Here is a 121965-nt window from a genome sequence, read left to right on the forward strand (position 1 = left end):
AATGGCTCCATTTATTTTGAAACAAGCTACAGCATAAGGCAATTTTGCTACTGGATAGCTTTTGGGTGCAATCCATTTTGATGTAGTAAATAGGTGAAGCTCTCAAACAGCCTGAATTCTTTAACTGACCTAAAAAAAAAAGTCTAGAGACAAACCTTTCAGGCAGCAGGCTTCTTCATGCTTCATGGTATTTTCCAAAAAGAAAATTGAAAATCACAAAATATATGGATGATGTGCCAAGTTTTCAAAGAAAGAAAAAACTGGAACATCCTAATGAAATTACATCATTGAACAGAACCCATTGTAGTTACATTATCTTGCCACTGAAGTATTTGTGCTGTGATAGAGTGCAAGTACATTTTGCTGAACAAGCTGAAAATGCTGCCACAGGAGAACAGGCTGACTTCAGCTTTATTCAATTGCTTTGCTCTCAAGTGGTTTCTGATATTTCAAAGTAACTGACAGATTCAAGCCAAATTCACAAACTCAGTCATTCAAAAGAGTATAAATTATGACCTTCAGGATCAGAATGGATGTTTCTATCCATACTGTATAGTTATGGTGGACAAAAATGATTGATTTCTACAGACAGCAGGTGGTTTAATGCTGCTGTGTGTGAAAGGTGACGTGAATGTTCATAAGAGTTCACCTGCAGGTTGTACCAAGTCACCAATGATGGATTTGTTATTGCATCCAGATGTCAGGATAAAATGCTGCCAGAAAGGGTGTGATGATATTGTTCGATTAATATCAGACATTGCACCTAGCTTGCACAGAATCACATATATCATTATTGCAGTGGATATGACTAGAATTAAGCTTGTCTAAAGATCACTAAAAGTAATACTGCATCAAAAATTACCTATGAAACTGTTTATGAAATCGCACATCATGGGAAAAGTATCCTTCAGGAGATGCTATGCTAAAGAGAAAAAAATTCCTGTATGTCTTATCAAAAAATATGATGTGGTAGAAAGTGCTTCCTCTAGAGATAAATTGTGTGATGATGTGTGTGCCAGCAGGTATCCACGTCACACAGTAAGTAAAACAGACTTCCAGTGAAGAAGTACAGAGTTACTTGACCACATGGACAAAGTTGGCATTAAAAAATATTATAAAGAAATATCAGGAAATTAGGACTTGAAGATAGGATATAATAGTTCAACTGGGAAATGCTTACTTGCTTGGTACAAAATGAGCCCTAAACATGATAAATACTGAAAGACACACAGACATAGAGAAAGATAAGTCAGGGAAAGCAATAAACCACCGAAAAATTCTCAAAGGCTGGATTTTCAGCAACAAATGTTTTTATGAAACAAAGCAATACAGTCCTACCAGTCAGATGAAAGCTGCAACATATTCCTAAAGCAAATCCACTGAGAGATTTTAAAGCTGGAGATACTGAGGTTTCCCGTAACCACATTTTAAAAAGATGAAAACATGTCCTCAGATTTTGTAAAGGAATTTTCTAATAGCTTCATAGCACTGAATCCATCCTACAGCATCTTTCCCATCATGATTTGAAGAAAATAGCTGATACTAGCTTGGAAGGTACTCAGCTTCCTGACCTGTAAACTGAATGAGGCTTATGGAAATCACAAGCACCCTTATTTTGTGCAGCTAAACCAAACATTACCTGGTTTCCAATGCCATGAAATTTGCAGTTATCCTGGCATAGGTAATGCCAGTACCATGAAAGAGATGAGATTTGTCACTCTACATTGCATCCAAATGTGGGGTTCATCCATCTGATGTATGTGCTCGTATGTGTTCAAGGACAAAACTGATCACCTTCTACTTTGGTATGCAAGTTTGGATATTGACTTCAAGAAATCTAAGGCACAACTCATCACTGAGAGCTTTTCAGGCTTATATGTCATTCTCACACCTGCATTAAAAATGATTTAATGAATAATTTTGTTCCATTACTGCATTCATTCATTTTTAATAAAATGAACATTTATTCCAAGCTTAGTGTTCTTCAGCATTCTGTATTAATCATGTAACGAAACTATGGAATGTTTAGTGTCCTAACTCATAGTTTGACTAAGCTTACTGAGACTATTGGCTCAGTTATGAATTCATTATCTCTTTTCTCTACATATCTCTGATATGCAAATTTCTACAGCAGTGAAATATGTCTTATTGCTTTGCTCCGAGTTAATGCAATATTAATATAACAATGAAGTTCATTATATTTCCAGGTACCTTTATTACCAACACTAAATTAATGTTTGAACTTGCTTGATACAGTCCTGCAGTTGCCTAAGTTTGGGTTTACTTTTTTCCCAACAGATACAGCTCTTAATATATTTGCGTTGGCAATAATGTCAGGTGAAACTTTTACTTTTGTATATAATTTGTTTGTGAGATGTTAGATTTTTTTAAATCACGGATTAATTATTTCTACTGATAATTTCACCTCTGGAAGGCTATCTGTTCCAACAGTAAAAATTGCATGTAAAGACCTCATGTAGACAGAAAAGGAAAGCCAATCAAAATGCTGTTCCAATGATGCTAATGCCTTGCAGACACCCATCCCTTCACACTGTACATCTGAAGTGTTTAAAATGCCAGAAGAGAGGCTGTACAGCTAAAAAAAGGAGAACAGGGATTTCACCTTAGATTTTATACCAGTCTCCAAATAAAGAAATAAATTATTCTGTCAGTCTCCAGTAGAAAAGATTAAAAAAATGGGGAGGGCTAATTGCAGCAAGTGATAGATAGGGCTGATATTGGGAAAAATATACTCAATGGAAAGTGAAACTCTGAGACAGACTGTCTAGAGAAGCTGTGGAGTAGCTGCTGGTGGTGGTTTTAAATACCATTCAGACTAACATCCATCAGGATGGGGGATAGATAAACTAGGCAATCTCTTAAAATACCTTCCAGTTTTATTTTTTTTTCTGTGAGTGGGTTTGTCATAGTGAAATATCTCTCTGATTAGGGTCTGATGCTATGCCTTGTCTGCTGTAAAGCTATTTATTTAGAGACCTATGATGATGAATAAAAGACAGATGCTTAGTTTGTTATCAGAAGTCGATTTTTTAGCTAGTTGGCATCTGAAGTTGAAGACAGATTTCCAACAGAGCTCATTTCTAGCAGTTCATTTGTTTCAGATATAATGGGACTTTCTAGGTCAAGCATCCTGACATTTTTTACAAATATGCTTAAGTAAAGATCCCCATCATGCTCAGACCAGGACTGCATTCCTGTAACTCACCTGGTTACAGAAAAAGACCTGAGGCTAATCCTCAATCTCATGTGGTGTCCACTGAGATTTAAACCAAGAAGTTTTATTAGTTGCTTTCAGTGAGACAAGATCATGCATGAGATCATTAAGGCTCTGGGGAGACCTTATAGCAGCCTTCCAGCACCTAAAGACGGCCTCCAAGAGAGCTGAAGAGGGACTTTATACAACAATTAAGGATCACATTTTACAAGTGATAGAATAAGGGAGAATGGCTTTACTCTGAAAGAGGGTAGGTTTAGATTAGATATTAGGAAGAAATTCTCTCTTGCAAGGATGGTGAGATACTGGAACAGGTTGCCCAGAAAAGTTGTGGGTGTCCCATTCCTAGAAGTGTTCAAGAGTAACAGTAATGGGGCCCTGAGCAACCTGATCTAGTGGGTGGTAGGGGAGTTAGAACTAGATGACCTTTATTATCCCTTCTGACCCAAACCACTCCATGATTCTATGATCAATTGTTAAGTCTCGGTTGTCATACACGAACTTGTTAAGTCACAGCACTGTGGATTACTTGAAAGATTAACTTATATTGAAGAAAATATTTCAGGAGTCACTAAGCCTAGCACTAGCTGAATACTGTTCCTTAGGCTTCCACATTAAGCCACTCCAGAGGTCCAGTAAGAACCAACAAAGATGCTTGTTCTGATCAACTATAGTTGTTCTTATGCTCTTAGAATTTTTGAATGGAGTTTCTAAATTGATTCTAAAAATGGGAGCTAGACTTTGAATTTAGCTGGATTTGATTTAGTTGTCATTTAGGTGTGTAATGCCCTGGATTTGAAGCCACACACTGCCCAGGTTACTTCCATTTAAGACTTTTAAGTTTGTTCACCAAACTTTTGAAAAGCCTTTTGTTCGTTATTATCTTGAATTCATGACTGGACCATTAATCTTTAATTTAATGAGAAAATAAGACATTTTGGCAAAAGATTTTACAGGGATAACATGCAACCAAGGCAGAAGTATTTCACTAAAACACCCACCACAAATCAATCAATACTCCAGCTTAGTAAAACACAAGTCATTGGTTTTAAGTTACCCACAAGAGCAAGAAAAGAGCAAAGAAATAAAAGAGATTAAGAATAAAGAAAGAAGGAAGAAAGAGAGAGGAGAGAAAATAGTTACAGCCAAGAGTCACATGTTGGCAAGTTCCAGGAGAGAAGGCCAAACCAAAAATGGAGGGTCTGTGCACTTCTTTTATATGGTTTGGCTACTGTGGCCACTCCCTCCAGACAGGTTATGCGGGCCAATGACCACTCAGTGTCCCCCTGGCTACAGTGAGGGATGCCATAGTCAATCAGAGGCTCCAGCAGTGTGGTGTGGGCAGGTTATTGACAGTGCAGCCACGTGGCTCCCCTGCCATGTACACTCTGTGGGCTCAGCCATGTTGGCTGCAGGTCTTACCATGTACTTTCCACCTCTGTCATGTGCCTGCAGGCCCCATTATGTGCCCTTCACCCTCCCACCCAGAGAAGATGGTTGATCCAACACAATTATACAGCAATCCAGTGTGATATGAATCCATCTCTCATGAGGTGATTTTGACAAAGTGTTATTTAGCACTTTTCTAAAGCTTCAAGGACATACTTAAGTATATGTACCCACGAAAACAATGCCGAAGAAGAAAGGATGGAAGCATATATATTCCTAGTTACACGTACTTTCAAACATATTTCTCAGCTCTTTAGCTATATCACAGCTACAAAAGACAAAGTGTCTTGGAAATTTGATCCTATATGTAGAACTGTCCTGAAGGAATACGCAGAGCAGGATGCTGAGGACAACACTAAGTCAAAGAAAACAGCAAAAGCTGTCTACGGTCTTAAACCACTTCAGAGAAAGTCAGGTATCAACATAGTTACTTTCTTATCCACCAACAGTATTTTTTAAATTTTATTTTGTATTTCTTTTGTATTTCTGTATCCTGGTTTCATTCCTTAATACACTGGTGTATTGCTGATTTTAAACAATTTAATTCAGAAGGTGAATTAAGATCTCTGATACCAACACTTACAAAAACACCTTTGTGGCTTATTTGTGCTTTATTTTGATTTCAAATCAGCTGTCTAATTGTAGTGCTTACAGAATTGCAGGGCACTTCGATTTTAATTGTATCAAGTTCAGGTAAAAAGTGACTATAAAAGCATCAAAGGAAAATAATAGTTTCCAAGTGCAAGTGAAAAGATGCTAAGATTTACATAAAGGATTTAGTCAGACACCCCTGCTGTTTTATAGAAGGAAAGGTGCATGTGCACAATAAATAAATTACACTGTGCCATCAGTATATTGCATCTAACTGCATTAGCGGCTCCATATATCCCCTTGTGACTTACGTGAGGTAACATTGGAAAGCACACATTTCTTCATTATACTCTTTAAATGGTTTGACAAATCTGCTTATAGACATCAGAAAGAGTTTTTTATTGCTCCTACCAAGAAATTTATATTTAAACCAAATTTTTCATGTGTTTACATGCAAGATCTCAAAATATTGAAAAAAATATTATTGCCATAATAAGACCCATCCATGACTTAGGCAGAACAAGATCAATATCTTAATTCTTTCACCTACTCTGCCTTCAGGCTGCCTTGCCACGAGCACTTTTCATAGTGTCTACCTTCTAAATCTCAGTTCAGGAAAGAGCTGTGTAAACCACACCCTTCCACCTCCATACTACCTTCCATGAGGGCATTTTGATCTACATTTCAACAATTAATTGTTGAAATAATTTTCCTGAAATGCTATTCACATTTGGTGAATCTCATTTTAATGTGGCAAAGTAGTGGTCAGAAATTGTTAATTAGATCAATTTTTATGAGACCAAACTTTACTTTAAAAAAGACGTATATAGAAATTGAATGTTTTTGATGAAGTTAGTTAATATATTTGGCTTCCAGATTTTTTATTCTCTCCTACATTCTTTTCCCTGTGTCTTTTTGTGCCTTTAAAAAAAATTATTATTGTTTTAAAAAGGGTAAGGAGAATGGCTTAAATATGATCAAAAATGGGGAAAACCAAAAATAGAACAATAATGAAAGTTTTCAAGTAATATCAATCTATTTTATTGGGGGCTTTTTTGTTTGTTTAATTAAGAATCTTTAGAAATAGCCTTTTCTGCCAAAATTGTTAGCATTTTTATTTTGGCCAGCTCACCTCTTTTCTCTGTTCAGTACATCTATGCTGGAATAAATGCAAAAATCTAATATATGTGTTATATTTCCAGTTGCAAAAGAAAAATAAACCAAATTATGGATTGTGTTCCTAGGGGTCGTAGACAAGATATATTACGAACTTGATTTTGCAAGACACTGAATGCCTGCAGCTCGCCTTGCACGGGGTGAATTTAAGGCAGTTGTCACATGACCTTCTCTTTTATTAGCTTAGTTGCAATGGAAAAGGCAAAGCAGTAGCATCAGAAGTGGCAAATGATGTCAGGAAAAGTCTGGCAGTTGGCTCCATAGGAGTCTCTGCTGAGGAATATAGAAATAATGTAGAGGAAGATAGAAAGAGCAAAAGGTAATAAAGATTGCAGAAAAATAGAATAATAATATTAGTAATAGTAATAATACCACAAACTATTTCTGGAGCAATAACTGCTCCAAGATAAAGGTATACACATAGATGAATCATATCTACATAAGGGAGCTAATTTAAATGTGTTTTATCAGACAAACAGAAATATGCCTTTCTAGATAGTGATTCAGTATTTAAGTAGACAGTATATCCTTCTCTCGTGTGAGACATCTCAAACTACATTGGGAAATTCAGATGAAATAGAGCTGGGATATGACAACTGGGCTCTATTAGACTGGTCCTTCCAACAGTTTCTGCCTTAAACTAGGCCACTGGAAATCTGGTCCCAGCTCGAGAAGGACCGCAGTTTCTCTCTGCTTTTCCAGCCCCCCACACTGCAGACATTTTGAGATCAGACAGCTATGAAGAAATAGGTAAAAACTTGTCCCTTAGCTGGCACATCTGATGAAGAGCTGCAAAACTCTACAAAACCCAGTAAAAATATAAACCCCCCCTCTCTTTAGCACTCAGAAGAACAGCGATTTTGCCACCACTGCTGCTTACTGCATAGACTTGTGCTCAGAACTTGCTTATTGCAGAGGGCTTCCTCCTGCTGCCAAGGTCACCTGTTTCCTCTGGTGATGGTCTGCAGAAAATGTAGGGTGTCATTTAATTGTTTCTAGGAGTACCATTATTTGTTGAGAAGCCATACTACGCTTCATGCTGGTGTATTCCCAATATATACTCCCTGTATGCATCAATGATCTCAGTGCCTTTTCAATAATTCAGCCTGTGTGCTTTGGCTATGTCATCTTGGGAAAGGAGCCCAATGCAGCACCACAGAGTTGCACTTCCCATAGGAAGGAGGTGGAGGTAGGTGTTACAGGCTTTCCCATGTTTGCCTTATCTTTTGTGCAAGCATCATTTTCACAGGTGTATTTGCATTGGGAAGGTCCAGTTCCACAGACAAAGGTCAAATGCTCTTCAGTGGAAACTTCCTGAAAGCAGATTGCAGCATCAAACTTTCCTGCATGAAAAAGACCTCTTTCCTCGCTGGCATATTCAATACACAGAAGTAAGATATTTTTGCCCTTTGCAATGCAATGCAACTTAAGATATGATGCCTCCCAGATGAGGCCACAAAAGACAGTTGCTTTATTTTATTCCCAGATATTTCAGCTCACAATGTTTCATGTTAGGAAATCCAGTCACAAGATTTCTCAGAACGCCATCGCTTGACAAACACCACCTCGCTACTGTCACGACACCGAGAGCTACACGGGCGCTTGGCCCGACTCTCACGGGATGCTCCGCGGGGGCTCACGCGTGGCCCCACTGACCCCGTAGCCCCGCGGCCACCGCCCCGCTCGGGGAAACCACCACATTCCTGCGCGCCCACCGGCCTGGTGGCACAGCGACCCCTCCTCCGTCGCGGGGAGCCCCCGCCCGGGGCGCTGCGCTGTGCGGGGCCGAGCGGAGCGCGGCCGCCTCCGGTGCCTCCGCATCGCAGGGTTGGGGGCGGTCTCGCTGCGCGCCGCGGCGGGTGCGCGCCGCGGCGGGAGAGGGTGCGCGCCTTTGTGTGCGCGCACAAGGCGGGGCCGCGCAGCAGGCAACCCCGCGCCGGCTGGTGCCGTCTGGGAGCCGGGGCGTGGAGCAGAGGAGGGCGCGGAAGCCGGGTGGGACGAGCATCCTCCAGGCCGAAGCTGCGGTTGTCTCTCCGGGCTCTGCGCCGGCGAGCGGGAGGCGCTTCGGTACCGGTACCGGCGAAGTACCTGCGGATCGGCTTTCCTCCTCCTCGCTGGCTTTATTTAGTTTAGCAGTGGTGGTGTGATTTGTTTTTTTTTTTTCTTCTTAACCCTCCCTCAAATCCAGGGAGATGCTTCTGAACGGGGGTGAGCGCTGATCTTACGTAAATGGTACTGCTCCGAGGAGGGCATCCCCACTGCGAGCCCCGGGCCAGGGGAGCGTCCCCGGGTGCCTCTCGCCCTGCCTAGTGACCGGGCTCCTCTCCGCCGCTGCAGCCCCGCCTGAGATCTGCACCGGCACCGGCGGAGGCGGGCGTTGAGCAGCAGCCGGCAGCTCGCAGCTCCGTCCCCGGCGAGTTTCGGCGCCTCCGCGGACCGGCTGCGGGGATGATGCGGCGCGTCGGACCCCGCGGCGGGGAGGGCGCTATGTCGGAGAGGTAACGCGCCTCCGCCAACAGCCCGGGGGCAGTGTCGGTGCCAGCCCCTGCCGGGACCCGGCTGCCTGGGAGCCGCTCGCATCTCAGCGGCCGGACTGGCAGCGGCGGCGGGGCCGGGAAGCGGAGGGGCGAGGCCCGGCGGGGCGGGGGAGCGGCGACCGGCCGTGCCGGGGCACCCCACCTCTGGGGGCCAAGCGCCCGGGAGGCTGAGGAGCGCAGGCAGCAGAGCCGGGGAGGAGGAGGAGGGCAGCGCCATGACTCATTTGCAGGCAGGTCTCTCCCCGGAGACTCTGGAGAAAGCCCGACTGGAGCTGAACGAGAACCCCGACACCCTGCACCAGGACATCCAAGAGGTGCGGGACATGGTCATCACTCGGCCGGACATCGGCTTCCTCCGCACCGACGATGCCTTCATCCTGCGGTTCCTGCGGGCCAGGAAGTTTCAGCACTTCGAGGCTTTTCGCCTCCTGGCCCAGTACTTTGAATATCGCCAGCAGAACCTGGACATGTTCAAGAGCTTCAAGGCCACAGACCCGGGCATCAAGCAGGCGCTGAAGGATGGTTTCCCCGGTGGGCTGGCCAACCTGGACCACTACGGGAGGAAGATCCTCGTCCTTTTTGCAGCCAACTGGGACCAGAGCAGGTAAAAGCAAGAGCCACCCGCCTGGCTTAACCCCATCTCCCGCCGGGTAGTGCGTGGGAAAGCCGTGTCGGAACACAGCGAGAGAGAGTGGGGAGCAAGGACACACCCGGCACTGCCCACAGGGGGCTGGGCAGCAGCCTGCAAGGCAGAGAGGGAGAAGAAAGAAGAAATGTATCTTGTGGCTTAGGGCCTTTTTAACCAGCTCATCCTTTGGGGTATGAATTTTGGAAAGGAAGTATAAATTGCTCGGGTACTCTTCTAAGCTGTCTGACAGGAGGTTTACACCCTTCTGCCTCCCCTCAGTTGAAGAGAGCTGGCATGGTATATGATTTGCTTATTCCCCAGACAAAGGCTGGTTGCACTCTCTGGGCTGTTCTTTCTGCTTCAGCACTCACAGAGTTGCTCAGGTGCCACAGGAGAAAGTGGGAGATGCTGTATGTAAAACAGAAGTATCCATCATGAGCTGAAAAGTTTGCCTGTGCAGGAGGCTGAGGCTCTAAATCCTTTCCCTCAGCTAAAGAAAGCTCTTCCTGAGCCTCCTGGAAATGCCAGGATGGAAGTTGCTTGTAACTGCTTCATTTTCCACTCATGCTGCTTCAAGTGTCAATTCTCTGCATAATAAGATCCAAGCACACAAACCTTTGGTAGCAAATTAAAGGATACTAGTGCAATCCCTAGAACAGTTTCTGATCCTTTTTAGGAATATCCTATCCTGAAGATGACTTAGTAGGCTGACCCAAGAGCTGTTTCCCATCAAGGCCCTTTTTAGCAGTCCTCTTGATACTATGTAACGCTGTTTGTTTATTCTAAATACCTTCTTGCATGTCATGGTCAGTTTCTTCTGCGGTCTAAAATTCTGTGTGCAAAAATTGCTTGATGTTAGAGTGAGGTCTCTAAAACCTGCTCCCGTGAGTACTGAATTGTTTCCCTCAGATCCCATCCTGAGGGCAGGTTTGGGATTTGAAGCACTTAGTGAAAAAAATTAAAATCTTGCTAGTTACCATCTTCTGTGCAGTCAACATAGTGCTGAGTGCTCAGTGCGGGTTACCTAAGCTCAGCTATTTTGAAACATGGAGAGGACACAAGCAGCGGGCAGTGTGGATAGAAAGAACCAAATTTGGGGGATAGGTGTGCTTAAGCTTGCTCTTTAGGTGTTTAGTTGTCATCTTGCAGGCTATGTGAATAGCCATTGCAGGGGGCATTCCCACAGCTCCCTGCACCTGTTGGTGATACAGCTAGGGACAGGTCTCTGCCCAGAGGGCTGCTGGTCCACCTTGTCTTTCCTCCTCTCCAAACATGGCAGCCGTATCCACACTGCCTATGGGGGGAATTCCTGGCCCTTGGTAACCCACAAATCAAGTCCAGTGACTAGGAGAAAGCTCTTTGGCACAAATCAAAACTGCCCACAGCCAGGCCAACAACTAGAAAATGTGGATGAACATACACAGAGCAGAGGCCAGCATCTATTTTCTGCTTCGCTTTTCTAGCAGATGGAGCAAAAACACCGAGTGAAGAACAGTGGTGATAAGGCTAAGGACTTGCTGAGTGGGCTTTGTTTCCCACATAAGAACTTTTCTTGTTTCCCATATAAGGATCAGGTCAACATTTAATTTTAAAAACAACTCCACAAACTCTTAAAAATCCCTGAGGAAAGATTTGGTAAAGAAACAGATGCTTAGGGCTTTTATCAAGTCATACAACTGTGATGACAAGTTCCTTTGTTAAAGGTAGTGTGGCCTACTGTATACCATTGTTTCTTATTAACAAAAAAAATCCTAAACCTTTATGTGACATTTGTCTTGTCATCACTTGCCTTGATCATAGTCAAAAGAACACCAAGAATTCAAGTGCAGAGATAAAGTAGAATTTAAAATAATAATTGGCCTGCAAAAAGAATAGGTTTATTTTCTTGATGTTGGATGTGCTGATATTTAAAGTACATGACATCAGCTGACACAGCAATAAATGTATTGTGAATTTTTCATGAAGTATCATTGGCACAATTAATGTTATACTATGGCAACGAAGTGGCTGGAATACATCAGACTACTTAATGGCCATGTTTCCAGTTGGGTGCCAATTGCTTTTCAGCACTGCATGCCCGCGGCATGTCTCTCTTCCAGAGCAAGGAATTTGTTTTCAGATAGACCACCCAGACAAAGCAGAGAGAACTGAAGCCCAGCTGTGGGGAGTGGCTTGCTCCGAGGCACATGACAAGTCAGTGACACATCTGGGAATGGAGCTAGGTCATTTTCTTTTCTAATTAATTTAGTGTCTTCCATTATCTGATGTTCAGTGGCTGAACCTGAGGAGCACTGTGTGTGGAACTTAAAGTAGGGCTGCTGTGCAACATGTCTCAAGCTTATGCCTTAATTCACTTGAGGTCTTGCAGAACATAACACAGTGTTTCTCTTACAGCAACAATGGGAGGATTACTTATTGAAACCTGTCTTGTTAGGCCCTCTTTGTATGCTTCATAAACTAAGTTAATAGGGCATGGCACATTTATCATATGTGTGTGGCTTATTATTGTCAGGATGTGACAATTAGAAATAAAAAGTTCCAATTAGTTATTTAAATGAATAGCAGACATCCTACAGATGATTTATATAGCACTGGCAGCCTATGATTTACATAGTTTCAATTAGAAAGAAAAGTGTGAGAGGCAAAAAATTCCTATGGTAAAACAAGCCTGTGTACTAGATGTTAAATCATTACATTAAAGCAGGGCCTGAAAACTACCAGATGTCCTACCATCTGAACAACCAAATCAGACATGTATTTAAAACAAACAAACAAAAAAAAGGCAAGGTGAACGATAATCTGCTGAGTAGCCTAGCAGCTTTGCAATGGGACCCAGCCTAACTCTCCACTCTGTCTGTACTATAGGGAAAATGAAGATGGGTGGCATTCCTGCAAGGAAGCTGGATAGCACACTGGGAGGGATCAGCCTTCACTGTTAGCTTCCAGATTATTGATTCATAACTACATTTGGCTTGTAGGGGTCTATGCCCATTTGAAGACTCCCCTTTTGTTCTTAATGTCTCCAGCTGGTGAAGTTTTTTTTGAGTTAATGGTCCGATTAACTTCAACTCTCAGGTAGAAGGAGTCTGTTGTCATGCATGGTCTTCTGTATGTTTTGTGGCACCTGTACACACATTCCCCAGGAAAATTAGTCCATTTTGATGCTACCTATTTGAAATCTTTCCAGTATCAATTATCTCAGTATTTTTCCTAGAAAGTGCATTCGAAGAGTGCAACAATACCTAGTTCTTGGCAGTGTCACAGTGACCCAGTCAGCTCACACCATCCTCAGTGAATATGGAAATCCTCTGCACTCGTTACTATTGGTTCTGCTGTTGCATCAGATAATTTACAGCAGGGCAAAGATGGAGTCCACTGGATTGCTTTTAAAACCAGGTTTTCATGTGCAGAAGTCCTAGAAAAGTTTCCTCCTGTTAAATGAAAGTTTAAGTTCTGTAGCTATTAGGAGGCCAGTCTGCTCCTCAATTCACAGTAAAACACAGGCTAGTTGGCAAGGTATTTTTCAAGCTCTGATGGAGGCAGTGCAACAAAATAAATGGGAATGCTAACAATAGTAACATATAAACAGTAACAAAATACCTGTTTAGAGGAGTCAGTTTTGTTTGGAAGTTACACCTTTCAAATTATAATTATTAATTAGTTCAAACTGTAATTTTTTCTACAGTTGCTCCTGTTGACTGATGCAGTCTTACTGTTTCCTAGTTTTCCACTAGGTATCTGTATAATATGCCTATTATCACTTATATTTAGACTGTAGGTGTTTTGGCTATGGACCTTTTCATCAATGCAAATGTAAAATTTAGATCAGCCAAATCTGTGGCTGTGGCTGTTAGGCACTGGGCTAACATAAAGTTTAATGAATGGTATTAAATCTGAATCTAAAAGCTAATCCGGTAAAATATTTGAAGCAATTTCTAATTTTCTATGCATTTTTATAGCACTGGTGATCCTTTTTGTTTTTAAAAATAGGGTTCCCAGGGCATGCTGTCACTATTTAAGCAGAATAGCTGTAAGAGAACTTTTGATCACCCATATTTTCAGCATTCAAATCTGTACCCAGACTGACAAATCAAGATGTGAGGCATAATTTCTAGGTACTCATTTGTGTGTTTTGAGGGCTCTTGATTTGCTGAAATTTTAAAAATATTAAGCCAGAGCAGTAGGTTAGAAATGGGATGGTGGCTCAGAGATTTGACCAGCTTTTTATTTTAAACTGCAGTGGCACAAGAACTATTTGACAGAAACCTTTTTTTGTCCAAATTGTGATAAGCTTAAAATATAGACTATGTTTTCGGACCTTCAAGAGACACATGACTCAAATTCAAGCAAAGACTCTCTGTTTAGCTGTTCTAGTTAACAGTTCACATCCTGAGAGGCAGATTCATGCCATTCAGTTTTAATTCTCAAAATAATTTAAAATTTCTTTCTATCATGAAGAAGATGACAAATAGCAAAAAAGATAGTAGGGCAACTCTGCTGAATCAGATTATCTGTTACTCAGTGCAAAAGTGAATTGACTGGAACCAGAATCTGGTTAAACAGATGATATGGTTGATGCCAGTCATCATAAAGAACATAAAGTATTGAAAACAGCTGACACAGCTGAATTTGACATGAGACGTTTGTACCCTGCATTCTCCCTGTCTCTCCTCTTTATGTTGGGCTGGTGGAGACCACAGTGGGTGCACAGAAGATGCATAGACCACACAGATGAAAGATTAAGGTGAAAGACCATAGTGAAGTACTTTGATAGCAGTGTCTGGCACTGTTTTCCCCAGAAATCCCTGGAAATACTTTGAATCTGTTTGTGTCTCCCAAAAAATTCTGAAATAACTTTTATTTTCTGTAAAGGGGAAATCACTGCCACTGTTAAATTACAAATTAATTGTTTGAGCTCTTCTGTACTTGACAAATAAAGACCCCAGTGAGGCATTTCCTTAGAAAGTTCTGTCACTGTTGTGGTAGAAATGGTAGCCATCCTGAAACATTTGAAAGAATCACTGTCAGTATGGCTATTAACTTGTCAAGCCTTCCCAGGCTTCATTGTTTTAAAGTCAACCTGAGTGAAAAACTTCAAGGGGTAGCAGAGTGTGTCTTGCACACCAGTCCCTACTTCACTTGAACTTGAGCTGGAACTCACATAAAGAAGGAACAGCAAGAGTGTGTTATATATGTGATATCATATTTCCAGTATTTGTTATTCACATGAATAACTGGGATAAAAACATGTCTAAGTTGTCCATCAAATTAAGCATGGTTCTATAAATAGAGGGCATGAAATATATTTAAATTAACTATGAGTTCCTGATTATCCTAGCAATTAGTAATACCCTACTAACTGCAGTGTGTCCCATAAGAGTCTGTTTAAACAAGTGAATGCAACTGGATTTAGCCATAAATAAATAAGGATTTATTTCTTCACTGTCTAACTTTGGGCCACTACAGAACATGCGCTGCAGCCAATCAGGCCCAGCACACCCTATACATCTGGGAGCACTGGAGCAGTCGTTGTAAAACTTGGGACAGGGTAAAATGAGTGACTTGCTGTTCACTAAATACACATTGTTATTTAATGCAGATTGGTAAGAATAAAACAATACCATCTTTCTCTCAGACTGTGCACCATAGTTTCTTCAAATTAAAGACTAATATGTAGATTTTTTTTCTTTCAAGGTAGAAAAGCAGTTAAAACTGTCTGGGACGAAATTTATTTCACACTCACTAGCTTACCGTGTTTTTCTCACTTTTGACTGGTCACATTTCTGTATTTATATTGAAAGTCATTTCAGTGTGGAAAAAAGTTTCAGCAACATGATTCAAAATAGTTTTTCTCAACTACTCTTTCCATAGGATTTTAATTTCCCTAAAGTCTAGCCAAGGGTGGAGTGTATTTTAGGGGAGAGCCTATGCATCGTATTGGTGACACGAACAGTAGCAGCAGTGAGGTGAAATGTTGAACAACGTGGGGATGGAGTGGATTAAAGATGTGTTTTTATGCAAGTACCTGTGTGCTGTGTGAATGCTTCCATGCAGTTTCTGCAATCAGGTTTTCTTTGCTTGGGCTGTTCAGCTGATATTTTCAATTCTCAGCTTGCCATTTGAACCACTTAAGATTCCATCTATTGCCTCAGTTCTACATTTCTGGCTTACCTCAGCATGTGTCCAGAGTAAAACCTGCTTTAAAAATGCCCTAATGGATTTGCCCGTCTTTCTGGTATTCCGTACTGTACTTAAGTAAGGTATTGAAACCAGTCAAGAGTTGCAGTATAGAATGAAGAATAGCTCCTATCTTCAACTAATTGCCCTGAAGGGTATTTGAGGTGGGAAGCTAGATTGTTAGTGACATGTCCCTGTATACTCCTGATGTGGCTTTTTAAACTTTTAAGAGTGCTTCAGATATCTCCCTCTGGCAGGCAGTGTTCTTGCTTTTAGCTAGACCTGTTTTCTTCAGAACTAATGTCTTTTTTTCAGTGAGTAAACAGAAATATTGTCATTGCTGTTGGGGACTGTATTTCTTACACTAAACAAAGCTGCAATAGGAGTTACAGTGATGGTGAATATGCCATAGATATGTGGAGACCCAGCCCCGAGACTATTATTTGCTTTCTGTGATATCTGAAATCCTAGTCCCATTGATGCCTGACAGTTTTCTCATTGACTTGAATAAATTCAAGACATAATTAGTGTTTGTGTTTACATGTATACATCTATGTATTTGTAACTTAGGTATACTTAAAAAAAAAACCAAACATTTTATGACCAGTCTTAGAGACATGATTGGCCTCATAAACAAAGAATCTTTATGTCTGATGCACCAGATTTCTAGCTGTCCTGTGCCACTATGAAGCTGCTAATCCAAGGTATGCGATGTCTTCTTGAACTCCTTAGGGGGAACATTTGAGATGTACATCAGGACCTTGGAACCTTTCTTCCTGGACTGGTTCTTGTAGCAGCATTCTGTTTTGTGGAGCTTTTCTCCTGGAGAATGATATCTTTTGAATGAGGCAGCATAAATGCCAAGTAGAGTTGAGACTAATTTTAGGATTTAAAGATTTCTAATGTCTGTTTCTTTTATGAGTTCTGATTGAAGACCTTCCGTGGATCGAGTCGTTAGCTGCTCTTTCAGTGTCTCACCCAATGTAATTTTCTTCTCAGTTCAGCATTTCCTCTGGGGAGGCCTCTTACAGGATGCAACTCCATCTAATTTCATGAAGCGTTAAAAAAAGAGGATTTCTGAGACTTCCATCACCTTGTCGAAGTAGCCAGGGGTTTAAAGGCAGTTGGCTACACTCTAAACCCAGCCCCAAACCCAAACATGATGCTTTAAACCTCCTTCCCTCAGGCTGTGTGTTTTAATCCTGATGCTGACAGTTATACAAAGTGCATGTCATACAGGGGATTTTTAGTACTCATGTTGATTAGGTGCCCTCCATTCTCCATTCACCAGTGTTATGTTGGATAGGTGGACTGGTCTGCAGATGCTCTAGGCAAGCTAAGGCCTTTTATTGCCACTACAACCATCTGTAGTTTTCATGCTGCCAAACACTCCCTACATGTCCCATTACACATGTGCAAACTAGTTGGGGAAAGAGTCGATAAGAATTATTTCAGATTGCTCTTTGCACTGTGTCGCTGTGGGTGTTTGTTGGCTTATTCAGAGGTTTTTGCAGTGATAGTGGCATTTTCCCCAGCAGCTGGGCTTGAGGAAGCAGCTATGCCTGGGGAGAAGTGGAACGTCAGCCATGCTGTGCCTGAGTTCTTGACCCTCCTATGCCAGCCCCTGTGCCCATGTGTAGATTTGCTCAGGGCAGGCAGAGTGCTCCAGGTGTGTGCACTGTGCCTACTGCAAAAACTGACCCAACAGTTCTTTGATGATCAAATTTTACTAACAGTTTTAAAGATTTTTTTTGAAACTGGTTTTAAGGTAAGTCCTTTTTTATCCATGGAGGAAATTCCATTTACAGACGTGGTCCTTATTTTTTCTTTTTTCTTTTTTTTTTTCTTCCAAAAGGAAGTAGAGAATTTTAATGTTTTTAATGATTTCTATAGGGAAATTGCGGACAATTTTTCTTGTGCTGTTTCTTCCCTTACTTGAAAAATCCCATGAACTAAAGAGAGGGAGAATTCTAAACTTCGAATAAACCGTAGATCTCAGAAAAGTAAAGTCTTAAAAAAAAGTTAATTATCAGAAAAGTGCAAAGGAGAGGAATGAATATGAAAAAGTTTATCCCAGTCAATTAAATGAAATTCAAAACAAAATGAGGGTCTCCAAAATGAAGACAAGAATTTTGTAAAACAGTGTTTCCCCTAATGTTTTCATGAGAAAAACACTTTCTTTTGTCCCAACATTGAGTCCTTTTTCAGTCCCTTTCCTATGAATCCATAGTTGGGAAGTTCACTGAGTTTTAGTTGGCTTAAAAAAACAGAGGTGGAAAGATGCGAGGAATCAGCTACAACAGATTAATTTAATTTGTTTTATTTCCTTTTGTAGATACTTTCAAAATACAGTTATGCCCACAATGGAACAGTGTACTCATTGCATTAAAGCAAGTAGAATTCAGTATAATTTAATGTAATTTCTGAGTAGGCACACATGCTCTTTGCTACATATTCAGTATGCAGTTTGAGAAAGAATTCTCTGGGGACTCAAAATTTTGAAAATGTCTGTTTGATGCCATCATGAGAGACATTTAAAGGGCCTTATTAAAAATATCTGCACAAACACTGAAGATTTAATTCTCATTTCTGGAATATTTGTTTATCTAATATTTTTCTGGTTTAACTTTCTTATGCCTCATTTGATACTGTGGTGAGACTGGCAAATTTACATCTGTTTTGGTAACTATTTATAAAATCCTAGAATTATAGAATGGTTTGGGTTGAAAGGACCTTAAAGGTCATCAAGTTCCAACCCCCACGCCATGGGCAGGCCTACCTTCCATTAGACCAGATTGCTCAAAGCACCCTCCAGCCTGGCCTTGAACACTTCCAGGGGTGGGGCATCCACAGCATCTCTGGGCAACCTGTTCCAGTGTCTTACCACATTCACAGTAAAGAATCTAATCTAGACCTACTCTCTTTCTGCTTAAATCCATTTCCCCTTATTCTATCACTACATGCTCTTTACTTACAAAACAGTTGCTCAGAGGGAATAAGGAATCAAAAGTTAACTTACTACTTTGATATATTTTAAAAAAGCCCAGATAATTCTGGTGTTTCACCTTATTTTAAAAAATCCAATAAGGTAAACTGCCAGTTGATTAATTAGTCTATTATATGGCACTCTAAAGATGACATTGCTTGTATATATTTAAGCTATTCAGCAACTCTATTAGTTGCTTTATCTTCCAAAAAGAAAGATTACACTCAGCAGTGCTTGGCAATATAGAGTTATGTCTTCTTTTATAAAGCCATTGATCTAAGAAAAGTTAATGTTCATATAAGTAAAACATATTGTAGATGGCATCTTTGTAAACTCAAGTTTAACATAGACAGTTCTAGGACTGATGAATACCGCATTCCAAACTTACTCATGAGACCTCAGAATCTGAATAAACAAAGTACTCAGCACCCTAGAGAGACAGTTAAGTGACTCTTAAAATGTTGCTGATACCCTTAGCCAGAAACACCTCAAAACCCTTGTGTATGTTACTTTCTGCTTCCAAGATCCTTGGGAAATCAGTCAATTGTGGATTTAAGATAAAACATTTCAGAGAGAGAGGGAAAATGTGGAAATCCCATTTTTTTTTAGCTTATAATTTTGTAAGAGATGTTACTTCATTGCATTGGAAAAATATAGGAAGAATCTAGGGTCTAGGCTTCTGGTATTAGACTGAGGTTTTGGTGTAATTATGATTTTAGAAAAATAAAATTTGCATAGAAATGCTTGTACAGACATAATAAAATGTAAAGATACTAAAGCAGCTTGGGAGACTACAGAGAAGTTCAAAATTTGCTTTTGATGTTTTACATTCCTGTAGTTTGTTCTGGCTGACTGATGGTCTAGATGTACATAACCCTGCTCCAGAAGATGAGCTCTGCTAACTGAGCTCTTGGGGCTTTCCTAGCTTTATATACCAATGACTTCAGAGAATACGTTTGTCCTCCTTTGATTTAAACTTTGGCAAAGGGAGAATGCTCAGAATGTCTCCACCTCTGGGGTTGTTGCTCCTTTCCTAACTGAATCTCCGCTTCACATTCTCAGGTACACACTGGTGGATATTTTGCGCGCTATACTTCTTTCTTTAGAAGCCATGATAGAAGACCCCGAGCTTCAAGTGAATGGATTTGTTTTGATTATAGACTGGAGCAACTTCACCTTCAAGCAGGCCTCCAAGCTCACACCAAGCATGCTTAGATTAGCCATAGAGGGCCTTCAGGTAACATTCTTCTTTTCTTTCATTCCTGATTCTTCTCTTTCATTTTGCAATTCATTACAAATCTAGGTGGCTAAAAATACCTTAAAAAACCCACAAAATCCAAGAACTTCTGAATAGCAAGGCTATTAACACCTTAAAATACGGCTGAACAGGCAAGCTACTGTGGCACAAGGTAAAGCATGAACTCAGTCAGCTAGGTGCAGTAACTGCTGATGTGTAGGCTTCCTCTTTGCTATAAAAAAGAGGTAACTTTTTGGTCTTTCTTCCAAAGTGGCTGGCTTCCCATAAATTCAGACAGTAGCTTCTGCAGCAGCAAGTTAGAAGTAATCAGTCTATCTTGTAATTATGCACAGGGCTAACGAAATGAGGGTTGCTGCTGCTACGCCAGCTTGTTCTTTTTCTTTGATTTCTTTGGAGACAGGCTCTACATAATTTGTCAAGAAAAATGTGAGGCCCTGTGATTAGACAGTTATCTGGGACTATTTATTTACTCAAAGTTCAACATGTGCTTGGCTCTTTTTCTGGGTCAAGATTAATCTGAGCAGCAGCTTCTGGGACTGAGTATACAGTGATTTAAATTTCTTTCAGCTCATTGCAAATGCACTTTACATGGCACAGGCACATTGGTGGAAAGGATACTACATAACTCTTGTCTGTCTCCTACGATATTCTATGCTATAAAAGTGAAAAAACTAAAATTCTTAAGATAGTTGTTCTCTGTGCAAGCTTGAGTTGCTATGTTAAAAATACCTGTAATTCACTCATGTGGCAGTGTGCCTTGCTTTTACAAGGACATATATTCCTTTCTGTGGTGTTTCTATCATTTATGTTTTTATTACTGAAAAAGCAAAATAACAGCATTATCTTGGAACTTTCTTCACTTTGACAGTGCTATTTTTGAAGGAACTTTCACAGCAGTAGTATGAAGTTTTGATCTCCCTGATGCAATTCAGGTGGCTGTTAGAGAAGTGTAGTGACAGTCATGAGACAAAGATCTCAGTTTTCATTTTGTTGTGTTTTCTTATGCAACAGTGTGATTCCTTTATCTTAATAATTACATTAGAAAGCAACAGTGATATCTGTGCTCTAGTACTGCTGCATTTACTTTTATTGCTTTCAAAGTTGTTTTCTTTTTTGTGCTCTTTTTTTTTTTCAAAGTTAGGTATTGTTTTCTGTTTTAGGACATGAATAAACGCTTTAGTAGTCTTCATTTTCAAATGGTGGTGTTTCTTCTTGGTCATTATTTGAACATGGTTACTTTGAGGAGAACTGCATAATTGCATGTGAAAATATGACAGATAACCTACCAAACTTCAGGTGGGCTCTAAAACTCTGTGTTTGCCTGACATTGTTTCATTCATGACTGAACTGGGGAGAAGTCCATTGGCTTACTTAGCTTACTCTTGCCCCCACCTTTGTGTGTTCGAATATCCCATCTGATGGTGGCCAGCACCCACAGCATCATTTTGTGCCCAGTCAGTTAGTTGGTCTCTCACAATACAGTGATCAATTTTCTGCAGAGAACTACAGAAGGGATGAGGGCTAACATTCTTCTGGTATCAAAAATGATTGACTCTCTAGCGATATTTTCCCAGTAGTTAGACTACTTGAGGGTTTGTTTATATTTAGATTATTTTCCTTTTTTTTTTTTTCAATTTTTTCTTTTACTTAGACATTTATCTATGTCAAGATATATTAGAATCAATGAGAAGGACTAAAGACAATTGTACTGAGCATCTTCGAGGGAGAACCTCACTCCAAAAAAATTGTGATCAGGTGCAGAGAGACCCTGGGGAAGGTACAGGTCTATTTGCACGTTATTGCAAATTTCCTTGCCTCAGATGCTATATTCCTTTACCCTCAACAGGGACTGCCTTTTATTTTGGAGAAAAATGCACAGTGGAATACATAACTCTGAATGATGTCAAACTAAAAAGTGCTTAATCAGGTAGTATTAAAAAGAATAAGAACAACTCTCACACACTATTTATTTATGTTCTTTGTAAACACTCTCTGTTTAATCAGAGAAATGAAATTTACTTTGGCTTGTAAGATTTGACAGGGCTCAGAATGCTGAACTTTACCATTTGGAGGATTTAAATATTTGTGTTACTTGGGTGGAAAGGGACAGTGAAAGTGGGATTAGTGACCACCGAATTTGATGTTAACCAAATCCCTTTGCCTCCTGAATGAAATCTACTAAATTTGCATTATGTTTACCTAGCTTCTATGGTGAGCAGAATACTTAATATACTATGTACCAAAGACATTATAAGCAATAGCATTTTTGGGCTTTTTGCAATGTCTTATTGTTTAGGAAATTGCTTGTGAAAGTAAGATAAGTAAATATATATAGTTTTCTACTAAAGATGAGTTTTGCTATATACTTTATCTGCATATGTATGTTAAATGGGAATATGAAAACAATCATATCCCAAACTTAGTTGTATAAATTAAAAAAAATATTCTTAAGTAATTCTTTTCAGGAATAGAGGCTTTTGGCCATGGAATTTTTCATGTTAAAAGAACAGTGATTATCTGAAATCTGATGTGAATCTCCAGCATATCCATTACAACAGTGCTGTACCAAATAACTGGTACAGTGTAGGCCAGTGCTGATTTTTAGACCAAATGGTATTGCTAGCCAAGCAGAAAAAACTTGAGGTGGAGGTTGAGACTCCTGATGCTTCAGTCCTAGTTCCCAGACTGGCTGTGTACTTCTGGAAAAAAAGGAGTGATACTCTTCCTTGAAGGTGCTTGTGGCTACAGGATTTATGTTGCTTCTCATCAGTGAGGAGGATGTGAACTTAGAGCTCCTACACCCTCTGTAGTGAAGAGTAAGAAGCAAATGCAATGTGTAATACTTTTTATATTCTGAGAAGGATCTGTCTGCATTAGGTGCCTAGGAGTATCCAAAAGCTTATAGCTGTAAAACCTGAGCAGAAGGAAAACATTGTTGAGAGCTGAGACTGAAACCCATGCCTTGACTTTTCCACTTAGTGTTGGCTCTCCCCAGCATGCTCAGTGTGTGGTTGTTTGTGAATTGTGGTCTTTACGTGCCCACTTCTCTCCATTTGTTGGTTTCTGTAGCCAATCACTAATTTTGGGCTGGTGAAGAAGCTCATGTTACTCAGCAGCTGGGCTCCTGGAAGTAGGGAGAGGTACAGCATTGTGTGCTTCAGTCCCCAAGTATCCTGAATCAGTCCCTTTCAAAAACTTTACCAAATTTTGCCTCTTTCACCAGCAAGAGGTTTCAATCTGTGTGCTTCAGCTACTTTTCCCACAGAAAGTGAACACTTGAGAGCTCAGAAGAAAACCAGTCCTAACTTTCCAGAGGCATTGATGTTGTAGTCTGATAAACAGCTGCATAAAAATGTCATCTCAATACATGATGCTGTTCAAAAAAGCAGCTCAAATGCAAAGCATTGTAAGGAAACGAACAGAGAGCAGGGAACACGGTGAAGTCACTACAAAAATCTGTGCCATCACTTTCATTTTGAGTGTTGGGGAGGCTTCTATATTTATGTCTCAGAAAGACTACTCTAGGACTAGAGAAGGGCAAAAAACCCAAAATGTATGGGCTAGTTTCTGTATTAGGAACAAATAATTTGGCAGGGATTCATCTGGATGGAAGTAGAAAACTGGAGGGAAAGTACAGGAATGTATAAAACCATGGAATCACAAGAAAACTGAGGTTGGAAAAGGCTTCAGGAGACTGGCAGATCCAACCTCCTGCTTAAAGCAGGGATCCTGATGATGTCAGATTAGGATACAAACAAGATCATGGGTAGCTGGAGAGAGTGGACTGCACATGTTATTTGTTATTTTCATTTTAAGAAATGGGCATCATCAGGTGATACTAGGAAGAGACCTGGCTCTTTGTAAGAAATGGTAATTCTTTGTACAATATTTGTGTAATTTGTGGAACTCTGTGCCATGGGAAATTCTGGGTCCTTAAAGTTAAGTTGTGTTTAGGGAAAATGGCTAAGTTTGTGAAATAAAAATGAAGTGAGGATTGCTAAATGTGTAAAAACCACATTATAAAGTTCAGAATGCCTTGGGCGTCACTTAGCTGGAGATGTGGTGAGTGCTGAGTGGAAATAATCACATATACTGTCCAGTTTGTAGCTGCATGAGGCTCACATTTTTTGCCTCTGCTAAGGACACGATATGAAACCAGGCAGACTTTTAGTGTGACATAATGAAGTCAAGAGTATATTTCACCCCTTACTCCTTTCTAAAAGTCAGCCTTTCCTTTTAATGGTCCTGGCACACCCATGACCCCTTCTGCCAAAACACTGAGCTAAAAACACTTGGGCAGAAGGTTGTGGGTATGACTTTTTTCTTTCTGATAGTCCTTTTTTTATATAAGCCCTATCTTTTGGGTTTTGGTTTTTTTTTGTTTGTTTGTTTGTTTGTTTGTTTGTTTTCAAGTCTCAAGAGTGCGTTATTTTCACAAAGCAGGTAAAAGCAATTTCACAGACTGAAACTTCAATTTAAAAATTATATTGAAAGTTTGGGTTATTATTAACTGTGACTCTTTGGGGGTAATTATAAGTGAGTTTTGCAAAATGGAACATGGTGGGTATGCATGAGACCTCTTGATTAATTAATATTTAGTATTCTAAAACCTGGACCACTAGCTCGTTCTTAAATACTCACTTTCTATTTAACACATAATAGTAGTTGCATGCGTGACATTTTTTTTTTATGTTGTCACTCAAGCAGGTTGTTCCTCCAAATGCTTAGTTATTGGTGGCTGAATGTGTATGCTTTTCCTCTAGTTAGAAAGCTGGTGAAAAAGAGACAGTACACATTTGAACTGTGAGCTGAACATATGTGGACAGTAGTCAGCATTGTTGCAGAAGACAGAAGACTTTGTCTTCTGAGTTGAGGGTTTATATGGGAAGAAACAGTGACAGTGTTGTGGGGGACAAGGCAGGTCTTTTAAATGACTGTGTCTTTTTGTTTTTTAACAGAGGAAGTCTTCATAAGCTAAAACAAACTCACCACTGCAAGCATGAAAACAAACCAAAAAGTACATTAAGCCAGTATGCGTGCAGCTACTATCACTATAAAAAAGATCTTTCACACAGCTTTTAGTGTAAAAATGATATCTGCAACCAGATTTGCTGCAGCAGTGCAAAATGGAAGTACCAGACATCAGACCATATTACAGTCTGGGGATGAAAGTGACAGGACTTCCTACTCCCATTTTCTCTAAGCTTGAATTCTATCAGTATCTTACAGGCAATCTTGCCTGAACATCAACATTGGTTCAACAAGCACAGAGAGAGCTTAATTTCGCCTCCTAATTCTGAACTACATCTATGCAACCAGCAGGTTGCAGTGTTAAGAATTCCTAAGAAAGGAATGTCCAGAACTAAGGATGCAGTGCATAAGATTGTTAATAATGAGCTTGAGGAACTGTTGGTACTAGCAATGAGCATCCGTGAGCAGCAAAACACAAAACAGAGCTTTAAATATTTTTGCATCCAAACTTGAAACCATAAAGCCCACTTATTCAGTTCTTGAGTTTTCCACTACTTTTTGAGAACAAGGTCCTGAAAATTCCTATAGTGCTTAGGGGGTATTAAAAAGCTTTTGATGGGAATATCTTCTTTCAGGAGGTCTAGTAAATCATGTAGCTGCTTTTATTCAGGTTTCTTTTTGTTAAAGAAGCTGTTTGTAAATGCTAGAGTCCCCTGGGCCCAGAATCTCCCAGAGAATGGGGGGATGTGCTTGTAAACAGCACAATTTCTTACCAGTTCAACTCATGCTCTGTAGCAACAGCAGCAGAATGGCACATTTTTCCTAAGAGCTTGTTATTTTGCAAGAGTTTGCATACATTTGTTCTTCTCTACTTGTAAAAAGGCTGTCAGAAAGGCTTACCAGCAATTTACAGTAGAAGCAGGGTGAACTGTATGGGATTGTTATTTCTTAGCTCCTCCCCTGCTGTCTGGATGGGCTTAACCTGCTGGGTGAGAAAGGACTTGTTGACCGTAACTCGAATTCAGATACAAACAGGCATGTTTGTATAGATATAACCATTATTCAGTGTGGTCCCAGCTGTTAACCTGTTACCTGAAGACAAAATAATCAAATTCTTTGCTAAATGCTTTTATGATGCTGCATAAAAACCCCCAAATATTTGAATGTTTATGGAATGTTAACATATTTATTCTCCCAAACACACTTCTAAGATGAGAATATACCATCCTTTTTATTTCTTTCTTTTTCTCCAGCTGAGAGCTATTCCACTGAAAGATTACTGTTAAAAATGTCTTCTAACATGGGATGCCCACTGTGACAGGCCAGGGTTTGATTTTCCTTCCCTTTTTATTTATTTAGAGTTCAGGAGAAATCAAGACTTTAGAACTCTTAATCTTGAACCACCAACTAGGAGTCTAAATTCTAACATGGCTAAATTAAGAGCTTCTCTTTAGATGCTCTTTGAATGCACATAATGCTATGTGGGCTGCCGACTCTGAAACAAATGATAAAAAGCAGTAAACTGGACCCTGACTCTCAAAAACTCTGCTCTGTGGCATCTTACTGAAAAATACAAGGAAGCTTAATGGAATTGAATATCCACCCTCTGAACACTGCCACTGGAGCTAGCAGAGCATCTGCCTGCAGTAGGTTGTCATCCTCCATGTGAACCCACAGAAGAAAGACAGAGGGCATTTTGCCAGTGTTTTGCAGGCATTGGCTCTAAGCAAGGCATGATTAGTTGTGGGGAGCTTGGCTTTTTTTCAGACATTTTGATCTAACTGGCACAGACTCTTCTGCTCATTCCTTCTGCCTTTTTTTACTCTGAACAGCCTTTGCCACAGTCCTACTGCTTCTTCAGTTCCACATCCCACTCCTGCTGACTTTGCCTTACATTGTACTAGTCTTCACTGATATGGGTTTTTTTTGTCTCCATGTTCTGATGGCATCCTCCAAAACCTCAGTGACTGCATGGCACGTTAATTTCATCTTAGAGTCCTAAGGAGATCTCAGTCTTTTGTGGTCTCACTGGCCAAGAGTTCTCCACATCTGGCATCTAATCAGCTTCAAACCTCCTTTTAACCAGTGTTCCCATTATTTTTTTGTACCATTCAGGAAAGCAACATTGGAGAGTGAGTCCTGATCTGTTCACATACCAAGTGAGTCTTCTAGCCACGAGGCTGTTAAGGAAACTGTCCTTTCTGTTCCTCAGACTGGAGCTGGTCTGCTTGGTATACATGACTCAGTGCTCATGGGGGCAGGCAGGATACATTGGGAGCTTCAGAGGATGTAGTGGAATAACCTGGCATGATCTGGAAAAAGTTGAATTTTTTTGAATCTGAAGTTTTCTTCTACTCAAGAAAGCAGACATGATTAGTGTAGAAACCAATGAAAATGCTCTTAGTGGACATTTTCCCATCAGTTCTGTCAACAGAGGAAAACATCCTAATGAAATGATTGCATCTTGAGAGAAAGAAAATAGAAGAAATTCTTCTTGTATGTGCAGGCTGCTTCTTCCTTAAGCTTTTGCTAACCACTTTTCTGCTTTATTTCTTTTTATCAGGAAACTGAATCTATCTGGAATAAATAAAGATAGTGACTAAATTGCTCTGATTAAGCTGAAAAAGTGATCTGATGCTAAGGTGACACCAACATGAGAAAAGAAGGGCTTGTAGCACAAACTCAGTATAGACAACTCTTGTCACTGTGATTGACTTCCTGTTTTCTCTGGTAGGCCACAGTTCAATAATTACATAGTTATGACCATTACTAAGCTTCAAAATATCTATTTTTTTTGGCAGTGATTTTTCTCAGCCAAGATCTAAATATTTCTTTTTGCTTCAGAATCTTAAGGTCATGAAGGGAATAAATAGTAGTCTTCCTTGTAAGGTCACTGAGAAATAAAGCTAATTTGTTGTAAATTGTAATGCTAGAGATAGAAGACATGTTTTAAGATCATAGTCCACCTTCCTGCTTAGGCAGGATTGTCCCGTGTGTTATATTTTCTAGTGCTTCACACAGTTTAATTTAAAAGCTTGAAGGCAGATCTGGCACGTTCTTTGGCAACCTTTCTACGATTTCTTTCTCTTCAGATTTACTCTTACCATTAATCCTAATTTTTCTATTTCAAAATGTCAACTCCTATAAAACCCTTTGCAATTTCACCGTGTGGTGTGGGTCCAAAGCAGGAATTGGTGTGTGACTCTCGGTAACCCCTAGAAAGGAATTTTTTGATGGAGTATCTATCTGCAATAGCAGTGATTTGGATTTAGGACCCAGAGATGTTCTTCCTGTCTTGTTTGGCACTGAAGATGGTGAGATCTGAAAATCAGTGAGATCCTCTTTATTTGGAGCCTAAATTTATTCTTTTTTTATAGTGTCCAAATTACCTGTGTTATCAATTCATTTTACAAATACATCTTTCGGGTTTACCTCATAGAATATGCCGGATCATTTTTGGAATTATTTTCTGAAACCAGTCTAACCTTTGTTTTCCGTTATGCTAATAAATCCTCTGTGATCTTATTAGACTGTGCACAGTTGGCTTTATGTTGGTGTCTTCAGCACACACTGCTCATGCACACAGTACCCGTGATATCAGATAAGCCTTCCATGCTGGTTTCCCCAAACAATACAGTTTAATCTTTTTTGAGATTTTGGTTTATATTCCTCAGCAAGTGGTCACTTCCTATGACACCTGTTTATATGAATGCATTTTGCCTTTGGTTATAAGCAAAATTTTGACTTTGGTTATAAGTGGTTGCTGTGCAGGAAGAACACTGCTGTGATATTTCACTAATGTTTAAAAACAAATATGGGGAACTTCTCTAGGGGAAAGCACCATAAAAATGTGAAATTATGTGTCTGGTGATGGTTTGTCTCATCTCATGTTCCATAATCATAAAAAAATTAAGACAATTCAATTTTCATATGTTTTAATAGGCATAACTGTTTAAATAAGTGCTACATGGTTGGTGATTTAAAGTAGTTCAGGAACTGAAAGATTAGATTTCTAACAAATAAAGAAAATTATATTCCTTAAGGAAAAAATAGATATGAGCTCTCTCTAAAACATCACACTCCAATGTGAATAACATTAAAAAAAAACCCCAGACACAAACCCTCAAAAAACATTTTTACAGTCATTTACTTCCTATTGTGCAACAATCAGAATAAGTTCTTAAAGAAACATCTCTTATTTCTTATTATGTGGTAGAATATGAAAATAGTGCTTGTCATCTTTTCCAGTGTCTTCTGTTATAAAAGGATTGAGCACAAATGTTTTGTTTCACATAATGGGTGTCCAAACATGGATACGGATTGAAATCTGACATGGCTGAGTATATTGTTGCATTAATGGAAAATTGGGTTTACATTCAATCCCAAGAAATGAATATCACTCCAGCAGCTGACACTGAGAAAGTCTCATGTCAGCGTCTACCCCAGAACAGTTCTAGCTATGCCAAGGTGCTTGCTTTTTTTTTGTGGATTACCTTTTATGTTGTCCCTCACAGTTTAGCCTTTTGCTATAAAATATACATTCAGCTCCCTTATTTTACAGGACTGACTCCAGTGACACACATTGGTATTGGAAAATGCAATCTTTAATCAGTGATTAAAGATTGTGTTTTCAAATGTGGTTGTTACTTTCCAGCTCTTCTTAGTTGCTTCTTAAGATTCTGCTATAGATGTTAGAATTTTTTGAGGAAGGGCTTTCTTTCCGAGAAGAAATGGATTTCAACCTTTTGTCACTTCCACCACTGAAAACATTTTCTGGAAGGAGAAAGTGGCTCTGCTGTGATTGAGGAGAGGTCATCTCCAAAAATATATATTTAAGCTGCAGTTTTCATTAATTCTTTCCTGGTATTGCACTGAATGTACCTTATTACCTATAGAAGCCTCTGAGCTTGTTGAGACATGCCCACATATCATGCTAATTTATTTGACTGAAAGTATAATTTAGAGCAAAAGCAGTTAAATGCCTCCCTGAAATCCAATCCCATTAGGTCTGGGAAGCTAAGCAGGGTCGGGCCTGGTTAGTACTTGGATGGGAGACCTCCTGGGAATACCAGGGCCTGTGGGTTCTAGTACTGAGGACTTCACTGTCATCATCCAAGCTCCCTCGGCCGTGGCAGACGAGCCTTATGAGTAAAGGGTGGGGCCAGTTCTGCGCACGCTGTGTCTCACCTAAAAAATCCACTGTGCAGGCTCGAAGGACACACCCACATGGGTAGAGCCCTTCCTAAATCTTCAATCGCAAAGCTGAGTCATACATCCATTTACTATTTAGAGCACTGCATCTTCTGGCTGAAAGCCACCATGAAAAGTACAAAGAAGCCAGGGCAAATCATCAAGTACTGGTAGTCCTCCAGAACTCTTCTCAGAAAGTGTTTGCAAGGTACAACCAGTCCTATGAAGTCTGCAATGAATCTTTTAGATCTTCATACAAAAACCCCATAGATTATTCTCCAGACACTCCAGTGCAGTAGTTATCCCCAGCCTTTGCAGCAGGGATTTTCAACCTGCAGAAGACTCTGTGGTGAAAATATAGCTTCATTTTGGAAGGAAGATAGAAAAGATTTTGAAGGATACTGCTTAACAAAGGAGAAAAAAGAACACAAGTGATGTTACAAGAAAACAGGATAGTTACAAAGGGATAGGGCAGGATGTACAACAGAAGAAGAACCTAAAAGCTGCCCTTCACATTAGAATTCAAAATGTTTCAAAGTAGACAATTCCATTTCTATTTTATGGCTCTTATCAATCTCATTTAGTAAAATGTAATTTTGAAACCAAAATTTTTAATAGTTATACTGACATACCATTAGAAAACAAAGATTAACATTTTAAAAATATCTGTCACACATCTACAATAATTAATTTGTATCATAGCATCAGACTTTAGTTTTAGTTAGTGAGCATACCACCATTACACGGTGACTTTGACAGCCTTGGAACTGTGTTCTTCCTTGAATCCTTACTTCATTTTCCTGAAGAATTGTATGGGTTAGCTGCATACCTCCTGCAACGTCTCCATTATGATGGGATGCAGTCAAACAGTCATGATTGATGAGGAATTATGTATCAGTGAGGAGCTGGCTGAACCTCTTAACCACTTATTTTCTCATCCTTTATTTTTTGGGGTTTTAGAGATGCAGAATTGCAAGCAAGGTTTGACATATGTTTTGGGCATTAGCTGAGGTCCACTGGGTCATGCTTTTCAAAGCATTTTGTTACGAATATTGAGTAATTGATCTTCTCTGGAAAACTTGAGGATATCTTCATATTATTGCTATCAATATGGTCCAGTTCTGTTCTCCACAGAAATTCAGCAGGAGTGCAATTTAATGAGACCAGTGAGAGGAATCTGACTGCTCTATTTATAGCACACTAATTGATCAGGGTAGCCATGACAGGAGAAACTTCAGAGAAAATCAATGCAGTATCAAATGAAAGAAGCACAGAAGCCTTTAAAGACAGCTGCATGAAAGCCAGTTAAGAATTAGTCCATTTGAAGATCCATGGGAACATCGTGGACCATATCTGTTCTTGCTTTAAGCTGTAGGAATGAAATCAAACTAAGCAGCATCATACATGCAAGGTGAACCTAACTATATATTTTCTTTTCCATCCTGTGGTTATTCTGTCCCATTAAATCTTTTTGATGAATTGTTTTACTTTCATGTGGTGACTGTAAACATCTTCTTTTAAGAGGTCCCCTTTGATGACCATATGCTTTTGTGTAATGCCCCTCCCTGAGGATGGCAGCCACACTGTGTAACAGAAATGCAAAGCTTCTTGGCTGTGTGTCCAGGACTCAGGACTCAGGCACAGTTCCAGGTCTCACAGCTTTCACTTCAATGCAGGGAGAAGATGATCTATCTACCTCCATTCTCATTTCTGGCATCCAAATATTTGTAATCTTAGTAGATACATAAAGCAAGTGTTTCTTAAAGCTGTGTAATGGACCTTTGCTTCCTCCTCCAGTTGCATTTTTTCTTTCATTAAATCTACTAAAGTCCTAAACAACCTCCAATTCTCCATCCCTGAGTATTATGGTTTTGTGGCAGATATTCTCCTTTACTGGGTGTATGTCCAAGCTGTGGGTCGACTGGCAGCCAGTACACTGCTTTTGAGTTGTTGTAGAAGGATGAAGCAAGCAACAAAGTGCCATAAAGGCATTTTAGCAGTAATTTGCCTCAGAAAAAGTCAAAAGTGGAACAGATGTACTCTTTCGTGACTTTGAATGTGTTTCTGTTCTTGTGTTTGTACATACACGGAAGTTTTACTTATATCTTCTCAAAAGGATGGCAAACACAGCAAGTGTTACAGGCAAAGCCTCCAAGGGGTAATGTATATCTCCTTTTGTTCAAAGCTTCAATGTGCCTACAGCTGAATAAAAATCTTGCCTCATTTTGTGGCATGTGGAATGCACCGCTTAATCCATTTTCTGAGGAAGAATGCATATCCTTTTTTTTCAGTTGGATAATTAAAGCCATGACATCATGAAGTAGATACATGAATAAATCTGTTTTTCTGCAGCTGAATGGGAAGGGAGTAAATAACCTACACCTTACATGAACAGTTAGTTTCTGCGGGCTAAATTTATGTAACGCCGATAACTAAGAATATTAATAGTGCTACATTTTTTATGCATTCAGTTTTGAGCATATGTAGTGGCATGGAGTTGCAACTTAATTAGCAAGATGAATAATGTCAGAAATATTGTCAATTATCAATATGGTCTTCATCTTTCTTTAAGCCCCAACTGGGAATCCAGTTCCCAATGACATCAGCAGTTGCCGTGGTGACCTTTCATAACCTAGTCTTTAATCTTTCATTAAATCACAGGCTAGGAAAGCAGACATGAGGACTGAGATGAAAAAAACATGCATCTGCTGCACTGATGTCTTCCCTGAAAAATAGAAAAAGCATGTCTCTGTGTTTTTGTAAAAAAAAACCCCAAACATAATTTGCTGCATTGGTGAACACACTCTCAGCCACTCATAATGTCTAAGCAACACCATGAAAGAAGAATTTGAAGAATGCAAACAGAGGTGAGATGTGTGGGGCTTGAAAGCAGCTGAAATCAAATACAACACTAGGGCCCAAATATGATGAATGACCCAGCTCTATTATGTGCAGGTTTTGAAAATGAAGGTAAGGTTGGCAAGTTTAGCATCTCTTCTTCTAGCTACGTTGGGCTTTAAGCTGGACATTTTTCAGAGCAACAGGCTGCGATTTTAGGCTATTGTACAAGAGGGCACTGAAGAAAACTCCAAGTGAGCTGCCAGCACAGAGATGATGTTTGAACTCACTCTCCGGCTGACACATGGGGAGAAAAGAATGGGCCAGAGGGTAGAGTACTTTGGGGCCTGTGTGAAGCAGGAAGAGTTTCTGAGAAACAACTGCGGGGTGGGAGGGCAAATAGAACCTGGGTTGTGACTGCCAAGCTCCCAAGTGTTCGGTGTACAGAGCTGAGGTTGGAAGAGTAGAAGTTTCCATGTCACTCCTAAGGGATATAAAGGTGTAATATGAATCTTTCATTGTGGAACAACTCCTCCAAATAGCAGTTTGGGTCAATATGCACCTGTATCATTCTCTATACTTTGTCTAATAGGAGAAAATGCTTTCCCATGAAGGTTAATGTGCTTGTGTCATTACAGCATTTTGTCTGTAAAAATGTCATCAGTAGCTGTTATTGGCACAAGTCTTCTCAGCAGTTCGTTTCTGCCCAGACCTTGGTCTACCACTCCAAAGCTCTGTCCTCTCTTTCTTTGTCCTAAGACAATCCCAGCCCCTTGTGTGAGGAGCTAGTGCTTCCCTGTGTTTGCTTACTCAGTGGCTGCTTTTAGGGAAAAGACATACAATTGCAATTTTTTTTCCTACAGTAGAAATGGGAAACCAGAATTTTACACTTTGAAAATGGAAAAAAAAAATGAGACAGTAGTGAAAAGACTTACAAGTGCTTTGTTCTATTTTGCAAATGCGTTAATTGAGAATAAAAACAGAAAAACAGAATCTAGAAGATCTGGTTTGTTGGGATTTTTTTACAGATTTTAAAGTTGGGATTGATTTCTTCTAAAGTTATGTAGTCTTGCTCAGAAATCTTTTATGCTTTCCCTGAGGCTTTTTATTCCTGGAAAGGTTTTTGACAATTTTAAGTTAGTCAGAAGAAGTACACTATGCTGTAATTTATGTTGCCAAGCATTATTTCCCAAGGCCCTGCCTTCTCACACAGAGGAGCACACTGGTGAAACTGCAGAATAGAATTATCTTTGCTCAGGTCACAAAAAGAGAAGTTGTCTGTGAGACCACTCTGTCCTGTTTTCCTACCAGCAATAAGTTCACAATTATGCCCTTGAAAAATACCGTTTGTGTGGATGACAGACTGTCACAAGGCTGGGACATAGGTTATTGCTGTGAGATGAGAGCCTTTTGGCATTCTTCTGAGTCACTGGCACCATCTGTCCCTCTTCCTGAGGTAAGGCCGGATGGAGTGAGTGGAGCCCTGGCATGCTGTTCAGCATTTTTATTTGGCATTCCTGGGCTTGAATCAGTCGTGGTCTGATGGGGAGGTTGGTTTAGGATAACTTGTTTTGTACCGTGTTCTGCAGTGAACCACAGTCATATTCTGCTTTGATTCACATATTGTATTGCAGGAGACATGTTTTGCTCTAAAGCAGATGGTTTCAAAATGAATGCTTTTGCTATTAGTGCATTATACTGGGCTTGCTTCTCACCCCTCCTTGTTCAGAACTTTGAGGTATTTTTCAACACACAATAAAAACTTAGAAGGAATTCAGTCAGGATTCACATTAACCCCAGTTCTGGTCACCTAAATAGTGTCAGCTTGGTTTCCTTCTCTCTGATTTTACTTGGTCGAGAATGTGCTCTTCCCTTTCTCGGGTTTGCTCCTTTCAGTTTGGACTCAACTTCACAGCCCTGGGCTTATAAACCCATACTGATTAAAAAAACCCCAGCTCTTAGATAGAATAACTTTTAGGCAATATAAAGCATGGTGGTAGGCTATTAAAGGGATCAGGTTCCCCAAAATATCGTATGTGGAAAGACATGGTAAGTGTTGATCTTCCAGTGGAAGCCGTGGTGTTAGAGGAGAACAGGACCTTACAGATAAACCCAAGGCTGTAGGTTACTAGCTAAGTGCTTTGTGAGGATTGCTGCAACACTATAAAAAATAAAAACTGAGTGAATTCAAGCTTAGTCCTGTTAGTGAGCTTTCAGACAAGTAGTAATGACAGGTGAGGCTTGGCAGTGGAAGACATGAGGTCATGTGCATTTTGGCACAGGAATGACACTGAAATGCACATATGAAAAGGGAGTTCTCTAGGGTTGATGTTCAGTGAAGTCTGTGGGATGGTGAAAGGGGACCCACAGCATTGAAACCTGGAGAGGACAGTTTGCATGAAACAGAGAGACTGGGGAGAAGACAGAGAAGATGGTTAATGCAGTGACTGAGGGCATCCTGTTTCTCCAGTATTTACTGTAAAATAGAGGTGGGATGAACAGCAAGTTATTTTAGAGTGAAATATAATGTAATGCATTTATGTGCTAAAGAAAAGGAGGAGGAAGGGTGAAAATAGGAGGTGTCACTGCAAGAAAATGTCATAAGGAATAGAATTAGAGGAGTTTGTGCTGGGAAGTCAAATTTTCATGTTGTTTCCTAGGTAACAGATGAGTCTGTTGAGGGTGGGAGAGGTCTAGGCTGTGGAGTTAGACTTGATGATAGAGGTTCTCATTTCAGTGTACCATTTGTTTTGCCCTCATTTTCAGAGTCCAAAAATAGATCTAATTTTGCTTAGTGTTACATAACAGTGAGTCAAACCCATCTTTTAAATATCTTTAATTAGTTTTAACAATCAGATTTCTAGTTAACACTTTTAAGGTAATGAACGCCGCTCTCCATCCTTGCAGAAAACAATTACAGGCTACTTGCAGTGAGTGTGCAAGAGACTTTCACCAAAACTGATCTAAACCCCTTTCCCTTTTGAGTTAGACAGGAAGTTCCAGTGCAGGAGGTCCAAAATTTCCCATCCATGATGCTGATGTCTTTCTGTGTCTTTATGTTTTTATTTCCCCTATGCCCATCTGCAGTCTAGTGCAAGCTCTGGTGCAGCCTCCTCCACTTCCAGAGCCTTGCAGCTTTGAAGAGCTGGCAGCAGTCGCCTGCCCATGGAGATCATCAGAGCTGGTGTCAATTTGATGTGGATTTAAACAAAGCTAGGCCTGCCAGGTTGGACAGAGAGTTACTTGCTTGAATTTCAATATTTTGACTTCTCGTTTGATTCTTGCTTCAGGCATTATTTCAGATCTCTCATTTGAAGAGAAGTATCATTTCTACCTGGCTGGGAGCCATGTCCAGGGCAATGCAGTATGATGCTTGCTGGGAATACTTTTCATCTGCAGCAGTGGTAGATGATGCACATACTTGTGCAGATGCTCTGATAGTAAATAGCATCTGTACTTGTTGCTGCTTTGTGTAGTACTGAAAAACACATGACAATATGATAGATATGGATCAGGGAAGAATCATATATTGTGTGGACTATATAAAGCTATATACATCCTGCTAATCATGCAACAAGCCTTCTATTTTATAAGCTTTGTTCTCTAATGGAATACTCATTGCAAGGTTTTTGCACTGATGCTGGGTTATATTAATCTCTCAACTTGTTTAGCAATAGTTTTGTAGAAAAGATAGTTTATGTTTTTGTGAACACGTCTACATCTGTATTTACTTCAGTGTCAAAAAAAAACCCAACACAATGAGGGAGAGCTTTGTTCCAAAGTATAATATACTTGTAAATTGGTTGGGTTTTTTCTGTGAAATGCAAAACCATGCAAAGGTCTTGATCACATTATTTATTTGCTATGAATTCAGCTTCTCTGTTAGCCTAGCTCCTATTCCATTGGGGCCGTGCTGTTTACTCTGCTGATGAGAGGGGATAAGTTATTTTTATTATATGGTTATGAAGCCTCTTACATACACACACCAAAAAAACCCCAAAATACACCACATTCAGTAGACACTCAGTAGTGGAGAACTGTTTCCAGACAGGTACAGTGTTTGGAAAAAGACATATCTCATAGCCCAGATGAATTACTCTTTAAGACCATCAGAAATAGCTATTACTGTCAACATTTACAGCCCTGCATGTGGATTATTATTTATTTTGGGTTTATTAGTTGTGTGTTCAGAGTGGGCTTGATTCTCATCTGAAGCAGAGTCCATCTTCTCAGAAGCAGTTAGTTAAGTTACTGTAGCTGAGGTTCTCCAAAATCCCTGTGTGCTTTCACCAGATCTGCTGGTAAGTGAGCATCGGTGTCCTTCACTTGTGACTGATATTCAGATCTGGGCTCTTACTTCTCCCTCACTTTCCCCATTTACCCAGGTCATTGTTGATCCCTTGAGTTACCTGCTGAGTAACAGGTATGGGAGTATGGAAATAAATGACCGTATATTGCTCAGTGCTGTTGAAAAATAACTGCAATGATGAAGACTTGATGGCTACGAAAGTAGTAATTACACATATTTTGCTTGGAGTATTGTTTGCATCTTGCAGCCATTTCTAGTCACTATTTCAGACTATACAAATACGAACAACAGAAGTTTCAACAGATATGATATAAACAGAAGCATTTGTGTGATACTAATTTTTGTAAAAAGGGCTACTCAGTAGAAGTCACTGCAATGGATGAAAACAGCTCTCAGGACTCTTTAATATGTATTTACACAACAAACCTCATAGTGCTTGAGTAGCCACTCTGTTTAATTAATGGTATTTAAAAGGTTTAGTCTGTGTAAAGAATAGGATTTTAAAAGCTTATATTTGAAAGTGATTATGTTTCTTTTGTATGAAGCATAATAATTACTTCATGTTTTCCTGACTTTCTTGCTGTTTTGTAATGGGCAACTGCCAGTGAACACTCTAAGAGAGTGTAACTATTTATTAATAAAATAGACATGCCCAGGGCTGCTCCCTTCTGCTGTAGTGACTATATACAGACCATTAATATTTTTCTTAACCTAAACAGATTGCTACATCAAAAGAATATCTTGGAAACAGTGCTTGATTTATGTTTAGCTTCCTAATTGTTTGGGAGAGTGATAGGTGACTATAACTTACTCTAACAGTTTCACAGTACAGAGTTTCTTCACCATAAATGTTTCTGGGTGCTGTTAATTTTGCAGTATAGATGTTACTTTGGATTTTTCAGAATGTTATTTTGTGTATCTTGGTATTTTTATGGTATATTTTATTGGGGAAAAGGACTGTCCCTGTAGGCAGGGAAGATGGAGTACACCTGATACAATCAAGGTAGTGCAAGTCCCCAGTGAGTTCAAGTGAGTGAGCTGTATGTGAAAAACACTGCTTTGGAGATCTTCACACTCGCCCCTGCAGGCTGGTGTTGCAGGACTGGAATGTCACGGAGTTAGCTGAGCTCATCAGACCCACTAGCTATTAACTGTTATGTATCTTCTCAGTGTTAAACATTCATAGTGATGACACAGTCACATCTTGCATCAGATAAGTGGTCGTGTCTGGTGTTTTTCAGTTCTTGGTAACACTTTGAGGCAGTTGAATGCTGCTGTAAAAATGCTTGAGTCAGCTGAAATATATATCGAAAATTTAGATAGGCAGAATGAGATTGTTGTTTGACCAAGACATTGAGGTTAATGCTTCTACTTCTGCAATGGCACTGTGGGACTTTATACAACTAGAAGTGGTCAAGACCCTTAGTTGCTTTTTTTCTGCTGAAAGCTGGCAGTTTCAGTGAGCACACCAACTATTCAGTTGTGCTGGAACTTTGGGGCAGAGTTGAGCCAGAGCAGAGGAACCAATTACTGAAATGCCAACAACTACTGGGCACCTCTGTGGCATCCACCTGGAGGTTAGCCTGCATGGCCTCACTTTGCAGGAAAGGTCTGTCAGAGTCACAGGACTGGGTGATGAAGTTTGCAGCAGTGTAGCAGCTCAAAATAACAAAGCATGCATTTGAATACTGAGGGTGTCTTGGGACACACAGTATAGTGCTTTTCTGATACCTCTTTCATCACATAATGCTCCACATCAGATCTGCATGAAATTCCATTCCTGATCCTGGTGTAAGCTTGCATTTTATATGATCACAGCAAATTACAGAATGGAGTCTGTTTGTTATAGCTCCAAAACACTGCATTCCTATGAACAAAAACAAGAGCACTATAGTTATTTTAGAAATTTGAACAGAAACATTGTAAACTTTGACCCTACAGCCTTTCTAAGAAGAATCACAAATTTTCCATAAAGACTAGATTAAATGTTTATGTAAAGTGTCTGCCTTTTCAAGATTTTTTGTTTGTTTGTTTTTATAGAAGTGTCAAATGGGTCAAAACTGAAGGGTTTCATTTTGGGAAAGCTGCCTGTACTGAGCGGAGCATTCAGACACCTCACATCCCCATTTACCTTTAGGCTATATCTGTTCTTGTCTCCAGGAGGGACTACTGTGCACTACAGGAAAAAATGTTTCAACCAAATAATGTTGTTTTTGAAAGGAAATGGAAGCCTGGAGCACTCAAGCTGCAGCTTCTAGGGCAGTAGCAATAGCTAGCAAGCATTTTGAGATAATTTCCACTCCTCCTGCCCTTTTTTACATCTACCTTCTTCCCCTCCATCCAGTGAACTTAAATTCTAAGGTAGCCTTTGCATTTTGTATAGTGTCAGCTTTTGCTGCTGCAATGTTGTCACAGAACATTTAAGTATTCATGCTGCTTTTAATTTTAGTGCTGAAAGACTGCAGTCGGTATGATGATGCAAGAATTTCAGTTCAGAAAATGGAAGACTTTTTAATGCTTCTGCTATGTGTGAAGATTTATCAGCCAGGCTCCAAAATGAGCAAAGCTGACTAGAGTACTGCTTTAAATGATCTATTTCAGTAAATACACAGTCCAGATCTTTAAATGGCTAAGCACTCAGCTGGTTTCTGGTATCTAGAATATGTCTTGAAGTGTTGTTTATTCAGGATGAGAACAGGTATTACAGATCTAGAGTACTGCATTTTACACACATATACACATCAGCAGATTTCTTTGTCTGAGTTGCCAAAAATAAGGGTAACAAAGCAACATGTTAAAATTATCTCATGATTATTCCAGGTGGAATTTAATACATTTAAGGAAATTTAAATGAGTAATCTGTGTGTTTCTTATTTCCCAGTGTGCTGGAAGTAGGCAGCCCCTCTCTCCATTGTCAGCATCTGACAGATGAATTGGTCCCTTGCTTGGTCTGTTTTCCTTTTTGTTTATGTATAGCTTATTCTAGTGCTTTCCCTTTTTAATATGGTAACATCAAATTTGCTCCAGGTCTGTGAACTAATGTGGATTAAAAGTCAAGCAGTAGCAGCTCTAATACATAATTGATCTACCAGTAGGGCATAAAGAACTGCTTCTGGTTCCTTTTTTTGTCCTGTGGTGATTGTCTGAGCTCTCAAATCTATTTTAATTTAAAGTGAAGAGGCTATTGGAAACTGACAAATTATCCACATTAATAAATTGTTTAAGAGACAAATTTCATATTGGAGGCCTAATGATTTTTAGGCACAGACACACATACACTCTATTTGACATGTTCCTCTTAGATTTCGGTGCAGTTCTGTTTGTTGACAATTGAAAATATGTCTAGCAAATGTTGCACATTTTGGGTCTGCGTTTGTCTCTTGCTGTGACCCCACATCTATTAGTACTTAACAGAAGATTTTGGTTGCTTGAAGTGTTTGTACAAGTGCAAGAGCTTTGGGACATGGTCTCCAGATGCTCCCAACAACAGCATCCCTTTGTGAATGGATAGGTTGTAAAAGGCTCTGTCTGCTTACATTAACACTGGCTCTGCTTTTGCTTCAGCATGTCATACATCACTTTTCTTACTTCCTGAAGAATGACTTTTGACTGTTCAGTAAGCAGAGGTAGAAGCTTGTTTAAGGTTTAATGTTTAATGATCTTCTCACTGAAGAGAGGAATTTTGTATTTTCAGGCTCCTTTTGAGGTACACATGGTGGTCACAGCAGGGGTGTTACAGCTGCAGTACGAATGATAGGTGGATGGTGGCTGCACGCTTGCGGGACTAATAGCATGTATGTGCCGGATGGCATGGCACAATGCATTGTATAGTGCTAATGGATGGGAAGTAAGTGGCAGCTGACAGGGTGTCTCTGCCTGCCATTAAGTCCATTCACGTATACCATATGTCATTGTTCCTGTACTGGGGATTTAATTCTCTGGTTAGCATCAACCACTAGCACTGCAGTGACTGTAATACAGGAAAGAAGAAAATTTGAGCCATGCTGTAGAAGAGCACTGAAATCATAATGTGACCAAACCAGCAAAATAGAATGGTCTCTTTGAACACATTCTTATGCTGCCTGTAAAAAACAGGCTGCACTGTTTTAGCATATTGCATTGAACATAAAATGCTACAACTTGAATAAGGTTTTAACAGTAGAGCAATAAACATTTTACAAACTTTAGTTATAAACTTCTGAAGGTGTTACATATGCAAAAGCAATATCTTTTATTAATAATGCTCTATTTAGAAAAAGACATACTTTCAGATGCAGCTGTCCTTTATTAGGTTGGTAGAGGTAAGAGTATAGCAGTAAATTGTCAGTTTCAAAATGGAAATTGAACTTCTTTCCTAGTGGTTTCCTTAATGGATGCAGTTAATATGAGTGTTGCTGAGTTCTCCTGGTCTGTGAACAGCCTGTGTTTGCCCTCTGACATTTCTGAAGAGCTGGGCTCACAGGTGAGTGTTGAGCCTGAACTGGAGCAGCAGCTCATACCCAGCCTTTGGAAGCTGGGTCTGTTCATTGCTGTGCAGACAGCTTGGCAATAACTACATTTTATAAATCCTGGTTCAGAGTGTGATGCATTAAGTGTCAGGGTCTTCAGGTAAGACAAGCTTTGTTTAGGTGGAATAAGGCATGAATATTTTCAGAAGCCACCTGCAATGAGAAGATGAGTGACTGGCAAGCCAAGAATCTTGAGTACATTACATAGGGTAAATATTAACATCTACCTGTAAATCAGTTTTTTATTTACTTTGAGCAGTCTGTCATCACACTGGTTACTTTGGTTGGCTTTGAGCTTCAAAAATAGCACAACTTTGGGAAGTGAAGGGATTTTGAAAATACCAACTAAAAAGACCCCATTTGACCTCAGTGGTTTTATATTTTTCATCAGTGTCTGACTTGTTCAAAAGATGTGCTGGTTTAAAGGTGAACCAGCAGGGGAAATGAACTCACCACGAGAGAGATTATAAGTCAGACCTAAAATTTAATAATAATATTACAATAACAACACTGACACACAAGGGAAATTGCTTTCAACTCACAAAACCCCAGCAGTATAACCCAGTGTCCTGGGGCACAAACCCAAGGGGGTTTGTTTGCCCTTGTGCTGAGACCCCTGTGGTTCCCCCAAGTCCAGAGCAAAAGGAAAAGAAAAACCTGTTGGTGCAGGCGAGGGCTGTGGTCTGGGCGAGAGCGGGGATCTCCTCCTGTCAGGGTCCTGCTGCTGCTCTGGATCCGACGAGAGGTTCCCGAGGTCTTCTTACCCACCACTTATGTACCCTCAGGGAGCACTCAGTCCCTCCCCCTTGGCGGGGACTCACACAATGGGTGATTAACTCTGGGAGCCAGGGGGTGTTGAGCTGTTGATGGCCCCCCTCAGGCTGGGTGTGAAGGTGATAATGGCTCCCTGGGCAGCTGCTGCTAATGGCCCATTGACCTTGGGGAATGAATAGAGGGGGTAGAATACACAGCTTTGATCACCCCCACACAGGGTTAGCTGGTCCCTCCTGCTGAACTAGGACAGAACTGTATGCTCTTACATGGTTTCCTTATGTCCAGAAGGACCCTTCTGTGTTTGAGTTTGTTCCCATGGCCTTTGGTCCTATCACTCTGCACCACTGAAAAGACCCTGGCTCCAGCTTCTTATATCCTCCCTTCAAGTGTATATATACATTGCTAAGAGTTTTCTCTCCCATTCTGGACATTCCCAGCTCTCTCAATCTCTGCCCATATGAGAGGTGCTCCAATTCCTTAGTCTTCTTAGTGGCCTTTTGCTGGACTGACTCCAGTATGTTGCTGTCTACTTTGTAATGGAGAGCCCACCACAGAACCTGGCATTCTGGGCAGTTTCAAAATTCAGTACTTTTCTCTGTGGGTATCCATGTAACGTGAATTGAGGCTATTGTTATTTTATCTTGCTGAGAAGAGATTCCCATGGGTTTCACTTTTATCTTAGCAATAAGAGATCTGCATTTCTGATTTTGAGCTTCCAACACCTTGGATATAAATTTTCAAGAGTTTTAAAAGTGAGATTTTAGGAGAGAGCCTACCATCACATTTTTTCATTACTGGCATATTCTGATTGCACAATAATCATGTTACCCTTATCTTAGGTGTGTATGACGAAACATGTTGTAACTATTTATTTGCCCCATTGTTGTAAATTTCTGATTTTACTAAGAGAATTTCTTCTTTAGCAGCTAACACAGAGACAGCCATGCTTATATGGCTTTACAAAGACACAGGGTTGATGGATGAAGTTGGAATTGAACAACAGTGATTTATGGTTCTCCAGAGTAATAACTTGAATGACAGTTCTCCCTCAAACAATACTGAAATTCCCGACACCCAGGGGCATTTTACGTGTATGTACTATCAGCAATCATTCAGGAGTGAAGAAGAGGGAAACTGAAGTGGAGTTAGCATGTAGGAAACTGTATCTCTTCAAGCACCTTTGTAAAGATAAAGTGTAGCTGAGCAGTTCAGACTGAGGCTTTCCTGAAGCTGAAAGGCTGAAATAAATCTTCATTCTGCACTATGACAAAGACATTTGAACAGTTTTTGGAACTGGAAATAGTTTTCTACTGCAGGGAACTGACCTCTTGGAACTATGTATGCTGCATAGTTCATGATACCTCTGCTTTTAATAAAATATAATACTTATTAATGGATCTCATGTCAGTTATTCAATTTTCCTAGTAATTTAAAGCTTAATTATGCTGCATTCTGGACCTCAGTGTCTGTCCTCAGCTGATTTTTCTTAAATCACTATTGTCCAATTTTACAGTTCAGTTCAATTCTCTGGACTCTCATTTGCATGGAGTGACAGATTAAAATTGAATGGCTAAAATGATTACTGCTCTTAGTGCCTACTGCAGTGATGGAGATTGATTTCTTGTAGTATGAGGAAACATATGGCTCTTGAAATAACTCCTGAAACACTACAGTTTTCATTTTATTGTATTTTTGTAAATTGAAACACAAAAGGGTAATCCAATTTTAATGCTTCCTGTCTGAAACTGATCGTTACATTTTTGGAGGAGCCTTGAATAATAAAATTGTAGGCACTAGTTTAGAAGTCTCCATTTCTGAGCAAAAAAAGTGAATATTTTGGTTGGAAAGTCAGTATCTTTTAACTTGGTAACTTGTTGACAATGCAGAGCTATGCAGTGTTACTTGAAAACATCCATTTTTGTCTCAGTGCGGTATCTCTGTTTACTCTGCCCATCTGCAGACCTGTGCACCCCATTGCCTGGACAGGTTCAGATACAGCTTCTTGCAAATTTTGACAGAAGACAATGCTGAATTGAAGATCCTTAGGCTAGCTCTGGTTCTTCTGGGAGATTATCAGTTTGAATGATATACTGAAATTATAGGGAAGGCATAAAATTTGGTGTTTATTTACTCTGTATTAATTTAGATCTGTGAAATCAGTGCTGTAACATACCTGTAAAACATGGGTCCTCCATGTAGGAATATTTTCCAGTTTTCTTTTCCTGCCTTTCTGTGCAAATTTTGAAGAGAGGCTAGAGAAGGAAGCAGATGAATATGTTTTTTTCTTCTGCATAATAGTAATGTCTTGATATCTCGCCCTGAATTACTTTTTAATTTAATCTCTCCTGCTCCTCACTTTTATCTTATTTCTGTGGTTTCTACCTTGTTTCTTCAATCCTTGTCTTAACATAATCCTAGAGTTTCCCTTCCTTCCTTCTGCTATGGAGAAAATGTGAAGTAGCACATGAATTTACATTTTGGTTGAATAAAACAGAACAAGTGTAGCTCCCCTAAGGCAATTCTAGATAAGGTGCTGTTTAGCTCACCCACGTTTGAAAGTGGTCAGGCACACAGATGGGGGTTGTTGGTATCTGGTAACTGCTCATGCTCCTCTTTGAAACCTCAGGCCCGTGGGAGGCTCTTTGCATGATGAAAAGCATCACAACAGTAATCCTGTGATCAGCAGTTGCAGCAGAGACCAAGGGCTGTTTGGGCATCAGGACAGTCTCACTGACTAAAAGAGGGTGGCTTCAGGATGAGGGTGGTACAAGCTGAGATGCTAGTGTGGGATTTCAGCTCCTGTTATACAGTCCCTGGCAAAAGATTTCTGCCTTGAGGAATTTGAGTATGGAATCCTTTATGAACAGTAATGTTCCACATTATTTTTATTCCACCAGTTTATGAAAGCATTGTTACTATATTTAGCAGTTAGCAGTATAGTGGTTTTTTTTCCATTTGTCTGTAATCTTAATCTAATAAGACATTCACAAGCTGCCTGGAAAACAGACTCTTTTTTTTTTCCCCTATGGGAATTTCCATAGCAGAAATCACCATCTGATAATTGCCTATTGTAAAGAATGATTTTCATCACAGGATAAAAAACAGTATAGAATAACTTACTTCTACCATATTTCTTACTGTTTTTATGGCTTTGCCGATTTAGAAAACAGCATCAAGCTGTAAAAGATTTTGGGTTTTTTTTCCCCCTTTTCAATACCTTATATTCCAAATGAAGTGTTACTTAGAAGTAGAAAAGAGACAATGTTAATAGTGGAAAACAGTATTGTCCTTGGAAAACAGCATTTTGATTTCCTCTTTAAAATTGAAGCTTTCATTTTTCAAGATTGAAACTAAACAAATGAACCAAGGACCAATGCTCAAACACCCAATTCCCTGTCAAAATGAGCAAAAAAACGATAAAACAATTTCAAAATTTCTGATTAAAACTTAAAAAGAAAAATCAGGTCAAAACCTATTGAAGTTAATTTGCAAAGTAACAAGGTAACTCCAAATTTAAATGAGAGGTTTTATAGAAGCCCATCTAATTAAAAAATTGAGAGTGATATCAGCTCTTTAACCAAATAGTGGAAGCACAAAAATGTTGCAGATTTAAAATTTTATTATATTTATATACAAACATGCAAGCACATCTGGTCAGAAGGCTTTTAAATCCCACCTAATTAATTTAAACAATATATAATTTTTATAAGTAGCATATTGAAATGCAAGATGGAAGATTATTTGAAATCAAAATCAACAGTTCAATAAAAAGAGCAAAATCCTCACTGGATGGATACCATCTCTCTTCTCATCTCATTCAAGTTAACATATTTCTATATGAGCTGTAAGATAAAATGACTTATAGAAATGAAAAGCACTGCCAAAAGTCAAATTGCTTCACTGGAAGCTTCGTAGCAAAATGACAACATCCAGTTCTAGATAATTAAATCTTATTTTGTGGGAATGTCACTGAATGATGTTAATTTGCCTTTAGGTAGTGTGCTTTTGGTTGAACACAGTAACAAAAATTTATTTGGGCACTTTTTGTTTGTCTTAGCAAGGATTCAACATTGTCTAATAAAAATGAAAAACTTGGACTGAGAGAGAACATTGTAGTCTTACAGATGGAAATCACTAATGCATCTGTTGCAGGTATCAAGCAAAATTTCACTGCCATTAAAACCTGAGATTTCTTTTTGAATCTGAACCTTAAAGAGCCCTAACAGGGAGGGACGGAGGGAAAGTTTCCTGTTGTTAGGCAAGCTGAAGCATAGTTTCCTCATAATTTACTAATTGGTTTAAATGAGTAAAGGTTGGTTATTGAACCCCAGCCAGGCTTGTTGGATGTTTAATGACTCAAAGCTGTCTACCACTTTCCAGTCAATCTGTGTTCCTGGTGAGCTTTCTGTAATTTGTTTGGGTGTCAGCATTGTCCTTTATTTTGAAAGGGTCTTTCCTCACTCATTGTTTATTCTCTCTAGTGTGTTTATAGATAGCATCTGCCTTGCAGTTTGTTTTCATACACAAAACAATCCAAATTATTTTAAACTCCATAGGTTTGCTTTCCAGTCTCTTAATCATCCTGTCCTCACCACTGGATAGGGTCCCAGTCATGTCTTGATCACAGGTGATCAGTCTTGACACACAAGTTGTTTTGTTTTGAGACATTGCAATTACCCATGTCATGGATAGATGCAGACAGGAAATTTGGCATTAGGAATGCCTTATTCTTTCAGACATGCAGTGGAAGTTACAGCTTGGGAGCAAGGAATGTTTCCTTTCCTGATGTGGATGGCAGTGACCTTTGGCTTCTCTGGTAGTTCTCAGTACTCTTGGAATACTAAGAAAGTGAAATACTTCTAATCAGAGCCTTTTCTTTCTGTGATTTTCCATAGTTTCCTCTTTAACATGCTAAAAATTGAGTCGTGCTGCATTTTTCAGCAGACAGAATGTTTCAGTTTCTTTCTTGTGAAACTTTCTTTTATAAAGATACTATTTTGGTTCATCATAATGATTATTTTTTTTCTCCCTGAAGTGCTTGACTTTTTGGAATAGCTGAAGAAGTAATGTAGTATTTTAAGGAATAACTCTTCAAGCCACATTTAAGACATAAATAGGCTTTCTTTGAATTTGCAATTTTATTACGAGGATAGAGTTTCTGCAGTTTTGACTTTGTAGCCTCTTGTCTACAAATGCTGGAGCCTGACTTCATCACGACACTCAAGTGTAGCCTTAAGCAAAGTGTGTGTGTTCATTATATTTGTCTAGACTGTCCTTTGAAGGATGTCTCAAGGCTGTCTGCAAAGCCAGCTTCACTGTCCATGAGGACAGCAAACCCCCAAAAATAACCCCAGAGCATATGTGCCCAAGAACACTTGCAGTGTTACAAAATGGCAAGGTGGTTCCAGACGGTCTGTTTACAGGCGATGTGCAGCATGCTTGTAAGGCTCTGATGTGGTGGGGCTGCCAAGGCACCTTTGGGCGCATAGCGGTCCCAGCAGTTTGTGAGACTGCACTTCTAAGAGCTGTGCAAACAAATTTGGCTGCAGTACTGACTTCAGCTAGGAGGGCTATTTCATTAAAAGTAAACTTTAGAGGTTTAAGATGGTAGACAAGATACTGAAGGAGTAGAGAATGCTGTGGATTTTAAGAAGTTACTTAATTTTTTGCATTTAGTAAAGGTTAAAATGGTGGATAATTTTCATTATCACTATGATAACAGTTCTGACACCACTAAGACTTACCCTGGTTTGGGCACTTTCATCTCTTAGGTACTGTTGAAAATATGTACTGGTTCTGCTATTACTACATGTGCTGTAAGAGTTTCTACTGGCCACAGTGGAGAATGGGACCTTCTGTTACACTCTGAGAGCTGGATCAGGGTTATTACTTTTCCAGTCAGAAGCACAGCTCACTTCATGGCTGATCTCCATTTCTTACTGTTTCCTGGCAAGGGATTCCTTTTACTGAGAATACATGTGATTTGTGGGCTAAAGGCTTTTCTGTTGAAGTACAGATGACTACAGAGGTAGCTGTGACTGCCACCCTGCTTGTAACATAATCTGCATAAAGCCCCACAAGAATCAGTGATTTGAAAGAAATTCCTATGTGCTGTTTGTGCAGTATGGCCATCTGTGTGGCAAATCCCCATGTGGAAGTCAAATACAACTGAGAAGAGTCAGACAACCTCCTGACACCTGTTTCTCCAGCAGATGTAGTTGCTTACTCTGATTTTTTATTTTCTCACCAAATGCTTTTGAGATTGGCTTTTGGATCTACTTTCAGCAGCTTTTGAACTCTAGTCCCAGCACTTTTTACAATGCAGGATCATTCTGACCAATTCACCCTTTCTCTTTTTTACACAAGTTTTGGGGGTTCCTAATTACACCTTAGGAAGTACTCCTGAATCTGGACACCTCGGTTCAGTCACAGAAACTGATAAATGACCAGCTTCTTTAGTTCTGGAAAATGCCTTCAAAATTTCTGGAAAATACTTGACAAACTGAATTTAAAAATCAAGTGGCATCTTCTGTTTGAGAACCATTCCACATATCTTCATGATCCTCCATGTAAATGGTTTCTAAGATGCAGGAAAAGAGAGAAGTGTCAAAGTGATAGTTTCTAAAGACAATCCTTTTGTCTGCTGGAACATTCTGTGCCCATATTAGAATACAAATACCTTGGGTGCTCTGCTGTGAATCTGTGTGTGTACATGTCTGCCTATTGAGATCTTATTCACTAACTGTCTTCAGTTTCTGTGTGATTCTCATCTCTGCTTAGACTTCTGCAGCTCTAGTCTGTGCTCTTTTGTGCACTGTACACGGCACGGAGCATTGGACTTCCTTGCTGGGGCAGCAGACATGATAATCCAAATAAACAAAGCTTTCTGTAGATAAATTATATCTCCTGTAACTAAAGGTTAAGGTGTCATCTTGTGATTTATGCTTCCTAATGGATTTGTTGGATTGCTGTGATAGGGACATAATTTACTACCTTTTGTACATCATCGGTTGTGTTCTTAAAATGGTGTTTGGGGTTTTACAATACTGAACAGAGTGAATTACGTGTCCAATTATCAAGCATCCTGTTTGATGTTTAGTCAGTCCTGACAGGAATTGGGCATTTAGCAAAATGAGACTTCTGCAGCAATCTTTCAATAGGATTGTTTCATTTCAAGGCTGTTGTCAATCAAATGTTTCTGGAGAATAACTGCAAAATAGACCGCTGATTGCACTGACTGTTGTGCTGTGGCCAGTTAGATGTGAGTAGTGTGTGTTATAGTTGTCATCCTTCCTGTAAATTATTGTTAAGGTTTTGCCTTGATGGAAAATCCAGCAATTTGTTGCAATTTGGAGGCAAGTGGCACTCTGCTGTAAAGAGCCTCTAGGTTAGGTGTGCCTGGCACTATGTGATTGGAACCTCTGAGAGAAGTAAGTGACCTCTTCAGACTTCATTATTTCCACAGGTCAGAATGCATTTGCAAAACTAAAGAGGTTCTGCGAGCATTCAGGCACATGCACTTTTTCAAAGTATATTCCTGTCTGGAAACATTCCATGAAATATTTCCTTCCTGCAGTTTCTGCCTTCCTTATCTAATAGTCCTTGATTGGCTGGTATAGCTTATAATTTTTTTATGCCCATTTTGTTGCTGTGTGCTGTATGACTCAAAAGCAATATGCTCCAAATGTATCTCAGCTGCTGGAGGCTTCTATATGGACTTCTGTGTGGAATGCTGCCTTTCCTCCAGAGGAGGCAAAATAGGTCAATTTGCACAAAGCACCCCATCTGGCATTTGATTGCCTCATTTTGAGCCTCTGATCCCAGTGACACAGACCTGAAGCTGTCATTACTGCATTGACACAGGAGGAGGAAGAGGAAGAGGTGTGGCAGGGAAGCATGTCCTTGTTCGTACCTGTGTTGTCAAATGGGAGTTTCTGCTGCTGTGACTGCTATGGCTGCATATAGTGGGCCACCTGTTGAATTAGGGTTCAGATGAAAGCCATTAATTTAGTAAGCCTGTATACCTAAGAGAAGGTTCTTCACGGGGATGGTTCTAATATAACCCATGAAAACAAAAGGGGACATTTGTCAACTACGCCTGTTTACACCTCTTTCCTCCTTCTTCACTGGTGTAACTCTAGGCAACATAGAAGATGGTGGCAGCTTATTGCATTGTTTGTGCATATGATCAACCAAGCAAAGACAAAATGAGGACACACAATGAATTTGGCAATAGTATTCCAGGACAAAGTGGCTGCCCTCCTCAAACTGCCAAACCCTCTGGCGTATTCTCTTGACTTAGAAATTGAAAATGCATATCAGAATCTTTCCTAGCGGGTTATCTGCCCATTGTGATTTTCTGCAAGAAAAAAGAAAAGTCATTGCTTCAATACAGATATGCTATACTTACATTTAAGTTCCCAGAAGGCTCCTGACTATGTGACAAGAATTACTGTCATAGATATTGCATAACAGTTTATGCATAATATTTGATGTGGTCTCAGTTTTATGAAATATGAATAATGTTGGAGACATTTTGGATAGAACCTTAGATTTACACTTTTTAAGGTGGAAATGAGGGACATTTTTAGTGCTCTTCAATGACATAGAAGAGTTGAGATTGTTACTATTAAAAAGCAATAAAATCTGTACAACTGGAAAAGAGAAAAATACATTGCATAGATGGATTATTGGCAAATCATAAATATTTAAAGCATTGCTGGAGGTTAGAAATGCCGTGCCTTTATTGGAGTACCTTTGCTATCTCAGCGTGCTTCCTCACTACTCTGTTTGGGGTGTGTTGCTTCCTTGTTGGAAGGTTGGAACTCAGCTTAGAGGACACAATTGTTAAAGGTTTATTATTAAAATAAAAGCATTCAGAAAAAAAAGATACCTGATGCATGTGCAACATATGTTAAAAGAGTCAACTCACTTGTATGTATTTGTTTTGTGATTTACAGGACAGCTTTCCAGCTCGGTTTGGAGGAATACATTTCGTGAATCAGCCGTGGTACATACATGCCCTCTACACAGTTATACGGCCCTTTCTAAAGGAGAAGACACGAAAGAGGGTATTCTTCTGTTTAATTGTCCATTTCCTAGCAGTTGTCATGAGCAAATGCAGCATACTCTAATAATGTATTCTAATATACATGAGATATCAGCTTGCTGTTGCTGGAAAGTATTTAAATGCATCTGTGTTATGAAGAGTACCTTCAGCAATTTTAGAAACTTATACAGCATTATCCTTTAAGGACACAGTCAAGCAGTGCACTTAAATGTATTTGAAAATGTAAGCATATGCTTTCTCCTGAGGGTTATATACAAATTATTGCCAACATTACAGATTCTATTAAGATTGTATTCAATTCCATTACATTTAATTTCAGTTAAGATCATTTGTGTATTTCTTTTAAAAATAGAGGTAATGACTAAAGAGTCCTTTTGTAGTGTGATTTCCTTGATATGAGCATGAGCTAAAATACTCAGCAAGTATATAGTAGTTTGAAAATACTAATTTGAATGAAAGCAATAAAAGGAAATTTGTGTGTGTGCATCTGTGCATAAGCACAAGCAGTCTCCGAGACATTGCTGAATTTGCAGCATTTGCATCAGTGCAATTAAATTAGAGCTCGGTGGTGATAGCATATGATATTACTTCTGTAACAGGAAATTTGTCATCCAGGGAAACACAATCAACATCATGTACACAGCCACTACAAAGAATGTGATTTTTTTTAATGGAATCAATTCTCTGAGCAAGTATCTGTTTTCTCTTCTCTAACACAGCCTACAAGGCCACAATGATCCTTGGTGTTTAGCTGTTTCTTATTGACAGATCATGCTTGAGAAGCCTCTGGTTTTCACAGATTTTGAGCTACAGATCACAAAGCCTTTTATGTAATATCTGTTATAAATATGCAAATGAAACCCCATTTTGCAGGATTCAGTTGCACTCTGTTGACTACATCTTCAGCAAAGAACATTGTAGTGCCAGATATGCTTGAAGCCGTTTTAACTCAAGTGCTGTGTAGGCATAACTAGGGAGTAAAGTGCACATTTTTTGTGTGTGTTACTATATTAAAAATAAGTGACAAGGCAGTTAAAAATGGATACTTATCAATTAGCATCTATATTTTTATTTAGACACCTGAATCAGTGGCATATATTTTCAGAAATGCTGACTTTTTGCACTTGGTTTTTTTCTATACTGAATACCTATGAAAAGTAGCCAGGTGGTTAAATATTGATTTATAGTTCAAAATTTAGTGTCAAAATGTGAAAGTTATGACCGGCACATAAAATTTAAAATCAGCTTTAAAAAAAAGTATTATGTGCAGAACAAATTGTTAAAAAAAAAAATAAAAACCAAACCCAAGGGAATTCTCTTTAGATTTTTTTTTGAGGCTTGTTATTCATCTGTTGTCTTTATCATGAATTATTTTGTAGTTTTTTTTAATATGTCTAGCAGATTTGCAACTTATATTCAGATAAATGCAGTACTAGCTATGTATAAAAACAATTGTTAAGAGATGAAACATACAGCTGGAAAGGCACCATAAAAAAATTACTTTCACCATTAATATTTGTTCATTCACTAAAAGATCAATTCCTTTCTGAGATGGAAGAAAATTTCTGCATTTGCACAGTCATATTAACCTTCCTGTGTCCACAGCTGATTGGAAGATGGGCTGAAATAAGCAATACAAGACAAACATATATTTGGTCTTTGTCTTTCTGCCTTTTGAATTTAACTCTTGATAAGTCATGCTAAGGGTATAGCTGTCCAGAGAAGTCCCTGCAAGTTGAAGTGGAATGTGAATTGGTAGCACTTGATGTCTGTGTGCACATCTCTGCCTACCTTATGGGGACCAAGAGGTGGGGACAGCTATTAGGAGGCAGCATCTTACCTTTCCTTCTTGGCTGCTTCTGTGCTAATCATTTAAAAATGGTCCAGCACTACCTTTCCTGCTGTTCAGTTGCATGGATACTTTTTGGAAGGGCACTGGCGAGCGCCAGCTGGAACTTTCTTAGGCATTGCCCGGGAAAAATCTGGGGATGGCATCGAACAGTGAGCTGTATGGATGAGGAGAGCTCATTCTGGAGATGAAAGGAGTTCAACCATATGAATGTGAACTGTGCCATGGCACTTGCTCTTAGTTCCAAAGGGTGAATCCTGGTCCAGATTACTCACTGGTCTAGAAGTAGGTGCTGGGAGCTGTCTGTGTAGCCATACCCAAAAGCAGACATTTCTTCCCTATAGAAAGTCTGCAGGTCCCTAGTGTCTGTTCAAAAAGGTGTGCAAATCCAGAGGTGCTCATAGGTCACACATTCTAGGCCTCTGAGGAGAAACAATAAATATAAACATAAATACAACTATTCATATACATATGCCATATTAGTAGACACATATAAAAATGTAAATTATATATGAATATCAGTCTACCAAAACATTGATGGAAAATATCAAATAGTCCATCAACTATTCCCTCATTGTTGTCACAGGAATTATTTTATTGTTATTACTTATTTCATATATTGTCAAATATAAATGGCAGTTACCAGTATAACTGGATTAAGGAAGAAAATCTTTCCAGCAGTGTTATCATTACACTGCACAATTTATCTTATTTATAGAACTCATGACTGGATGCTGAAAGTCAATATATATATACACCTTGATATATATGGTGAATATTATTTTTATTTATTATTTGTATTCTTAATTATTCATTTATTTTAATTCACAGAATTAGGGAGAGCAAATAACAAGAGGTAGGCAATCTGTCTATCTAATATTCTAGCATACCAGACATCAGTTCTTACCCTCCTTAAGTCTCTTGCCCTGCACACATTTTAAATAATTTATGCTTTAATCACTTTGGAGATTTCTGAACATAGTATGACAATGCCTAAGGCAGAGGTGATGTGTGCTTTCCTCCCCCTGGAGGCTAACCTCTGTTAGCGCAATTCAACCAGAGTATTGAAACTGTACAATATGCTCTAATAATGATGATGTCATTTGGGCTCTGATGAGTTTTTATGATACCCTTTTGTTTTTACCTGCATGCATACAAACAGATATTCCTGCATGGTAATAACCTCAACAGCCTGCATCAGCTAATACACCCTGAGATCCTCCCTTCAGAGTTTGGAGGAATGTTGCCCCCCTATGACATGGGGACATGGGCAAGAACACTGCTTGACCACGAATATGATGATGACAGTGAGTGCAATGCAGACTCCTACAACACTCCTGCAAAGGATACAGAAAAGGACCTCTCTCCCAAATCCATGAAAAGGTGAGTTAAAGGTACTGTGGTCTTCCAGTATTCCCATAAGGTTGACATTTGCCTTCATCCTCTTTTATGAAGTTGGAAATAGTTGCCTCAGTTTGTTATAAATAAGGTACTCTCTTTTTTTGTCCCTTTCTTAAGAAGATCAGTGTTGATTAAAGACCACGCCCTGTTTATTACCCATGTGAGTTGTAAACTCAGTGCAGCTGATTATTTCTGTGGTGTCATATACATTGTATATACAGTACTGTGTTTTGAATAAGCCGAACCCCCATTCCCCCAGCCTGCCATACTTATTAGAGAAACAGTGCTAGCTGGAGTGAGCCTCGGTGCAGAGGGTAAACTGGGGCCATTTATCCATCTGGGTGGTGAAAATAGCTCTTATCTTCCTCCATCTCATACCCCAGTGCCTGCTATCCAGCAGCCTGTAGGTGCCAGAACATTTACAGCATCTGAACTGTCAGTCACAGTGACTGCACACAACATGAGAAAATGTACTGAGGAGAGCCAGGATAAAAATCAGTGCCAATTGTTATACACGAGTCTGGTAAACATCTTGGTGTTCTGATATTCTTCTCTTTGAGAAGGTACAGTGTAATTGCTTGCCGCATTTTACCATTCAAAATAAGGTATAGGAAGAGATTAATTACCTCTCCAGTAGCTATGGAAGCAATGAGGTGACTCACTTGAGAGGGATGAACCTGATTCAGCCTACCAGGGCAGTAGAAGAGAAAAGGTGGTATTACAACTGTGATAGAAAAGGTCAAGCAAATCAGCAAAAGTCAGAGTGCAACTCATAAAGAGTAGGCCTAGCAATAGATCAGAAGAGAGCAAACAGGGGAAAAAACAGTATGGAAAGGAATTAAAATTAAGTCAGAATATGCTACATTGGAAACCCAGTTTCACAAGATGACACAGGATGCAAAAGGGAAAGATACTCTGGAAACAGATTAAACAGGATGAAATATTTTGAGATTCCTCAACCAGGAAGATGATTTTGGCTGAAAAATGTTTCACGGGAAGAACAGTGTGGTTTGAAAGGGAGATATTTGTTATGGAAACAGAGAGGAGACAATATGAGATTGCTATAGGAATAAAAAAGAAAAAAGAGCAGTAAAGTTTAAGGATTTTGTGTTGAAAAAACCTACAGTGCATTGCAAGTGGGAAGTAGCAAGAAACTGGATAGGAATGATCTAGGATACTGAAGAATTAAGAGACAATGGAGAAGCTGTCTTTAACAGAAGGGTGGAATTTAACAGAAGGGTAGAGAACTGAAATACAGAAGTTTTACTGTTGCAAAATGAAGTATGAGAGTAAATAACTTCATTGAAGGGTACAAAAAATATTAGAAGGCCTGTCACAAGTCTCTTTGGAGCAGACTTTTCCAGATTATCCTGGGCAAACACATTAATAAGTGTAAAAGCAATGAGTTGACCATATCCTTCATTCTTTCTTAAATAATTTTTATTCTCATTTAACTTGTGCTTGAAAAATCTTTCACACAGAATTGAACTTCAGTGTAAGCTTCAAATTGACATTCTTTAGTCTGGTGAGCTGACACAGTAGGATACTGCAGAAAATAAGCATGTTGAAATTTGTATCTATGTAATATTAAACTGAAATTTCTTCACCTTTTTTGCATTTTCTCAGCATGCCTCCAGCACCTGCTGGAATCCTCCAGCACCTGCTGGAATCCTCATTCCCTGCTGTTGGATATAAAAAGTACTAAGTAGACTTGCTACGCTAGTACCAAGTAGTAAGATGGACAGAAAGTCCCACAAATTCCATGTATTAAGTGCACAGATTGTGTTAAAGCACTTAGTAAAGCTAAGATAAAATGGATAAACTCTATTTCATTAAAAATTAAATGTAACTTGGGTTTGGCACCTGATGGGTTGTTTCTATGTTTGAAACCACGGTCAGTATTTTGTGTTAGTGCAGAATCAGATTTTAAACATAAACCCCCATGACAGTAAATCAATGAAAAGTGCAAAAGCTGGAGTAAGACTATTAGTCACAGAGGTAGGGATCAAACACTATTGCACTAAAGTTAAAAGAATTTTCCGACATCTTCCCCCATTTCTGCATAAACTCCTTTCTAAAAAAAGCATAACTTGTTCAATAACAGGAGTGTGGTGGAGATAAGGAGGAATTAATCCCACCTGTAGCACAGACCTCTGGGGAGAACAGATTGATGCCGTGTGGCACCATTACAGTTGTTTCAGGAGTCAGGTTTAGCCTGTGGCTGTGCTCACCTGTGGCTGTCATGGCTGATGCACCCAGCTGGAGACCTGCATCCTCTTCTCACCTAACCCTGCAAGGCAGATGTCTCTGTTGCTAAACTTTGCACAGTATCTGTGGTTTGGTTCCTCACCTCTGCAGTGGGACTATGTAGTATAACTCTGTCCTACTGGGTTTTTTGAGAGGTATAGATAGAATAGAAAGTGTTATAGACTTACACAAATGTTTTTCCTTTTACATACCTTCATTTGTGCATTGTTGCTGAACAGAATGAGACATGAGGGTAAATTTCTATTCAAAACTGAAGGAAAACTGTTTCTCCTTCAAGGCATTTAGGCACCTCAGTTTGTAAATCATAGGTCAGGATTTGTGCTGTTCAATTTTCACACCTGCCTTGGCACTGGGGATTTTAGAGACCCTGGGAATTTATGGCCAAAGATCTCTCACAGGGAATTTGAGTCCAGGTTTGCATCAATTCCAGGTCACCTTCAGTTCACTGGATGAGAAGTGGACACCCTGACTGCTCAGTCATTGGCAGCTGAGGAAAGGCTCAGTTTTAGTACTTAAATTCAGTTGGCAATCCTTTGAAATGGATATGCTTCCACAGCAATTTTTATCATGATGAACTGGATTTTCCATGAGTGCAGCTTCCCACCAGCAAATTTCAATCAGCTTTGCATTGACACGGTATCTTGTGAAGATTTTAAAAAAGCATTTTTAATTCAATAGTTTAGTTTTCTGCCTGAGAGAACTGACTAATTTTCAGAATGAGTGTTATAGTACAGTTTTAATGAAAAATAATTAATTACATTTATCACAAGAGAGACGGTCATATTTTAAAACTAAGTTTCTTGATTTTAGTATTAGTAAGAGAATGTGATAAATATTATTAGAAAATATCCTTGTGTTTAAAGTTTTCACTTGGGCTTTAAGTCAGATGTATTTTCTTATGTTTTTATAAGTTTTCTTTAGATATTTTGGGAAATTGTCTCCTGCTATCAGCCTCATTCATTGGTTTCACTGTTCGATGCCAGTTTATAAGAGTGAAGGATTGAATCCATATATTTGTCTTAGGAGAGTTTAGAATTCACAAAGGTTTTTCTCTGCACTGTAACCCTCTAAATGGGCAAATCCGTACCAATGCTCCAGGCACCGTGTGCTTCCACTGATCAAAAATAGATGCCTGCATTGTAAAGATGTACACATGCTCTTTAGCCATCTCACATCTTCTTTGCAGAAAGGAAGAGAAATGGGCACTTCATGCATGAGATTCGTCTCACTGAATGAAATATTTAACAAAATTTGTTTTTACTGTACCCCAGAAGTGTCTGCTTTTTGACAAGCAACTGTTGTGAGACCCCATCTTAACACTTCCGACTTTGTTTTTAATGGAGCATTTTGATTTTGCTGAAGGCTGAGTTTTCCTCTTTGTTTGCCACATATGGCTATTTCAGGGTACCCCTACCATGTTATGCTTCTATGCTGAATCAGAGAACCTGGAGAAATTTTACAATCATCAGTGAATTTGCCCTTATCATCCTTCCCTGCCCTGTTTACTTGAGCAGATAAGCAAGTTTGACAGATTTGTCCACTGTTCCAGAAATACTTCTAGCCATGGCAGTATTCCCTATGGTTGGCTTAGAATCTTGCACTGTTGAATTTAAGTGCTATTCAGAAAAGGAGCAAATTGTGCTTCCAGCTAACACATCCTGTTAATTGCAGTGGGTCATTACCCAGCTTGGTGGCTGAATTGTACCTTCTCTACCAGCCTGGTGCCATATAAAACCATCTGGAGAGAGGGTCAGTACTTAAATCAGTGCAAAGAACAGCTTAGTTTGCTCTTGTGTGCTGAGGATGCACCGTGCTTCACAATTTCACAGAAGAAGAGAGGATCCACTTTGTTCCACTTTTTGCCCTTATGTTCACAAATCATCACTGAGCCCTTTAAAGCCATGTTATCTGTCCATGAGGGTGTTTCCTGACCATTTGCAATGATTAGATGCTTGGGTAATGCTGTGCCATTATTTTTAAGTCCTGACAGATATTAAAATAAACAAAAGAAAGCTGAGGTTTACCCTCATTTGTCGTGATCTAGAAATGTTAAATAAACATGTTGTCCCTCTGCAGGTCTCAGTCAGTTGTGGATCCTGGGGTGCTGAAACGCATGGATAAGAATGAGGAAGAAAACATGCAGCCTTTGCTTTCACTTGACTAACAGATTTTGAGCATTGGACATGAACTGAGGTGGAAGGCACTGCCTCTCAGCAACAAGCAAACCATTGGGAAAGAGCGTAACAGCTGGAATCCTATTTACTCATGTTAATGTAGCATAATGGCAGCAGGTTTTACTATTCTGCCTGAATTCTGGATGCCCTTGAGTGAAAAAGAAGAAGAGAAAAAAAGAAAATAAAATGAAATTAAAAAAAAAAAAGAAAACTATTTATTCTGTAAGTGCCAACTTGTTTGTAAATACAATATACTTCTCCAATTTTACTTTGTAAGTTATGGCAAACAAGTGCTATGGAAATGAGTGACTATTAAATTTGTCAGTGAAGTGCACCATAAAAAAAGAGAAGAAAACACTTGTACACACACACACACACACACACACACACAGATAGAGAGAGAGAGAGAGAGAAATACGTACTGGACAAAGAAAAATATCAAAGCCAATTAAATGTCCTTCTCATAGGAAGCAAACTAGCCCACTGACTGCTGGAGTCTTTCTGCAGTGCTCATGTAAGTGTGAAAAGATAAGGAGGGAATATAAGAACTTGGGAGATGCTGTCAAATGTTTCCTAACTTTAGAAATTGTTTTCTCAAGTAATGTTGTGGCTTAGGATTGTGATATAGCAAAAAACATGTAACATTGAAAGAGGTAACAGATTGACTGGAACCAGCTCTTTGACAGCTTTGTTGCTGAGCTGTATGGATCTCTGAGTTTTTCCCTTAACTTTTCATTTACACAAGTAACCTGGTTTGTTACTGTAATCTGGGTGTTGTAATGTGGGACACATTGGAGTTACTTCTCTTACATTTTAGGTGCACGTCATCTATTTTTCCAGAACTCTGTTCTCCCTTGGAATGAGACATTAGTCCTCTAAATACAGTGTAATCATTATCTGAAAGTAACGCCTGGCAGCAGAGATTTGGAGTTAATCACTGAATCTTGTGTACTGGGAGACTGGATACATATATATATATTTTTACCAGGCTCTGACAAGCATACAAGGTGACATTGTTAGATAAGTATATTTCATTGAAGGTTTATACAAGAAATCATACCTATTCAATGTACTTAGATATATTATAGATTGTATATTGAGACAATGTCATTTTATTAATATAGTAAAACTTTCCATAGAACACAGCATCCCACTCCAAGCAAGGATTAATATGAATAAGTTGTAGTCAAACATCTCAGCCTATGTGTTTAGAACATCTTTGTTTTGGTTGTAGTGTAAGTGTATATATTGAACATGTGCCATAATAGAGAAATACATTTTACCTCAAAAAGGTGACAGGTTTCACTAGGGATTGGTTAAATAAGCTGAAATACAGGGGCTGTGTCATCTTTGTGTGCTGGCTGATGTGTGTGCAGCCCATGGTAAAATTAGGACTTTACAGTCAGAGTGGGAAGACACACAGGGTGCCCAGCAAGACATCAGAATAGTTAGAGGTATTGTAAGAACACACCCAGGCAATGCAAGGATTAGTTATGAAAACACTGACAACAGTGGAGGCAATAGCTCACAGCAACCCTGCTTCCCAAGTGCCAGAGTTTAAAGAATTTCTTCCATCACATTAGTGATCATTGAAGTTTCAAAGTTGGTTTTGTCACCCCTCCTTGCCCAGGATGATTACAGCTGTAAGATTTAGTAGGCTGAGATGAGTTAAGAGCAGAGAGTGAAATTTTGAAAGTGTGTTGTCTAGAGTTTAGCTGTAACTCCCGTGGTGGCAGCTTTGCATTTCTCAGGGTTGAGACAACCCTGACTCTACCAGCATCACTCTTGATTAGCCCAGGCAACAGAAAGATAAAGCTTTTCTACTTTGCAGTTCATTAGCAACACTGATAAATAGTGTATGCCATCACATTACAGGAACTTGCCTAAACAAGTCATTGCCTTTCTGCTCTCCTATTTTCATGATATGTGTTATGAAATGCAGAGAGAAAAGATATGGAGCCTGAATGTCTTATCAGTCTGTCCTACAACTTGTCAGAAGTAGAAAGTGTTGTAATACTACTTCTGTGGTTTGAGAGACTTGAAAAAATGATCAATTCTTATATACTATTTTGTTCAGTCATGTTTTTCACATTCCTTGTAGCATCATGCTGGATAAGTGAGATGTGTGTCCAGGATTTGCAAAAGTGCCATACTTGAATGTATGTTGTATATGCCCACCCTTCTGGTTAGTAGAATAGAATATTGTCATTGATCTGATTTTTAAATCCTTGTCAGATAATTCTATAACATCAGTAGAAATTTTCTCCTTTTAAGGGCTTCAGGATTTAGTCAGTATTCTACATGTATGCAAACTGTTATTCAGCGGTGATCAAAATCTTCATTGATCCTTTTAGATACATGGGCCAGACTTTAGTGTAAGACAGCAGAATGCTGATTTTGGAATGCAGCAGCTGTCTGGTCAGAAACTGTGAATCTGCTCCACTGTATGGAGCTTAAAATTTATTTTGAAGCTTACAAATTTGTTTTGTTTGCAAATCCTTTATTTATGCACTTAATTTATGTAATATTTTCTGATATCTGATTTCAGCTTCAAGTTAATGAATATTAATACATTCTTTCCAGAAAGTAAAGTAGGATATATTATAATTTTGTATAACTGGGACCTCATCTTTCACCAAGAACAAAATTGCTTTTTCAGTGAGATTCTCTCTGCTGGGGAGTTGGTCTGCAGGTCTTCTTGGCCACAGCTTTTATTTCACTGAAGCAAAGTCTGACAGTGGTTATTGGGGTTGTGACACTGGGTAAGAATATGAAAATGGGTAAGAAATAAATATACTTTACCTGCTTTTAGTATTCTTTAAAGGCATTTCTCTTTTAAACATCAGGGTACATAAACGGTTCCACCTTTCTTGTAGAAAATCTTTATAGGTAGGTCAATTTTTATTAGATTAAATTTGGACAGAAAACTTTTTCCAATGTTTATTATCATAGGAATTGCTGTCTAATTTTTATAGCAGAATTGAAGTGCTAAAAATAGAATTCAAATGCTTGAGAGGAATTCCTCTTAATTTCTTACCTTTGTTGTGTATTGGGTAGAATAAAATCTTTTTGTAATTGTGCATGCTGATATGCATATAAAAATATCCTGCAATATGTGGAACTTAGTGGAAAAACTGGATGTACCTGTCCAAGCAAATACACACACACACACACACACACAAGAAAAAAAAAAGGTGTAAAAATGGAGTCTGGGGCCTTTGATAAGATCTACAAATATCCCCTTACTTGATGTCTTTTTCAAGAAACAAATGTTTAAAAATATATGGAAAAGTTATAAAAACTTCCATGCCCAAAGCCTTCCTCTTGTAATCAGAAGTTTCACTAGTCTTTTTGCTTTATAGAGACAGGTAATCAGACCCACTAAGCTCCAACAAATGCACAGAGTCCCGGTAGTTACTCATTGTAAAATAGTTTGAGATGTCTTTACAAAAATGTAAATTTACTGTATAGCATATTTAAAAAGATTTTTGCACTCTACAAACATGCTATGCCTAGCCACAAAAGATATTTGTAGAGACATATGTAAACTGAACACAGAATTAAAGAAAATAGGAGTAAATGGGACCTCAAGAGGTCACTGATATGTGGAGGATCAGATTCATTTTAATGTTGCTCTCAAAGGATTGTTTTAGCTCAGTACCTTACATGGAATGCTCTTTGTATTATTTAATCACAGTCACAGCAAAGCCTAAGCACATTTACTGATAAAATTGTAACCTGACAGTATTCTGTTTATGCCTTTTATTATTTTCCTGTTCTGTTTTGGAAATTAAAGTTTGTCAAGCATCACATAAACTACCATTTAGAATTACCTGGAAAACACTCTGCAATAAGCTTTGGTCATATGCCTGTTATTTTATTGTTTCTGTCATTATCGATGTATATATTTGTCAAGTTTTTTGTTAAGTTTACGTTTGAAAGAGCATGCAAGAGAGAAAAAACTCAAAATCAGTGAGGCTTCAGGATTTTGTTTAGAATATTAAAATGTGATTTTGAGAGGATGTTGATGTTGATTTTGATAATCTTTAATTGCTTGTGGGGTATGTCCTTCTGGGCTGTCTACAGTGTTGGGTACCAGGACAAATTTGAAACATAAGTATCAATGTGGAAGTCAAGAGCAAAGGTCTCAATGGACTGTACTGAAAAAAATACGTAATCAAATGACTGGCTGTATCACGTCCTTCTAAAGAAAGGTATTTAGCTTATAAGCATGTACATCTGGTGCTGAGAGTACTACTTTTGTCCACAGCCTTCGAAGCACACTATGAAATGGAAAAAATCATAGTTATCCCATTTCTCAGATAGCAAAACATAGCAAGTTAGAGACATTTCTCAGTAGAAGACATTACAATTATTTTTCTCTGTGGCAGAGATGATCACTCAGTCTGTTTTAGCTGCAGGAGAGAAAATAATGTGCCCCTATTTTGTGTAAGCTTGTTTGGTTGTTGGTTCATTCATGCCTAGTTTATTTAGAATGTTTTATCATTAGACCTTTGCAAACTAGGGATGCTCTGCTTTTCTCTGGAGCTAAATCTGAATTAGCATTTTACCATTCCTGCTGAGTAAATGGCAAAAAAAGTATGTCCCCCAAATGAAATGCCTTTCTTCTTTCTAATTCTTGAGGAAAAAAGGTAATTTACTCTGAAGACTCCAAAAAGGAAATCATGTCTGCCTGGTAAAGAATTTTGCACTTGGCCAGGGACAAAGCAAGATACTTGTTTGTCATTAACTATTTAGGGAACATCAGCATTTTGTTTAGAGGCATGCTTAAGTGACCACAAATTAAAGTACAAGCCAGGTAGACAGGATCCCACCCCCTGTATTGCCTTGCAACTTTGAATGATCCTGTGTCAAGGGTTTGTATGTAGGAGATTGACTTGGACATTCCCTTCAGTTTGTGTTTCATCTTTCAGTTGTGTGGGAATTATTTTCCTGTCAGCTTTTGGGATCTTAATTTGTTTCCTTTAAAGGGGCCTGTTGGCACAAAATGGCATTGACCCCTATTGGAGTGTACAATTTGCAATGTGATTTTGTTATTAAAAAATAACAACTTTTGCAACGCTGGGCAGTGGTGAAGTTGAAACCTGAGTCACAAGCACCCACCACTTTGTCACTCCTTCTCCAGTGTTTTGTGTGTATGTAAACTGCTCTGATCAATAACAAATGTGTTAGTTCTTGCATGGTGTGACTTCAAAAAGAGAGAAAAGTTTCTGCAGCAAATTCAAAATCTGAATTGGTTATATCTCTGGAATCCAGAAGCAGAGGGAGCCCTGCACTCAGTCAAAATAGAGATCTCCAAGGGGAGATGCTGGTAATACCTTATGGTACACGTTTTGTTAAAATATGGCCCCAAAGTATTTTGTCTCCAAGGGATCGTGGTCAGCCAGAACTGTTCTTTCTGCGTCAGTCAGCATCAGTCACTTACAAGTCCTCTCTAATATAGGTATGACAAACCTTCCTTTTGGGGTTAGCAGAGAATTCACTTCCAGAGAATTGACACATTTGCCAGTTTGCAGTAGACAAATGTCAAGGGTTAATTAGGATTTGTATTTGATATGGAAATGTTGCTGTGATTCCTTAAAGAGGCTGACACATCAGCAACATACATCAGTGCCTAAAGGCAAGCATCTCAAATCAGATCCCTTGGTTAATAAAAATTTAAAGGGAGAAAAAGGGAAGAGATAATGGAATATAATAAAACACAGTAATTAAAATGAAAAAAAAAAGGAAGCGAGCAGTGGAAAGCTGTATGAATGGCAATAATGATGAAATAGAACTTGTTATTGTCACTTCCAAGAAACAAATTGGTAGCCTTTTATGTGTCCACCCTCTACATTATGAGTAGATTGTACATTTCTCACATGATCTACCATATATGGCCATGATGAAGTTTCTTGAGTCTTTAAAAATTGTCAAATAGTAGGTGCTACAGCTGAGTTTATGAACACGGTTTAATGAATCAGTGCATGCCACCAGAGTATCTCTTGGAGATGTGCCCCAGGAATATGTGAAATGCTGTGTCCTGTTTGGCTGAGGAAGTTGTGTAGGAAGAGAAAGAAAGGAACACCATGGCTGTAAGAAATGGTGGCAGGCCTGTGGGAAAAACAGCATTGGGGAGTTGGGAGTCAACTGATTAACCATATTAATGCTAAGGGAGGCTTTCACCTGCTTAGTAATGTAAGAGAGGACTTAGAAACCCCATGACACATCTGTCATCAGAAAGGAGAGATAACATATTTCTCTCTTTCCCACACAAACTCAGCTTTGATATTTTTAGACCTGATGCATATGGTAGACCTGAACTGCCTCTGCTGCTGCTGATTCCACAGTAGCTCCCAGGATGTGGATATCATGTAGCATGCAGAAGCTGGAAAGCTAGCCCACACCAACCTGTCCATAGGAAGAGAAGGGAGGGATGTATTCTGCCAGTCCCCGCTGCAGAGAAAATTTTGTGGGAGGATTCAGTGCTTCTTGAATTAAAGCCTGCCCTGCCCTGACATCTGTATCAGTGCCTATATGGTGTGGGAATCTCCTCCATGAACCTCAGTGTCTTGTGCTAATTATGCAGCCTTTGAGCTGTAGCTGGTGATCTGTGTCCTGTGTCTTTAAGCAGTGCTGCTGGTGGTGTTAATTGTAGCCATCAGTCACACAGAGTGGAGATGATTTAAAGGCAACTGACAACTTTAAGCATTACACTTAATCCCCAAGAATATTAAATTGGTGATTGTTACAAGGGGTGCCTAAGATTATGATAACTTTAAGAGTTTCAGGGTTATAAGTGTATAATCATTTTTCCTTAAATATTTTATATGCGTCTTTGATATATCAACAGCAGAAGGAATTAAATAGTAGAAAATGTGATTCTACAGCTATGAATATATTCAGATGGGCACATATGGAATATCTGACACTATCTAAAAAGGCAAATAGTTGTTTTGCAGTTGACTAGTGTTCAACTTGAGAATAATGGCTCTTTTAAATCATTTGGTTCTCTAGCTCTATCACCCTGTGGACTGCTGTGTGAAATGTGTGCTACAAAACATTCCCAACCCTTCATCTCTTCTCCTACCCTCAACAACATCCTGTCTGCTGTATGTACTTTATTCTATGAATAACTGAAGAAAAATGTAAAAGATCCTAACACATTGATAATCTGCAGACTAGATCTTGAGGACCAATATTTTAAATATTTCCCTTGTACAAATCTCTGGTAACAGCATGAAATGGAAAATGAGAGCAAAGGCCAATTTTATGATAGAAGAATATAAAAAAAAAACATCTAGCATAGCTGTAGATAGTCAGTCCTCTGAGATAGCTCTTGTGATTTAGCATGTTACCTTCCCCTGAGTGTTATTTGTCACTCTTCAGATAGGAACTACTGCCCCAACATCTAAGCAACAGTAGATTATGGAAATACATCTGTCCTATTGAAGGCTGTGCACAAATCATTCTCACTCTGTTGATTCTACACTCATGCAAATGCAAAAGCACTCATGTAATCTATTAATACAACTCTGTTATGGGAATAATAATTCACAGCTAGTCATGGCAAAATTTAAAATTGCTGTATTGGCAATCTGTGCCTTAAGGCTCTCGTGATCTGTAGTACTTGCATAGCAGTAACCACTGATTTTTTTTTTTTTGGCATACAACGACCTACTTTGCAGCCTAATGGAAAATACTATAGCACCATATCAAAATTGAAATTTAAATTACAGGAGTAGTTTGCAAATAGTGCTTGTATCCTAAGGATAACATTTGTTTGTTTGTTTCTCAGTTTAGTACTGTTAGGACTCAGGGGGTCTGAGATTTGTAAAGCCAGGACAAGTTTATTAGTCATGTTTTTCTCTGTAAAGTTTCAATAACTATTCTTTTTTTTCATGTATTCTTGTCAGTTTGAATTTTATTCTTGGACCTAGTGAAATGGTTACTTTTGGTTTGTTGTGCTCCAACCTAAAATCTGAAGATAAAGCAACTTTGTGAAACATGTCACTCTTCATATTGTATATTTCAATATCATCAGTTCTCTGTGATCAATGGGCTGCTTTGGAGAGTATTACTACTTTAAATCATCATTGGTTATTGAGCAAGAATGACATTCTGTTAAATAAAATTTGACTAAATGAAAATTAAAATACATATACATGTGTTTGTACATGGGAGAGTTTGTGTGGCTTCCTTGTGATAAAATATATATGGAAGATATATTTTAATTGGATGACTGCACTAGATTTTTAACAAGGTATTGAAAGAAAAATAACTGAGTGGTATGTCAGCATGTAAGTCTGGTAACACTCTTTTTCTTTTTTCTTTCCACCTAACAGGAAATTTTAAAGAGCTAATATATTTCACATTTACAGTACTGTTGTGAACCTGCACTTTGTGGAAGTCTCTCTTGATGATCTATCAGATCTCTCAGATGAAGATCATGCAGATATGCTCCACACAAGAAAAGCTCATTTCCTTCTCAAGGTTATTTCCTAATCTCCTGCCTCTTCATTTCTTCTGTACTGTGTTGCCTAGCATCATCTTATGTTCATTCACTTTTCTTTTGATGCCACATCAGGGAGAAGTGATATTAACTCTGCACAGGGATGTCCCTTTTTTCAGCAAAATATTTCTGTTCTCAGGAGAGAGTAACAGAACAGGCTATGTGGCAGTGAAGTGGTGCCTACAGAATGACTGCATTTCATTCTAGATTTTGGGTTTCTTTCACAAGAGGGAGAGACACAGTAAATGATAGTCATGTTTATGTGCTTCTTTAGTGTTCTTTTTGTATTATGTCTTACTTTAGACACAAGAACACTTATTCACATCTTCTGTACATTTTGCATATCTTAACTTTGGTTTACACAGATTTTAAAAATAAAACAAAAAGAAAAAGAGCTGCAATATCTTCCTGTTTCCCATATAATCTCACTAGTATATGCAGATGCATTCCTTGGGCCAACACTGCAAGGTATAGCTTCCAAAGAAGTACAAGTTTCCCAATCAACATGTTGAAAAAATAATGATGATATCTCATCTACATGGGAATGTAGTTCTTCAGCTCTCAGGTGCTGCACTGTATATAAGCCATTGCTGCACAAGGGTACATTTCATCATTACAGCTATAACAAGATAGACATCAGTACAGCTCTCTGCTTCCTTTGAAATCCCTACAGAGTTAAAACCACTATCCATTTATATATTGCAAGGCTGCTTTTTCCTGAATACAGTGTGATGCCAGTGTGTACATGTGTGGGTGCATGTGTGTGTGTATGTCTGCTTTTCTCACTTCATCTCCCATTTTGGACCTCTTTCACTTATGTCAACTTTCTTCAGGAAAAAGACAGAGGCTTCAAGGTTGACACCTGTGTTGACATGTGACAGCACCTTGTGGCATGCTCAGGTTTCCTGGCCCTAATATGGGAGCTGGCTGGAGCATCCTGCAGTAAAATGTGACTCCAGAACCTTCAGTTCCTAGCAGAATAGACCAGGGTGTGGGTGGGAGTATGGGGAAAAATACCAGACCTGCATTTCATCTTGAGGGAACTGGGAGGCGATGGGGACCTACACTAGGGCTACACAGGCAGTTTAGATATGTAGTACCATAAAAGTAGGTGGGTGGGCAGAGGAATACTTTTTGCTCCCTGACAGTGAACAGAGCAAGTCCTTGCTGACAAGCACCAGTGTTTCAGTATGGGCAGGAGTTCATACACAACTTCTAGACTGAAAAAGAATTGTGAATATAACTCCCATTAGTGTAGTTGCATGGTCAGGAGGATGTGCAGGAGTATGGGAGGCTCATCTGTGGAATTAATTACTTATGCTACCACAGCTTTGGTGCAGCCTACAGTAGCACTGTAATGATGAAGGATACAGAAATGAACAGTGAAATTTGGAGCTGTGTTAATAATAGTACTGGCAGTGACTACATAAATTTCTTTAAGTGTTTACTGAACACAATATAAACATAGTAAATGTTTGCAAAGCTGAAAGTGCTCTGTGCCAGTAGCAAATAAAAGTATTTTGTCTCATTGCCTGCATGCATCTTGGCAGTGCTGGTTTCATTGTCTTAACCTGAGTAGTGGGGGAAAATAGTCCTTGGCCTCCTAGATGTGTGCAAACGGTTGGCTAGTGAAAAGCCCTTCCAGTATGTGAACCATGACAAACAGCATCCTTTCCCCTCTGGACAGATTACCAGGCTGTCAAGAAATCTTCCCATCATCCATCAGTTTAACTGTTGAAACCCCTGGAGATCAGCAGCTGAGAAAATGCCTATGTAGCAAAAATATGTCACACTGGTCAAAATGGAGACAATAGTTTTTTAATGCTATCATTCACTTCTGATATACAACTTTCTAACTTTGTGAAAAATTTAACAGAATCACAGAATATGTCAAGTTGGAAGTGACCCACAAGGATTATCAAGTCCAACCCTTAGCCTTGCACAGAACCATCCCCAAGAGTCACACCATGTCCCCGAGAGTATCATCCAAATGTTTCTTGAATCTCTGTCAGGCTTGGTGCTGTGATCACTTCCCTGTGGAGCCTATTCCAGTGCCCAACAACCCTCTGGGTAAAGAGCCTTTTTCTAATATCCAGCCTAAACCTCTCCTGACACCTTGCTTCTTATCAAATTTATAGAAAAAATATTAATGAAATATCGCTGTTTAAATTTTATTTCCAGCAGTGGTAATGCTAAAGAAAAGAGTTAATCATATTCTTTGATAGAATCACTTTTCATCTCAATCTCTGGAAATAAATACATTTTTTAACAAATACGTAATTTTTTTCTCATGGAGCAATGAAGAGATAATCAGACTGATCTTAACCATATCCCACTCTGAGAATCATCAGATAAAGGCTAACCCTGATGTAGAATCAGTTGGAATGTTGATCTTAATGGGATGTTTGTTTAGATTTTGATGTATAAACAAAAAATTTATAAAATTTGAATATGAAATATGAAGTTTTTAATTAGTTTCTGATAATCAGAACAGTGGAAAATGATAACGTATTCAAAACCTTTACAATTTTTTTTCTCTAATGAATATACACTTAATATACATGCATATACAGTTCAGATCAAGCTACCACAAACCAAGAAAATACCCTGAAATCTGAAAGTGCTCAGAATAAAGTAGGAAGTACAACTCTGCATTATACTATCAACTGGAATATTTTTCTATTAAGGCTTTACGTTACTAGATACTTTTAATGCTCATATAGCAAAGATCTCAAGAAGAAGCAAAGCATCTCGCTTGCAGGAGGAAAAAAAAAGAAAAGAAAGGAGACATGGACCTGGCACAACACATCTTATCTTTCTTAATTTGATTTCTCATACATGTGACTTTCTTTTCTTCCTTAAAAAAACCTGTAGCCATGAATCTCAGCCATGTGGTGCATCAAGATGAGGCACCCCTGTACTAGAAGGCTTAATCATATCAGCTTTTTATGTTATTATAGAGTCATTAAAACAATTTGACATATAGTGTATTTTGAAAAAATATTATAGTCTAAAGTTGATAATGAAATAAAGATGCAACACTAAAGAGTGTTTGCAGAAATGCTTGCAAAGAGTCCTGTCAGGGACAGTCTTTTTGAGAGGCATGGTTTGCAGTCACTTTAGGATTTGATGGTCTTCAAGTTCCAGAATTAAAGACAGATAAAATGGAATATATCTGCTAGTTATACAACCTTTTACACAGACAGATAGTGATAGTACTGGGGAGAACAGTTTTAAACTAGAAGGAAGATTTAGGTTACATGTAAGGAAGAAATTCTTTACTATGAGGGTGATGAGACACTTGTAACAGGTATGGATGACTCACTCCTGGAAGTGTTCAAGGCCAGTTTGGATGCGACTCTGAGCAACCTGGTATAGTGGAAGGTGTCTCTGTCAATGGCAGAGAGCTTGAAACCAGATAATATTTAAGGTTCCTTTCAACCCAAACTATTCTATAATTCTATGATTTAGCCTACTGTTAATTTCTCACTGTGATAAAACTGCCTCATTATTAGGCTTTAGTAAAATACAGAGGCAGCTGCAGTGCCGCATAGATTAATTAAAATTCAGTCACTAACTGAGATTGACCTCAAGTCACAATTCTGGTGAGCAACATCCCCTGCTACTTGATGGCTTTGTGAAGGATCTTGCAGAGGTTTTCAGGAAAGGTGGGAATGTGACCTACTACCATTGCTTCTTCCCTTCTTTAAGTTCTCTCAAGTTCATTGCCTTTAAATTTCACTGCTAATGTCCCTGCATCATGAAAGGAAGCAGGTGGATCTACTACTGAGGAATTTCTTTAGTCTTCATTTATTGCCAATTTCCTGTCTTCTTAATTTTATGGATGCTGAGATGGTTTTTTGTTTGTTTGGCGGTTTTGTTTGTTTTTTTGTTTGCTTGTTTGAGATGGTGAGGAGATGTGTCCTTTTTTCTCTTTCAAGATAATTCACCAAATGATATGATTCAATATAAACACCTCAGAAATGCATAATGATTCCAGTTTTCTGCCCGGTTTCCCTTTCCTAGAAGCACCTTATCAGCGCAATACAAAGACCAAGATGACAGCCATTTACACCTCTGCAGAGACAATAAAGTGCAAATAATGTGGTTTATCTTGAGTATTTCCCCTTGGTAATAATTAATTTTACCCAGTCTTTATTTCACACCTGCAAGAAAAAAACACAACACACTAATAAGTTGACCACTGCTTATTTACTAATTTACTGTATTTTTAAAGCTCAGATTAGAATTTATCTAGTACAAAAGCTATCAGGGAAAGTTGCATATTGATTGGGTGCCATATAATGAAGAAGCACCTGCCTGCTGCCTTTCACCACTGCTTGTTCACCGAGTGACATTTGCGGCTTTTAGATTGTGGAAATAGGTTTGTGTTTGACTGAAGTCACTAAATAATGAGGGGCCCTAGAGGCCCATTATGGCACAGATCCTTGGTTTGTATTTCAGGTACAGAAACCTCTTTTTTTTAAATGGAACTTTATATGGGTTTTGTTTTCTGTGGGATTTTTGTCACATAGGCTCGCTGAACAAAACTGCTGCACCCTAGGGAGAAAAGTATCAGTGCCACCAGAGAGCTAATTTTGGGAAGGTAGAGAATAAAACTGTCAGCTTCTCCAAGCTGAAAGAGTTTCCCAAAGGGACTACTTGAAAAACTACCAGAAGCTTGTAGCATTACTGTTATTGATTTTAATGTTTCAGTTTGAAGGGGCATTTTGATTAAAATAACTTGTCTTTTATTTTCCTCCTCAAAGAGGCTTTGTTTTTAAAATCAATTTTCTGACTGTTTATAGCATAAAGTTAAAATGGTTACAGTAATTTTTTTTAAATCAAGTCTGCTATTCTTATAATTAATGTTAAAGTGATATCATAAGTCTGAATGATTAGCATTACATTTTTTAAAGGAAATTTTGTTCTAAGGTTCTCTGTCAGAGTAAACTCATTTGCCAAAAAATCAAAATTTCTCATTGGATGAGAAATTTAAATTGAAAGTGCTCTGTTGCTTGACTTCTGTCAAAATAAGTCATAGATAGCACATAAATGTTAGTTCCTTTCACAAATTCACTCAAATAAGATTAAAGAGCCTAAGATGAGACTCTATAAGTCACTTACTTCCTGAGTTACTGAACTAGAAAAATAATCACATCATTAACTTCCACTTTAAGATGCAAGACTAACCTTCTGAAAAGTTTAGTTAATGCTTGCACCTGCTCTATAAATTTAAGCAATTCATTCCTCATCTTTATTGCCTCCATGACATCCACAGTTAGCAAGGTCCATAATTCCATGGCACAGATTATTAATGTCACCCTGTTTGGATTCCTGCATCTGTGTGATGAGTCAGGCTGTGTGGGAGGGGACAGTTTTACGCCTTTGAATTTTTCTCGTCTTTCCCTATTTTCCTGAGTTTGACTGATCAGAATTTGTCCGAGAAGCATTTTCTCACTAAAGATTTTGAATACAGCAAAGTTGAAACTGTAAAACATTTCAATGTTATCTACATTTTTCAAGTAGATTTTTAAAATAGTTTAAATATGTTTATTTTGATAAAATTTTATCTTTGATGATATGTTAATTAAAACAATGACATAAAATATTTCTGCTTCAATTTGGATGTTTTATTTTGTTAAATCTTTGGGATTTTTACATTTCTTTATAATATGAGGCAAGTATAATTTCAAAATCCATAAGTTGTTCTTATGAACTACGTGTGGGGTTTTTTTGTTTGTTTGGATCAGCTTCTCTAGTTTGCTGTAGGTGCCTTTCAGAAAGGTCATTATTTGATTAGTATGTGCCTCCAGCCCTTCAGAATCATATTCATCCATTCAAAGGTTTCTTCTTTTTTCTTTTCCTTCCTCTTCATCCGCCGCAAAGCTTCTGTCTCATCCTCTGTCACCTGAGGACAGCCAAAGAAATCTTCTTATGAGGTGTATATTAAATAAACAAGTCAGTGATCTTGCACCTTTCCTTTCAAAATCCTACAATTCTGACATGGATGTCAGAAGCACTTCCAAATTTTTCACTTTCACAGGTGAAAATCAAGCAATTTCTCAATACTATGATAGACAAGGAGCTCATGTGTATCACAGAAGCCAAAATAACCACACCAGAGAGAGAGGAGGTAGATAAGAGAGATGGAAAAGTGAAGATCCAGAGATGACGGTGACAGCAAGGAAATAAAGCATTAGGATAAATAATGCCATTCTCAGAGTGTTATTCCAGCATGTAATGGTTCCCTTTCCTTTCTAATCAGCTTTCAACTGAAAATCTATGTAATTTAGCAGAGAGTACACCACATGTTGTGTTATTTATAAAAACAATCGTGTTCTCTTTGCAGCGTTGTTGACTGCCATCAGCAGTCAGTCTAAAAAGTATAGTTCTAAATTAGCTTGCACAGAGGGGATATAATAAAACTAAAAATTAATAGAGACTGATAACCAAGATGATGTAACAGTATCTGCACATGGAGAGTAAATATGTTAGGACAGTTCAGCCCTGAAAATAGCCAGTGAGGTTTGAGGTATGATGAAAGCCTACAAACTCATGAGTGGCTTGAAGAATATTAATAACTCCTTTCTTTTTTATTTTTTTCCCCATACAAGGGCAAACAATCACCACTCAAAATTATCAGGCTCTACATTCAGGGTGCGTAAGAGAAGATGAATCTTCAGCCAACCTCTAATTAAAATATTTTCATCATAACTACAAAGCAGTGCAGATGCTGCTGCCCTCTGTAAGGACTAGGCAGATCTTTAGTCTTTCCCAGTATGGCTTTTCATTCTTTCACTAAAAATGGACTGCATGCTAAAGATTTATATAGTGTCCAATACCGGATGGATTTGAGATTTGTTTATGAGAGTTGCCCTCTTTTGGGATTCTTCAAAGAGCGTTATGCTATAGGGACTTGCTATCATTAAGATAAATGTAGGAAATTCATCTCACCTGACCTTAGACATCTATATGTAAGGTAGTTGTCTGGAACCCTGCTTTGATTAGCGGAGAATAAAATTCATAATTATTGTTATCTGTTAGACACCAGATCAATTATTATTGGGTTAGAACCACCTTGTGGGGTGGGTGCATGTGTGAAGGGGGAAGGGATGGGTTAAACCTCATGATGGTGGGGTGGCATCGCATCCCTCATGGCAGCCCCTGAAGCCCACATGGGGAAGGCCTTGAATGGCTGTCGGTCGCAAACAGCCCAGGAAAACAAACATACCACAGCTTCTGGAGCCCCTGACCCAGCTCGGATTGGCAGGGACAGTGAGAACACTGCCTCTCACCCTGGCCTGGGACCCCAAAGTGGCCAGTGGGTCAGAGGCCCTGCCTTGGGAGTTTGGCCACAGGGACCAGAGCAGCTAAAGCCAAAGACATAGGGGTGCCACATGTTGCAGCTTTGCCATCTGGATGTGTGAGGGCTGGTCTGTCATAAGGTTTCAGTGGTAGCTATTTGGTCTGTCTCTCCCTCTTCTTCTCATTCTTGCTCCTTCTGCTTCTCTTTCTTTGCCCCTTTCTTAATGCCTTCTGTGGCTTGAAGCTGGAGGGATTGGATCTTAAGTGTTGTGGATTAATATGTGCTGGGTCAGTATTGTGGTGGAACATTTTGTCTAGCTTGTGTGGTGCCCTTTTTGAACCTACACCAAGTTCCCTTATTTTCTCCCCTGAATTAATAAAGATATGGTTGGGAACTAGTTCATGGCTTATTCTTTTGGTACTATCTCAATGTATTAAAGAATCCTACACATCTATTTTACAGTAAAACTCCTATCTGAGCCTGTGAACCCACAGCTCCCAGGGCTAGAGGGCTACAGATGCCCTCCTTGATCTGCTGCTTGTCAACAGAACATATCTATGAGCAAAATGCAGAGAGCTGTGCACTATGAAGCATAACACTGTCTGTAAGGGGAGACAAGTGAATAACTCCTTTAGGCACCTACACCACGGTCCTCAAAATTTGGGTATATGAATCCCGCTATATCTGGAGCTAGATAATGGTCTAAGTAGGAATGCTGAATGCTTTTTCTCTATTTTTGAAATCAGGAGATTTCTATTAGCAGGGTCATTGTCCTTGACTGGCATCCACATTGAAGATAACGAGACAGGAGAATTGGTAAGAAAGGGAAGTAAGTAGAAAGCTGTATTCTGGTTCTGCTTCCTCCCTTGTGGAGTACATTAGAAAAATGCAAATATGGCTTTTTTTTTTTCAAGGAGAGATTGGTGTATTTTCTAAAACAATAGTGTAAGCGCAAGTCAGCTGAAAAAGCTGTCTGGCATACAGACTTCAGTCAAGCTTGGGGTCCACAAAGGTGTTAAAGACAGGTTTTGTTATTCAGAAAGATACTTTTCTTCCTTTGTGAGCATAACATTGCTGCAGAAGACAATTATGACTAGAAAAAATATATTATTTCTTTATTGTCATGTAGTTCCTCTAAAATCCCTGTTCTACCATTCAAAGAGCTATCTAGGACTGAGAAATATGCATTTAAATCACTCTTGGCTCTTAGAAGCTGAGTTGTTGAAATGTGACTGCCTAAGAATGATGTCAGACAGGAGCTGTACACGTAGCAGGGCATCTGAAGGGCAGCACTAGGAACAGTGGGCAGCTGCTGCATATGCTCCACAGAGGCAATACAGAAGAGGAGAGAATTTTTCCTTTATACATTATTAAAAACCATGAGGAAGCCCTTTTATTTGTAATGAAAAGGTAGGTTTCTAAAGGACAATAGCTGCTTAATTAAATGTATTTAATCAGGGCCTGCATTATCAAAGAGGCACCTTTGCACACACATCTGCACCTCTCCTTCATAGAAGACCAGTAAGCTCATGTTAGAAGTACTGAAATGTGCTCCAGCTACTCTTTCCAGAAAGAAGGCAAAATGCATGTATGTCATGAAATCTTTCTTTATTATGGTGAACATTGAAGTCCTCAGAAGTGTGAGTAATGTAAGTCCAGGCTTCCAGAACAACAGATCTACATGTTGATGGATCAATAAAAGACACTGCAGTGGATCTTAACAAAATGTGCCTTGTAACTTTCAGTACACACTGAGCATTAAAGATGCTTATAAGATGGGTGAATACCACAATTTGACATTATTCTTCTTTCCTTAAAAAAATAAAAATCCAAAAATCAGAGTCCTATGCTGGATCTAAGGATTTCTTGCCTTTAAATCTGGAGAATAGTTCTTGTGTGGTCAACTAAATCTCTTCCTTGAAAAACCCAGCCTCTATTTGAAGAGCAATAAAGATTCAAAGGCTTTCCTCAGAGCCTTCACTCTAAGGTCTCACCATTCATTTGCTGAGAGAGTATCACAACCACAGCCATTTTAATTGGTGCAGTTGGAACTTACCACATGTTTAAATTCCAAATTACTCTTTATTTTTCATAGAGTGCAGGAAATCGTCAGAATGAGCTGTGCTTACTCATTCAGGATTGTGGTCACTGTAATTTGGATGGGAGGTGTCAATAACAGACCTCTACTGTGATCTATAATTTTCTGAGTTTGAGCACTGGCTGAACATGGACTCATGTTGCAAATAGGGAGTGGAGACATAGCTCTGGTTCTCTTGGCCTACCAGTGTGTGCAAGAAGGATTATTTGCTGCTTGCACTGATCAAGAGAAAATTATTTTGGTACTCAGTTTTTCTGTAAGTTAAAAAGACAATAACCTTGTAAAAGCAGGGTTTAAAGGCAGAACAAGAGCAAAAGGAAAGTGACAGAAAGGTTGACAGCAAAACCTTTAATGTATTAGAATATTTATCTTGATGCGTGTGTTGGACCTTTACTCTCTTCAATGTTGGAAGCTGCTCTCAAATTTTACATGTCTGTAAGCAGCCACCCACCCTTTGCCATGGGCTGTTAAAAACAACCTGAGGAACTGCTGGTTGTGCAGACACAGGAAGCTGGAGAAGGATCAAGCAGTGCATGTCTCTCCTATAAAAAAGACAGGCTGCATATCCAGAGCCAAAGTCTGCATATTGCTGATGTATGTGAATTTGCCTATTTTTCTGAATGACTGAGAATAACATCAGAAGATTTGGGAGCCTGAAAACCAAGAGTGGCATGACAGTGTCCATCACATTAGGAATCAGACCTCTCTGCGGTCTGAGCTTATTTCAGAATGGCAGCTTACTTCCTTTAGTAATTTAAAAAAAAAACACCTCTGTCCTTCCATGAACTGCCTGAGCTCGTAACACATTAAACAGCAGTTACCCTTTTATACATCATTATACCACCTTCTACTGGCTCCAGCCACAGAATTGTCTATACATCTGAGTACATGTTGTACCATTATCGAATCACATTTCTATGAAATGGCAGATGGTAACAATGTTTACTATAGAGATTTGAAGGATATTTTCTTGGTTTGTTATGAGAATTCTGTGATAGCGCCACCTAAGGCTAATGAACAAAAATAAATGGTATCAGTAGCAGTTAAAAGGTAATTTAAAGAATTAACAGCAGGAAAAGAGAATTTATAAATTTCAGACCTTCTTAAATAGAAGCAGGTGGTAGCTTTCCTATTGTGCATCAAGGGCTTTTTTATTGGAAATCAATCATTCCTTCTATGGGAATCCATTAGAAACTGTTAATCATAGCAATCTATTGCAACTCACTGATAGGTTTTGCAGCAGTCTAATCTTCTAGACTTGTATTTCCCAATGATTTAGGATGGTTGGCATGTCTGAAATACATTAGTTAGCTGCAATCCTACTGTCTTTAAATTCTTGCATGAAGACATTGCATATTGATCACAGTTTTCCTCTGGAATTCCAGGGAATCAGTTTGGTTTTTTTCACAGCTAGCAGGGTTTTAAGAAAGAGGACTAGTGCAATCTCCCTTTAAAAAAAAAAAGCACCTTGAAGAACTGGCAGGCAATAAATGTCAACTCAAAATATTTGCTTGAAAGAATAATAGACATTTTTATTTCCTGACATATCTTTGGTTTTTATAGAGATCATAACTTGCATTAAGTCCTCTCTCTCTTTGGATGTGAAGGCAGGGCCCCCTTTCAGCTGGATGGGAAGGTTCTTTTCTTCTTTTGTCTGCTTTTGTAAGAGAACAAGAGCATGTGCTTAGCTCAAAGGCATGTGTTTTTCTGCTCTCACACATGGGCTGATCAAGGGTCAGAATTTTTTCTGATATAGAGATGACCTGAAGAAACCTTCCTGTCTGATGCAAGTGTGTAAGGGAGTGTATTAGTACTGACTATGTTATCGTATTTGTCAAAATTTGATATTTCAATTTTTAGGAATATATTTACTATGAATCTTTTAAACATCTTGTATTCAAGCTGAAAGCAGGTGTGCTTTTGAATGGGTAACTAAAAGTTTTCCCGACAGTATTTGGACATCAAGGATAACTATATATTTTCATTTAGTAGGAAAAAAGGTCCTGTTAGTTGAGTAACAAGACTAATTTATCTTGTGATGTATTAATCCATAAGTCTGAAATGTTAGTGTGAGCAATCTAAGCTAGTTAATTGGGAAGTTTTAACATCAGAAGCCTTATTAGACATTTCCCCATTTTCTAAGAAGCTTGAAAGGTTTATCTTCAGTAGTTCCATGACTCTAAGAACATTAAACAGTAGATTTATATTTAATAACTTGTTATTTTCTTAATAATAATATTTTATGTATGCTTATTTCAGCTGTATAATCTGACGAAAAGAACATGTTGAGGAAGCAGAGGTTGTCTTTATAGCATAAATCTGTCATCTGTTCTTTATCTTGTTTGTAGGAAGCAGAAAAACCTTGTAGATCCAACTTACTCATTATTAGAAAGCTTATTTAAAAATTTGTAAAACTTTCACCTTATAGTTTTATTATCAAAACATAAATATTTCTTAAAAATATCAATAATGTGATGTGTGTGAAAAGACTTATATGACTGAAAAAAAAATAGATATCTAACTTAAATATGTCTGTACAAATGTCCAAAACCATGCAGCCATATATCAGGCCTCACTGGTGAGACACAGACTTTGATGTTTTTTGATAAGAATGAAGAAAGTTATCAGTCTGTGAGGATGCATGAGTCTGGGGCTTGAGTCTGAGGGGCACTGCCTGCTGCTCTGACCTGGGGATGGGGCACTGAGCAGAACTTCTAAATGAGCTTCTACTACATGGGCAGAGGGAAAGGGGCTGCGAGCATGGCAGTGCTTGGCTTCCCAGTGGTCACAGCACTCTCCTGCTCCTGAAACAACTCATATGCTTTATCCAATGGATGTGATAAGCAACAGGCAGTGAGCAAGGGACCTGCTTCTGTGTGAAGATAGTAGCAATTCTTGGAAATTTCTCCCTTAGTACTGACCTCACCAGTGTCACATATCAAAGTACACTCTTGTCCCCAACATCGCCTCCACTATTTACATATTTACAGTGACTTCATTATCTCACTTTCACCTCATCATCATGATGGAAGCTCATGCTTTGTTGCTAATTCTGTGAGGCTGTCACTGAGTCCTTGTTCCATATGCAGTATTTAATTTCACAGGCACCATCCAGATGCTTTTGTCTAGTGATACTTGGCATTTAAAAAGATCATTTGTTTGAGTGGGCCCAGACTGACAAGTTTGATGTCTTCATCATTATTATCTGCTATTCTAGCAATCTATGTGTCATCCACCCATTTTACCAACCGTGATATTTTTTATTATTAGAGAGCATTAATAAAACATTATTGAATTAATCCCTGCAAAGGGATCATCCTGTTAGGATATTCCTCACTTCAATATAACTCTCCATTGACAACTGTATTTGGGCATCTGCCAATTAGTGAATTCTTAATCCATTAATGTTTTCTCTACTGGTTTATAAGAGACTAATTTTATAAGACTCACATGTGATACTAAATCAAACATCTCATGAAAGGCAGAATTTAGCAATTACTTTTGTCATAGAGAAAAAAAACCCTGTAACAGTCATCTGGGGTACTGATTTACAGAATCTCAATCAAAATATCTTTTAAAGAGAAAAGTACTTAAATATTTCTTTAGGTCTGATTTCACTGGGGAAATTTAGAACTGTGAGCCTGATCTATAACATGGGTGCAGTCTACTTTCAGATAAGTTCATGCAAAGTGAAATGGTATCAGGTATAGCATCTCCAGTGGAAGGTAAGGAAGATACCTCTTGCTCCTCTCTTTTTGGCAGTTTCCTCTCTGAGTACTTTACTCTTCAAATGGTTTATCATAGGTTGTGAAAGGTATTTGTACACTGTGTTATTGAAAAAAAAGAACTGGGAGAGCTTGGATGACAGTGCAAGCCCTCTGTTCCAGATATACTTTTCTAAAAAGCCTAGCTCTTCCTTATCTTCTGAAAGAAAGATGGCAGATCAAGACAAGACAATTTACTGTCTTAATGGGAAGAGGTGCAACACAGGATAAAGTGCATAAATCTCCTCCTTCTTTCTCTCCCTCCTTCCTTCCCTCCTTCCTTCCTTCCCTCTTTCCTTCCTTCCTGCCCATCTGCCTGCCTGCCTCCCTCCCCTATAAGTCCCAAAACTGAGGGAAAAGTCAGTCTCTGTATGTTGGTATCGTTGACATTGAATTTTCCTCAAAAACTTAATAGATTGTTGTGGAATGGAGTCTGTAGACTGATTAACAACAACACCAGCATTGTGGCCTGATGGGACCTTGTACAGTTTTCAGACAAGACTGAACTGAAAAAAAAAAAAAAGAAAAAACTTATAGTCACTGCTACTGTATGTTGTTTGTGGACAGCTGTGATTTCCCTTTGTTCAGTTTTATAATTGTGACAGAATTATTAAAGAGCCTTTATCCAAAATGCTAAAGGTAAACAGAAAACTGGGAAACTAATTTTCAAAATGAAGTGTGCCCAATTAGGCGTGAGTTAGCTGAATGCCTGACTGCACACCCAATTGGCACATTAAATTTGTCATGTTTCATATTCAGTTTGGGTAATTGTGCATGCGAATGAACAGGTAGTCATAGAACCTGTAATTTCCATAAGTAATTGACATATTTGCATGTGTAATTATTTGCTTTGTAACTGAAACTCAAATTTTGACTATCTCAAGGTTTATCAAGAGCATGAGCTTTGGTCTTTTCAACAGGAAATGAAGTTCAATGATTCACTGACAAACTGCGTTCTCCTCACAAAACCGGGGAATTATCTCACCACTCTAGATTGTCCTAAATTGTTCTCTTATTGACTTTGGAAAGAGGGATATCAAACTGGATCAGCAGTGATAGGTGACAGGTCTTAGCTATATATAAAAACAAGGTCATAGATACAAAACGACTATTCATAGTAACCACTAAGTCACTAAAGAGTTTTTTAGAAGGAATCAAAGTGAGAATAGTTGATCAACCCATCAAAGCTTTCTATGCTATATACCATACTATACAGACATCTATGTATTAGCACAAGAAAATTAAATTCATTATTCTCTTATAAGGGAAAATGGCAGTACTAGTCATATATAGAGCTTTGCACTGTATAAGCAGTCATCTGCAAAGGTTGTAAAATCTTAATTGATGGAGATATTAAAAACAATTTAGCCATATGTCTTTCATGAATGACACAGGGATAATTGGTCCTGCCAGATTTGGGCTAAATAATATTCTCATGGTTGCTTCCAATTGTTCTTTATATAACTCTGTTGTTTTATGGTTTTATTTAAATGTATGTATTCTTAGTAATTGCTTAGTCTTTTTTAAAAAATAGAATTGAAAAAATTTAATACCCCAGCAGTGTACAGTTTCACAAATATCTACAGCTGGCACTTTATTTAATGTCTGTTTCCAGAAAAACAGTGGCTTAGTGGCTTAATGTGTTTGACCCTTTGGAGGCTCCCTGAAGAAAGGCTGGACATAATTTTGGTGTCCAAGAGAGAAACAATCATGAAGGCTTAATTCTACTGAAAGGTGGCTAATCCAAGCAGTCAAAGCTGTCAGGTTCAGGTGATTTGCAAAGTCTCTCAAGAACAAAATGACTCTGACTTTCATTTCTTATCCTGACTTCACGCTCTGAGTATTTCTGGGAGATAACTATGGAAATGGTGCTAAACTCTCAGATTCTTATGCTGCACTTCTGATGGGAGCTCCTGACTCTTTGATGCAGACACCTAAAAGCTCAGAACAGGTACTGAGGAGGGAACACAAATCAACACTATACAGAGTCTTTTCTGAAATTTATATCCATAAAAGTCATGTGTAGTCTCAAGTAAAAAGCTGGAAGAACATCAAAACCAAAGTTTTAATAAAATGACTTACATTTTAATGATTACTTGGTTAATTATTTTTAATGTTTGATTATTCTAATGAGGATTTAATAAATACAATAACAAAGATTCATGCTCAAATTTTATTGACCTGACAACATGTAGAAACACAGGCTAGCTAGCATAACTTTACAGTGACAATCAGTGGGAAGTCCACCTTCCTTAGTCTTTCCCCACTTTTCCCGCATCAGAAGAGGCTGGGCTAGGTGGGATTTGCTCTCATGCTGCTCAGGTCTGTGCTGTATCTGCCACTGGTTAGTGTAGATGGGGATGGCACAGTAAGGAATATCTAAATCACATTTATAGTGCAAAAAGCAAGCCACTAGAAAAGTTCTGAATTGAAACTAGATACCAAGCTTGGTGTATGTGAAAAAGGAGATAAATCCTCCAGAACCTGTGGGTTTGCTTGACTATGCCACTATTTCATGAAAGAGGAACACCAGCTTCTCATATCAACATATGCTACAAGGGCCTTGCATGAAACACCCAGGAAAAGTCAGGAAGCCAATGCTACTGGGTTTGAAGAGTAGATAAGTGGCATCTTGTAGTTGTCTCTGAATGAGTCTTTACATTGTTTTCTACAGAAGGGTGCCAGCTAGCATCTGCCAGGGATACATAGAAAATAGTATGATGGACTTAACATTTAAAGCTTTTTTAAACAAGAATTCGTTCAAGATTAAAGTGAAGCAAAGCAGACCTCCTTCTTATGGAAGTATTTCACTTGAGGGTAACTGATAAGTATTTTTGTACACTACATTTGTATTACTTGTGTAGCTGCAGATGTGATAGTAAGAACTTAAAACAAGACTGTTTCTCTTCTGCATTAATTTTGCTGGAGTGATGTTTGTATAAAAATGTTTTATTGATAGAATGGTTTTCTGAGATCCTTTCTTCCCAATGTAATCACAAGTTACAGTAAATGGAAAAGATCATTGTTTTTGTATTGTGGCTAAGGAACACAGGTCCTCTCTTTCTAAAAATTCTTAAAATATTTCAGTTTGTAGAGACCTACAATGATCATCAAGTCCTTTTTGATAAGAATTTTCCTGCTATTCTGAAGTAGTGCATTAGCAATGAGTGCTGGGTACTGGTGCAGGAAGTATCAATAAGGTAGATGTAAAGACAGTGAAACCTTCAGACAAGCCATCTAGGAAAGTTTTTGCATTTCTAATATTGGGTGATTTAAAAATATGACAGGTAAAAATCTGTTGGCACTAATTTAGGCACAGTTTATCTTAGCCACTCATGATTCCATCCAGTTTAGTTCAGTTTTCTATTATTTACTGAATTTTACCAAATATTTCAAACTGTTTTTTTTTTTGCTGTTTGTTGTTGTTTTGGCAGGGGTGGGGTGGGGTGGGGTGGGGGTGGGCATGGTGTGGTTTGGTGGGGTTTTTTTGTTGTTTGGAAGGGCTTTTTTTTTTTCTTAAGGTCCATCCCCCAGTACTGTGAGGACATAAGCTGGCAATGAAAAAAAAATAAAGTTCCTGCCTTCAGAGAAAGTACCTCTGTAAACATTTGATTAATTTTAGTTAGTGCCCAACAGTGAATCTTGGAGACTGGTGGACAGATAGCATAATCACTGAAAACTCAATTAAGTTAGATAAAATGAATCTTACAATTTTAAAGATATTGAAGTTTTGGAAACCAAAGTCATGAGTTTTTGAACCAATGAAATTGTCAAGTCTGAACAAAATATGCCTTGCAATAAATGACTGCACAATCTAGTATCTAGCAGTCACTGTCACTGGCTGTTTTAAATGTGTCTTTCTTTGCCAGGAATGTAGTTTCACTCTTTCATTTTAACCTCACTGATGTGGAATTGTTCTGGTAAACTAATATATCTTTCTCTGGAATCAAGAAAACTACAACTGGTTCCAAGTCACAAAACAAATTCTTTCAGAGCTGATTAAGGATATCCTGAAGGGCTGATTCAGACTTTAATCACCATAAAGCTGGATTTACTTGTATCAGAAGATGTTTTGAAAATATGCTCATGTGTTTGCATTACCTGCTCATAGGAAATGACAAAAGAATCTGATACCGGTTCATGTTAAAATTAATTTGTTTTGTCAGTGGATATGGATTTTCTTAAAAAATATTTTAGATTATTTTCCCATCAGATATAGTGATTATAAACGTAAATATCATATTAGTAATTTAATAGCCTGACTATAGTTTAATAAGTGTAGAAACTTCTAAAATATGTTGTGTGTATTAGTTTTGATAACTAAATAGACAAAATATAGTATTATCCTGAAGGACATACATGAAATATTAATTTCTAGTGTGATTAAAACAATATGATGACTTTAAAGACTCATAAATAATACTAAGAAAATTACTCAAAGATAATATTTCTGAAGGACACTCTTTCAGATATCTTTTGTATTTCCTTGCAATGATTTAATACGACAGGAGAGAAACCCCAAAGACTCTACAGCAGCACAAGTTTGTGACTTTGAGGTGTTCACCTAACCTAATCCAGTTTGGAGGACGGGTCTGAAAATCATATTTCTGGATTTAAAATTGGAGAGTTTTTATACTTTTTCTGGTGGTCTGTCATTCTTTTCTGGTTGCAGTTTTAAAGGAGGAAATGGGCATGAAACAGATCTGTCATCAAAGGCCAGTCTGTAAAACACATTTGAAGACTGAACTTCTTGAAAAAAACCCAAAAAACATTTCTTCAATGCTATGATTTTTCTATAGCTAAACCAGCAGCAAGTGATAGTACCTCTGACTTCTGTACACTTATCCCTAACCTTATGTTGACTTTAAATTCTCTGTAGGATTTGATTATCTTCAGGCTGAGAAAAAAAGCTTACATTCTTATTCACAGCAAAGTTGAAATGGGTCACCCCATTCTCTGTCATCACCTTTCAGACTGGAGAAGTAGAGTGAGTCCTGATGTAGATCAAATGTTGTGGTTGAATAGTGCTGTTTCACAGGTACCTCAGTATGTCTTCTGAAAAGTTTGGTAATGTGGTAAGCTGGTGTTTTGTTTTGTTTTTGGTGGTTTTTTGTTGTTTTTTTTTTGTTTGTTTGTTTTTTGGTTTTTTTTTTTTTTTTTGTTTGGTGAGTTGGTTGGTTTAGGTTTTTTTTCATTGTCTCCTTTTAGTACTACAGCAGTTGAAAACATATTTCTCACCTGGGTCCAGGAAGACAGAGGTGCAGGCTGCCCAGGGAGGCTCTGCCAGGCCTCATCTGGAGAGCTTCCAGCCCTGAGGGGACACAGACCTGAGTAGCCCTATCTGACCTCAACATTGTAGCAGGGCCAGACCAGAGACATCCCAGGCTCCCATCCAAAACAACCTGACATCACTCTCCTAAGCCATTGAACTACAGTGTAAGAAAAAATGATAGAAGGAAAAAAAAAGACAACCAACCAACCACATATTTATATAGAAAAACTTCAATTACTCTATTTACCAGAATCACCTCTATATAAGAACTATCAATAGTGGAAAATGTGTCCTGAACAGAGGCAGTCGTAAGGGTATGTCTGGTCTAGAAAGTATAGGCTTGTTCAGCAGGCAATGCGGAAAACTACAATTCATCTCTTTCAGATGTTTATTTTATAAATTATACCAGTTCTCTTTGACAATGCAGTCAAATTCTCTGTTCATGAGAAAGGTATCCTGCAATGACTTGCAGCAAGGACAGCCATTAGTCAGGTGAATCTCCTCTTTAGCCTCCTACTCAGAGACTTGTGGGTGACTTTGCAAATTCAAATTCACCTGCACAGATCACAAGCTGTCTTTAAAGCCTAAACATTACTGCAAGTCATGGAGGCATTCTTTGAAATACCTTCACATGCCTTGCCAGCAATGATTTTCTCCACTGCAGAAAAGGTCTGTGCAGATTAAGGAATTTGTCTCACAATGGGCCTGCAGAAAGATTTCTGGCATTTCATCTATCCCTTTTTTAACAAGGAAATGGGTCAAATAAAACTCGTATGTTTGAAACAAGGTTTTTAGGGACAGCCTGCACATATTGATATTTGTGTGTTCAGTACTTCACCGACTTTGAACTGACACAGGGAGAAGGGAAATGACAGGCACCGCTAACCTTATTCCAATGCAGAATTTTTAAAGGCAAGACTGGTCTCTTACCTTATTTCCCTATGCAGTTATAAAATTATGAGCAATTTTTAATACTTTTGGATATGGGCCTTCTGGTTTTTCTCCACCACACGAACATACTGTATAGGGACAAATGCATGAATGCTTTGAGGAACATCGTTCATTACAGAAGAGGATTCTTGTATCTATATGTTTTTTTTTTCATCACAGTAATGTATGATTGCTATATCAGATCAAAGCCCTTGCTTATCTTATCCTATAGCCTGCCTCTTGCCCTCTTGCAGCTAATATCGGACATTTTAAAAAACAAGAAAATAAATCCTTTTATGTACCTGGTCTGTTGGGAAACTCCAGATCTGAGTTGTATATAGACAAGATACTGACTGACCTCTTTAAAAGATATGTTTCTATGTATATGATTTTATTATGTTACTTCAGATGTATCATTTCTACAGTAATACAATTCACTTTTTTCTTAAAATTGGTCCATAATATTTGACAAAATGTAAAGTGCTTAAAATAACCTACAAATTAAAAGTTTCAATTTAACATTAATGACAGAGCAGGAATCATGATGCTTTTGCATACATGGAAAGATGTAATAGAAAATACTTTAATAATTATTATATTGCTCCTTTCTTTCAAAAACAGCCCTTTGATTTTATCTCTCATTCTCAATTATTTGGTCAGGGCCTTTTGTTTGCAGCTAAGATCATAGCAGTTTGCTGAATCAAAATAACATCTCTGCTGAAGGGGATATGAATGCATTATTGTTGTGCTACTGACCTTTTGCCAAAAACATATGCACTTACTCAAAGACAAAGACGAACTGGGAGTAGCATGAGGGATTTTTTGCAAAGTTTCCAGTTTGCTAAAGATTTAGATTTTTTATTTACTTTTGGTCCACATAAAAAAATTTGGTGTGCAGATGGAAGGTATCGCTTCAACAGTGCTCTTTCTATAGATTCTGCAGCTACCATGCTGGGAATAAATAGCTGATTAATCAGTGAGCTGGCTGGAAATCTGTATTTAGTTCTGTTTCCAGATCACCCACAGACTTGCATGACCTTGGGTAAATTACTCTTGCTAAATCCTTGAATGAACATCTGTCATTTTATGTGTTTCACAACTCCTGTGCAATGAATAGGAAGCCACATAGACCAGCTTTGTATGACCTTTTTACTGATTTACTATGGTAGGAACTAAATGCAATACAGAGCAAGACCAGAGCTGGAATTTAGGCTGAGGAACTCACATGACAGTTCTGGTTGGCAGGAAGCTCTCTGCAGGTGGTCTGGTCCTACCTCCTGCACAGAGCTGAACTGCTGTCCAAGTTATATGATTTTACTCAGGAACTACCTGAGACAATGAAATTCTGAAAACCTCTGAGGATGGACCTGCCACAGTGCCTATGGGCACCTGTTCTGATGCTTATCACTCTGATGGTGGGGTTTTGTTTTCTTTTTCTCATGCTGGAAATTGTGACTATTGCATCTCAGAGAAGCCCCTGGCTTTGTCTTTTCTATAACTGCACTTTAGGTTGTGGAAGATTGCAGTTTGTCTTTACTCTTAATCTTCTCTTCTTCAGGCTGAAAAAAGCCATTTCCCTCAGCCTTTCCACATGCAAGCCCCTAACCATGTGACTGACCCTCCTTTGACCTCCCTGCAGGTCACATCTCTTATACTGGGGTGGCAAAACTGGAGACAGGGCAGCACATAACTCCATAAAAGTGCCAAGAATGGTGGAATAACCATTTCCCCCAATTCCCTTACTGTTACTCCTGTTAATGAAGCACAGCATGCTCTTAGCCTTCATCACTGCAAGGATGCACTGTTGCTTCATATTTAACTCGGTTTCTACAACGATACCTATAGTTTTTCTGCAGAAGCATTACACAGCCAGCCTGTACTGCTGCTTGTTTTTTTCTCTCCTGAGGCACTGAAATTCATCTTAGTTGAAATCTGAATATTTGATCACAACTTTGAGCTAGTTTGTGGTCCAGCAAGTGATTCACCCATGCAGTCCATCTCCCCAGATTTTACAGAGATTATTTTTAATTAGTTTTCTGTATTTCTAATTCCATTGCTATAACTTCAAACTTTGCTCACGGAGTGAATGGCAGCAAAAACACAGAGGGGAAGGAAGTCTTCCCTTTTTGTTTAGCAGTAGAGGGGATTGAATGTTCTATCAAGCAGAAGCTGTACTGGACAATGTCTATAGCACAAATATTGCCATTTTATTATAGGAAGAGAGGAATACTGAGTTAGGCTGACTGGGGAATAAACAGTGCCCACCTCAGCTGGTGCCAAAAATCACTACCAAGGATACTTGAGAAGATAACAGAGGAGTGCTCTGCATCTGCACAGGAGGTCTAGTTCTGGGTACTCTAGCTATGAATATTCTGGCATAGCCTAAAGGCAGCAGAATAATTATTCTACAAGTTACAAGTGGATGCCAAAGATTAATTGTCCCAGTTATCTCATTCACTATAAACTTGCTGCCCTCCCTCCCTGTTAGTCACTTATCATTTTGTGCAGCTTACTGCTTGGGCATTAAACTTCCAGAGGGATGATGCTACCAGGAGTCAGCACATTCAATTTCTCTGAAGCAGAGTGTTGAAAATATATACATGCAGTTCATTAAATTTTGTTCTCATTAAAATTCTATTGAACATATGTATTTGACTCCTACTGTTATTTATCCTGTTTCCTCTGAAGTAATGTATTTACCTGAGTCAAACATTTATGTTGTCAATCAAATCAATTAATGTTATTGATCAAATTTTTGGTGTTGTTCCTACTATGTATTTAATTCAGTAAGAGTTCTGACCTCAAGAATAAGTCAAGCAAATTTAGGAACAGTGGCCTGTTCACTCTAAATGAAAATTAAATATTTTATTTAAATGAGTAGTTTCAACACTACATGTACAATTTTTTGACGATATTTATATTTCTCCATAATGGAGAAAAATTTTTTTTAGACAGCAAAATGAAGTACTTTTTTCCTTTATGAAGGGAAGAACTTTATCAGGTTAGCAGAGGGAAACACAACATATAAAAGCACAGCAGCCTTTGGGAAGAGGCAAAAGGAGACAACCATTAAGTAATTGGATTAACCTCTATTTGGCCTTTTTCTTCTGAGTGAGATTTATTTTGTTAACATGCTGTTTGTTTTCTTCCAGGTTTGCACACAATGTAAAAGCCATTCTCAAAGACTGAAAAAAGAAATTGAAGCATGCAATCTCAGTAAAAGTCCCTATCTGGGAAATAAAATAATACATCTTTCAGTAACTTGAAATCTGGAACAAGATTTTACCAGTAGCCATAACCTGAATAATACACGAATGAAGATGTTGTTTTATACATAACTTCTTTTAAAATTGCAGCTGCAAGGACAACCTGGGGAGGAAATAAGAAAGAAAAGCTTCTCTCATTTTACTTGAAAATGGATTTACTGAATCAAAAATATATCTATTTTAAATTAGAAGAAAGCATCAAAATCTAAGACTTTGCAAACTGGAAGTCCAAAGTGTCTTTGATTCAAGTAGAATATATTTTACATTAATTTATAAAAAAAATTCACTGCTATATAAAAAAAAGTTTGTGCATAAATCACCTATATTTAGTCTATTTTAAAAACAAAGATATATCAATGCAGAAAAATCTAAGAGTTTTGTTAGAAAAGATCAAACCAGTTAATTTGGACAATTTTAAAAATGAAAAACAAGTTTTATTTTTCTAATATTTTAGCCTGCTGTACAGATTGAAAAATCTGAATCAAAAAATTCTTAAGTATACATTTTATAGTAGCTGTAGGAAGTGCTTATTTTTCTCAGAGCTCCCATCTTAATTTATCTTATTTTTGCATATTTTGCTTAAGAACTTTAACAAGGACACAGTCATTTGTGTGGATGAGGTCTTATTAGTGTTTCCTTTGTCTGTTGTGACCATAGGTCTCACATGAAGTGGTCCAGCCCGTGACCTTCAGCTGTATCCATGCAAAACACCAAATCCACCCATAGCAACTGCATCTATTATTGAGATGAGGATGGATTTGGGGCCAAGGGCTGTCTGGCTGATGTTTGATTTGTAATGGATCAAACTGCTGGCCACGGGAAACAGCAGGAACAGATGGCAAGGAGAATACTGGCACTTTTAACTCAGAAGAGGCGAGATAGGAATGAAGTTAGTTCACTGCTGACATTGGAATATTAGATGGCTACTATGGAGAATGGGATCTAGTTTCTCTCCTTGTCCTTCGCTCTCATTTACTTAAGTCATGCATTTAGTGGCTATTACTTTCAGCTCAGACTTTGCAATGATTTTTACTAAGGGCTATACTTTGTAACCATCTGGAGATTGAAACCATAGTAGAATTCAAGTATGTGCTCATTAAAGAGCACATCATTCTACGGTGCAGACACTAATTTCTGTATTTGCACTATCTACACAGTAGGAACTAAACAGGGTTTTGTTTAAATTTTTGGTCTGAGACCAGCTTTGCTAAACCATCTTCTCTTTCCTTGGGCTGATCTGTTACTGTTGTGATCAGAAAGAGACATGTTCCACTCCTTGATTCTGAAGAGCCCAGTTTCCCGCAGAGGGCGCTGCAGTCAGCAGCCAGCCTGACAGGGTCCTGACTTGCAGAGATGAGTGGGGTGATGGACAGATTAAATGGAGCACAACCTCGACTGGAACAGAAACTATCATGGTAATTACTGTACAAATATCATGATCATGACTCCAACATAAAATCCTTTCCATAAACATACCAAACTCCATCTTACAACTAACTAGGGTCTTTTCCCCCCTCTCATAATATATCGTCTGGAAGGGCTGGTTCAGAATCCTTATTGTAATGCTGTTCAAAGTTCCTGACAGTGCCTTCTGTCAATTTCAGTTATACATTGACAGTTTGTTAAGCAGTTGTCCTCAAGATTTCTTCAAGAGTTTCTTCAGGAGTTTGAGTGTTAAATACAACAAGAAATTTTGCACATGGCTGCTTTATATTTTTTTACAGTCCCATCCTCTTCATTGAGAAAACACTCATTTCACCACATAAAATGTTTTGAATCAAACTGTGTGTTTTGCTTAGCTAAAAGCTTCCTTCTTGAAGGTAGGATAGGATTTCCATGAGATATTGCATTTTTGGATCCAGAAGATTGTAAAATATCAGAGGGTCATGCCTCCTTCATGCTCTGACAGATTTAGGTATAACACTGAGCAAAGTCACTGAAATCTGATAATATTTTTCCATTCTGAAGCTTTTTTGGTGACTTTATGTCCAGAAAATGTCACATGCTCTGATTTTGCACCGAAGTTCCAATGCTGGACTAACTGCAGATTCTTCAAAGAACTCAGAATAGAAAAAAAAAAAAAAAGCAAACAACACTATTACAAAGTTTGAGATCTACAACTCCTTTCCCTCAATTTTTTGTGTAGAATTTCAACTCATAAGAAACAAGAGAATAAAAATCTAGTTAAAATGCCAGAAATGTTACAGAAAATATAGTTTTCTATTGCCAAGTCACTGATAAAGCTGAAGGAAATTGTATGAATTTGTGTGAACTCTTCCTTCTATTAGAAAGGTGGAGCAGGACCTGAACTTAAATTGTAAAAAGGATTTCTTTGTGATTAGTTATGAAGCAAAATCAGACGTGACTCAGAATATAAAAGACATATAGGCATCTAATAAACATTTCCTCTGCTGTCTTTACGCTCTGCATTAAAATGCTTTGATGTAGGGACAACAATAGAGAGTTCTCTGTCTCTCCAGTTGTTTCTTGCCCTTGGCCTAATCCATTAGAGACTGAAAACAGATTTTTAGCTAAACATAATCCACCAGGATTTCCTCAATTTTTGGAATTTTACCAGAACCTTTGCCCCAAAGGACCTTATTAAATATGCTCTCCAAACAATTTTCACCCAGCAGAACCAAGAACTGAAGGTTCTTATTTAGAGTCTTGTCCATCACCTATTGCCCAAATGCCAATTCTGTCATTTCACTCTCTATCTTCTTTCATGTTTTAATCTGGAATAGGAATCACTGACACATGAAGAGAGTGAACTGGTCACTTTGCAGGAATGAAACATCATTCTCTTTTTCACTCTTGCCTATCCTGTGCCTTCATTTTCCCTCCAGAATACTGCTACTGACATACACCCATGCTTCTATTGAGCAAAAGATATTTCAGTCCCAAAGAAATATTAAGTAGCTCGAAGATATGGAGTAATCTGCTATCCTGAGCCATGACACAAGAGGAAATGGGTCATTTCAACTCTTTCTGTCATTGCTCAGAATAACATTGCCAAAAGTCTCCTCAAGAAACTAAGGAACTGGAGGTTAAGAGTTGATAGTTTGATGCCTTGAAGCAGTGCTGAATTGTTTGACTGTTGAATGATTTATAGGAAATGTATGAGTTTTCATGGGGCAAGTGGAAAGAGTGGGGGTTTTTTTCTGGTAATGTCATGTATATAACACATTTTGGGTGAGAATAAAACAGAGAAAGGTCCTTACTGAAACCCTGAGAGGGTCTCACTGAACCAAATTTCATCAGAAAATAAAAAAGGTTGATGTCTCCCTATTTCTCCACTGTTTGAATCAATGTTTTTCAGAATGTATCCAGGACATTATTTGTTGAATTATTTATTTTTCAACAGAGGGCATGAAGACACAGTGACCCCAGTTTTCTCTTGTGAAAGGTTCTTCGCAAATAACTACTTTGAAAGTCAGTGCAGCACATAGGTGAGATGCCATAGCTATGTTTAATATTTAACTGTCATCCTCTTTTCTCAACAGGCTTAGTAATTTTAATGTGAAAAGGGACACTGTGCCAAAATATAGTGGTGTCTCTTTTTGCTCTGAATAAGGTGCAATTTTCCCTCATTTTGAAAATATTGTCTCTGGTTTCAGAAAGTGGAAAAGGACAGGTTCATATCCTGGAGAACTAAGACTGGGCTTACATTGGAGAAGTCAGTTTGGGTTTAGATTTCATTATAGTTAATAACTGAATAATACATGTTAGGAAAGATGTAGGAAAATCCACTGTGGGGAAATTGACATGGAAGGTGTGAGAAGGGTGAAAAAAACCCTCTTTTCTAGCAATTTATTTCAAGGATCAAATTGCTCTGCCCCTATGACTTGAAATCTAAATCACATGAATGAATTTGAGTGACTCTTATCAGACAATATATAGGTTTAAATAGAGCAGGCAATAGATTCTGGGACAAGTGTTACTTACTATCATTTTAAGTCTGAAGCAAAGATACATTTCAATTAGGTCAGTTAATATTTCAGCTAAACAGCAGATGTTGATGTTAGGAGAAACAATGTTGTCAAAATAAGGAGGTACAATCATAATATTTGCTTTATAGCCTGTTTTCACCTACAGGGAGCTGTATCAGTATTTTTTGCTGATACATTTTTGTGTATGTTTGCACTGATGCATCACATGAATAACCAGTCCCTCAAAGATCAGTCCTCATTCTCATGTTTTTTAATTTCTGAATTATGAGCTGTCTGATGATCACCCCTCTGTGAACAAACTTCTACTCTGCAGCCTTCTGTTTCATCCTTCCTGTTATTCCTGTTTCAAAGACTATCTAATTCTTTCCTATCATCCCTGAATTGATGATGTTATTCTTTATTAAGTCTTATAAAAGTTTCATTATTACAGTCCTAGCTATTTTGTCCTCAATAGTGTTCTTTGGCAATTAAATTAATTTTGCTGAAGAACTTTCTTCTAAACCATCATTTCTCTAAGTGTATTCTCCAGCCTGGCACACTGATTTCCAATGTGTTACAAAAGGGATCGTTTTTATACATGAAAGCCAATTACAGTTTCGTTTTATGTGTCATCCAAGTCCTTTGTACTAGAGCAGGAAAATTAGTAAGAAAATAATTCAAGCCCCCTTAACACTGAAGGGATCAGACATAAAATCAAGATAGGCTCTTTCTGGTTTGAATAGTCTACTGATTTTAATACACAACGTCTTGAAACAATTGTGTGATAGTAGGAAGAACATTAACATTTAGTCACTCACAGCTAGAACTCAAAACTGAAACTGACAGAGTGACTATTCTAATGTTTAATAAGCAGAAATATCAGTTAAGAAACCAGTCCAGTTCAGTGACAAGCAGCATATTTGAGAAGTTTTAGAAGGCAATGTGCTGCATAAACATTTCTCTCTATAAAATATTATACACTATATCTTTCTAAAAAGTAGCAACTATATGGCATAGCTGGGAGTCATTTCACTACATAAAAATTTAAGCAAAGTAGCCTTTTGAGTACACAGATTTTGTGCTTTTGCCCTGCATTTTAAGATTTATCAAAATTAGTTGAGTTGTCAGGGACAACTACACAATGCTGTTGGATCTCTGTCAGATTACAAAAAAAAAATATTATTTGGTTTCAGAAATTATAGTTAGAGTGGATTTATTTCCATTCCAAGTGAAATAGCTGCAAAATTTATCAAAGAAGAAATTGTCAATATTTATATGAATTGGACTTATAGAGACAAACCAATCAAGATATGAAAAAGGAGAATTGTATTCTTCTATGTAAGAAGAATCCATCTAGAGAAATTATTTATTACTTCAATGGTAGTTACAATAGTTGTCCTTCAAATTATCTATTTCATTCCTTTATTTCATGGCAGTAATTCAATTTGACTTTTTTCTTTTTTTTTAATCCAGAGAGACTATCTTGCTATGTGCAGAGGCTGTAAAAAAAAGGCAAATGAGGGAAAAGAAAAATGTAGAAAGAAGAGTGACCAAAGAGAACTATTACTATCACAAATACTAGTATTTTCCACCAAAGAAAAGTCATTGTGGGATTAATCTGTTTCGTGAAGCTATTAAAATATTTCATTTCAAACTGAAAAAAAGAATCAATTAAACAACAAATGATGTCTGATCATCAGCGTTTCACCAACTACCTGCCACAAAGCAAATCATCAAATTGATTCTTCTGATATCAATTTCTTCATATGCTAGAACAGGCTTCTGTTCTAGTGATAGAAAATTGTACTTTAATAGAGAATAATACCCTTCTGTTTGCATTGTTTCTCTGACATTCCACAGATAGAAAAGAATTGCTGTGTCAGGCAAATACCATGCCTCTGATGCTGATTACACAGTGCCATTAGATTTCAGCATCTGTAGATGTTGGCTTTGATTTCACCTTTATATGGGGTTGTAAAAGTAATTGGACTAAAGTCAGTGGAGCCTCTGAAATTACTAAAAGTGTTTATAGTTGGAAAACATTGGTCCTTTAGTTATGAGATACAGAAATATTGTTTCTCCAGTTATTTCAGTGGGGTTATGCCATTTCCATGCTATCAAATCTCCATTGGACTAGTCTGCAGGAGTTATATCTAAAATTTTTCTTTTGTTATTTTGATTTTTTCAGATTACTTTTTTTTTATATTGTACATTTAACTTGAAAGTTCCTTGTATGTTTTCAGTTTAACAATTTTATTTTGTTACAGATTCCATGAACTTTTTTCATTAATTGGGTTTAAATTCAACATTGGAGTATTTTTTAAAAAAAAAGTTTTCTGAAGAAAAATTTAAATAAATGGTCTCCTCCAAAGAAGCAGTTCTTGCCAAGACTCATTATTAAGGTAAATTGGGAAAGACCATCACAGTTATTGCTTAGCAATCCTGGGACAAGTCTTCCATTAGTGTTCTAACCAAGAAAGACCTGCTGTTTGTCAGTGAAGCACATATAACTAATTCTGGACCAGCAGGGTCTCTATAGATACATTATGCCTTTCTCCAGCACTGGCTTTGTCTGTTCCAGTCTTAGACTGGCAGACTTTTCAAAATCTAAATGTTCATTAAAGAAAAATCTCTGTTTGACTCCATGCTGTATTTGAGAAGAGCAGAGAGAGTCATATGTCCAAACAAGATGAGAGCTTGTTATTCAGCTATTTCAGCATGATTCATTCTTAATTTTGACGTTTCTCAAAATTAAGGTGACCTCAACTAAGAATTGTTTTGATCTGCTTTTTCAAGACAGATCAGCAACTATAGCAATATAGCTAATGGCTGCATGTCTCTACAAACTGTCAGCTTGCCTCTCTTTGCTAATAATGTACAGGAGAATCATGAGAGGAAAGAAGAGAAAGAAAATATTGTGAAAAAGCACCCATCAACAGTAATTGTGTGCAGGTTTAAAGGGAAACATGCAGGAGAAATTACTTATAAACTCTTTTGTGTTGCATTCAGAGTTACAATTTAATAATAACATTACAATAAATGCAATGACACAAAGAGAAAAATTGGTTTTAACCCACAAGACCCCAGAAGTATAACCCAGCACCCTGGGGCATAAGCACAAAGGGGTTTGTTAGCCCCTGTGCTGAGCCCTATGTGGTTCCCTCAAGTCCAAAATAAAAATCCAAAGAGGAAAACCTGTTGGTGCAGCTGACAGTTACAGTCTGGTGAAGAGTGGTAGTCACAGGCTGGTTGAAAGTGATGGTCTCCTCCTGTCAAGGTTTTGGTCCTACTCTGGATCTGACAAGTGACCCCTGAGGTCTTCTTACCCCAAGATATGTACCCCCAGGTCCAGGTGGGAACACCCAGTCCCTCCCCCAGGGGATTTACACAATGGGTGATTTAACTCTATGAGTCATGGGGTATTTTGGAATTGTTACTGGCCCATTAGCAGACATGCCCCCTCAAGCTGGCTGTGAAGGTGCTAACAACTCCCTTGAGGGGAGTTATCACAGCTCTTATCTCACTGATGTCTTTCATACCCAGCTCACAACCTGAGGAGTCAGGTTGCCCTGGGCAGCTGCTGCAAATAGTCCATTGTTCTTGGGAAATGAATAGAGGGGGTAGAATGCATAGCTTTGATCACCCTCACACAGTGATAAACTGGTCCCACCTGCTGAACTAGGACAAATTGTCTCAAGAAAATATCTGAGGTGAAAGGCCTTTGACAATTAGCAGTGTTGGCTTTGTTGTCATATGTTGGAGGGCTGTAATCATTTGCCATTAATTGACCAAATAAAAAGAAAGAAAATGTGATATGAATTGATGCAATTGGAGAGTAGAAGATTACCAAATGACTAAAATAAATGGCGACATGTCAAAGGATAAGGCATTTCCAACTTCAATAATGTACCCGAAAGAAGAGGTCACCCTCCTTAAAGAATTAAAAATTCAAATCCTTCTGATGAGAAACTTGTCAAGCTCAATTCAAGTCATATCTGAACTTCAACTAGTATTACATTACCTTTTCTGACAGAATATTATCATCCAAGGAGAGCTATACACAGAAGATAGGCAATGTGAAAGTAATGAGGTAAAAGCAATATATTATGTCAGCAAAATTTTCCCATTTGGTACACCATTATTACTAAGCTATAAGTCTGCAATTTTTATAGATAGATAGAGCTTAGCTCCTAGGAGGTCTTCCATGAAACTACTGTGTGAGCATTTTTTCGAGACTAGTTCCTATAAGGAAATGAGCTGATCAGACCCTATGTCTGTCCATGTCTGGGTTTTTTTAATGCAGTTGTGAATGGTTAGGCAAGTGTCAACGGAGTTTTTCAGAGGAGTTTGTTCTTAAATTGACTTTCTTCCAGCAAATACCGCATGGTAGAGGAGAGGTGGCCTTAATGGTGATTAGTTTGGTGGAAAAGCATGGGAAAATGGGAACAGGAAGCCACCCAAGTGGTGGTGCACATAGGAACATCTTTTAGAGGCAGTATCTTGACTTCCTTTTACTTTGCTGAAAAAATGAAGAGTGTGCTATGTGGCTAGGTGAAAAGGGAGAGCTCATGACATTGTGGCAGTAGGCCATAAGGGTTTGCCGATATCTGAGACAGGGGGAGTTACAAGACTGTGGAAGGGAACAGCTATCATGGAGGGAAACTGAGGGAGTCATTAGTTCAGCTGCTGTAGAACAGCACTAATTTTTGTCTCCTTTATTTATTTGTTCATTCTGACATTAGTCATGCTGCTCTGTTATGAACTCAAACACATATTTTCACCTTCCTGTTCCTTAGTTTGACTTATGTGCAATGATCCCAGCATTCTTCCCATATCTTGGAAATGCCATCACAGCTTTTTAAAAAATAATTTTGTTATTCATCTTCTGAGAAACAGACATGCAGGTGAGTCTAATTAAAATAATAAGATAGTGTGCAAAGTCAGTTTTGGCAATCCTGTGTCATGAAAATTTTATATGGAGAGAATTAATTCAGTTAATGTGTTGCTGGAGTAGTGAAAAAGACAATCTGATGACAAAACTGTTCTGGAAATAATCTTGGCAGTGGTGGAGAATGGTAAGCCTTTCACACTTGGAAGAAAAAAAATATGCAGCCTGATAGGTTTAGGAGCAAAGGAGAGTATGACCAATACTGGAATGAGTAAATAAATTGTTTGGCATATATCAGAAATATGTAGATATGAAACTTACAAAGTTCCAAACCCCACGCAAATAATCACACTGATGGATCATTAGGTTTTTTGTTTGTTTGTTTGTTTGTTTGCTTCTTTGTTTGTTTTTTAAAGCACTGGCTTAGGTTTTCCTCAGAATTTTTTACTATGATTCTTCTTTCATCTACTTGTGTGTTGTAAATCAATAGAGGTTATACAGGAATCATGTATTTCAGCCAGTTGTTTGCAGAGTTTGTGTTGATTATTTTCTGGGAACAAGTCAGAAACCTAATATAGATAAGTAGTCTGCCTAGGCTGCCTCTCTAGTCCATAGGGAGTGACAAACACTTTCAGAAGGTGATTCAGAGCAATCGGAATCATCTTCTATCTTCACTGGCTGCATAATGTGTTTATGCATGAAAGGAGTAGATATACCCCTGTCAGGATATATTTGATGGGAGGCAATTGCTGCAGTGTTATAACTTCCTTGGTGGTGACTAGAACATATTAAGAGGAAAAATGGTACAGTTGTCACACCACCTAATATGTCTGCTTTCTTTTGGAGAGAAGGTGATACTGTTGTATTCTTGTTAAAAAGAAACCAAAGTGTTCCTGTGCCAGAACCATATCAGGATAAATGATCACTCATGATCCCATTTCTTCTCCAGACTCTGTCTGGGAGACTAACAATATTTTCATACTGGATTCTAAGGGAGAGTCAACAAAACCACTTGATATGAATAAGCAAGGATGACCATTGACAGGTTGTTAAACATTTGGGATCTTCCCTACAGAAGGGTCAAATGCAGACAGACTTAGCACTACTCCATTGGGCTAAATCTGAAGAAGCTTCACTCTGAGGACACCAAGATGAATCAGAAGCCAAAGTTGTTTCACCTTGGAGTCTGCCAAAGAGGTGCTTTCCCTGTACAAATTAACATCTTTTTCCTGGTAGCATAGCAATGTTACTTGTCTTACAGGGGATACTGGATTTTGGTGTTAGTTTCTTTCTGACATGATTTAGCTCCAGGAATAAAAAATGGTACTGTTAGAATCTGATGCCTAAGGGATTTTTCTGATTTTTGATTTTTTAATTTTTATAGATTTTAGAAGCAATTGTAGTGAGTTTATATTTTAGTGTACTGATGTCTCGGTTTGAGGGGAAAAACCAAAATGTTTTACCCACAAGCAGGGGAGGGGCCTCCTCCACAATAATCACACCACTCTTTATCAAATTTAAGAAAAGGAATTTTAATACAAGAAGGATAACTGCTATATATATATATATATATGTAAACAGACTAGTGCAACCCACTTCCCCAACACCATAAGAGAAAAAAAAAAAACAACAAAACCCAGCAGGTTTTCCTCCGGGAGAAAAGGTTATACTTAAGTGTCCTTGTCACAGCTCGGCTGGCTGCAGAGTGAGTTTCAGTCCCTCTCCAGCGAAACAGACGAGCAGTGGGCTTTCAGATGGACTCAGTCTCTTCCCCCTGTGTTCCCCGTCCAAGAAGCAGCAAATCCAAGGCAGGCAGCAGCACGGCAGGAAAAGGTGGTCCGAAGTAGGCAGCGGCAAGACAGCCAGGGAAAAACCCCAGCAGTAACCAGCAGGGCAGCCTGCCTCCTTGGAGTCCCCACTCCCCCCTTCCGCCGAGCCAAGACTGAGCAGAATATCCAAAAAAAAAACCAAAAGAGACAAACCTGCCCCCACCCCAGCGATCGCAGTTAACTGCTTCTTTTGTTAAACGCTGGCCTGGGCAGTTAAGTGGCAGGGGAGAGAATTTACATAATAATCCCAAACTACAACAACTGATTATTTCTAGCAGCTTAAGTTCAATGTCTATGCATGCTAACCCCTACCCCATATCAGTGCCTCAAATTCCATTAGCTATGTAGATTTCTTTTCAAGGTAGAAGGCTGAATATTATCTTAAGGCCTGTGCTATGAGACATAAACATAAGCCAATTTCCTCAAAGTTTAGAACACTGAAAGGCCTCCCAGTACCCCTACGTGCTATGAGAAAGAGAAGGATGATGAAGAGAAGGTCCCACTCTCCCCCAGACAATTCCTGATGAAGTGTGCCAGGGGCAGGACAGGCCTGCACCAAGGGGATGTGTGAACAGTGGATTGGACAAACACTATTATAAAACTCATGAAACCAATGTCGGAATAGAAGTGAATCATTATGTGTTCCTGAAGGCCCTAGGCCTGGACATAAAAAGATGTCCCCTTTTATCTTATTCTACACTAAGCTGGCTCAGAGTCCTGTTTTCCGTGGTCTCTCAAGGCATTGCTTTGGTATTTGTGTAGTCATTGTATGTGCCGTTTCTGTTGCAAGCACTTAATTAAGACAAATAAACTGTGCCAAAGATAGCCACATTTGTTTTATTTCATGATTGTTTGTGATATAATGAAGAACAGACTACAAAACTTCAGTAAAGGTCAGCACACAGAATGGGCAATAGGTAATACATCTATAATTGTCCAAATGTCTCCTCTATTGGAAATATTTTTAGATAAATAACCTCAGAGCCAACATGCACTGAAGAACCTTTTCTTAATCATATATCCTCTCTTAGTAGCATAAATTAATCACTTAATATTAACAGACCACTCCCAGTCCAGATATGTGGCTTTTGATCTAAATCAACCTCTAATCTGACAGTACACTTTCAGTACAGTGCCAGAGAGGTCTGACATAGCGCCTGCCCCATAAACCATGATAGGTACTGAACTGTAAAACACATGTGTTCAACAGCATTCCTTGAAGGCTTACTGCTAGAGGTATGGAATTTAGCTATGCATGAAGGATTTGTTAATGATAGCAGTAAATGTGAAAGATTTTATAAGATTTTTTTCCCTGGTTTAAGTTGAGAGGAAGACAAAAATGTGGTCAATCCTATCCACCTCCTTTAAAAGAAAAATGCTTTCCCTCCTGAGGAGAATAAAGAGAAGGGTAAAAGAAGAGAAGAGAGAAAGGAAAACATTTCCTGTATGCATAAAACCACTTAAGGACCGAGGTAATGTACGGCCAAGCACTACAATCATACCATGCACTTAAGCATAAGTGTAAAGCTGAATTCCTCTCCCTTTCCTTTGAGATATCATATCCATCATCAAAAGACAAAAAAAGGAAGCCATGGAGTGAAAGAAGATTTCCATCCATTGCTGCTGGAAAAATGATGGCATAGGAAACATATTTGTGAAGGTGATGAAAAGTCTCTCCATGTTTTCATTTCATTTAGACTTTGTGTCAAAAATAGTATTATTCTTATTTTCATAGGGGAAAATTAAAAAGAATATGCTGATGCATTTACCCTACTTGGAGAACATGACAACCTTTGAATTCTCTTGATAATGTAAGGCATTACGGTTGCTATTCTGTTTACAAAACTTTTCCCAGTCAGCAGCATCTCCATGTATGGTATAGCTGTATTCTTGGAGGCACATTTCATAGTTTTTGTTATGATTGAAATGCTTTGTTAGTAATTCAATAATATTTATCAACTCGGTGTTATTTCCTCTAGGAAATTAAATCTTAGATGTACTTTCAGTTTATGAAGGTGCTGTTGATGGTGATGAGTGGAAGTCAGGTATGCCTGCATATGCCACCCAATTGGTGCAGAACAGGCATAGGTTGATGTGGCAAAGTTCTTCCATCGTCTTGCTGTGCCAGAGTAGTTGAGGAAAGGTTCTCGGCCAGGTGCTGGAAGGGAAGTGTAGGACACAGTGGTATATGGATGATTATGGTTAGATTTATTGCTAACACATATCTAAATGTTGCCAATGCAGTATCTAAATAAGGACTTTACCTTATCATCTCTTACAATGGATTATACTATCTAAAAGATTATAATATAAGCAGATTTGGCTAGAAATACACAGGTTTTACAGTCTTGCAGAAATTCACAGTGACAAAGCAATAGTGCTTTTTACTTACCTTTCCGAAAGGGAAGTGTTCCCTCTCTTTGGACTGGATGTACTCTACAGGCATCCCTGACAGGATGGGGATGCACCCAGGAGCTGTCTGTAACCTCAGTAGCCCAGTTTTCCCCTTTGCATATGTCTCCAGCAGCATTTTATACCCTTTTACAGGCTGAGGTGCACCAAAGCCAATCACAAACATCTCAGCTACCCTACCTCTGGAACACATTAGTTATGTGAGCATTCAGGCAGTTCCTCCTGCAATCTCCACCTGGTGTTCTCCTCTTAGGACACACATTGTCTATAAGAGATGATGCAAAGGGAGAGGGTGTATGTATGTGTGTGTGTGTGTGTGTGTGTGTGTGTGTGTGTGTGTGTTTATGTGTATGTAGGATGCATGTGGAGACCTGAATATCTCTCATTGTTACACTCGGCAGGGTAAGGTATTTCTTATTTCATTCACTGAAAGAATAGAGATGGACTAAATGCACAAGTTGAAACTCTAAAAAATGCTGGTGAATGAACCAAGAATGACCAGCACGATACTGGCTCATGTAATGTGGGCTTTTTTATTTCAGGAAGTGAACTGAGAAAATAATTGTTTTCAGAGCTGGCTGCACTGTCATGTGGAAATAATTCTCAGGCAGTAGCAGCTGGGTCTGGCTTGAAACTAGCTTTTAGTACTGATTCTTGGTATCCCATTGCTATTCCCCTAACCTTTACAGATGTTTAACTATAAAATTTAGTCAGGTGTCAATAACATGTTCTCTGAGCACCATGGTGTGAAAAATGAATAGTTAAGTTTTCAACAGATGTCTGATGATGGGTTATTTTTGTCAGGAGATGAATTGTTTTTATTGGGTTCTACTGTTCTACTGTGCTTTTAGGCCTATATCTCATCACTTCATCCTATACTGTTTATTATCACAGATGCAAATTTGGTGAGTTGAAATACTGGTGTTAAAGGTAGTCTGTCATTTTACACGACTACTTTATGTGACTGATTTTACCTAATCTGCTAGATAGAGACAAGTATTTATTTAGAGCTCCTGGTGTTCTTCATTTTGGTAAAAGGTTGTGCCTCTCTTCTTTAGTGTAGTTGGGTGTTAGCAATCTGAATGTCGGCAGTATTTGGGCACTCCTTGAGGTTTCCAGGCCTGACATATGCAAAAAAATTGCTGCATTTCAGCTTAATGACCATATTAAAATTGACCCACTTGGGCACAGCCAAAGTTTTGCAAAGAAGAAGCTGTGACTATGGCAAGAGCTTCTATAAGGGAACGAGATGTTTAATTCTGAATTATTTCAGCACACAGCCTATTCTTAGTGTTTATTGATAAAAAAAGGCTACAAAGTAGGTACTTTTTAAGGGTCAAACAGCATTGCATGTGTTCACTATACTGGGGTCAACAGTCCACAGTACATTAACCATGCATGCTGAAAGCCTGATGTATAGTGCCCCAGAAGTTTATCGAAAAGCCACTACCAAAGAGATCTTCCTCTTTCTTCAGAACTGCAGATCTTCAGAACTCAGACACCTGTCCTCAAACAAAAGCATCCTCATGGGAAATCTGTTTTAGATAGTTTAAGTACTAGTGGAAAGTAACACATGTATTTCTTGACAAATTTTTGTAGCTACACAACCATCATATCAGAAAAAGATGTGTATGTTTAGTAGCACTTTTTCTGTATTTCATTCCTCCATAAAACAGCATGAATAAACACATCACCTTTTCAAAGTTACTTCATTGATTAATGTCAGTGTAAACTTGGGGTTCTTCACGTTGAAAAAAAATATGACTCAGGATAAAAAAGAATACCATGAAATCAGGAATATCATAAAGGACAAAAATAGGAATTCATTGTACACTCTCTTCTAGTACACAAATGGAGGTCAAGCAAATGAATCTACCAAGCGGCAGCTGAAAACAAAGTATGATTCCTCACACAACATGCTATTAAACAGTGGGGCCCATTCACTGCAAAATATTTTGCATACTAGTATTTTAAAGAGTTTAAAAACTGATTAAACTCATGAAAGAAGAATTTGTTGAAGACGAACTTTGTTCAGGAAACTTATTTCTGCACGTTTTTGAATTTCCAAAGAAAATATTTTTTACATTTTCCTTGTTTTTACTATTTCCTAGGAATTTTCTGCCAGTGACAGACATTGGTTTAAGCAGAGCAAAAATATGTCCATTTTTCTGCTCTAGTGTAAAAATTGTCTATACTTGTTCAGTGGTATGCTGTTTTATTGCCTTAGAGGAGACTGTGCTTTCTTTACCCTATCTTTGATGTATACTGAGTGACTCATTTAATTTAGGTTGTTAAGTGGTCATGGAGTAGACAGATTAGTCGAAATCCTTCTGATTTCTCATTCCAGACTGTACCTTGCAATCCAGTTGACCTTCTGGTCAAGGTATTTCTAAATGTACTTCTGGGATCTTAATTAACTCCCTCACCTAGCTTTGCCATAGACTTCAATAGTTATAACCCAAAAAGTATGCAAAATAAACTTTATCAAGCACCTCTTTTGTTTTCAGTAGTTTTATGACATCAGGTTTTCCCTCTTTTTCAGGCTTCACCTTTCCCGTGGGTTAGTCCTACATTCATATCTGGAGAACGCTTGTCATTGCCAGGGGTATTTTCCTTGACTGACTGGGCCACTCTTACAGTAATTAAAATACTTGATTCTAATAATATGGAAATATTTATAAATGTAACAGATAAGTGCTCTAATCTGGGAGTGCTTTACTGTTTATACTCATGGCTTTCAATATTATCACAAAGCTGAACAGAAGTCATTCAATAGATATTAATTAACTCCTGAGAACAACTTTTGTAAAATAATACTCTTTATTCATATATTAGTACAACCTTCCTCATAACAGGATTCTGAGTGAGAAATAAAATATTCACAGTTCAAAAAAAGTGATGGCAAAAAATATGATGTATTTAGTGCAGAGGATTCACTAGAGACATCTGAAGAAGAATTCAATATGGTCATAATGGCAGACAAAGTGAATGAAGTTTTCCCAAAAAAGTTGAATAGGTAAGAGGCTGAAGAATTTAGAATGTAGGGAGTTATAATGGAAGAAAACATACCAGTCAAAGTCTGGTTTGCTGTGGAATGGAGAAGAACCTAGAACATTTTAATAGTATGGAAATAATGACACATTACATCATAGATGCCATACTGGAAGGAGAAGGTATGGTGGCTGAAATGATACTGTTGGCTAGGTAGGGGTTTTATTCCTCCATCACAGAAAAAGGAAAAGAATGACTTTCAATTTAATTCCTTAAATTGCTTCTTTTTCTCCACTGCCCATAGAGAAATTATGTATTTGGACATGTCCTTTGAGTAACTGACTATCTCTTTATTAAAACACACATAAGAAGAAGAAACTAGACCAAAGCTAAATTTTAGAGACAGGATGATGAGAAATTTAAGCCCTGAACTTTATCCAATGATAGAAAACCTTTTATGTGATGTCACCCATTTTGGTGGTGCTGCAATTCAGCGAATTGCAGCATAGTTCATCAAACCTTTATATACATGCTCCTCTGCATACACTCTATATCTAAAGTATGTATGGAGAGCACAAAAAAGAATAATCATATTGGTGTCTGCACATTACAAGTTCACATAATAATGTCTTTCATTTATCATATGTTAAATGAAGCACAAAGAGCATTCAGAAATTTTATGTCGCTTGCTTTTCATTAATAATAGCTGTTCCCTTGGAAGTGTTCCTTATCTACAGCACAAAAATGCCAAATAAAAAGTTTTAGTTAGAATTTTTCATTTAATTGAACTTTTCATTAATTTCTTCAACAAATTAAAGCAATAAAAAGAAATAGTAATAGAAATCCTTTAACAATATTACACTATATCTTTATTATACTTTAATCACTTGAAAAAGGTACCTGAAAGGAAAATATTAAAACCACAAATGCATCTATGATTAATAACTGGAATTAAATTGTTTTGACTCTATTTTGATTATAATTTTTTTCTAAGACAAAAATTGCCAACAAATGGGATCTTAGTACAAATCCAAGTTTATCTAAAAAGTGTGAAGAAAAAAACTACTGCAAAGTATGGGGAAAAAACTAAATTTGAAGAGAAAAATAAAACTTTTCCATTTTATTTTCCTATTTTCTGTTTATCAATGCATTTTTGATTTTTTTTCTTTACAGCTTTTTTTTTTCTGAAATGCTTAAAAGGCTGTTATTCATAAATAATAATATTTCTGATAGCAAAATATTTTATAATAGAATAGTCATTTCATCTGATAAAATAACACATTTAAATAACTTGTAAATAAAGAATTCAACAACATAGGTAGTCATAGGAAATACTGTATGGATATGGTCTCCATAAGTTCATACTGGCACATGACAATATTTTGCTGTGGGATGGTTATTGAATTCCCTTGACCTATTTAGAGTTTATGTACAAATACTATGTGACCTGGCATCTAAATCAATTTCTTTGAGGAAGCCAGTTCCTTCAGACCTCCTTGAAACATGCTTAAAAAATTGACACCGATGTCAACAGTATAGAGAATTTGAGAGGTGTAATGGCTTATTCAGCACAATAATATGAAATTTGGGGAGAGTGGTGGTGCTATATGTTAAGCATGCTCTGAGTATGTGTACTGGTTTTGGCTGGGGTAGAATTAATTTTCTTTACAATGGCTACTACGGGGCTATGAATCAAATTTTTCCTGAAAACAAGATTGGTAATATTGAGATGATTTTGCTGTTGCTGAGCAGTGCTTACATAGAGCCAAGGCCTTTTTTGCTTCTTACACTGCTAGGCTGGCAAGGAAATTGGGAGTACAGGGTAGGCTGGGAGGAGACACAGCTCTGACGGGTGACCCAAACTGACCAAAGGGATATTCCATACCATATGGCATCATGCTCGGTATATAAAGTGGGGAAAAGAAGGAGGAAGCGGGACATATTTAGAGTGATGGCACTTGTCTTCCCAAGTAACTGTTAGGCATGATGGGGCCCTCCTCTCCTGGAGATGGCTCAACGCCTGCCTGCCTGTGGGAAGCAGCGAATTAATTGCTTGTTTTGTTACATTTGTGTGAGTGGCTTTTGCTTTCCCTATTAAACTGTCATTATCTCAATCCCTGAGTCTTCTACCTTTTACCTTTCCAGTTCTCTCCCTGATCCTACTATTGAGAGAGTTAATGAGTGGCTGCATGGTGCTTGGTTGCCGACTGGAATTAAATCATAACAGTGTGTATGATGGTTTTGGTCCTCTTAAGATCTTCAGTGCTGTCTCCTGGAGTTTGATTTGTCTATGGTAAGCTTGAAGCACCTTGACAGGTTTTGACAGTTTTACACTTTGTCAGAAATGAAGTTGTAAGTATGTGAAGGTATCCGATGGAAAAGGAAGTTATCTAATGAGTATTTCATTTATGTCCCTAAACATTTCTTAAACCAGTTTTCATGTATTTAGGTTCTTCTTTATGGTTCAACAATTAGAATAATTATCTTCATATATCGTTTCTTTGTTCTGTACAGATTCAGTATCAATTGAAACAGTTCTTCTTCATCAAGATATTAGAGGTCAAACAATTGTATCTCTTTATAACAAAAAGATGTTATAGGGGCTTCAAGATCCAGATTCCAGGCTTCTCTTTCTCTTATAACTTGTCCATGCTCTTTATCACTCTCTGCCTACCTCAGTCTGATATATCTGTGAAAGTAGATGTTACATTTTTTTCAAGTTAAAGAGAAGAATTGGAGATCTGCTCAACAGTAAGCATGGTGCAGGTTTAAAAATAGATTTAGACAAAAAAAATTAAAAATGCAATGTTGTTGCCCTAGGTGTTATGTTATACTAAGGCAGGGATTCACTTTCATTAAAGATGTAGGAAGCATGACAGAACCATGTACTCAGAGCTCTAAAGCTTGATACATGGTTGAATCAGAAGAAATATCTTGCCATCTGGACAATGGATGAGTAAGTATAGTCCAGCATGGGCTTGCTCTCCCCAACACTCATTGAGGAGTTCTCCACCAAGGGAGAAGAGGTTCAGGGACAAATATTCTATATCCACATGGTGGAAGGCATACCACTTTTACTGCTGCACTGAATGGCAGCCACACACCTTCCAGTGGTTTGAAGAGTGGAAATGTTCCAGTTATCTTTAGTGGAGCAAATTCAGGCTTTATTGATGAGAGAAAAGACTTTGCCAAAGTTTTATTCTTGAACTGATACATTATTGGCTGACATCAGTGTCTCTACAGAGGAATGAATCACTGATTAGGAAATGATGATTTACACCTCTGTAAATTTGAAGCAATTGTAATAATTGAAAGGAAAAGGAACCTTCCTACACAAGTAGTATAAGTAAAAAATTAAATTTCCCTATGTTTTTATAATGTCCCAAGCAATTCTAACAATCCTTCTGTTCTATGTTGTTTTGTGGGAATGAGGGCATTAATCAGGGGATACTGAAAAAATATTGTTCAGATTTTGAACTGATTTATGTTCATGTTGTTTGAATCACACCTGGCTGTTGCATACCTTTTTTCTTTTAGAATGTTTTTATGTTACTTCCTTTTGTTCCTGAAGAGGAAACAGGAGGGAAATGGAAAGCAGCTTATTGTTTATAGGATTAGGGCCAGCTTTGGTACACATGAAAGGGAGGAGAGACAGAAATGCAAAGATTTCTATTCTTACCTGTATTAAATAAAAATTATTAGCGATAAGCATCCTCAGAGTAATCAAAGCTTTATGAACCCAGCACTGCCTGCCGAACTCCAGACAGAATGCAGGCTGGAAAGATTTTTGACTCTCCTATGAGGACTACACTTAAGCCAAGGAAAACTTATTAGCAATAAGCGCCTCCAGACAATCAGATCCTTATGTTTCCCAACACTGCCTACCGAACAGGGATGGCACACAGGTTGGAAGGGTTTCTGACCTCTGATATGAGACTACACTTAATACAAGGAAGAAATAGACATATAATCATCTCCAGAAAATTAGAGCCTTATGCAGCCAACACTGCCTAAGGACACAGATAGCACACCGGCTGGAAGGGTTTCTAACCTCTGTTATGAGACCACACTTAATAGCAAGAAAAGAACTTTCCCCACAACAGTTCCCAGAATAACATTTATTAATACAAGTATGTGACAGTTATTGTTGGTTTTGCGTTGCTGGTGATAATGTTTAGCTGCAAGATTGTATTTAATTGATAATAAACAACTCCAAAAGAAACCAGCACAAAACACATTTTACAGAGACAAGCACACCAAACATAAGTTTCAGTACAGGATTGTATCCCATTCTCACGACAGACAGAAACTAGCAACAAAACCCTACTAACTAGAAACACAGCCACCTAAAACACTTATCTAGACACCTTTTCAATAACATAGGGCAATATAATATCTTGCATACCGCTCTCTCTGTAACACAAAGAAAAAGGAAAGAACAGAGCTGCTTCTCATCAACACACATGTTGAAAAAAGAAACTGCACACTGCAAAAGAACACAATAACTAATATAAAGTAGCAAAGTGTAAAGCAAGTTAATGTTATTAGTATTAAAGTAGCAAAACACAGTAAAGAAGGAGTAAGAATCAAAGTAGCTGTAAGCATAAGATGTAAGATAGAATGTATAAAGGAATAAGCTTTTGTAAAAGCAAAGTATAAGATATAGAGCATGAAAAGCACATGGTTTCCTCACCCCTACATTGTTCCAGGAGGTGGGAGAAGGCAGGACAAGCTACTAGAAGTTACTCCTGCAGAAACATGGCATTTCTCCCTAGTTTTAGTTTAAACTCTACTTCTTTTTATACCATTTTTTTTCTTCAGGTGATTTTGTGTGACTAAAGTCAATGCTCTGGGGTTGATACAGATGCCTGAGGGGGTGGATCCTGGAATAGTCATAGAAGATATCATGAAGGAGGACCGTGTCACTCTTTACAACACTCCATCCTTTGTTAATCTTACCAGTTTGAAAGCTCTTTATCCTCTGCTGGGAGCATCCGTCCAGGGGGCTGAGGTGTTTCCCTCAACTCATCAAGGGCCATCACCCCACAGGTACTTAGGGATGACTTTTCCTCGTTTGTGTCCACAGTAACTTTGTTATGAAAGCACATAATTTCAAGATCAGTAAGCCCTTGTATAACTTCCCCACCTCACTTCCCACAAAAAGGCATATTCTACAAGTTCAAGTTATGCTTGCTTCATTTTCATTCACTAGATACAGTTGTGTAAATAGTGGTTTTAAATGCAACCTCCCACTTGGTGAGAAAAAAAATGTAATTAGAAAGTCCAGTGGAATCTTAGTTCTGGGGCATGTAGGTGATATGGAATTAAAAAGGGAGAGGGAGTCAGAAGAGGAAAATTATGCTAATGTACCAAATTTGATATTAATACTTTCCCTCTTGACAACTAAAAGCTGACATAAATACAGAAAATGCTGCGTAGCATTTATTCCATATATCAAGATTACTGCTGAATACTGAAAGCAAGTCCATTTCTAGCTTTAGTACTAGGCATTATAGCATCATAGATGAATCTCATAATGCTTCAGTCTCATGAAAGCTACAGAGATCTGTTCTGAGCTAGTTAAGAATACAGCAAGTGAAGAAACACTTGTTCCTCTCATGAGTGATTCATCCCATCCCTCAGATTTTTATCCCAGACCAGATGAACTCTCTCATCAGGAGTTACTAGTCACTCTTCATTGACTACAGACTTAACATTGGCTGAGCCTTGGACTGGACACCTGACAAAACAGAGATAAAGTGAGACAAATGACAGTCAGTGTCTTTTGAGAAATACAGTTCTGCATTCACTCTGAGCTTTGGCTGTTCCTCTATATAGTCACATGTCTTACTGTGACCCATTGGGAAATCAGAAATATAGCCTCAGAGTCTCTTCACAGTCTGTTTTATAAATTTATTCTCATAAAATACAAAGTAATAGAAATATATAATATAGATGGATTTTTTTTCATTCCTCTACAAAATAGGGCAGCTGCAGCTGCAGAAGTTAGTCCAGTTGCATGAATCTTAAATAACAGGATTTAATTTCTTTGTATTGGTGCTACTCAACATTCCTGAAAGAGCAGTTGTGCCAGTGGGATTCACAAAGGTTTTGCTACTGAAGTGAGGTCTGACTTACCAGAAAGAATTTTAATGGAGACCACTGTTTTCAAAGATATTTGAAAATACGACATAGTAATTATTGTCAGAATGCAACTGTTTCAAGGGAATACTTTAAATGCTGGTTTAGATGCTGGTTGACTTTGAAGGTTCATGTACTTTCTTAGCATTTCAGAATTCACTGCTACAGCAAGAAAAATAGTAGGAATATACACTAACTTGACCATAGCACTTAGGGCTAGAATAGACACTGTGATCCCTGTGCCTAGGTAGGATCAGCTGTAATAATGTCACTCTTGACATGGGTGTATAAAACATTTCCTTTAAAATTTCTGAAAATACTGTAGTATCTACAAATTTTTCACATATTAACTATCTGTACATTCAGAAATTGGTATCTAAAGTTTAACCAAAATCTTGAAGTACTTTTATTTTTTTTCTAATATTTGGAGTGTAGGAAGAGAATCTAATCCCATCTCTATTTCTGCAGTGAGAGGAGTAGAAGTATTTTTTCTTTTTGTTCTCACATATTAGAATTTTAGTCAGCAATGAGAATCACATTTGTTGAAGCAGTACACCAAACAGATCAGAAGAGCTGGAGCCTACTCTGCAGAAAAAAAGATTTATTATATATTCTTTTCACATAGAGAATTCCTTGTATTGCTATATCAGGTTATGCTTTTTTGCAGCAGAAAGGCAGAATTATTAGGCCCAGGGCTGTGGTTTGCAAGAAAACGTAGTGGTTGAAAAGATTGAGCTCATTTCTGTTCTCTCATGAGTGACTGGGAGAAGCACGCAATACAATGTGTGTTTCATAGAATCATGTGGAAGGCTGAGATGGAAGCTGGGGGAAAGACAAAAAAGTTTTACTGGTGTGAAATCAGGCTCTGAACATCTCTTTCTAGGGCTTAGATAGAAGATAATTAATTACCTTATGGGATTTTAGTGATTACTTTTTTCCTTTAACAAAAATCCCAACAGAAGCATTACCTAATATTTGTTCCAATGGAAAAGAAATTAAATATCTGAAGATACCTTTAGACACATTAAAAGAGAAGAAAGAGCAAAATTAATTAATTCTGGTATGAGGAGTTGGTTTTCTGTCATGCTCAGTGGTGAGATCTGGGGCCTTCTCTTTTCCTTTTTTGTACCTGTGAGGGTATAATAGAAATTATTGCCCATTGAAATTGGCTATGAGGATAAAAATCATTACACTTTTTGTGTAATCCCATATATGTCTAAGTTATAAAACTAGGTAAGTGTTTTGTTTTTGTCAATTTGCAAATTAAGACAAGTATTAACACAATAATATACATTGGACCCCCGTTAATTAAACACAAGATGACTTTTTAGCTAAACTCTCATAGTAAATAATTATTAATATATATTATTATTATTATTATATGTTATTGAGATGTGCACCAAGTCCCATGCAAATACGTAGCAAATTATGGTTACTGATAACCAACAATTAACAGAGAATCCAGCCTAGAGGAGTTCAGGGGCACCCTGTCTGAGTGCCTGGTTTGGCATGAGCTATGCTCTGACAAATTCATGAAGCAAATAATTCCCAGTCTTATCACACATGATGAGCCTCATCTCCATAAATACTTTTGAGACTGTATCTGGTGGGTGAGGTAATTACTTGCCTGTGAGGTGAGAGCAGATCAGTCCCCAGGAAGAGTCAGGCTTTCCAACACATCACAGAAGCAAGCCTCCATTTCTAGTAATTATCCAGGGTGTGAGCATCAGTTTTCCAAGGAGCACTGGGATCACATTGGACAGAGGGAAATTTATTTCCCAGAGGAAAGCAGTCAAAGTTTAGGGTGATGTTTGTTCATCAGCAGAGGATGGTACAGACAGCTTGGTGTATTTGGGTGCTTGCCAGAAGACAGAGAAGGGAGAATGCTAATATTTTTTAGAGGATCAGGATCTTCAGCTTGCAGATTTCTGCTGGCTAGGCCAATTGATTTGATCAGGGACTAATATCCATCAAAGCCATTACAAAAAAAAAAACCCAAACAAACAAAAGACAAACCAAAAAAAACAAACCAACCAACCAACCAAAAAACCCACAAAACAAAACAAACCCAAAACCAACCAAACAAAAAATAACAAACACACCCCCCCCCCTCCCAAACCCCTAAAGCAGACAAAGCATGCTTGTGGTTTGCAAGGGAAATTGATTGAATTCCCTGTTCATGAAACTGAACTTGAGCACTGTACATCCAAAGACAGTTCCTGAGAAATACAAAATTGAATGCTACTGTCCCAGGTAAGAATAGAAAATGTTTGAGGGTACTAAAATCTGACTTTTTAGCAGTGACAGTATGGTTTGTTGGTTTTCATTACCTAAAAATTGCCCAGAGTCTCAGGTTCCTTGAGCCTTGACTTTGCTCTCATCTGTTTCATTATCCTCGTGATTCCTATTTCTTCTTGGGGTGGACAACTTCTTACAGATCTGGTCTTTCCTCCCAGAGAGAGGAAGAGGGAAGGATGGAAATAGTCTTCCTCAGCAAGACAGAATTCCACTAGCTCAGTTGCACTCATGCTTGTGTCTTTAATCTCTCACTATCACATTGATTGTGATCTATGATCACATTGATTATCAACTCAATAGTTTTTCTTTTGTAAGTCTAAAAATGTCTTCCTAAAGCAGTAACTAGTTTGGATATTTTGGAAGATTTTCTATTAAAGGAAAGTCTGAATTCAAACTCTAAAGTAATTTAAGTCACTTAATTTTCATGTAGAAACCTCAAATTTTAATGTGCAAATATGTGCACTTTGAATATTACCTAAGCTGTTGTCCTAGCTAAACATCTCAGTGCTCCAAAATTAAAAGCTTTTCCATTTTTCATCTCATGTAGAACACCAGTGATTGGGTTTGTGTGAATCTGTGCCTCCTGAAGGTTTTGATGGTAGGAAAAATCTGATCTTTTGGATCAAATAAAATAATAATTGGCATAGATTCATCAGTGAACCACAGTGAAATTATATGCTCAAATTTCTGCCTCATGTGAGCCTTCACAGTTGGCAAAATAAAACCTTGAGAGTCATACATAAGAGTAAATTGACATAACTTCATCAATGTTGATAGGAGAAGAGTAACATAAACCAAAATGACTGTAGTTGTGTTTGTGGAAGATGAGACAGGGTAACGCTGGAGACTGAGACCTCTTACAACTACAAACAGCATGGGAAAAAGAGAACATGTAATCTGCAACCGCTTTTTTATTTTGTTCAAAATAGATTTTAATGAGTTATGTTTTATTCCTATTTGAGTTATTTGACTTAATAGAAAAACTCACAGGCTAAAATGTAAGGGTCTATTTCAGCTTTCAATTCCACGAATTTACAAATGTATGTTGAAGGAGAGTACTTAGGTCTCTGTATGTGCGCGTCCATAGGAGTCCATTCTTCTCATCAGTCTCCGCATGTTTTTTTTTTGCAATGACTGTGAAAGTTATGTCCTCAGATTGCTGATATGGTGTAGTTTCACTAAATGCACTTTTCAAGTGGTTGGTATTTGTGCCATCAACACATGAGAAGTCATACAAAGTTATGAGACACTGATATGGTTAATGGCTTAAACATTGTTAAAATCACTGCACGGCTTTTGTCTACCATTTGTCCACCTTGGCAAACTATGGAAAGAAGCAACTGCTCACCAAAGCACACTACTCCCTCAATATGCCTACTGATTTGGACTGTGACAGGTTCTTGAGATAAGGGTGGTACTATTGTCCAATTGCCCTAGGAGAAGGATGTATCCACAAGTGTGAAAGACTGGAGTGCTAATAGCTCAGACAACTCATGTGCAAGCTGGTGATGTGCAAAGTGACCACCCAGGTGCTGGGGGTGGGCACACCCAACAGCTCAGGCTGCAAACTGGGAAAGATAAGGAAAGAGGCAACTCCTGCAAGGCGGGGTGGTGTTTATTTGTCCTTACACAAATTACTAAACTGGGATAACTCCTCTCTGGGGAAACACAGGGAGAATTCACACATAGCCTATAAGCCATCTCTGCTTATAGGCCATAATGAGCACTGTATGCAGCCAGTAACATCTTAGAAGTTGTCAAAGAGTCGTGAAATGTCCTGTAATTTAGTATTAAATCATCCACTGTAAAAGTGGGGAGGTACAGGGGTACTCTCACCTAGCCTAAGCCTAATAAAAGCCACACTTGGGCTTCTTCCCAGATGGCATGGTCTTCATTCAACAGACAGGCTTCTTCCCTCACCACACAGACGTCTTCTTTCACCACTGAGGACTTCCTTCATCATCGTGGGCTTTTTATCTCAACACCCTGGACTTCTCTTAACAGATCCAGTCTACAACCATTACTTTGGCAAGACTATGACTCCCATTACTAAGAAGACCACATGAAGAGGATCAACGGGATGCTGTCAGATTCTACAGAGTGGTGGTATTGTTTCTACTTGATCTCTCTCTGTCACTCTTTCTTTCCCCTTTTCTCTCTTTTTCCTGTTTCTTTCTATCTCTCTCTACCTCACATTTACTATTAAATAAAAATCAGTACTATTGACTTTGGCATATGGTCTCGTTTATACCTTAATTGGGCCAGAGGCATCCTCTTTTAAAAGAATTTGATCACAAAAACAGTGTGGAAAGCATTCATTGCTGACATCTCAGAGGACAGCATCTATGTCATGTGTTTCTGGACATGATTATGTTCGCTATTTTTTAAAAACAACGTTTAAAGTGTATGAAATTATTTGAAAAGCTCTTCCTTATTATTGCTCTTTAATCTTTGTAGAAGTACGAAACAACCTCCCACATAAAACCTCTTTCACATATAATTTTAGTTAAGAATTATATGACATAAATGAAATATGGGTCTGATTTAAAAATGAAAAGCAGAATTTTCTTATACTGATAGTTCCATTACAACCCTAAACTACTCAGCTCCATAGTACAACTAAGTTCTTTGCATCTTAGCTGATGATATTGTTTTTACAGCATATTAATATTAGTGAAAAGATGTTAGAGAATGATTTTAACACTCTAACATATGCATATATCTAAATAAAAGCAGGGAATCATATATTTTTTGGAAACAAAAGACTGACAATATTTGCTCGTGATAAAAGACTCCTTCATATTAAGGGTCTTAACATGAAGGGTGAAAGTTGTCTAATGGGATCAGACCCAAACTTGCTAACTGCTTTATTGCTGTGATTTTTTTCAGGTAATTCGTGATTTCAACTAAATTACAGAACGCATTTACATTGTAGCCTGCCAGCCGCTACTGTCCAAGACACATCTTCCCACAAACAGATGAATTTGAAAAACATCCCTATGAAAATGTGAATACTTCTCCCATACATTGGTTAGGGTTGCAGCATTTTTGCCTTTGATTACATGGACTTGTCATTTTCATGAATTGCAACCTCCTGAAACTATGGAACATCAACAACACTGCTGTCAGCTGAAAATGCTAGACTATTTTTTCCTTAAATCATTAAGTTTTAGGCAAATTAGAGGCATGCTGCTGTCTATTTTCTGGAAGCTGAACCACCCAGATGTTTCATTTTCATGACATTTAGCATTTAATAACCTCACTGTTACTGGTACTAATTTTCTAAATGCCTTTTCTGCTTTTGTTTTGAAAATGAATACATGAAAAAATGCTTTGGTACTTCAGTTTTGTCTTCTACTTTTTAGGGTGGCTTCCAAAATGATTAGCTAAATGATCAATCAGTTAAAGAAAAAATAGATTCAAGGTTGGATCCAAATGTCTCTATAGTCTATAGGATTCTATTAACTTCTATTACTTGTGCCCAGACATGATTAATTGCAAGGCAATAGCGGGAAAATCGCTCTTGATAATAAACTAAAAAGTAGGAAGATTTGCATGATTTAAACAGTAAGGGTCTGAAAATCTTAGAAAAAGCAGGTATTTTAATTAGTTTTCTATCTTCTATTTTGTTTTACCTTTTTTAATTTATAAGAGTAGTCATTGTTATTTGACTCAACACTCCAGTTTCCTTGTTCTAGTATACTAGTTTGATCTATCAGAGAACACATTGTCATTCCAATTGAAATGTAGGGATGCTAGTATACCTATGCATATGCTTATATATACATATATGGCAGCAGCACACTGTATTGACTTTCACACTCAAAAACAAAATCATCAAGAAGCAGTGATTTATTAATATTTTCTCAAGCCAGACTTACAGCCACTCACATCAAGGTCGAGACAAGAGAGACTCAGTTGCTTTGAGAAAGGCTGGCCATATCACTTTGGCAGGAAGATATTTAGAGAAGCACATGACAGGTTCTCATCAAATTGACTTCATGTTGTCTTTTCTTCATTGCCATGCTACTGCTAAGCCCTAATTCAACAACATGGTAGTCAAGACTCCTCCTTTGCATTGTTTCTTTTCTCAAGGGAAAAAAGGCACAGAAGGTGGGTTGCACAATAAATGTGCATTTATATCTTTGCCATTCAGCTGGAAATTGTGCTGGAGTATTAATGTCAGCAACTTTAAATTCCCATTTCTTTGGCAAACTTGAAACCAAGAACACATTAATTTGGTAATGTCCCTCTGCAGAATGAAAAAGCAGATGAATAAAGTGTTCCCATTTACCCTTTACCATAATTACAATTTTTTAAAAGAATATTTGCTTTTTCTGATAGTTGGAGCTTAACATGGGGTACATGAGAGAACAAATGAATTTCTGAGCAAAATTTAGCACAAAAATCAGGAAACTATAGAATTATAAAAGCAAATGTCATGCTTAACAGGAAGAAGCTGCTTATTACCTCTGCTACGACCTAAATTCAGTGATTTGCTGGTTCAGCCACCAGTGAATATTAGTTAATATGATTTCCTATTGGTGACTGAGACAAAACTCAAAGGTTTAGGACATAGATATGCTTATTACCATTAGATGTTTTGGGAGAAAATTAGTAGAAGATTTCAGGCAAAAACAAATCTGGGAAGAAGTTTTCCTGTTGGCAAACTATCCTTTAGAATCATAAAATGACAGAATGGTTAGGATTGGAAGGGACCTTAAAGATAATCTAATTCCCACCCTCCTGCCATGAGCAGAGACACCTTTCACTAGACCAGATTGCTCAGAGCCCCATCCAACCTGTTCTTGAAAACCTCTAGGGATGGAGAGTCCACAACCTCTCTGGGCAACCTGTTCCAGAGCCTCACAATCCTCACTGTAAAAAATTTCTTTCTAACATCTAAACTAAACATAACCTCCTTCAGCTTAAAGCCATTCCCCGTTGTCATGTCACTTGTGAAAAGTCCCTCTTTAGCTCTCTGGCAGGCCCCCTTTAGGTACTGGAAGACTGTTATTAGGTCTCTCCGGAGCCTTCTCTTCTCCAGGCTGAACAGCCCCATGTCTCTCATCCTGTCTTCATAGGAGATGAACTCCAGCCCTCCAGTTGGCTTGATGGCTGCCCTCTGGACTTGCTCCAAGATGTCAATATCTTTCTTGTGTTGAGGGCCCCAGACCTGGATGCAATATTCCAGCTGGGGTCTTACCAGAGCAGAGTAGAAGGGGAGAATCACCTCCCTCGACCTGCTTGTCATGCTGCTTTTGACGCAGCCCAGGATACAGATGTCTTTCTGGGCTGCAAGTACACATTGCCAGGTCACATTGAGCTTTTTGCCCATCTGCAACTCCAAGGCCTTCTCCCCAGGGCTAGACTTGGTCCATTCTCTGCCCAGCCTATACTTGTTCATGCGATTGCCCCAAGCCAGGTGCAGGACCTTGCACTTGGCCTTGTCAAACTTCATGAGGATCACCTGTGCCCACCTCTCAAGCCTGCCTAGGTCCCTCTGGATGTCATTCATTCCCTCTAGCATGTTGACTCCACCCCACAGCTTGGCGTTGTCAGTGAACTTACTGAAGGTGTACTCAAATCTGCTGTCCTTGTCACCAGCAAAGATGGTACACTGTGCCAGTTCCAATACTGACCCCTGAGGAACACCACTTGTCACTGCTTTCCACTTGGACACTGGGCCGTTGACTGCAACTCTTTGAGTGTGATCATCCAGCCAATTCCTTATCCATCCAGTGACCCATCTATCAAATCCATGTCTCTCCAGTTTAGAGACAAAGATGTCATGTGGGACAGTGACTTTGCACAAGTCCGGATAGATGATGCCTATTGCTCTTTCCTCATCCACTGCTGCTGTAACCCTATTGTAGGCCAACAAATTTGTCAGGCTTGATTTGACTTTAGTGCTGACGTGTTGGCTGTTACCAATCACCTCACTATTTTCCAGGTGCCTTAGCATAGTTTCCAGCAGGAGCTGTTCCGTGATCTTCCCAGACACTGAGGTGAGACTGACTGACCTGTAGTTCCCTGGTTCTTCCTTATTTCCCTTTTTAAAAATGGGTATGTTTCCCCTTTTCCAGTCAGTGGGAACTTCATCAGATTTCTGTGACTTCTCAAATATGATAGATAGTGGCTTAGCCACTTCTTTGGCCAGTTCTTTCAGGACCCATGGAAGTATCTTGTCAGGTCCCATGGACTGGTGCACCTTCAGGTTCCTTAAATGGTTTTGAACTCGGTCTTCTCCTACAGTGGGTGGAGAAAAAAAATGGGACCACTTAGGTTTTTCCTTAACACAGAACATGAATCAAGTCAAAGGGAACACAAGGGTCACTGTGGTCATTTGAGCAAGAAGATATTTTTCCTTTTGAGAATAAGCAACTCACTCAAAGAAAAAGGCTCAAAGATTTAAACATATTTTATCTAGTGAGAATTGGTAAAACAGATACATAATAGAAGTGGTAACTGGAAAGTACGTTTTGTGCAATACCTTTCCAAAGGAATCATTACCAAATAAATTGAATTGCTGGATTTTTGAACCGGGTGAAATAAAATGTGTTCTAAAAATTTTATTAACTTCTATCACAATGAAAGACAAGACTGGAAGTTGAATGAGACTCCTGAGAAGTATTTACAACATCAGCTAAGCCAGTCCTTGAGACATGAGGTCTTCAGAACAGGTTGTTGTGTGGAGTATGTATCACAAACAGTGTGCATACACAGAAATCCATAAACCAAGAGAAAACCTGAAAAATGTCATGTTATTTCATTGTTAAACTGAATAGCTAAAAATTCTGCACTGAGAGGTACACTCTGTTTTGCCCACAGGTAAATAAATGACTCCCTAACTATTTGGATAATTGGAAATTTCTAGAGAACTTCACTCAAGATAAATAGTTGGCATGCAAGCTAGAGATCTAGTGATCTTTTTAGG

At 38.3% G+C, this 121965-nt stretch overlaps 1 protein-coding gene across 1 annotated transcript; it reads left to right on the forward strand.

The window, feature by feature from the left end:
• The first annotated feature begins 8372 nt into the window (after nucleotides 1–8372).
• On the forward strand, nucleotides 8373–67616 carry CLVS2 (clavesin 2). The gene is made up of 5 exons (XM_071548995.1): nucleotides 8373–9592; nucleotides 19842–20016; nucleotides 51588–51698; nucleotides 54709–54929; nucleotides 59292–67616. The coding sequence occupies exons 1-5, from the start codon at nucleotides 9204–9206 to the stop codon at nucleotides 59377–59379; spliced, it is 984 nt and encodes a 327-aa protein (XP_071405096.1). The 5' UTR covers nucleotides 8373–9203; the 3' UTR covers nucleotides 59380–67616.
• The last annotated feature ends 54349 nt before the right edge of the window (nucleotides 67617–121965 follow it).

The sequence above is a fragment of the Pithys albifrons genome, chromosome 2 (assembly GCF_047495875.1).
Source record: "Pithys albifrons albifrons isolate INPA30051 chromosome 2, PitAlb_v1, whole genome shotgun sequence".
Taxonomy (NCBI): Eukaryota; Metazoa; Chordata; class Aves; order Passeriformes; family Thamnophilidae; genus Pithys; species Pithys albifrons.

Bases quoted from the DNA above. Each gene is read 5' to 3' on its own strand.
- CLVS2 (XM_071548995.1), top strand. From the start codon at position 9,204: ATGACTCATTTGCAGGCAGGTCTCTCCCCGGAGACTCTGGAGAAAGCC. The intron at 9,593-19,841 runs GTAAAAGCAAGA...TCACATTCTCAG, and splicing joins GCCAACTGGGACCAGAGCAG to GTACACACTGGTGGATATTT. The intron at 54,930-59,291 runs GTGAGTTAAAGG...GTCCCTCTGCAG, and splicing joins TCTCCCAAATCCATGAAAAG to GTCTCAGTCAGTTGTGGATC.